The sequence below is a fragment of the Vipera ursinii genome (genome assembly GCF_947247035.1).
Source record: "Vipera ursinii genome assembly, chromosome: 7".
Lineage (NCBI taxonomy): Eukaryota > Metazoa > Chordata > Lepidosauria > Squamata > Viperidae > Vipera > Vipera ursinii.
Genome location: NC_139521.1, coordinates 28,395,306 through 28,539,484, shown reverse-complemented (window position 1 = coordinate 28,539,484; position 144,179 = coordinate 28,395,306). Strand labels below are relative to the sequence as shown.

Below are 144,179 nucleotides of genomic sequence, written 5' to 3'. Positions count from 1 at the left end.
TATATTATGTCCTGAATCATGAAAAATACTTACCTTGTTTTTCCAGGAAATAGCAGAAGTGCCTGTTTCATAAACCACAGTCATTGTTTTTATTATTATCCCCAGTGCTCATTAGCTAAAGGGCAAAGTTTCTGCAGTATGTCAAGGTCATGTAAAAGAAAGATGGGGAAGACAGATAAATAAAAAATAAAAAGGGAAGGTTTTGGTCAAAAGGTTTTTAAGGATTGTATTGAATTGCTGAGTGTTTTCATGCTCCAAAGCTTAGTCAAGCTCAAAATAAATTTACAAAAAGAAGTACATCAGCATGTTCAGATGAACTTTCTCTCAGTACAGCTATTTGCCAAAGACCTTGACAGTTTATAAAAGTAGCTACAGAATTATGTGAAGTCCTAATTCTAAGATTATGTAGTAGGTATTCTAGCTGCAAATAGCTGTAAGTTATTCAGATACAACAGATTCAACAACTTAAACCATATGTCTTTTTCCTATATGTGACTTTATTTGTATTTCTCAAACTATTCATTTATCAAAAGGCCATTTTCAGGCATCCTGATGATGTGCTGTTAAAACTTTTTCCTCTGAACAAGTAAAGTCATGCTACCAGCAATGCTGGTCTCAGATTACCATTATAGTACGGGTGCTGCCAGGCGGCATGGCTCTTTTCCAAATCACACAGAGGCGAAAATGTCAGATGTCTGGAATAAGTGGGAAGGAACCTCTATGTGGATCTTTCCCATATAGCACTTCAGAAACATATGAGAGACAACGTGCAGTGACATTAATGTTAATGCTTGGTAAGGTGCCTACAAAAGAAAACAAAAACAAAAGGAACAAGATTTGGATCAAAAGCATGACTAATATACTGTTAGTCCTTTCATCCTTTCATTTGCATTATTCTTTGTTCTTGGAACACTGAGAAATGTTACTTTGCTTATACTGTACATGCAATTGACCGGCAAAGAGGTAATGCAAGAATGAAAGTTTCTGAGGCACAAGAGCCAAGAACATATTTTGAGCAGTACTTTAGAGAAGAGAATGCATTTCTAAAATATCCTTTAAAAGGTATCAGGCAATGTTAGTTGTCTCTCTCACCATTATCCATAAAATGTTGGTATTTCTTATTTAAAGAATTTAGGTATGCTTGCACTAAAAGATAAAGCAAACTATCCAAGTTTTCACTAGAGTGATTTTTGGCTTTCTTTTCTCTGTTTTATATCCTCTTCTTTTCCACAAAGCAATGCTGCACTTTTAAAGCATTTGATTCTATAATAAACTTAGATATTAAATGTAAATATTTTTACTTTGAATTTCCAACCACAAATATATTATCATTCATAATTCTGTGAAATGGTGAGCCAGTTAATGTTTCAGCTATTTTTGTCCAAATTTCTCTATGTTCTCTATAAATTAATATAGACTTTTAATATGTTAACAAGAATTATTATTGATACCCAATGTTTTTGTACCAATCTGTGTAAAGCTATACTAACATAATCACAGGAGACTGGTTTCATATTTCTATTTCATGAGCTGTCCAGATTTTATATAATGTTACATATTTTTATGCAAAACCATATAATATTTTAAGAAAAGTTTGATAGCCTTCCCTAAGAATATTTAAATAAAAATAAGAAATAAGTATAGTGGAATAAATAGTAGAATAAAATAGAAAGAATACATACCATCCAGAATTTCAGTATCTTGAGCTGATTTCTCATATGTAGATATATATGTATAGATATTTGTGGAGTCTAACAGTAAATGAAATACAGCAATGTTGCTACTTTTAAATTGCCCTAGAGTTTGTATCAAGATTTTCAGTATAGCAAGTGGGGAGAAAGTTGTATTCTGAATTTTACATTGGGCCAAAACAGTGATAGTCATGGCTAATGGCCAATAGAGAAGGAATTAACATGACAGTCATTTTAAATGAGAACAATTACTTACTTGTTGGGACACTATGGTTTAGTCATGGTGTTTGCTTTTTATGAACTAATCCATGGAAATAAAATTGATAAAGTGGGGGCTGAATATTTTCTTCAGTTAACAATTCATCATGAAAAGAGCTTGGCTAAATATTTATGGTGAGATACTTGTCTCAGCTCAGTTTATCTTTCCAGCTTCTTTTACCTAAGGAATAAAAGCTGGCTGGGTGACTTTGGGTCAGTCCCTCTCTCTCATCCTAACCCATCTCACAGTTTTTTTGTTGAAGGGAAAATAGGAGGCAGAAGAATTAGGTAGGTTTGCCATCTTGAGTTAGTTAGCATACATATATACACAGACAGACACATATGTACACACAGAGGTAGTACTTGACATAAGATCATAATAGGGACTAGAAAATTCATTGTTAAATGTTGTGGTCATTAAGCTAGACATCATGTGAACTTGCAACTTTTCCTATCAGTTTCCCCATTTACTTATCAGAAGACAGCTGGGAAGGTCATAAATGGTGATCATGTGACTACAAGATGCTGCAACCAAGAAAAAAAATTACCAAGCACCAAAATCCTAATAAGCATCATTGGGATGCTTCAGTGGTCATAAGTGGAGGACCCATTGTAAGTCATTTTTTCAGCATTATTATAGCTTTGAATGGTTACTAAATGGTTGTTAAGCAAGGACTACACACACACACACACACACACACACACACACACACACAAAGATACAGAATAAAAAATTTAAAATCATCATCATTGCAGTTCTATAGCAGGGCTTTTCAACCAGTGGTACGCCAGCACCTGGCTGGTGGTACACAAGCCCTAGCTAATTGGAGTGGGGGAGGAAACCAGTTAAAACAGAGCTGCACAGATCTGGAGGAGATCAGTTTCAGCTGCAGAGCTTGCCTAAATCCCCAGGATCTGCCACGTTGCAACATACTAATTGGAGCTTCCGGTGCACCTGGAAAAGGTTGAGGGTGGAGAGAAGAAAAGGTATAAAAGGGGCAGACCAGCCTATTTTTGGAGGAACAGCAAGAGAGGAAGGGTGAGTAAGGAAGTGGCGTGTTTTGGGGGGAAGTGCTAGCAAGCAAATGGCTCCTTCCCAGCTCACTTGTGGAAAATATGCTGCTTGCTAAGTGAAGCCCCAGGATCATCGCTGGGCTATGGCTGTATCAGCTGTAGCCCACTGATCCTGAGGCTTCACTTAGCAAGCACCATGTTTTCCGCAAGTGAGCTGGGCAGAAGCGCGTTATCGGCGTTTCTGAAAATGGCTCAGCTGTAGCTGCACATGCCAATCCCGTGCTCCTGCCCAGCTCACTTGCTTGCTTCCGCAAGCACATGAGCTGGGCAGGAACGTGGGATCGGCGTGTGCAGCTACAGCTGAGCTGTGCTCAGAAACACCGATCCCGCGCTCCTGCCCAACTCACTTGCTTGCAGAAAACATGCTACTTGGTGGCGGCCAGCAGGAAACCTACTGAATGTGCCCTGCAGGAGGGCGTGTGAAGAGCGCAGGTGCAGAGCAAGGCCCCACCCTGCCAAGAGACTCATTGTGCAGCAACCAGATTGACTTCTTCTCGTGTGCATGGGCCAGCAGGATATTTGTCACCCTTCCCCCCCTTCTTTCTTCACAAGCATGAGCCTGATATGGGACAGAGCTGTCCACTCCCGCAGCAGGAAGGCATTTAAGACCGCTCGCGTCGTGGCTCTGAGTGCCAACATCACAACCGCCCCTCCTTCTTTTCCCCCTTCTCTCTCTCTGTTGCGGCCTCACTCTCTTCCATCTTCTTTTCCTCTTCCCCTCCCCCTTGAGCTTGCAATACCCCTTATGGCCCTCACGTTGCCTCCTGGGGTTTGAGATTTTTTCCCCTCTCCTCTTCCCGAGGCGCCCATCTTTACAGAGGGGAAAGCAAAGTGTCCACATGGCATGTGCCCTCCTGGATGACTCATCCCACAGCAGCAGGTGGGAATTGAGGCCCACGTTCTATAGGCATTTTTTTTTGTTGACATGCACCAGGCGAAGCCAACAGAATGCAGGTGTGGAGGGAGAAACGTGCCCGCCTGACTCCCTCCACCCAACTGTTTCACAGCATTTAACCCTTCCCCATTTCCACAACGACCAGTCTGCCCGCCCATCAGTTTACCCTCAGCTCCATTCAGTCACCCCAACTCCATCCTGATAAAAGGGATCACAGGATTGTAAAACAAACATAATATTATTAAAGTAATCTGACCTCATTGGATTAATTTAACAAGGAATGGGTTTTTGGGGGTACCATATGATTCCTTTTGTACTTTATAAACTGAAAAGAAAACAACATACAAACCTTTTCTAAATGCACAGTGGCTTTCTATTCTATAATGAAGACCATTGTTTGTTTACATTGAGATTTGCTTATGTGTGTGCTTGCATGTATGTAGTTATCCTAGACTCCCAAAGACCTTTTTGCCTTCTATATTGAAAGTTATAAAGTTCTGCATTCCTGTCTCTAGTGATAAACCTCTGCCTCCTCCATTTACAATTGTATACAACAAATACCTCTGCCTCCTCCATTTACAATTGTATATAACAAGACTTGTCTCCTGTAATTGCCCTTGCCTCAAGATAAGGCTTCCTGTCTCCTGTAATTGTCCTTGCCTCAAGTTATGCCTTCCTGTGATAACCCTTGTCTTCTCTGTTAGCATTTGTATACGATAAGTTATGCTTTATTGTTTCCTGTGATGACCTTTGCCCTCTTCATTAGCAGTTGTATGCAATGAGCTATGTTTTCCTATGACCTTCCATACGTTGCTTCCTCATGTGTGTACTTCCCCCTCCCTGATGAAACTGCTCAATAAAAGAGTGCTGTGCAAAGCTGTTTGGGGGGCAACACCATCCACCCCGGGCACTCTGTGCTCTCTCACCTTGAACAAACTTGTGTTGGTGCCTCAGTTTGTCCTAGGATCCTGTTCCTGCGCTATCGCAGTTCCCAAGTGTGACCGTCGGAACGTCCGGCACACTGGGTCGGTGGCAAAGGGCAAAATCCTTCCATATTCAAGGTGTTCACCCTTGCGAGGGTCCCTCTAAATTCTCACCCCTGTTACGGGGCTCTAAGAGTTGAGGCCGGAACCCTGATCGGTCGCTCGACGCGACAACTGGGGGCTCGTCCGGGATCACGGCTTCAACTCCACAGTACGACTCCTGTCCAGGGGTGTACTGCCTGCACTCCTGTTACCACGCACCTCGGAGAAGGCTTCTAATCGTGAGTAATGGGCTCCCCACTTTCCAAAGTTTCGTCAGGTCATAGGGACGAACTTTTTAATATAATGCAGAATGCTAATTTTGTTCAAAAATACAATAGCACCATGGTCCATCCTGTAGGAAAGAGACTTTTAACAAAACTTTTACAATATATTAACAAAAATTGTCCGGCTTATCCGGAATCAGGCACTTTGTCTGTTATAACCTGGGAAAAGCTAGGTAAATATCTTCACGGTCATCCCAGGGCGCCTGCTGACATTTTGTCCGCATGGCAAGCAGTGATGGCAGCATTAAAACTTTTGCCATCTCCTTTAGATCTGACATCTTCTACCTCTAAACCTCTTGATCACTCTTCTGATCTTCCCCCTTCATCTGAAGCCCCCCCACCCTATCCTTCCGCACCATCTACAACATCTTCTGACAAACCTTCCTTACATTCTTCATCGTCATCTGAACTCCTAGCCTCCTCTTCTCCAACCTTATTGCCAGGAGGCCAATTAACAAATCTTCTTACTTCATCTGTTTTTCTGATGGATTCTCCTGAAGAAACATCTCTTTATCCTTTAAATTTAGCCCCGGGTGGAGGGGGTCCTGCAATTCATCAAAATATACCTATATGGACAGCAGGAAGTAATAACAAGGCAAATAGACAATATATGCCCGAAATGAACTCCTGTTAAAATTGGCTTATGTGGGGCTTGAAAGAGCCTCTTGGGGCGAGCTGTTCTCAGTAAAGTCCAGGGGCGCGCCTGTTGATTTCAACTGCCTGGACTTGTCTGAGATCTAGCTTCCCATTGCAGGCTCCGAGCCAAGCTAAATTGACAATTCTGGTCTACCAAATCAAAGAATAGGAAAGTAGTTGTTGTTGTAAACCTAAAGAAAAGAAAAATCAAAGAAATAAAACCAAGTTTTTCTTCTATCTTTTTCTTTTAATCTAGCTCTTTGGATTATTGTTTTGGCCTAAAACCCCAAATTGATATGTGTGTTTTGTTCTGTTTTATATATCTGTGTATATATGTCTGTCTGTGTTGTTCTGTGTTATTTCCAAGACTTGGAAGAGGGTCAAAATCCTCTCTGATAACACCAAACAAAAAGGCCTTATTTAACAATGTATGGTTTGTCTGGAGAAAGTATGAAATGGAATTTTTGTATGTGAAATTGTTTATGCAAGCAGTCAGAATGGAAGTGAATGAGTTAATTTGCTGATATGTAAATGTGAGTGTGTTAGCCCTCAAACCCACCTACCACCCCCCACCCTGTCCCAGGCTGTGAAAGGAACAGTAAACTACAGAATTTATTGTTGTAAAAGCCATGGATGATGTGTGAGAGAAAATGCATGTAAAGGAGAGCAAACTATTTTTTTTGGTGGTGAGATTTTTGTAAAGTTTCTTTTACCCCCCCCAACCCCGCTCTGTTACTTTAAGAGTGAGAAAGGGAGAGACAGCCAGACGAGGGGGGGGGTGGCTGGTCCTTTTAACCATTTTTTTTTCTCTGCTTAGAATTCCAGTCTGAGAAAGGGGGGTGGATGTGAAACTTGATGCCCACTCTTGCAGTTTCAGCTTGCAATTTTTTTTTACTCGTAAGAGGAGAGATTAATTGTTGGACAAGTTTTTGGAATTTTTTGAGTTTTTTAGTTAAACATCACCCAAAAGAAATTACTCTGATCTTTTTGTGGAGTTGTTTTTTTGTTTTTGTTTTTTTGTTTTTGATGTTTTTGTGTCTGTGTGCAGGACACATTGATAGAAGGTGATATCTGGGAGAATTTCCCTCCCTTAATCAGCACTAACCTGTGGATTTTATGCCTTACAACAGGCTCTGAGATTGTTAATACAGGAAAGGAGGAACATATACACTGACTCCAAATATGATTATGGAATCTTCAATACTTTTGGAGAAGAGAAATGTAGAGGATTGATTAATAGCTAAGAGAAACAGTTGGCTCATGCAAAAGTTGATAGAAGCTGTGGAAGCAGAAAAGACAGAAGTTAGGCCAGAGTGGCAGAAGGGCAGTGAATGAATGGATAATAGAAGGGAGAAACAGAAAAGTGGTTTTTAAGTTGGTTTGCACAGATTTGTGAATTGCATGCATTAAAATTGTTGGAAACAAGGGGATTGCCACTAACGGGATCATCCTAAACGTGTGAATTGTATGCCTTAACACAAGCCTTAGAATGCTGAAGGAACAAGAATGTACTATAGAAATATGGAAAGGGAGAAACATGGGAAGTAGAAGAAAGAGAGAGGTGGATGTTGCATGATGTGAGTCTGTTCCTTTTGCTGCTATTATTTTAAACACACCTGGACTATTTACTGCTGCTATTGTTTAATGTGCTAACCAATTGAAAATTTTGGAGTGGATTCATTTATCCCACACGCCCAAAGTTTCTGTTTTAACCAGAGAAGCACAATTAGCTCAATTGATTTTTAAAATCCGTCACCGAACGAAAGCCTTGATTGGGCTGGAGATAGACACTCTTTTTGTGCCTATGTCTTTGCAAATTTGGGAATCATTTTTTCAAACCTCAAGTGAATTGCAATTTTCCTTAGCTGATTGGCATGGCAAGGTTTCTTGCCACCCACCACCCGATTATCGTTTGCAATGCAAATTGTTCGCACTGTACCCATTGACTGGTTGTCACCCTTGTCTCCTCACCCCCTACATTCAGCTGTTACAGTTTTTGCAGATGGGAGCAAGGAGTGTGGCGCCTGTGCCTGGTTGGAAAATAGTCAATGGAGAACCAAGCAAACAACACCCCAGTGGTCAGCTCAAAAAGCTGAACTGGCTGCTTCAATTTTGGCCTGTCAAATTTTTTCATTTCAACCTTTGAATCTTATTGTGGATAGCTTTTATGTTTATCACACAATTCAAGTGATTTATGGATCTTATTTATCCCCCTCCATTCAACCAGATTTGTTACAACTTTTTTTAACCTTGCAAAATTTGCTTTTTGAACGCCAACATCCTGTTTTTGTTGCTCACATTCGTAGTCATCTGCCTTTTCCAGGTTTTTTTGCAAGAGGGAAACAATGTTGCAGATCAGGCTGCCTCCGAACCTTCAGCCTGTTCTTTGCAACCCCTCACCCCCTGGGAAAGTCATTCATATTTTCATCAAAATTCCAAAGCTTTGCAGAGGCAGTTTGGCATCACCGCTGCAGAAGCAATTGCAATTCGCCAGCAGTGCTCAACATGCAGCAAACAAGCAACTGCAATTCCTATGGGTGTAAATCCAAGGGGATTGGAGCCTTGCCAAACTTGGCAAATGGATGTCACACAATATGCACCATTTGCCCCATGGAAGTATTTGCATGTTTCAATTGATACCTTTTCAGGATTCATCATGGCTACCCCCCAAAGGGGAGAAGCCACCAAACATGTCATTAATCATTGTATTCGGACCTTTGCAGTGCTGGGATGTCCAAAAGAACTCAAAACAGATAATGGCCCTGCCTACAGCAGTCAAGCCATGGCAAAATTTTGTCATCATTGGCAAATAACACACAAATTCGGAATTCCATATAATAGCCAAGGCCAAGCCTTGGTGGAAAGGGCTAACCAAACCTTGAAACATGCTTTAGATCGCTATAAAAATCAGAACGGGGGAAAACGAAACCCCAACCTCCCAGCAGTGCAAGAAACTCTTAATCTTTGCCTCTACACTCTAAACTTTTCCAACTTGACTGGCTATCCCTTAACCACAGCTGCAGAGCAGCATTTTTCATCTCCAGTTGCAGATCAGCCTAAACCCAAAGTGTGGTATCGCCAACTTCCAGACCTAACTTGGAAAGGCCCTGCAGACCTTCTCACTTGGGGAAGAGGCTACGCAGCTGCTCAACTGCCAGACAAAGTGCTGTGGATCCCCGGTCGCCACGTTCGTCCGTATCATGCCTCCACAAACACAACTGCAGAACCCATTAAAGATGACAGCATGGTTTGTGACTTTTTTCAGCTTTAACACCACTGACTGATGCCACTAAAACACAATTCCATCTGAAAGCTTACCCCAGACGTCAAAGTTTTGCCGCCTACTCAGCCTGCAGCATTTCATTGTGCCTCCACTTCACCAGCTATCCCATCCCATTCTTTACAATGGCTCACACCTTTGACATTGGTTCCAGTCAAAAATGACTCTTTTCACACTGTTTTTGCCCATCGCATGGACCCAGAAGGAACAACCTGTTGTTAACAACGAGTCTACCATCATCATCTATGTGAACTCTGTAGCTCATGTTCCTGTCCAAACTTGAAATGGTTTCAACTTTCAGGAATTACTTGGCTCCTGGTTTCCCAAATTACCTGGTTTACAAGCTATTGTAGCTTTAATTGATATGATTGTATTAGGATGCATTATTTTACCTTGTGTCTTGCCTATTTTTATCAGAAGTATTACTAACAGTATTTCTTTGATTGTGCTTGACTCCATGGCAGAATTAAACAAACGATTGAAAGACAGAGAAGGGGAACGCTCCCAGCATTATACTTGGTATCAAGGAATGTTTAACTTCTCTCCCTGGCTGACCACCCTTTTCTCAGCCATAGCTGGTCCTTTAATTTTATTATTACTTGCATGTGCAATTGGCCCATGTGTTATGGGTAAACTTTTAGATTTTCTACAACGAAGGCTGAGCAGCATTAGCGATGACATTCTGTTGATGAAACACACTGTTGACAGTGAATACAAACATCCTCTTTTAGTATTTACCTCTGATGAACCCTCACACCAACACTCTTTGAAAGGAACACTGGCGCCGGCACAGGAGGTATCGAAGGATTTCTCTTTTTCCCGCGTAAGTGTCCTAGAAGAGAAAGTTCTGGACTACATTGAGGGGCCTTCTCAGTAATTGGCCTTAAAAAACAGAAAAGGAGGAGTTGTAGTTATCCTAGACTCCCAAAGACCTTTTTGCCTTCTATATTGAAAGTTATAAAGTTCTGCATTCCTGTCTCTAGTGATAAACCTCTGCCTCCTCCATTTACAATTGTATACAACAAATACCTCTGCCTCCTCCATTTACAATTGTATATAACAAGACTTGTCTCCTGTAATTGCCCTTGCCTCAAGATAAGGCTTCCTGTCTCCTGTAATTGTCCTTGCCTCAAGTTATGCCTTCCTGTGATAACCCTTGTCTTCTCTGTTAGCATTTGTATACGATAAGTTATGCTTTATTGTTTCCTGTGATGACCTTTGCCCTCTTCATTAGCAGTTGTATGCAATGAGCTATGTTTTCCTATGACCTTCCATACGTTGCTTCCTCATGTGTGTACTTCCCCCTCCCTGATGAAACTGCTCAATAAGAGTGCTGTGCAAAGCTGTTTGGGGGGCAACACCATCCACCCCGGGCACTCTGTGCTCTCTCACCTTGAACAAACTTGTGTTGGTGCCTCAGTTTGTCCTAGGATCCTGTTCCTGCGCTATCGCAGTTCCCAAGTGTGACCGTCGGAACGTCCGGCACACTGGGTCGGTGGCAAAGGGCAAAATCCTTCCATATTAAAGGTGTTCACCCTTGCGAGGGTCCCTCTAAATTCTCACCCCTGTTACGGGGCTCTAAGAGTTGAGGCCGGAACCCTGATCGGTCGCTCGACGCGACACATGTATAGCATTCTGCTCCATCATTTATTTGTGAATAGAAAATTGCTGATAACCTCAAAGCTATGAGACTATGACCCTAATAATAGAACATGAGAAGTACTACAATAGTTGGGAACATGTAAATTACTCTGTTGGATTGTAGATAGGCAATTTATATTATCAATCAATCAATCAATCAATCAATTTAAATAAATTAAATAAATGCTACTCAGTTCCTTCATTTCTATACAACGCTACTCATGTGCAACTTAAAGGGATATGTAACTCTTCTGAGTTTCAGTTTTGGCTGTGTAAGTTTAGGGTACATATTTATTTGTAGTTGTCTTGTTTCAAATGTGACATGTATAGGTGGTCCTTGACTTAAAACTATTCCTTTAGTAAGTATTCAAAATTACAGTGGCACTATAAAAATATACTTATGACCATTTTTTGCAGTAACCACTGTTGCAGCATCTCCATGGTCATGCAATAAAAATTTGGATGCCTGGCAATTAGCCTGTATTTAAGACAGGCTAGGATCATGATCACCGTTTGCAACCTTCTGACAAGCAAAGTCAATGTGGAAGCCAAGTTCACTTAACAATTGTGTTACTAACAACTGCAGTGATTCACTTAACTGTGGCAAGAAAAGTCATAAAATGATGCAAAATTCAGTTAACAACTGTCTTGCTTAGCAACAGAAATTTTGAGCTCAATTGTGGTTATAAGTTGAGGACTCCCTGTACAGTTTTCCAAATAAATAGTTTACAGCCACTATAGTAATGTTAAAATGGACTAGGACATTCCATTTTGAATTGAATTCTTGTAAATCTGGCTTCAGCACAGGAAGATACGGTATCCTTGCTATCTACCTTGCAAGAATGATATTGGAATGAAAGAAATTTGCAACAGGACCTAACAGGAAGCCATAGTAAAAAATAACAGAAAACACGCCACTTCTGTCTTTCTTAAGATACATAAGATAATTAAATCTATTACTTTATTTTGAGCAAATATAGATTGTCACATATCCCAGTATAAAATAGATGCTTTTTTCTTAATTAACAATGATGACATATTTTTGTTGTATGCATTCAGTACTTCAAAAAAGACAAGCAACTCTCTTTTATATCCATTTAATCCATAAACTGAATTATTTGTGTTTGTATTATTTGTATTTGATTTTTATTTAGTTATTATTTTTTTAGTTACAGTTAAATATATTTAGCTATCTATGTCACATTTGTCCCTCTGAGTGGCTCACATAATCCTAATAAATTATCTTAATAGCATATTTACAAATTAAGATGGAATCATTAGTGTGTAAATGATGATTATCAATGTATCTCTCTAAAAAGTTTAATTTTGTGTCTAGTTATCTCTGATTATTCATTCCATACACTTTTAAACTATAAGATAGAGGATATTTTTTTTTTGCAAGACTGCATTGCAGTATGGCTGCAAACTGTTTTTAAACATACTCACTAATCTTTTCACCCTTGTATGGAGAAATAGTTTTGCAGTTTCAGGAATGCTGTCAGGTGAAAAATAACATGAAACACTCCCACTTTTGGTTGATGAATTATTTCTAGTTTACTTGAAATGCCCAATATTCTGAACCGCAATGATAAAGTTTGGAGGCAGCAACAAATTCAAAAACCAGAAAACAAAGGAAAGTATGAAATAAAATCTTTATTACTCTTGCATGTGCCTTCAATATACTGGAAGAGTTGCCAAAGTATATATCAAAGCTAACACATGAGAATAATCAATGCTTTAAATTATTGGGCTTAGATTCCATTTATTGGGAGAGATCTCCTAACTGAAATTGTAAGGACTTTCCAAATATTTTATTCATGAATTCCAAATTAATTTTATCCCATTTTATTCCATTGTACTGAACTCTGACAACAGCATCAGTATTGTAATTTTACAGCCCACCTGCAATAGTTGTAGTCTTTATAGAAACAAAATAGCAATGCTGTTAATGCTTTTCTGGGAATGAATAATCAAAATTGATAAGTTACATAGGACAGCACATAACCAAGATTCCTAGCTTTAAAACAAATGAGGAGCTCCTTTAAAGGGACCTCCATTATTTTTGATGGAATTTGTGAGAAAGGGCCTCTGGGTTATGCTGCAACTATGACTTATACATACATACAAGGGTGATTTGCTCTTTTCCTCGAGATAGAATGAACTTATCTTATTTTTAAAAATTTGCACCAACAGCCTTTTACTTTTTCTAAAAAATGAGACAAATAGTATTTGTTAAATATTCGATTCTAGAAGGCATTAAGCGAAATGAGGTGTTCAAACAGCAACAAGTTTATTCTAACTCAGAACAGACCAGAAGCAAGCTAAAAGCTGCTGCACAGCTATTATACGGTTGGCCTCTAGGCGGCAACCAATAGGTTTAAAGTAGCAGTTTTCCACCCCAAACCTAATTAACAGCCAGGAGACAGCAAGTCTAGCTCAGCACAGCAACGGTTACATAACACACAGAAAGTAGGTCAGCCATTAAGCAAGCAGCCAGACATAAAATAAGTGAATTAAACAGATAAGGCCAATACATTACATCCCTTCCCCCTAGATAGCACAAATTCTCATTCGTTTTAAATAATCTTGCAGATACTTAGGCAGCCTTCGTGACCGTTCAGAACATCTAGGGGTTACAGGGATCTCCCGGTCTACCTGCTTGCCTGCCAGGCTGGGTAGACCAGGACTCTGAGGTTCAGTGGAGTCGCTGTGACTCGAGTCCCTTTGGCTGGCCAGTCCCGGTCGGCCCAAACCAAAGTCCAATTGTGCAGTGAAGTCTGTAGGGCTGTCTTCCAGTTCAGTTTGTCTGTCCAGATCAGTAGGAACAGTCTCTGTGTTTGGAAGAGGCTCTTCTACAGCCATCCCCCTGTCACTATGAACAAGAGTTCTTTCAGAGCGTACAAGCTGCTCTGTTGGACCGCTGTCCTGTGGACCCTGTGTTTGTCCCTCTTGGGAGTCCTGAGCCAGCGACTGATCTGCTAACCAATGATGCAGCTGATCAATGTGCCAGCAAATGACTCGCCCATCTTCCAGGACCACCTTGTAGGAAAGTGGTCCTGACACCTTAACAACCTTTGCTGCCACCCACAAAGCCCTTTGCCTGTAATTCCAGGTCCAAAAACGGTCACCCACTTGTAAGCTTCTTGGTGCCTTTGGTGCCTCAGAGTCTGAGTCTGAGGCGACTCTGTCGGGGTGCAGCCTGTCCATTTTGGTGATCAAATGCCTGCCCCAATGAAGCTCGGCTGGGCTTTTGCCAATGGCAGTGCAGGGTGTTGTGTGCTGGCAGAGTAGAAAATCAGCCAGCCTGTGGTGCCAATCCTCTTTGACAATTTGTTTCAGGGATTCCTTGGTTGTGCGGAACATGTGTTCTGCTTGACCGTTCGACGACGGGTGAAAGGGAGATGGCATGGTGTGCCTTATTAGGTTTGCCCTGAGGAAGGCCTGGAATTCTGAAGCAGTGAACTGGGCCCCGTTGTCGGAGACTAAGATGTCTGGAAGCCCATGTGTTGCAAATAGTTTTCGCAGCACCTGGATGGTCCTAGCAGTAGTCATAGTGGAAATTTTTACCACCTCTAACCATTTAGAGTGGCTGTCCACCACTATTAAAAACAGCTGTCCCTGAAAGGGCCCAGCAAATTCAACATGGTTTCTTGACCACGGTGTGACTGTCCTCCCATCGGTGGACAGGGGCCTGCAGCATCTCCGCTCTGGATTGTTGACACATGTAGCAACCATGTACTTGGGCCTTGATAGCTTTATCTAGCCCTGGTCACCAAAGGTAACTCCTTGCCAGTGCCTTCATCTGGACTATTCCTGGATGGCCTTCGTGCAGAGACTGAAAAACCCTGGGAAAGTAATGAACTAGGGACTATGCACCCTTTATGAGATGAAAGCTCATCTTTTCTCATATATTTTTTTTAAATTCTGGGCCTGGACATTTGTCCACCCATCCTATGTGCACCCAAGTTAGTATGAGGCTAAGTGTTTTGTCAGCTGCTGTCTCAGCAGCTACATCTCCAGCATGGACAGGAGACTCTGGCAAGTCCTCTATGGCTAAAATGCATGCAGCCGGATCCGGATCTGGCTCCATGTGTGGCAATGGCACTTGAACACCATTGACATTGACACAATCACCATCAGTCAACAGCAAAAGGCAGCTTTACTTAGAACAGCTTTCATCCTGTGACAGCATCTTTAGCACCAACAATCAACAACGCTTACTTAGTAGAGATAAGGAGGATAATGCCAAATCCAGTCTTAACATCTGGCTGACTATGCAACCAACAGCTATCAGGAAGTTTGCAACCAGTTAAAAGCAAGGTCTACAGGGCAGTTGTAAAGCAATAGGTTATCACACAAGATGTGTGGATTTATCAAAAATGGGCATGTCATGGGATTTCCCATGGTTTTTAAAATCTGTTAATAGGAAAATTGAAGTGTATTAGTTAAAAATGTATTAAACAATTATATTGCTGATGTTACTTTTTTTTGGCTTGGTAAAAAAAGAAATCACACTGCTAAATTCCTATAAGAGCACAACAAAATTTAAAGTTTGAAGGAAAGAAATTCCAATATCTGCCCGCTACCCTCCCCCAAAAGAGTTCACAGACCTTTCATTTTAATAAAGAATTTCACTAGGATATGTATCATATATTTTCCCTTATTTTATTATTTTATTATATATTTTATTTGTATCTTATCTTTGCTGTTGTGAACTTTCATGAAATCAGATTGTGTCAATTTGTCATGAAAGACTAGACTTGGACTATTATTAATATAACAATAGCTCTAGTAAAAAAATAAAATGTGGAATATCTCTGAAAATGTGAATTTCTTAAAAGCTTGTTGAGTTGCATCTAATATTAAACTAACAGATGTTCTACTGGCAGTTCACAAGTATTGCAGAATCAACTTAAATAACAGTTAGTGTGATAAATATGTCTATAAGCCTCATTTAATCTATCCCTTGTAGTTAACACATGATGAATTGTCAAAGATATATAATGATGTGCCACATACATGCTGAAAATGTTATCAATCTGAAGGTCCTCTTGACACTCTTTGGTGTGCATGTAAGAAAGCTAAGAATTATTGGGAATAGATATTAATTCATAGAATTATTAAAATAAATGTAGAATTGCGGATAAAAACTAGCGGTTATTCTTTTACATCTGAGGCATAAGTAAGTTGAGACAAAACATGGGACTATATTTCTATATATGATAACAGCAGCAAGACTTGTATGCATAGAGATGGAAGGAACCACAAATTGTCACAATGGAAGAATATGGAAACACTAACTATTTCGATTTTTTTTAAAAAAAAGACTGTCTAGACTGTTTGTTTTCACATGAAGACCACTTTGGGAGATTTTTCTTCAAATTTTAACTTTGGAATTTGATAATTAGAATCATTTATGATTACAGAAAAACTACAATTGAATTTTAGAGTAAAAGGTTAATGTAAGAAGAAAGTCAGAAGTTACTTTTTTCTTATTTTTCTTAATCCTTGCACTTTGCAACAATTACTTTTTTCCCCTTCAATTCATTTTTTCTGTTTTTATATTTTGTAGATTAGATGAATATATATACATGCCTAATGTGCAATCGGCCCAGGTTCGAATCTCAGAAGGGTATGGATGACTGATGAGAACAAATGAGTTTGAAATGGCCATATTAGTCTCCCTTTAATTCTTTGTTAGCAATCCAAAAAAATTTACACAAATGTGAGCTGTCACTGTTGTGACTACAGCCTGTGAATGGCCTTGGGTTAGGCTGAAACAGGCAATAAGATTTGCCCCGTGTCTGGGGCCTAGCAAGGTATTCTAAAATACTTAACAAACACTTAACACATATATTTTATATCTCTATATCTATCTATCTATCTATCTATCTATCTATCTATCTATCTATCTATCTATCTATCTATCTGTAAATTATTCAAATTGCTAATAAAGAATTTTTTAGGGAGGCTAATATGATCATTTCAAACTTCTTATGTTCTCATCAGTTAGTCATACCCTTTTTTTTATTTGAGATTCGAACCGGGGCTGATTATATATTAGGCAGTTGCTTTAACTTCCTGAGCCACAGGTTCTTTCTCTATTAGCTAAGAAGCAAGGGAGATACATATGTTAAATATTTGTCAAGTCATTTGAATATGCCTTGCTAATTAAATCTTTCTTTCCTGTTTGGCCTATTATTATTAGCAATTTGAATAATTTACAGAAATAATGAGCTGTCATATGTTGTGACTATAACCTGTGGATAGCCTTGAGTTATGCCAAACAGGAAAGAAAGATTTAATTAGCAAGGCATATTCAAATGACTTGACAAATATTTAACACACACACATACACACACATATATATATGCATCATCTAATCTATTAGATTGGTTATGAAATTACTTATAAAATGACTTGTGACATATTTTTGCAACTGCTTTTGCAAGAGTTTATGCAATACTTTATGAAATAACTTGTGCAACTGCTTGAGTAAATCAGTGTTGGGCAGTTTAGACAAAAGATTATAAATTTGCTTGTACAAGTAAAATAAGAAGTTGACATTTGCACAAAAATGAAAACAGGCTTTCCATAAATAGTGAAAATATTTTGCTATCAAATAAGCTCTAGAAAGAGTACAGAGAAGAGCAACAAAGATGATTAGGGGACTGGAGGCTAAAACATAAGGAACGGTAGCTGGAATTAGGTATGTCTAGTTTAATGAAAAAGAAGATGAGGGGTGACAGGATAGCAGTGTTCCAATATCTCAGGGGCTGCCACAAAGAAGAGGGAATCAAGCTATTCTCCAAAGCACCTGAAGGCAGGACAAGAAGCAACGGATAGAAATTTATCAAGGAGAGAAGCAACTTAGAACTAAGGAGAAATTTCCTGACAGGACAATTAATCAGTGGAACATCCTGCCTCCCTCCAACACTGAAAGTTTTTAAGAAGAGACTGGACAGCTATTTGTCTGAAATGGTATAGGGTAGACATGTCAAACTTGCGACGTCACATGATGTCACACAATGTATTGGAGCTTTTGCCACCAATGGGGTGGGCACAGTTTTGTTGTGACGTGTCCGGCCCATGGGCTGGCAGTTTGACACCCCTGGTATAGGGTTTCCTGCCTGAGCAGGGGGTTGCACTAGATGACCTCCAAGGTCCCTTCCAACTTTATTATTATTATAAGCCACTGCTATGCCCAACACTAAACTCTGTTTGCATATTACACTTGTTCTAGGAAAACAGCTATCTGATATGTAATACAAAAGTTATAGGAATCTTAATTTGTCAGCTCAGACCTAACAGTAAATAATAATTTCTTCAAAAGCAGAGGAATCTGATTAAAAATAATCAGAAGAGGATAGTCAGGTACAAGGCTCATTCATTTACATTGCTTTGTGTTACATGTGGCCCAACCTGGTGATTAGGTGTTATTTACAACACATTTGATAAGAAACATAAGATGTTGTAAAAGCTGAATGTTCAGGATCAGTGCTCAAATTTAAGAAAATAAAAACTTTCTAAAAATCATGTTGAAGGAGAAAATGTTTTCACAGGAAAATCTGATTTCATTTGATGTCTCAATTAGGTTCCCCCCCAGTTACCAATTGTCACTTCAAGTAAACAGTTTCATTCACTTGATCTAGTTTTGTAACCTGTTATGATGGGGCTTGCCTTTCTTTTTATTGAAAAGTTTAAAATACAATTTTCCTTTGAAAAACCCCCCTTCCCCCTCCCTCCTCCCCTCCCTACCTCCCCCCTATCTCCCCCCTCCCCCTCTCCCTCCTCCCTCCCCTGTCTCCCACCCCTCTACTTCCCCTCCTCCCCCCCTCCCCCCCGACTTCCCAGAGCAAAATACAAGGTATATATCTAAAAAGCAATCATAAACAATCATATACTAACAATTATAAACTCTAAAATCCATCACTCTCTAGCTTATATAGAGTAAACCAATCCTTAACAATACTAAATATGTATAAAGAACTAAAATAAAAGAAAACTAGCATCATTCCCATCTATGTTCTTCCACAATTCACTATTACCTAGACATATTCTCACTTACACATCACAAGCACCTATCCCTATTAACCTCTCTAGCCAAAATAGGCTATAATAGATAGTTCTTACACAAATTAACCCGCATTAACCCACAAAACTTTCTTCCTCTTCCTCTGTAGTAAATTGTCCATTAATTCCAAATTGAACATTCTGTTACCATACATATCATCCCAAAACTCTTAAAAACACAACTACCACTTGACTATAAGTATATTGTGGAAGTTCCATAGATTTCTACTGGTCTTATTTTTTAATCTTTTTTGAGCGTTTTAAGGCAGCACGCGTCACCCTCTGTTCTCTAGGATCATCCAAAAGAGTTGCAGCTTGATCTCCTCCTGTACCCTTCTCGTCTATCTGTCCATCTTCATCCTCTTGATGTTCTCCTTCTCCAGATCCCTCTGCAGCTTCCAGAAGTGTTGATGGGGTTGCTTTTAAAACATTGTTGTAAAAATCATGCGCTTGCTTCACAGTACCCAAACAGTACCTTTTGCCATCATACATGAAGCTCAACCCAGCTGGGATCTCCCATCTGAACCTTATATCTCTTTGCTTGAGCTCTTGCACAAGAAATATAAAGTCCTTCCTTCTCTTTAAAATCTTTGGAGGAATTTCTTTTAGAACCAAAACTTCTTGACCAGCAATCACAACTTTAGTATCATAGGCAGCTTGTATAACTTCATCTCTAATTTCCCTTTTTACAAAATAAACCACCACATCTCTAGGCAACTTTCTCTGCTTAGCAATCCAGGAATTCACACGAAACACTTTGTCCATGCCTTGTTTTATTTCAGATGCTGGATGGTTCAATACCCCCTCAAAAGCCTCAGAAACCAGCTGCTTTAAATCTTCCTTAATATTCTCTTTTAGGCCTCTAATTCTAACAGCAAACTGCATTTGGTAAAATTGAGCCAAACTCTGTTCGCTATCCATTTTGTCTTTTAAATCTTCAATTTCCAATACTTTTGCTTCTAATATAGCATTCTTTTGAGTCAAGTCTTCCACTTGATCATCCAGCACCTCCACACATTTAGCTACTTTATGCACTGAGGACAAAATGTCTACCTTCATCTCTCTAAGTTTCTGCTCCATCCTTTCTTCCATTCTCTGCTCCAATTTCTCCAATTTCTCCTCCATCTGTGCAAATTTAACACCCATTGACTCCAAAATTAACTGGGTATGTTTTTCAAGATCCTTCGATGTCAATACATCAGGAGAATGCAACGCCTGCAGTAATGATTGTTGTTGCACCGGAGAATTTCCAGCACTCCGAAAAGTTCTAGGGGGAGGTTTAGCCGCCATCTTTTACTTACAATTGTGACGCACTTTCACTTTAAGTTTTAAGCATAGTCCATCAAGCTTGAGAGTAAAATAAAATAATCCTCTTCATCTCTTCACCTCTTGTACCGCTCTGCCTGCTCCTTTAAATCATAGTCCTTTCTTCAGGCAGGGATGGTTCGCAGACGCCTGGCTCTGCTCCAGGAAGTTCGGAGCAGAGACGACGGCCAGCTGGGAGCAACCCAGGCTTCGGGGGAGTTCGATCCTTCAGCCGCCCAAGCTCAAAGCTCAGGCGGCCTCGGAGAACTCTACCCCTACCTGGGGCCTCACCCCCTCCTCTTCTCCCGAGGAGGGGGCTTCAATTTCGCCCGAACAGCTGATCGGCGCTGTTTCGGGCGAAAAAACAAACAGCTGAGCCGCAGGCAGCCAGGGGAGGCTGTCTTCGGCGCCGCGCCGCCAGCGGAAGTCCGATGGGGCTTGCCTTTCATATAACTTTAGTTTTTTACTGTCACAGGAAAAAAATCAACTGCTAAATAGTAATACTGCACATTAACATGTTCATTAACAGCTTTCTCTCTTTGTCTATGGAGATTCTCAGTCATGCAGGTCATGGTAGTTCCAAAGGTAATTTTTCAAAAGACAACTGGACTTTGTTTTTCCTTGAAGACATTTCACTTCTCATCCAAAAAACGTCTTCAATTCTGGATGAGAAATAAAACATCTTCAAGGGAAAAAAAAGTCCAGTTGCCTTTTGAAAAAGCATCTTTCAGACAACTTTTTCTCTAATTATAAATCATTGATTTGTATGTAAATATTCACTATATTTTCACATTATCTTGAAAGAGTTTCATAGCATTACTGCTATGTGCTGTAACATGTGCTGTAACAATAATGAAAAACTCTAGAATAGATCTAAAACTTGGATAATGTTGGACAATAGCAGGTTACCACATACATGATATTTTGGACTGATTAGTTTGATTTAATAGCACATTTGAAATAGTCTGAAAAATAATAAAATATAGCAAACCTGTTTGGACCCTAATTTTACCAATGACTGATATTATTCATGTCGGTAACTGGGAAAAACTACAAACATTGGATCAGAGACTAACTATGGAATTGTTAGACTCCCAAGTGTGATGTGTGGAGTTATTTCTCAGTAATTTTCTTTACTGCTCTTCACCTAGACACAGAATCTTGCCATATGCCACTATCTACTTTACTATAATTATACTTTAGGAACCGCTAGGGAGGAGATGTTTTAATTCTCTTCTCGCTAGCCAAACTTTCCAAGCTTCACTACCTCTTTGCCCTCTGGAAAATTGCCCCTCCTCCCCAGAAATTCAGATTACATTTGACCATAGAACTGACATTGTCATTATTAAGATCATAAGTAAGTATAATACATAACCAACTAAAATAATATAAGGAGACATAAAGGTGTTTATTTACTTCTTGCATTCTAAAAAAACACAGCTTATCCATACAACCTTGTTTCAGCATGAAAACACCCTTCTTATTGATTCTTGAGAACACATAATAGTCACCTTATTGTTGAGGAGAATTTCAAACAAATCAAAATTAATATTTACTTGCAAAACAGAAGAAAATCTACCATGTAGACATGGTAGACTCTTTGGAGGACAAAAACCTGTTGTACTCTAATTGTCCTGTTGCAGCACCTCTCATCCAGGAACTGGATTGTGGCTATTCATAATTTGGCTGCCTGCAAAACTGAATATTGTTCGACAATTATTTTATTGGAGAGGAAGGGATAGTTCACAGATATAAATTTGTGGAAATCGAATGTGGATCTTCCAACAGGTTGACATTCTCTTTAGTAAGCTCTTTGCCAAATCAGCTTATGATGGTGCCACCACCACTACCACATCACTAAGCACCATAAGATATTGCATCCAAGCGGGGCTGAGCTCTATCCAATACCAACATCCAGGAATGATAACTGCTGGTACACTATTATGCCTCTTTTTCAAGCAGCCATTGCACACATAAAGGCAGAGATGTCTGTCAAATCCCATCTAAATCAAGGGACTAGAAAATTGGGAAAGTAGTATTGGTTCCTGTATGTAGCCTATATGTAGCCTGTATGTAGCCTGAATCCTGTATGTAGCCTGAATCAAAAGTTGGAATTAAGATTGCCGGAAGAAATATCAACAACCTAAGATACGCAGATGATACCACTCTAATGGCAGAAAGTGAAGAAGAACTAAAGAGCCTCTTGTTGCGGGTGAAGAAGGAGAGTGCAAAACTTGGGTTGAAACTTAACATTAAGAAAACCAAGATCATGGCATCTGGCCCTCTCAATTCCTGGCAAATAGATGGGGAAGAAATGGAGGTAGTGACAGATTTTATTTTCCTGGGCTCCAAGATCACTGCAGATGGGGACTGTAGCCAAGAAATTAAAAGACGCTTGCTCCTGGGGAGGAAAGCCATGGCAAATCTAGACAGCACACTAAAAAGCAGAGACATCACCCTGTCAACAAAAGTGCGTATAGTCAAGGCTATGGTCTTCCCAGTTGCAATGTATGGCAGTGAAAGTTGGACCATAAGAAAGGCTGAGCGCCAAAGAATGGAGGCCTTTGAACTATGGTGCTGGAGAAGACTCCTGCGAGTCCCTTGGACTGCAAAGCGATCAAACCGGTCAGTCCTAGAGGAGATCAATCCCGACTGCTCTTTAGAAGGCCAGATCCTGAAGCTAAAACTCAAATACTTTGGCCACCTAATGAGAAGGAAAGACTCACTGGAGAAAAGCCTAATGCTGGGAAAGATCGAGGGCAATAGAAGAAGGGGACGACAGAGAATGAGGTGGCTGGATGGAGTCACTGAAGCAGTAGGCGTGAGCTTAAATGGACTCCAGAAGATGGTAGAGGACAGGAAGGCCTGGAGGAACATTGTCCATAGGGTCGCGATGGGTCGGACACGACTTCGCAGCTAACAACAACATGTAGCCTACCTTGTCTTTGCAGGAACTCTTTCAAGACCACTACCCTTGCATGTCTTGAGTGTTGCTGTGTCTTTTATTTGAGGAAGTGCTGGACACTTTCTTGATTAGAGCCACTGTGGCAAAAGAAAGAGGCTCCTGGGCAAGAGGGTGAGGGGCACTAGATGGATAAGCAGGGGATGTGCAGGCAGCAGCTGCAGCTACTGTCAAAGTTAGGAAGAAAGAGGAGAGGCATTGAATCCACAACATTGTTGCTGTTGAAGGGGATCAATGCCATCCAGTCCTGGACTACTCAGTGCTCCAAAATGTACCCATCCTGATGAGCAAGTCTAATATGGAAGAGAGCAATATTGTAATGTATTGGCCTTATCTGTTTAATTCACCTGCTTTATGTCTGGCTGCTTGCTTAATGGCTGACCTACTTTCTGTGTGTTACATAATGGTTGCTGTGCTGAGCTAGACTTGCTGTCTCCTGGCTGTTAATTAGGTTTGGGGCAGGAAACTGCTACTTTAAACCTATTGGTCACCGCCTAGAGGCCAACCATATAAATAGCTGCGCAGCAGCTATTAGCTTGCTTCTGTTCTGTTCTGAGTTAGAATAAACTTGTTGCTGTTTTAACACTTCATCTCACTTAATGCCTTCAAGAACCGAATATTTAACAGTGGTGATGAGGATCAGATGTGCTGCTTCTTTGTAAGAGCCTGGGGGGGTGAGATCAGCACAGAGCCTGGCAGGAACTACGTTCCCCCCCTCGGTCTGCCTAGCAAGCCATGCTGGAGACCACCACGCCCTAAGGAACCATCCTAGGGCCTACAGAGAAGCCAGCAGCACAAAGCAATGTGAGAAACGAGCAACAAAGGCAACTCACCATGGCGAAAGTTGGGAAGCTCGAAGAAGAGATGGATATCCTACATGTCCTGCATAGAAAACTACCTCTGCACAAATCAAGTCGGCGAAGATGGGCTGAAGGCCGTGATCCTCCTCTGGGATGTGGCCCAGCCACCTTTGATATCGCCGAGAACTTGGTTGTCCCGGCACTGTTAGAGTCCATCACTTATGCGGACTTGAAGAAGAAGCTCCAAGATCATTTTGAGCCAAAATTATCAGTTATAGTGTGGAGGCATGCCTTTGAGCAGTGGGAGCAACAGCCCGGTGAGTCGGCTATGGAATTCATCACCGCCCTTCGTCAAGCATCCTGACTATGCAATTTTGCCGATTTGGAAGAGAGACTAGAGACCGCTTAATCTGCGGACTCAGGAATCAAGAGCTCCAACAAAATCTTTTTACTAAGGAGACATTCTTGTTACAAGAGGCCTTGAAGGAGGTCATGCTGGATGAAGCCGCCAGAGGGGCTAAGGTGCTGCGCCCCTCCAAAAGTGCGCCAAGCACAGAAGCTGTCCACCACGAAGACGCTGAGTGGATGGAAGACACTGACTCTGACAACAAAGTCGACAAGCTACAGAGGCACCAGGAGAAGGGACTGAGGCTAGCTGACAAGGCAGTTCCATTCCTTAGGTGCATGGGCTACAGAGGCCACCATCAATGCATGGAATGCTGATTCTGAACAGCAATGTGCCGGGCGTGTGGAAAACCAGGCCACATCACCACTGTTTGCTGAAGTCACCAGAGGGACTGTCAGCAGGAAGATTCATTCAGGAGAGGTACTGGGGCCCCAGGGCAACACCAAGTAGGTTTCTGCTCCAGCCGTAGGAGCGTGTTCCACACTGGTGCCACCAACCCCTTAAGCAGAAGCTTCAACTACAAGTCGAGCTTCAGGGAGTTCCATGCAAAATGGAACTGGACACAGGCTCAGCTGTGTCCATCATCTCCATTGGAACCTTCCGGCACATATGCAACCACAGCAACATATGGGTCAAACTTTGACCATCTAACATTTTGCTAACAGACTTCCAAAACTCCTGAGTGGTGGTCAAGGGCGAAGCCACCTTTTCAGTGAAATTCAAAGGATTTACAGGCCGACTAGATATTATTGTGGTGGAAGGCCAACACACAAGCCTCAAAGGGCTCGATTGGTTTGATGCATTGGGCATCCAAGTAACCGGCATTCACCAGAAACAGGCGGCAAACTTGTCTTCAGTCTGCCAAGAGTTTGCGGATGTTTTCAGTCCAAGCCTGGGAGAATACAAGGGCCCTCCGATAGCCTTTAAGCTTGATCCCCAGGTAACACCAATCCGGGTCAAGCCTTGTCAAGTGCCTTTTGCTTTAAAGCCCAAAATCCATACAGAGCTGGATAAGCTGCTCAGTCAGGGGGTATTGCAGCCTGTAGACAGTGGGGTGTGGGAGACCCCCATTGCAACGCCACTCAAGGCCAAAGGAGAAGTATGCATATGTACTGACTATAAGTGCACCATTAACTGGGCACTTCAACAGCATGCGTACCCGGTGCCAGTTGTCAGCCATATTTTGGCATCTTTGCAGGGAGGCCGTGTGTTTGCTAAACTAGATTTGGCACAGGCCTATCAACAGCTGCCAGTGGATGAAGCCACGGCAGCCGCCCAAACCATTGTTACCTATATGGGGGCCTTCAAGGTCAAGCACCTAGAGTTTGGGGTGAGTGTAGCCCCAGGGATTTTCCAGGGAGTGATGGAGCGTACACTCAAGGGTATTCCGAGGGTCTTCCCCTACTTCGATGATGTACTCATTGCCGGTGAGTCTACAGAAGTCCTGGCTGATTGGCTTAGAGCCGTCCTTCAGTGGTTCTGCACAGCGGGACTTAAATTAAAAAAGGAGAAATGCAAGATTGGGGTACAGTCAACTGAGTTCCTGGGATTCTGCATCGATGCCGATGGCATCCATCCTGCAGATTCAAAGCTGAAAGCAATTCAGCAGGCACCAAGCCCTAGGTCCAAAGGGGAACTTCAAGCCTTCTTGGGCCTTCTTAATTTTTATCATGCATTCCTCCCAAATAAGGCCGCAGTGGCAGAGCTGTTACAATGGCTCTTAGACAAAAACACTCAGTGGCAGTGGATCAATGTCCACAAAAGAAGTTTCCAGGCAGTCAAATCCTTGAACTCTGTGCTCACACATTTTAACAAAAAGCTGCCAGTTTGCATTGCGTGTGATGCATCCCAATATGGGGCTGGGACTATTTTGAGCCATTTGTCGGCTGATGGGAAATAGTCTCCCATCGCTTATTATTTGAGGACCCTGTCTTCTGCTGAGCACAATTATGCGCAGATTGATGAGGCTTTGGCCATTGTGGCCGGGGTTAAAAAGTTCCATGACTATTTGTATGATTGCCAATTCATGGTCTTCACAGATCACAAGCCACTCCTAGGGTTGTTCACTACAAACAGACACCTCAGATTCTGTCTCCTCGAATGTTGAGGTGGTTTATATTCCTTTCAGCCTACAGCTACAGGCTGATTCACAAACCGGGTAAAGAAATGGGCCATGAATTAGTGTCTATTATTGTAATACCTATTACAAACAGATATTCCCTTACTTGCAAAATTGAATTCAGTGCAATGTTCTTCTGAACAAACAGGCACTGATTAGATTAAAAACTGTATTCATAAACTGCATTTGCTGGTTTCATTTTCAGTGAGTCTAACCAGTTAAAATCTTTTAACCGAAGCATGATAGGAAACTTTATTTTTTGTTTGATGCAAACAATAGGAGGTTAAGTGCCAAATTACAGCATATTTTGCTGTTTGTGTAATCAGGCATTTTCACAGCTAGTAATTATTCATATTATTTCACATTAGCTTTACCAACATGGCAAAAACTGCAATTCAGATAAAATTCTGTACCTATGTTATATATAATATGATATATTATGGTAATTGTCCAGCTGCACATATTTCAATTTGAGAAGTAATTTTTGAAGCTAACATGTTATGGATACCTCTAAGCAAATGCTTCCATTTTTGCTTAGAGATGGGTCATAAATGCAAAATCCCAAGGCTGTCACCATCTTAGAATGCTTTAAAACAGAAATAAACAGCAAATTATAGGTCAGCTGAAATACCAGACAATCAAGATGTCAAATGTCAAAGGTTCCTCTAAATTCTTGTATAAATTCACCAATGTTTCTATAATAAGCAACACATTTGTGAGATTATAGGAAAGGGATTTCTGCTAAAATGCCAGTGCATTTATCCACTGAAAGAGAGTAGAAAAAAATAACTTGCAGCAAGACGGGCAGCAAACAAATTTAATAAATAAAAATATTTTTCATAGCATTATGCATGCCATAGAAAGAAAACTTCAGGTGTTTTCTAGATGGAAACAAAACAAATAATTTATTCCCTTGAACGAAAAAATGTGCAGAGGCAAGCTATGTTCTGCTACTTCAGATTCAATGCAACAATAAATGATACCACTTTTAAATATAAAGGATGGTATAACATCATACTCCAGCATTAATAGACTAGAATATTCTTTATTGGTCAAGTATGGATACACAAGCAATTTGTCTCCAGTGCATAAGCTCTCAGTGTACATACAAACATAAAAGTGATAAGTAGTAGATCATATCATAAGATAAATCATAAGATATAAACAAAAAACGACAATCGTTAAGATACTAATAGGAGAAAGTAGTAGGAAAGATGAGGAAGATGAGAAGGATAATAGCAATATAGTCCTAATGCATAGGTAAATGTATTTAGACATAAGACAATGCTGTGGGAATTAGGTGTTTAACAGAGTGATGGGAAGGGGGGAGGAACTACCTTTGTATCTAGTTGTTTTGGCATGCAGTTCCCTATAGCGGCATCCTGAGGGGAGAAGTTGAAACAGTTTATGTCCAGGATATGAGAGGGTCTGTAGATAATTTTCTCAGCCTCTTTCTGGCTTGTGCAGTATACAGGTTCTCAGTGGAAGGCAGGTTGATTACAATTGTTTTTTTCTGAAGACCTAACTATCCACTGAAGTCTGTACGTGTCCTGTTTGATTGCTGTGCCAAACCATAGAGGTACAAATGACAGACTCAACAATTCCTCTGTAGAACTGTATTAGCAGATCCTGGGCTTAAGTACTCCACAATGACAATGCTGTGGTTCTGTGTAGCAGTGCTTAACACATGGTAAACCACTCCTATGCAGCAAATGTCATTCTGACATATAAGAATATTTTAAAAAATAGTACTTGGAATGCCACAGTAGAATTTAAGAAATCTGAACTGAGTAGATTTAGAAATGAATTTGAAATATAGGAAGAGAGGTCGGGATAGAGGAACGAAGACACTGATGTGGAGATTGCGCATAGACAGTTTTCATATATGTTTATATTACATAAAATTCTTCTTTTATTACCAACCCTATTTTATGTTAGTATTTACCAACACACTTGACTGAGTTGATATTCAGCTAGCCCAGAATGTCCCACGATATTCATTTTCCCCATTTTTTAAATATAAATGTATCTTCTGTGTGTGCATGCACATTCAGTTAATTTACATAAGTAAATATGAATTTTAAACAGGAAGAAAAAAACATTCTTATATGTTCTTTTTTAGTTTATAATATTTGTATTAAATCATATGACTGAACTTTCTCATAACGTAACTATCAAGCAAAAGAAATAAGGAGCCAAGACAGAGTTCAAAAGCACTATGAATTTATTTTGTGCTACCTACACACAAGAATTTGATCTACTAATGGTCAAGAGACATTGGCGCCAGGTAAGAGTCAACAGACTTCAAGGGAGGCTGGACCTAAGTCTCTTACTGGGGTATAAGGACCCCAAACTAATGTTGCATGTGACCCCGCTCACAGACTCAAACTGGTCATCTACTATAATAACTCTTATTTCCATTTCTACTTTTATTAATCACATAATATTACTATGCTTTAACATATGCTCTATAATGCTTACTATTCTCTCCATTTTTAAAGGAACTTCATAAAATAATTCTACAATATTGTCCATGTAAAGTAATATTCAATGACACTAAAATATGAATAATACAAATTAGATTGTCTAACATCTAATAATTATATCATTACAATGTTATGCTTGTGTTAAGAATTGATGTGCAGAGGGCTCCTTGTGCTACCAAGGAGTTGCACAGACAAGGAAGGGTACTGAGAGCAGTAAGAGTCACACAGTAACCACAAGAGTACACTGAGTTGTGAAAACAAAAAATACTTTACTTTTGAGGTGGTGTAAAGAACAAAAATGCACGGTCAAAAATAAACAGTCCAGGTCATACACAATAGCAACAGTCCAAGGAGTATTCCAAATACAAAGTCTTCTTACCAGTCCAGAGGTCAATACAGCAAAATAGAGCAAAAAACAGTAATAGTAGAGAGCAGTGAATTCAGAGAGAGAGAAGCTACGTTCCTAGCTCCCTCTTATGGCCATGAGAACACTTACACACCCATTGGCCAATTAACATCTTAAAGTCACAACATCATGGTTAATATATTTTCAACCCAACATTGTAGGCTATCACCATATGCCTAACAGCTTGTATAGTTATTTGATAATAGTGTTTGGTAATACTTTTTCATTTGTGTGGCTAAATTTCCTATAAGTAATCCTACATCCCTGTATCTTTAAGAATGAAAATGAAGTTGCTTTAGAGACAATTAAGAAAGGTGGTCCTAAGATACATATTTACATCTGCAAGGACAAATTATGTACAACACTGGTAAAAAGGCACTGTACCCACAATACTTGATTAAAAATGGGTACCTGGAAATCCAATACTATCTAGACTGTCTGCACTACCCACTTCCTTCTAAGTCTTCTATGTAGATTTTCTAGCCAATGAAATAAAATGCAGGACAGAGAGAATTTAATCTGCCATTGGTTATTTATTAAGCCTAGAATATAAAAAAGAATCAAATTCATAAAACTGGATTAAAATTCTTTTCAAATATTTAAAGCGAAGAAAAATATGCTACAATATCTTAGAAGGATAATATCTGATAGGTATTTATTTGTTGCTGGAATAAAATTCTGGAAAAAGTTTAAAAGGCAATGGATATACAGAATGTGTGAAAGTGAATTCTATGCATTTTTTATTTCTTGTATAATTTGTATATTTTGTAATTTTATTTTTAATTATTTTTAATTAAATATATAATCAATTAGCTTTCGATTTCAATTATTTCAGGTGACAAATGATATATATTTAAATATTCACTTTTTAATATATGGAATTTGCTAATTGCTAATAATGAAGGTTTTTTTTGTCATGTGGGCTTTATCGATAGGCTAAAAATCCATTGAGGTAACACAATTTAACTTTTCACAGACAGCACTCCAAGATTCAGTTTATTTCACTAGGAAGAACATTTAAACATTTTTAACATTGTATGTCTTAACTACTTTCTAAGCCTCTAAATTGTCCCTTGTTTTATACTGTATATATTCAAAATAATCAGGAGAAATTTGATTTATTGTCAGGAGTTGACAATGTTCCCACCTGTTTACAACAGTAAGAAAATGGGATTTATTACTCTGTGCTGTGTTTTTTAGTTGGTTTCAACAGGCAAACAAGCTATTGAACCAAGTTGCTTTACAAGGGCAATGCATTATAATTAGAGCCATTTCACCACAACAATGGGCTTATTTCCTCCTGTCTTCAGCTTTAAAATTCTCAAAAATGTATTCCTGTAGTCCCTCTGTTCCATTTACCAAGTAATTACAGTATTTTAAAAGCACTTGGTCTGGTTTACTTCTCCTTAATGACTACCAATTGCCAGTGTCTTCTATATAATAAATCACTGATCCCAATGACTTTGCTGCTTGGTGATATATTTTATGGCTAAACTAGATGCCAAAAAAACAGGTGAGGGAGGAAAACAGATGATTATATTGAAAGGCGAGATGGTGATAAAAATGTGAAAAAAGTAGAGGTAACAGAATGATAGTGACATTTCTAGCATTGTACCTTTGTCTTTTTTGGAAATGTGATACATGCTTGATATTAAGTTTAATGTGAGACATCTATCAAGTATGATATTTGAACAGGAAAATAATAAAAATGTACTGTCTTGGAAAACAGTAAGCTGCTATTGTTGTATTGATACTCGAAGGTTTACCTCTTTCTTTTCAGAAACTTTTAAAATGTGGATACAAAAACTCATTAGGATATGGAAAATAGAAATTGTTGCACAAAACAGTTTACAACTTACAATTAAAGAAACTTTATGTTGATGAATGATTTGATAAGTACACCTTATGTAATATAGCAATTGCAAATGCAGCTATACAAAATCATATTTTACTACAGCTCAAAGCCCTGAAAAATATCTGATTCTTAGTGTCTAAGCTAGAATCTTTGCAAAAAACACATTCAGGATACATAACTTAAAAAGGGGATAATGGGTAAAATATCTTGACATATAGTTGGGCTCCAGCTATCAGCTGCAGAACCAGAGATGGCAGAGAGAGATGGAAACCTCTATAATTCTTTGTTGCTGTCTTACAATCCGGAATTTTGCAGCCCATATATGGTAGTCCTGTGTCATCATAGAAAAAAAGGTGTTTATGTTTTTCAGTAAATATACTATGATTTTGTACAGTGGATATGCTGGGGATCCTATAGTCTACCTCTATTTCTTTTACACTGTTTTCAAGTATATATTTGTTTATATAGTAAGAAAATATTCTCCAAATTCTTGTGCCTATATCTAATTAAGGATATTAGTTCCTATGTCACTACACAGGGATTATTTAAAAGATTTAATTTGTCTTCTGAGAAGGCTCATTTCAGTTCCAATGAAACCCTGTGCAAGCTGGACTGTGCCTTATTTGTAATGCTGGTGGGGCACGTAGAAGTTGCTATTGTTTTTGAAGCAGTCCAGTATAAGTAATTTGCTTGAGTAGGAGATATATGGCATCTAGGTTAAAGGTCCTGCTAGCCTGTGACCCAGAAACAAGAAATGCTCATCTTTTGTCTGTACATAAAGTCTGGCCACTTCAGCTCTTTTTGAATATCATTCATGTGTCTCAGCTTTGGGCATGTCAATCATAACTGTTCCCCAACATTTCATTATAAGAAATCTTCACTGAGGGTGTTATACCTTTCAGAATGCAGTTGTGCAAAAATAAATGTCATGTTTAGCTTAGCAGTTTCTGAGGGAAATGATATGCTGATTAATTTTGGCAGGAACCCATACGGTTTAAAGTAATCAAGCAGTAGTCCAGTCCATTCTCTGATCACATGCAGCATTTCTTTGGCAAACATACAAAAAATAAAGTGGAAGAAAAAAGTGCTACATATTATACTGGGGAAAATAATTCAAAAGAAGCAATAATGATTTAAGCAATAGTAGGGCACAGTAGAAAATTACATTCAAGACTCGCTGATTCTAGAAAATTACATTCAAGATTCTAGAAATTGAATACAACCCTCTGCACTATCTCTGAAAAAGACCGTAACTCTCACTTTTACATTTAGGGAAATAGGATATGGCCTCACTGTAGATTTAGTAGTTTTTGAAATTTCAAACACACTTTATTATTTTTCAGTAGAATATTAACTACCTTCTGTATTTTCTACTTTTGGAATTCGGAGTAATTGTATGTTTACTCAAAAGAAAGGCCTATAATGTAAAATAGTACATTTAGTTCTACATATACTTATATCTTGTATTTTTCAGGCTGATCAGTCTAACACCAAAAGGGTTTTCCAAGGAGTGGACAATTCACCTTCCATCAAGTTTTTTGGGGTATAGCTTGGACATTCACAAGATTGCTTCCTGAAACCATAGAGGGAACTTCTGTTTATTTATTTATTTATTTATTTTTGGGACTTATATGCCGCCCTATCTCCCGAAGGACTCAGGGCGGCTAACAACAATAAAAATACAGCAATGCAAAAGTTAAAAAGAATTAAACTAACAGCCCCAATAAAATAATTAAAATTAATAAATTAAAATTTAAAAACATTTTAAAAATCCCTATCGTCAGTCCAGGTCAGCCTGATGGAAAAGGAATGTTTTAAGGCCGTGGCGAAAGTACTGGAGATCCGGGGCCGTCTGAAGCTCAAGGGGAAGTTGGTTCCACAGGGCTGGCGCTCCCACAGAGAAGGCCCTCCCCCTGGGGGTCACCAGCCGACATTGTCTAGCCGACAGCACCCTGAGGAGGCCCTCTCTGTGTGAGTACACTGGGTGATGGGAAGTCGTTCCTGGCAGCAGGCGGTCCTGCAAATATCCCGGGCCTAGGCCATGTAAGGCTTTAAAGGTAAGTACTAGCACCTTAAATCTCACCTGGAGGACAACCGGTAACCAATGCAGCTCACGCAGGAGGGGTGTAATATGGGAGTATCGGGATGCTCCCATCACTATCCGTGTGGCCGCATTCTGCACCAGCTGGAGCCTCCGGGTGGTCTTCAAGGGCAGCCCCATGTAGAGAGCATTGCAGTAGTCTATACGGGAGGTAACAAGTGCATGAGTGACCGTATGTAAGGCATCTCGGTCCAGATAGGGGCACAACTGGTGCACCAGGCGAACCTGGGCAAATGCCCCCCATGGCCACGTCTGCTATATGATCTTCAAAACTGAGTCATGAATCCAAGAGGATGCCTAAGTTGCGTGCCCTATCAACGGGAGGTACCACCTCTCCTCCCATAACCAAAGATGGAACCTCTTGGACTAAATGAGATGACAGTACGTAAAGCCACTCAGTCTTGGCCAGGTTGAGCTGGAGCCTGTTCTTCCCCATCCAAATCCGTACCACTTCCAGGCAATGGGACATCACATCAAGGGCATCGCTGGGTTGGTTCAGGGTGGAGATGAAAAGCTGGGTATCATCAGCATATTGATGATACCTCACCCCGAAACCACGGATGATCTCACCCAGTGGCTTCATATAGATGTTGAACAGAAGGGGCGAGAGTACCGACCCCTGAGGCAGAATCCTTATTAGCTGTCATCTATTTTCATCTCATTCACATGTCAATTATTTCTTGTTGATGGTAAGCCAAAACCTAAGCTAAAAATTCTTAATTTGGAACTCTCGTTCTTGTTATTCTGAGAGCATATGGTTTGGTCTATAATCTAAAAGAAAATTTGGTTCCTTGATCAATGATAATTATAAATGTAATTATAATCAATTATAAATGTAAAGCAAGGAAAGGCCAAATGAGATTCTCATATTCAAGTAATTTAAATAAAAAATAAAAAAGTAATTTGGGTTGACCCTAGTTCCTTGCAACACTAATAGGGTAAATTTGTAAATTTATAAATCCTGGAATTTCAAAGAACCTTATACAGTAAGTAGAGTTCATTTTTTCACTAATTTCATTGAGATCTGTATACAGTCCTTAGAAAGTATTTGTTGTGTATTTACTTATTGTTATTGTTATGTATTTACACATTGAGTTAAATAGAAGTTAACAGGGCTGAGGTAAAACCGCGGCAGCTTTTGACAGCTGTCAAAAGCTGCCGGGCGGAACTGCGCAAGCGCTAGCGATTGACAGCTCAACACGCGCTACCGATGACAGCTCCGAGCTGTCAAAACCGGACGGCCCCGATTGGCGGAGACAAACGGCGCGGGAACGGACTCACCCCTGATTGGTCAAACCGCCGGCAGCTGTCAGTATAAATAGATGTCTTGTTCTCTTGTTTCTTTGCCTGGTTCAGAATAAAAGTTAAACTGTTAACTTGCTGTCTCGCCTGCTTATTAACCAAAGCACTGGCGACGAAGGTGGGATGCCTGCTTGCCTAAGCTGAAGTCACTACCTAAGGGGAGAAGAGATTTTTCCCCTTAGCAGAGCTGGTCACTTGCTGAAGTCACTGGAAAGCCGAACTTCCACTCAACGCAAGCAGCGGCACCCACAATTACAGACAGCATGACGAACCACGGCCACATTCGAGAATTCGATACCCGCCACCCTGAAGGCTGGGAATCTCATCTGGGCCAGGTAGAAGGATACCTGGTAGTCAAGAAGATTACAGACGACCGGGCCAAGGCAGCCGCCCTCCTTTGGCTCAGCGGGCCCGCCGTTTATGATGCCGCTGTGGGGATCTTCACCCCTGAGCCGATCGCCACTATCTCCTACACCGACCTTACCGAGGAGCTGAGCAAATACTTCATGCCCATCAAGTCAGAACTCTACTGGAGAGTGAACTTCGCTCGGAAACTTCAGCTTCCTGATGAGCCAGCAAATGACTTTATAACCCGGGTCAGACACGCCGCACGTCAGTGCCGGTTCCCGGACTTAGAAGACCGAATCCGGGACCAGATTGTCATAGGGCTCAAAGACGAACGGCTGAGGAAGAAGCTGATCGCCAAGCCTGAAATGACGATGACCGATGTGGCAAGAGAAGTCATTGCATATGAGGACTGCCACGGAGACAACCGACGTGCACCTGACAGCGCACCCAGGGGGTCCGTGCACCAGGAGGACGGCGGTTTCAGCAGTTCCGAAGACGACAACGGCCCCACAGACATAGATGCGGTACAGCGGCGGTTCGAAAAACTCAGGCTGCAACGCAACTACAGAGGGGGGCCTGCCAACAACCAGAGGGGCCCTAACTCCCAGCCAAACAGGGCAAAGTGTGCCAGCTGCGGTGGAAGCCACCCGAGAGCGATGTGCCGGTTCCGCAGTGCCAAATGCCATGGGTGCGGAAAGACAGGTCACCTCAAAGCCGTGTGCCGCAGCCGGAGCCGGGAAAACCTGCATGATCTGGAGGTGACAGCCGAAGGTATGACCCCACACACACTCAGAGCCAGGCACAGTCCCAGACCCCTAGTGTTTAATGTAAGGGGGAGGGCGGAGAAACATACGGTCCACAGCACTCTTAAGCCCAAAGTCAAGGTGGACGTTCTGATTCAGGGAATTCCCTGTGAGATGGAAGTGGACTCTGGGTCCTCCGTCTCACTCATCTCATGGCAAACTTACAGGGACATTTGTAACCGAAGTAGGAAACGGCCCGCCCTTCGACCCACCAAACTCTGCCTAGCTGACTTCCAGAAAACGCCCATTAAACTCCGGGGAAAAGCTTCCGTCCCCGTAGAGTTCAAGAAATTTAAAGGATCCCTCCCTATTCTTGTGACCCAAGAAAACAGAATCAGCCTGCTAGGATTAGACTGGTTTGAGGCACTAGGAATAGCGTTGACAGGTGTCAACGCCATTCAGCTGTCAAACTTGGAATCCGTCTGCCTTCAATTCGCGGACGTCTTTGACAGCTCGCTAGGGAAGTACACGGGACCGCCCGTATCACTTAAACTGAACCCGAATGTAATGCCTGTCAGAATCAAGGCAAGAAGGGTTCCCTTCGCCTTGAGGGAAAAAATAGAAGCGGAGCTTGACAGATTAACAAACTTAGGGGTCCTCGAACCAGTAGAAGGGGCAGAGTGGGAGACACCCATAGTGACCCCAGTGAAGCCAAATGGCCAAATAAGATTATGCGCCGATTATAAAGCGACCCTCAACCTCGCATTAAATGCACATGCCTACCCGGTCCCGGCTGTCAAAGACATCCTCGCGGCCATTAAGTCAGGCGCCATATTTACCAAGTTAGACTTGGCGCAAGCGTATTTACAGCTGCCTGTCACCCCTGACACCGCCTTGGCTCAAACAATCGTCACCCACAAGGGAGCATTCAAAATTAACCGCCTCCAATTCGGCATCTCTGCAGCCCCGGGGATCTTCCAGGAAATCATGGAAAAGACACTCAAAGGGATCCCCGGGGTCTGCCCATATTTTGACGACGTCCTAATTGCAGGGGAATCAGAAAAAGACCTAGCCGACAAATTAACTAAGGTGCTCCTAAGGTTCAGGGAGGCTGGTCTCAGATTAAAAAGAGACAAATGCTCCATCGGGGTGCCCTCAACAGAGTTCTTAGGTTTTAAAATAGACGCTAAGGGAATTCACCCCACTGACACAAAAATTAAAGCTATTAAAACAGCACCAACCCCTAAAAATAAACAAGAACTTCAAGCTTTCCTAGGTTTAGTTAACTTTTATCACACCTTCCTACCTCATAAAGCCTCCATAGCTGAACCCTTACATAGGCTATTAGACAAAGGCAAAACCTGGACTTGGTCCTCTGAGCATGATAAAAGTTTTAATCTACTAAAAAACTTACTCTCCAGCAGCACAACGGTAGCCCTGTTTAACGAACAGCTGCCCTTATGTCTAGCCTGCGATGCCTCCCCCTACGGCATCGGAGCGGTCCTAAGCCATTTAACTAAAGAAGGAATACAGACCCCTGTAGCGTTCTATTCCAGAACACTGTCAAAACCTGAGCGTAATTACGCTCAAATCGACAAAGAGGCTTTAGCTATAGTAGCTAGCATAAAAAAATTTCATGATTACCTGTACGGCTGACCCTTTACCATTTTTACAGACCATAAGCCCCTGTTAGGACTTTTTACAGTAAACAGGCTAACACCACAAATATTATCTCCCCGCATCCTGAGATGGTCTACCTTTCTATCAGCCTATTCATACAAGTTAGAATACAGGCCAGGGAAAACCATGGGCCATGCTGATGGCCTGAGCAGACTGCCCCAACCAATAGTTGACCCAAACCCAGCACCAGCTGGAAGGATACTGGCTATCTCAGACCTGCCAGAATGCCCATTATCTGTTAAAGATATCTCCGCAGCTACCGCTGCAGACAAAATCCTAGGCAGAGTCTTAGGCTATGTCACGACGGGCTGGCAATACTCACCCCAGGACCCAGAATTCCAACCTTATATTTTAAAGCAAAAGGAATTATCCACCCATCAGGGATGTCTTTTATGGGGCAGCAGGGTAATCATACCCGACAAACACAGACTCAAGGTGTTAGAGAGCCTCCACGAAGGGCACCCTGGTACCGTCAAAATGAAGGCTCTGGCAAGAAGCTATGTCTGGTGGCCAGGATTAGACAAACACATTGAAACACACGTAGCCGGCTGCTATTCCTGCCAACTTGTTAGAGCCGCCCAGCCACAGGCTCCCATACATAGATGGGAAACTACAAAGACACCCTGGTCTCGCATTCATATAGATTATGCAGGTCCATTCCAAGGACAATCATTCTTAATTGTCGTAGACAGCTATTCGAAATGGCTAGAGGTAGCGCCAGTAGCTAGCACAACTTCATCAGCCACAATACAAGTGTTAAGGGGATTATTCGCTACACATGGGCTTCCTGATGTTATAGTTTCCGATAACGGCCCCCAATTTACCTCCTACGAATTCCAGAGTTTCACAACGGCGAACTCTATTAGGCACACCACCACAGCTCCCTTTCACCCATCGACGAACGGCTTGGCAGAGGTGATGGTGAAATCAACCAAGGAGGCACTGCGGAAAATCATCTCCGGCAACTGGCACCAAAGACTGGCACAATTTCTTTTATCACAACACACCACACCATGCACAACTACTGGGAAGTCCCCAGCAGAGCTTCACTGGGGCAAAAGATTAACGACCAGACTAGACCGTCTACACCCAGACAGATCCCCTCCAGACCCAGAACCACCCCTCCAACATAGAACTCTCAACACAGGGCAAGCTGTCTGGGCTAGAAATTACGGGGGGGGCAACAAATGGACACAAGGGGTAGTCATCGAACAAACAGGCCCCCTGTCATACATCATAGACATTGGACAGAATATACATATCCGCAGACACATAGACCAACTTCGGCGGCGCAGTCCTCAAAACATAGGGGGAAGGGGTAACGACGAAATGCTGACAGAAGCACTGCCGCAAAGCCTGGCACGCCAAAATTCCCCCGATCGGAACATACCATTTCAACACCCCGCTCCAAGCAACGCGGAACCTGCGGAGCCAGACCCCCTGCCCCCGGAGCCAACCCGAGAAGCCCCAGGGGAAAAGGAACAACCAACCGAGACAATCCCCCGGCGCTCCGAAAGAATAAAAAGACCTCCCACCTACCTAAAAGACTTCAAATGGGGAAACCCGAAAAAGAAACAGTTGGGGAAAAATCAACTCAATCAGAGGGAGGGGTAAGGGGTGTTGTGTATTTACTTATTGTTATTGTTATGTATTTACACATTGAGTTAAATAGAAGTTAACAGGGCTGAGGTAAAACCGCGGCAGCTTTTGACAGCTGTCAAAAGCTGCCGGGCGGAACTGCGCAAGCGCTAGCGATTGACAGCTCAACACGCGCTACCGATGACAGCTCCGAGCTGTCAAAACTGGACGGCCCCGATTGGCGGAGACAAACGGCGCGGGAACGGACTCACCCCTGATTGGTCAAACCGCCGGCAGCTGTCAGTATAAATAGATGTCTTGTTCTCTTGTTTCTTTGCCTGGTTCAGAATAAAAGTTAAACTGTTAACTTGCTGTCTCACCTGCTTATTAACCAAAGCAGTATTGAAACCTGTTTCTGGATCTGTGAAAATGGAGTATAAATTATTTAAATATAAATGTCTTGTAAAAATGCTCATATTACAAAATGTCTATAAAAAGCTATTTTCTTATTACTAAGGTTCAGAATACGGAAAGGCTCCATTCAATACTTTGCAACAATATTCCATAGATTTCTCACAGAATAAAATGTAGTTTAAATACCATGACTCTTTTTTCTGTCTAAATAATATAGTATTGTAAAATTGATTTGAAGTGATTAGCTGATTATAGAACATATAACTGAGACAACTGCTGGAAAATGTTAAAGAAGATGCTGCCTCTTGTACCAATCCTACTCTTAAAAGAAGCTGGTCTTCAGAGAAAGATTCCAATTGTACACGGAAATCCATTAAAGAATAAATTCAGGCTAATAATATAAAATGTGACCAAATTTCTTGAAAGCAAGATTGTTGACAAATGTCACAACACCAGAATAAATGTTTCAATATGAATGAATAATGTGACTAATTTTATTTTCAGTCCTCCATCTCTGCACCTTACTGCTTGGTGATATTGGTAATTAAAATTGAAACATATATCTTGTAAACAAGCTAAGGAATAAAATATTTTGAAATGGAACTAATATGCATACTTTTAACTGACATTGTCATTGCAAAGAGGCCCCAAGTCTTATTTTGGGGGGTTGTCTCTTCCATGGTCTTGTTGTGATTCAGGGTCAGCCTGTGGGTTCGGCAGTTGGGTCGGACGACTCAGAGGAGGAGGAGGGGGGTGTTGAAGAGCTTGCTGAGGGGATTGGACAGCTTGATGAGAGCCCTCAGCCAGGCCCCTCCCACTTGGTCACCACGGAGACCCAGCTGTGTGAGCCTGACAGCATGGATGAAGATGACCCACAGCTGGCCCTGTTCAAGGACGCCCGACGCAGGAGGCAGTCAATTAGGAATAAACAGAGGAAGGCAATGGGGCTTCTCGGAAGGAGGCAGAGAGAAGCCACACCCTGAACTCTATATAAGGAGAATGTGTGGGGAGGGCTGGTTTGCTGAAGGCAACCGCTCAGATAGTTCATGTTTCTTTAAGCTCCTGTTTCTTGGTTTGTCTTGTTCCCTTTGTTTTTGTGGAAATAAATTTGGCAGGCGTAATTCCAGCCTCTTGCCTTCTTGTAAAAGGGGTTGTCCCTGCCTTTTCTGCAGGGCCGGTAGCAGGCTGGTACAGAACAGGTCTCACCTCGCAGCAGCGGCACTGACAGCCTCGTCCAGTTGGCCCACTTCTTTTGCGGCTGAAGGAAAAGCCTCTGCAACTGAGAATGGAGCTCCAGCCTGCATTTCGCTAATTCAACCTGGAAGGCCTCTGGTGGCAAAATGCAGGTTGGGGGGAATCCAGAGCTCCATTCTCAGCTGCAGAAGAAGTGGGGCACCACAGAAGAAGCGGGCCAGGAGGCAGGTGTCAATTCATGGGAGGCCTGGCTGCAATGATAAGTGGATGTGGGGCACGTGGGGCAGCTTCAGCCCCCACCCCCACCCTAGCTTGATTTTTAGGTGTGTACCTCACCCCAAAACTAGGGTTTATTTTTGGGGTAGGTTAGTACCATGACCTTGGCATCTTGGCCACTATCATATTTTCTGATGCCTTCACTTACATATCAAATATATCAGCAAAACATTTTGCTTATTCAATATCTGACACTGAAAATTGTTCTAAGATATCATATCTAAGGGAACACCTGCTGCTGGCATCAACTTCCCATCATCCTGTGCGCTCCCACAGGGAGGGCCTTCTCAGGGTACCACTGGTTAAGGAATGCCGGCGAGTTATTCCCAGGGGAAGGGCGTTCTCTGTGGGCGTGCCGGCCCTATGGAACCAACTTCCCACGGAACTCAGGACAGCCCCCAACCTTCGCTCATTTCGCCGGGACTTGGAAACCTGGTTCTACGAGCTGTTTGGCCCAGACTAAGGGGTTTTAATTTAATTTAATTTAATTTAATTGGGTTTTAGTTTAACTTCAGGAACAGTAATTTAATTAATAGTTTTAACTGATTTTAATTTTGCATGCTATGTATTTTAATTTTCCCTGTAAACCGCCCTGAGTCCTATGGGAAAAGGGCGGTATATAAATTTAAATAATAAATAAATAAATAAATAGAATGTTCTGGGATATATAAACTTTCAGAAACCTTAGCTATGCTTCATTTTGAACTCTAGTCTTGTTCAACTATGTATAAATGTTTTAGTAATACATTATTTTAATTTAAAGGCAAAGCCACAAAAGCCGATATCCTATTAACTGCAGCTTTTCCTGAAGTAATTGTGATACATTTATATAACAACTTGTCACTTTGAATGTACACCAATTGGCATACATCAAAATGAAATTTCATTGCATAAAGCTCTCAAAGGGTCACCACTCCTTATTCTTGGCCAGCTCTAGTTACAGATTTTCCATTTTAGTCTCTAGGGAGCGAATGATGGCAAACAGGACAGATGGAAATGGAGCGCCATGTGGATTAGACCACAAATTATCTTGTATTCCTGCACAACAACCTCACCGCCTTTCCTTTTTCTGATCCTGTCTCTTCCACCTTTTCCTTAAAGAGGCCTTGCTCCTTTTTGCCCCTGAAGAACACTGCTGCTGCCACCAACTCCTCCAAAAGCCTCTCTCCCATCCTCTGGAGCTGCCAACAGCTTCATCCAGTTCCTTTGCTCCATAAGCCCCGGGACCTCTCCTCCTCTGCTTCCTTTGGAAAGAGCCCTGATTTGCAATAGAATCCGTTGCTGCTTGCAAAACAATTTCAAACAGCACCAACTTTTAACGGTCTCACCAACAGTTCCAAAACAGCTACAAACTCGCCATGCCAGCAAAGATTGTCAGTCATATGTCACCCTAATTCTACATCAAAACCTTCCTGATCATGTGGGCTATATCCCTTATATCCCTCCAAACATTTTTCACTTTCAAAAGCCAATGCAGCTGCAGCCAATCCAGGCGCTGCCATCTTAGAAGGTATATAGCTGATTCATGTTATATATTTCCAAATACTTCCTTAAATACAAATGGACTTGTGAAAAAGAAAATTGGAAATGTCTATTTGTTTTTATTTTCTTTTTTATTCTTCCTGTCTTTTTCAGCTTTTACTCTTTATTACTTTGTGTTAAGTTTTTATGCTGATTGTAAAACTATGTATACACACATACATGTACATATATGCATATGCATATGCATATAGTGTACATATGCATATACATATACACAGGGCTTTTTTTCTCATAGAACGCTCAGAACAGTTTAGTTTAGTTTAGTTTATTATATTTGTATACCGCCCTTCTCCCGAAGGACTCAGGGTGGTGAACAGGGCACATATGAAATACAAGGTACAAAAGTTAAAAAGAGAATTAAATACAAAGCCCAAGCTAAAACAATAAATAATAATGTAAAAAACCACAATAAAAAACCCCAACACATCCCCCATCAGGCCAGGCCGGCTTGTTCAAATAAATAGGTCTTCAGATTGCGTCAGGAGCGAAGGTTGGGCGCCGTCCGGAGCTCAACCGGCAACCAATTCCATAAGTCCGGGGCGCCCACAGAGAAGGCCCTCCCCCTGGGGGCCACCAGATGACATTCTCTGACCGGTAGCACCCTGAGGAGGCCCTCTCTGTGGGAACGCACAGGGCGGAGGGAAGTTGATGCCGGCAGCAGGTGATCCCCGAGGTACTCCAGACCCATGCCATGTAGGGCCTTGAAAACCATTGCCAAAACCTTGAATCTCACTCGGAAAACAACTGGCAGCCAATGCAGCTCGCGGAGCAGAGGTGTAACATGGGAATATCGGGAGACTCTCAACACAACTCTTGCGGCTGCATTCTGTACCAGTTGGAGCCTCCGAGTGGTCCTCAAGGGAAGCCCCATGTAGAGAGCGTTGCAGTAGTCCAAACGAGAGGTCATGAGCACATGAGTGACCGTACACAGGGCATCCCGGTCTAGATAGGACCGCAACTGGTGCACCAGGCGAACCTGGGCGAAGGCCCCCCCGAGTCTTCCAAAGTAAGCCGCGAATCTAGGAGGACTCCCAAGTTGCGAGCCCTATCTACGGGGGGTAATAGCTCACCCCCCATGGAAAGAGATGGAATATTCTGAATATCCCGGGATGCCGGTATGCACAGCCACTCAGTCTTGTCGGGGTTGAGTTGAAGTCTGTTCCTCCCCATCCAGACCCGAACCGCTTCCAGGCAACGGGACATCACATTGAGGGCATCACTGGGGTGGTTTGGGGTCGAAATGAAAAGCTGGGTATCATCAGCATACTGATGATACCCAACTTCAAAACCATGAATGATCTCACCCAGCGGTTTCATGTAGATGTTGAACAGGAGAGGCGAGAGGACCGACCCCTGAGGAACTCCACAAACGAGAGACCTCGAGGTTGACCTCTGCCCCCCTGCCAACACTGACTGCGAACGTCCCAGGAGATAGGAGAACCACTGAAAAACTGTGCCTCCCACTCCCAATCCCCTGAGACGCCGCAGCAGGATACCATGGTCGATGGTATCGAAAGCCGCTGAGAGGTCTAATAGGACTAGGACAGAGGAATATCCCCTATCCCGGGCCCTCCAGAGATCATCCACCAGAGCGACCAATGCCGTCTCCGTGCTGTACCCGGGCCTGAAACCTGATTGGTACGGGTCTAGATAATCCGCTTCATCCAGGGCCAGAGGGAGCTGATGCGCCACCACACTCTCAACAACCTTCGCAAGGAAGCGAAGGTTGGAGACCGGACGAAAGTTATTTAACACAGCTGGGTCCAAGGCAGGCTTCTTGAGGAGAGGTCTCACCACCGCCTCCTTCAAGACGGCGGGGAAACCACCCTCACTCAAAGAGGCAGATATAACCGCCTGGAACCAGCCTCGTGTCCCCTCCCGAGCCGCATAAACCAGCCAGGAAGGGCACGGGTCCAATAAACATGTGGTGGAGCTCAACCTCCCCATAATCATGTCCACTTCCTCCGGAGTCACAGAATCAAACTCCTCCCAGATAACATCAACAAGACCGCCCGTGTCCTGATTGTCAGACTCTGCCCAGTCAGAGTCCAGACCGGTCCAAATCCGAGCGGTTTTGTCCGACAGATGTTGACTAAACTCCTCGGCACGGCCCTGCAAGGGTTCCTCCCTCACCTCCTGATTAAGGAGGGAGCGGGTCACCCTAAACAGGGCGGCCGGGTGGTTATCTGCGGACGCGATAAGGGCGGAGAAGTGATTAGACCTCGCCGCCCTTATCGCTGCAAGATAAGACCTAATATAGGTTCTTAGTCGCAATCGGCCGGATTCGGATCGGCTGGACCTCCAACAGCTCTCTAGGCCCCGTCTCCGACACTTCATCTCCCGAAGCTCCGCGGAGAACCATGGAGCTTGCTGGGATCTGCACCGGGTCAGGGCCGCAAGGGTACAACTCGGTCAAGTTCCTCCGTGGCTGCCCTTTCCCAGGCTTCAACTAAGGCATCCGCCGAGTTGTGAGGAACGGAGGCAGGTGGGGACCCCAGCACTGCCTGGAACCTATCAGGATCCATTAAGCGCCTGGGGCGGTACCATCTAGTTGGTTCCATACACCCACAGCGGGGGGTGGCAAAACGGAAGACCAGCCGCAGGAGATGATGATCGGTCCATGACAGGGGTATAACAATTGGGGGGCCCCCACCAAAATCATCTAACCACCGTCCAGATAAGAAAACCAAGTCAAGGGTGTGGCCTCCCACATGAGTCGGTCCAAGAATTACTTGCGTCAGGTCCATGGCCGTCATGGAAGCCATGAACTCCCAAGCTAACTCAGATGATCCTCCTAGGGATGGTAGATTGAAGTCACCCAAAACTATAAGTTTGGGGAACTCAATCACCAACCCCGAGAGGATGTCGAGTAGCTCAGGCAGGGCCGCTGCTGCGCGACTAGGTGAAAGGTACACCAGCAGCAAGCCCAACGGCGCCCCAGGACCACATCTCAAAAAGAGAGACTCACACCCAACTATCTGGTGAACGGTGGTCTCCCGTGGACACAAGGTCTCCCTAATAACTACCGCCAGTCCCCCACCCCTACCTTGAGCCCGAGGCCGGTGTAGCACCCGGAAACCTGGTGGGCAAAGATGAACCAAAGGAATACCATGGCTCTTTCAGCCGTCTCCTGTGGCTCCTAGTCCTCTGCCATGTGCAGTCCCCCCCAAAAAAGTGGGACTAAGAAAGTTCAAACAATCAATTCAAATATGCAGGGTAGGTGCATATCTCGCCTTGGCTCCACTCTTCAGTCAAACACTGTTCTGCGCATGCGCACATGTACGCACATATGCACTCACTTTTTGCGGCTCCCAGTTTTTCCTTTTGTGAGGGAACCAGTTCCGAGTGGCTCTTTCACTGTTTCAGGTTGCTGACCCCTGCCCCACGCGATCAATCCCGGACCTGGCCTGAACAACGGTTGATGGACCACCCCCCATTTCCAAACAACCACAATACATTCCTGCCCCCCTCCCTAACCCCACAAAAAAATTAACTAAAAAACTAACCAGGGGCCTCTTATTAAATTTATACTTGAGGCCCCTGCCCCTGCCCAGCCATCTCTCAGTGTCCCAACAATCGGGCCCTTCATCGAGGTTGGAGGTGGAAAGAAAGGCAGGTCGAACCCAGGAGAGGGGGGCACCCCTGAGGGCGAACAGGTCCGTGCTGGTATAACAAAGATGCATGAGCGTTCCAGCACCATTTTTTTTTGCAAAAAAAAGCTTTTGCACAAGCTGTGCTGCTATTGGCTTAAGCCTATTGCAGGCTTTGCTCTTTTATGAGTCATGGACTTCAACTCCCAAAATTCCTGAGTCAGCTATGCTATTGGCTTTTGAAACCCAATAGGAATTGCTGCTGAGCTTGCCAAAAGACCTGGCCAGCAAATGTTGCACAGGCAATTTACAGCGAAGGGAGGAACTTTGCACTCCTCCCTGCTCCCCAACTACACCATCTCAATGAGGTAAGTAAGATATTATTTGCAAATAGGATATCCAAGTATGACTCAAGGAAATTTTCCCTGCATGGAGGGAGTAGTGGTTTGTTTCACTTTGTTTTACTTTTCAAATTGCTGTAGGGAAGAAATGATGATTAGAAAAAGGCAGGAAGTTATTTTTATTAGGAAGAATTCATTTATCCCATGCTAGATCTTTGGGAGCTTAGTACCACCATCATAGAACATTTGTTTTTCTGAAACTTCATTCAAATTCAATTCCTGATAGGGACATTTGGAAAAAAAGTTATTTATTAAATTTATATGCTGACTATCTCACCAAGATGACTCTGAAGTCAAGGAGAGCGCTTGCAACTTCTGTTTCTAGTTATCCACATTTTTGCACACTGAGATAATAGGCCATTGTACAAATACAGAGCCTATCATGTTTTATATTTATATGGAACAGATACATTACCTGAAATTTTTGGAATGTGTAAAAAATTTGAACCAGCCCAGAAACTCATTTCCCATTGTTTGTGTATATAGAAAGTAAACCCTGAAATAGATTTGGAAAGAGCAAGGACTCTGATTAAATGGAAATGTTGCTAAGCATAGAACTGTTGAGTTAATTTGCAGCTGTTTTTGCTGTTTTCTTTTTATGTGCTTATGATTTTACATCACATTTTAAAATCAGCCAAATTGAATAGGAATAAGATTGTGACTGAAAGAATACTAATTCTGAAATATAGTAAGTATCTAACAAGTAATGTTAAATTTAGCTTTAGTGTAATTTGCTTGCTTACTGTAGCTAAAATTGGAAATTATATTTCTAAAGCATTAGTTTGGATCGTTGGAAAGAAAAAAGATTTAATATTTATGATCCAAAAATATAAATATGTGAGAAACATGTTTTAAAGAACTTTGCAGCTTGTTCTCATATAAACCCTGCCACAAAGGAATAACTAAAATTATGAAATTTAGAATCTACCAAGCTTCCCTCCCATGGGAAATGTGAATCAGTAATCCATAGCTTTAGCAGCAATAATAAATCTAATTATGTTATGCATATTTAAGTTTGCCAAACCCTGGAGCAGTGGTAGCAATCTTCTATCACAATGGCAAGCCCTTTAAGATTATATATTGTTAATCATATAAGTGAAGAAATGAGGAAAACTGTGGTTAAAGAAATTGTTCGATCCAATAATAAAATTTCATTGATAATCAACCACAATAAGCAAAAAAACTACCTTCATAGCATTTGTTCGATGCTGTATCTAAGGTATGGGAATGAATTCACCAGTAAATTTGTTTTTGGACTTGGTAGAACTTGAAAAAGTAACACCAGAAGGAATATTTGATTCCTTACTCCAATGTCTTTACTCTTATGGGATGACAGAAGATTATTTGAAAAAAAATATTTGATTTCTCTGGCACGCGATGGCGCCACTGTGATGATGGGATGTAAAAGTGGAGTGAAAAAATTGCTGTCAGAACATTTTCCTTCTATTGTAGTTTGGCACTGTGCTAATCACAGACTAGAATTATCAGTAGGTGATGCTGCCAAGGAAACTTCAGGAATAAATAGATTCCAACCATTTATTGATAAACTGTATGTCATATACCATGCTTCACCAAAGAATAGTAGAGAGTTGCATTCATGTGCAGAATTACTGGGGACTGAGCTGCTGAAAATTGGAAGAATTTTAAGTACCCGATGGGTGTCATCTAGTTTGCGTTCAAATTTGGCTGTATGGAATAATTTTGAATCCCAAAATGTGTATCATTTTGAACAAGCAATGCATGATCCTACAAGAGATAAAAATGATAAATGCACTTATGATGGCTTAAAAAGAAAAATAACATCTACAGAATTTTTATTGGACCTAGGATTGATGTGTGACGCTCTCCAAGAATTGTCAGATTTAAGTTTGGATCTACAGGACTGCAACATCAACTTGTATAAGGCAAATAAGAAAATAAAAATACTGGTACAAGTTTTTGAAGAAAGAAGACAGAACTTTGGGCCCTATTATAAATGTGCTGTTGCTGCTGTAAGTGATCTTCACTTTAGTGGAGTTTTACTTCACAAAAGAGATTCAAGAAAGGATCCTCCCATTGACCCAAGTATATTTTATACAAACTTGAAAGAGACAATTGAAAAAAGATTACTTGATAGCAAAGACAATGAGTTGGTGTATTGGTCTCACGTACTTGATCAAAAACATTGGCCTGAAGATGTTAATACTCAATTGACATTTGGAGAAGTGGAAATTAGAAACTTATCAATCAGACTGCAACTAAATGAAAGAGAAATGATTCGTGGATTCCGTGAATACATTCTCGAAAAATACCGTATATACTTGAGTATAAGCCGAATTTTTCAGCCCACTTTTTGGGCTGAAAAATTCCACTTCGGCTTATACTCCAGTCAACAAAAAAACTTACCGAGGACTTGTGCGCGGCCGAGGCTTTGGTGCTTCCGGGATCGCGCGCACCTCTCCCAAGCCGCCGCCGTCCGGAGACCTGCCGAAGTTTGGGGAGGTTTGGGGAGGTGCGCGCGCACCTCCCCAAACCTCCCCAAACATCGGCAGGTCTCCGGACCTCCGCGCCCTGCCTGCCTGCTTCTTTCCGCTGCGGAAAGAAGCAGGCAGGCAGGGCGCGGAGGTCCGGAGACCTGCCAACGTTTGGGGAGGTTTGGGGAGGTGCCCAAACCACTGCGGAAAGAAGCAGGCAGGCAGGGCGCGGAGGTCCGGAGACCTGCCGACGTTTGGGGAGGTTTGGGGAGGCGCGCACCTCCCCAAACCTCCCCAAACGTCGGCAGGTCTCCGGACGGCGGCGGCTTGGGAGAGGTGCGCGCGATACTGGAAGCACCGAAGCCTCGGCCGCGCGCAAGTCCTCGGTAAGCTCCGGGCGGTCACTTGCTTCGCCTCTCCTGAGGGAAGGGGGGGCGACTGGAGCGGGCGTGTTTCCTCGCCTGCTGGGTGCCGCGATTTGCCCGGGGAACGCGCGGGCCCCGAATGGCAGCGTAGAGCGAGGAAGCGGACAGCCAGGGCTTCCCCGAGAGCCGTGGCCACACAGGGTATTCCTGTGTATTCAGGCTTGCAAAATGGCGGATCGAGCCTCTGCTGGCGGCAGAGGCTTGCAGAACGGCGGATCGGCTTATACTCGAGTCAATAACTTTTTCCAGGTTTGGGGGGTGAAAATGGGGGTCTCGGCTTATACTCGAGTCGGCTTATACTCAAGTATATATGGTATATACAGAAAAACTGTTGCATTTGATACGGACTCTGAATACCACTCCTATTTCTTCAAGTGAATGTGAACGTGGGTTTTCACAGATGAATCTAATTGCCACCCCTACAAGAGCTTTGTTAAAGACTAAGACAATTTCAGCACTTTTGTTCATCAAACTTGTTGGACCACCTCTGAGACTTTTCGATCCCTCAAAGTATGTTGATCTGTGGTTACTCAGAGGACAACATTCAACCATAGATACTAAGAGCAAGGAAAGGAGTCAAGAAGATTTGCCAGACGATAATTGGACAAATGTTTGGAATTTTCTATGAACATTTGCCTTAAATACAATAAATTAAATGTATGTTAAGAATTGAATATATAATTGTTTAATTATATAAATAAATATATAAATAAAATTATATAAATAAAAGATTAACAAGATGAGAGTTCCGGCACCTTTTTTTTTTTTTTTAGAAAAAAAGCCCTGCACATATACATATACAGAGAGAGAGAGACATTCCTGAATTTTGTGAAATGTACTGAGTGCTAAAAGTATCCCAGTTGTTTAGGACCAAATGACAAACTTCCTTGTAACAGAAAAGATAGAATCTGGTTACCTTGGGAGAAAAAGAATGAAAAAAAATTATATACATTTTAAAGATTCAAATAGAATTGGGTTCAAACGTCAGTAAAGATCATAGTGATTCAGTTTTATTCTACATCTGATAGATTATTATGCAGATTCAATTGCATAAATTCCTACTTTTACCAACTTTTTATTACATTCTGGATTTGTCATTCTTCATTAGATCACAGTAAAGCATGCATAGTGAATGCATTTAATATAAAACCAAAACCTGATGGATCAGTCAACTCCTTTCTTCACAATGGTTTTAGACATTACATGGAACATATTACTATGTAGATAAATAGTTTTTGCTTATGCTAATGACTCTTTTGACTTTGTGATTAGAAGTGCAATTATTAGATCTAAGAACAGTTGAATGTATGGTGGCAAAATATTCATTTTGCTTGATGGTTCCAAGAGTTACTATTTAATTTAATTTAATATTAATATATCCAAGTTACATTGAATGTAAAGTTAATGCCATCCTCAGGAATAGGAAACCAGCAGTTTTCTGTAGATTCCTATCTAATATAGCATGAGCAACACTACAAAGAATTTAATTTAGTAGTTAAAATATTAAAACATACATTAGTAATTCTTTAAATACTACTAATGTATTATTTTCTTAAATCTGATTTTTAAAAAACATTTTTCTGTTACTTCTGTTTTTGAAGGAGTGTTGTAGGTTTTTCAGGTGCAATTAGGTAAATTTTGGCAGGCAGTTAGATAAAATATCTTCAATGAGCAATCTTTCCTAAGGGGACCAATCTTCTTTGACCTCTAATTCAGTTTATTTCTCAGCATTCTCACCTAGGAGCAGACAACAAAGATAGATAGATGGCAGTTTCTACATCTTGTTCTTCCTAGTGTGTGACTCACATTTATTACTAGAGGATTACAGTTAGCACCTGAACAGGTAGCAATAACAATGAATAAAAACAGGTTAGAAGCTGTCAACAACAACAACAACTTTTATTGATTAGCCCTTGGGCCATATCAAAGTACAAAGTTCCAGCAACAAACCATCACCAAAACTAGATAAAAGCAATCCGAAATGGAATTTGATAAAATACAATTTAAAATGGAATTAAAATACAATTTAAGTTAAAATAGTAATAAAATGCAAATTTAAGATATAGATAAAATATGGAAACATTATATTTCGGAGTCACCCTTACAATCTACCCCAATCAGTCCCACATATGCAGATCTTAACTGGATCATTTTGTTCAAATACTGTGCTACGTTGGATGTTATTTTCAAGTTCTGGCCGGACATAAGGTAAGTTATTTTGATATGGGGATCCCAATGGGTCATTCGTTTGGTATATAGACCAAGATACCTGTCTCTCACCCTCTTATACAAACAACAGTCAAATAGGATGTGAGCCAGGTCCTCTACCTCTGCTGCCCCGCAAATGCAGAGACGCTCATTGTACGGTATAGCATGAAATCTCCCATATCTGACCATTGTATCAAGCTGTTCGAATCTCGCTCTCGTAAATATCTCCCTAAGATGTTTTGGGAGTTGTAACTTCAAATAACTGTCCACTTGAAAAGTACATTTGTATTTACTCAGCCATTTCAAGTTACCCACCTTACTAAGGATAGCTATATCAGTTTGTGCTTCTATATCCTTAATTCTTTGGGCAACTCTTTTTTTAGATTGTTCTCCTGTTACGCAAGAAACAGGAAGGCCACAGCTTCTTACAAAATTTGTTAGTTTGGTGATCCAGGAGATTTGTGATTGCAGTTTTATTTGCTCTAGTAGGCATAATTTGGGGAGTCTATCAGTCTCCATTTCATTAACTTTGCACCAGTAGTTATAAGCTCTAATTTTAGATAATGCCTGAATTGTATGAATTCCCAATTCAGCTCTAACTGCTGCAGCAGATGTTCCTGGATCTACACCCAAAATGCATCTCAGATGCTGGGACTGTGTTCGTTCTAAAGCTGTGGTTGAATAAAGACCCCAAATTTCTGCTCCATACAAGAGCATTGTCGTAACCTTAGCCTTATAAACTTTGAGTAGTGGAGCTAGGGACCCTGGGTAACTATGATTCTTTAGTTTGAGCAATAAATTCAAACGGGCTTTTGCTCTAAATGTACTTCGTTGATGATGGCAGGCCCAAGATCCAGTCTTGGAAAAAGTTACTCCCAAATATACAAAGGTATTAACCTGTTCAATTGGTTCACCGTCTAATTGCCACTTATGTCTCTGATGGTTTCTTCCAAACACCATTATTTTCGATTTGGATTTGCTAATAATTAGGGAGTTATCCTGGCAATAAGAGCTGAATCTTCTTAATAGCCTACGTAATCCTACTTGTGAGTATGATAATAAAATCATATCATCAGCATAAAGCAAGCTGTTACAGTAAGTATTTAGGATCATCGGCATGTGTACCATGGTATCCTTCATTAACCCTGGCAAATCATTGATGTATAAATTAAATAATAATGGGGCCAGGATACACCCTTGCCTTATCCCTTTATTTGTGTGAATCCTATTAGTCAGGGCCCCATTAACCCCATACCGCACCCTCAAACAGGTACTTGTGTAAAGGGCTTTAATCAAAGCCAGAAGTCTGGGTTCTATTTTAAGAGATGTCAATTTACTCCATAGTACGTCTCTATTTACCATATCAAATGCTGCTGTAAGGTCTATAAAAGCAGCAAACAGGGGTCTCCTCTTATAGGCATATTTGGCAATTAGATGGTTCAAAACAAAGCAGTTATCAATAGTAGATCTGTTCTGTCTAAAACCTGCTTGTTCTTCTGTGAGGATGTTGTTTTCCTCTACCCAGATTTCAATTCTGTTCAAAAGGTACCTAGCATATATTTTTGCTACAATGTCAATCAGGCTGATGGGCCTATAATTACTAGGATCCTTTTTATTCCCATTTTTATATATAGGGACAACTATTGCCATCTTCCACCCGTCTGGTATATGGCAGGTGTTATTTATGTGTGTAAAAGACCTGCTAATACAGGGCCCCACCAGTTGGGAAATTTCTTAAATAATTCTGCTGGTAAAAAATCCTCGCCTGGGGCTTTATTGCTCTTTAAGCTTTTAATGATGGACTGTATCTCCTTTTCTGAAACTGGTGGCCAAGGGGGGAGAGTTCTAGAATTTACCAAATCACTGTTTAAAAATAATTTCTTTACCGGTTCGGTGGGGGCAAACAAGCACTGATAATAATTCTCCCAGTCCGCAGCAGAGATTGGTATGTCAAATGCAAATCTTCGTTCCTTCAGAATACCTGCTACTGAGTGCCAAAATAATACTGAATTATGACTTCTGGCAGCCAACTCAAGTTCTGACCAGATTGAAATGGCAAAACGTTTTTTCTTTAATGTTATAGTTTTTTTATATTCCCTTCTTGTGTGCAGCATCTTAGCTTGTATATGGGCAGTAGGATTCCTCTGGGCAAGCCTCATGGCTGCCTTCAATTTCTTTTTCTGTCGCTGGCAATCAGGATCAAACCAGCGAGGTCTACCCACTTGGGCTCTTTTTGTAGTAGGTTTAGCTGTTAGGTGTTTCTTCAGTATGTTACACAGATTGGAGAATGCATTGAAGGCTGACATCCAGTCAGTAGTAGATGACTGTATTGTTCTAGCCCACTTAGTAGCATTCTCTGTTTTAAGGCATTCTAATATTGCCTTAGTATCAACTTTGGCCCAAATTAACCTTTTATTTTGGGTCACCTCTACCTTTTTGGTGAGCCATCTGTCAGCCATGTTATATGGTCTTAAATCTGAGCGGCCTCGCAATGTCACACTTACAGGCTGATGGTCGCTATTGTCGCTAAGGTGTACTGTGACCTCTGAGAAGAGGTCAGCCTTATCTCTAGACACACAAAAGAGATCCAGTACACTACTTGAATTGGCTGAGTGGTATGTATAAGGGTATGTATAATTCTTGTCCTTACCTCCCAAAATTTGGAGATTACCCTTAAAAATTAAGGAGACTAGGAGCAGGCCAGCGGCATTACTTTTACAGTCTCTTGAGAGCCACTGAGGATGGTTATCAAAGCACTCCCCTGGGATTCCCTTCTTCTGGGCAAGCTCATACAGAGAGGGACCCAGTCTAGCGTTCAGATCTCCTAATAATACCACTATGGACTGAGGGTACAATATAGATAAATCTTCTAAGATAACTTCCAAGCCCATCCAATATTCAAAATTATAGTGCTGGGATGTGCTTGGAGGAATGTACACATTTACCAATATTAACTCAAACTGGTCATATTCAAATTTGACAGCTAGAAAGTACGGATACTTATCTTCGTTATATAATTTCTCTCCCTGCCATTGCAACTCTTCCTTTATAAGAATGCATAGCCCACCAGAGGGTCTCCCTTTGTTCTTTGTTTTTAGGGCTGGGGAGGCCCATCCCTGAAAGCCTGGCAATTGTACTGGTTCATCCACTTCGGTTAGCCAGGTTTCTTGAAAGGCTATTACATCAAATCTAGAAAGAAAGCTCATTAGTCCACTATCAACCATCCTTTTCCAGCCAGCTATGTTCCAGGTCATCAACTGTATGGGGTTCTCAGAAGCAACGTGGTCTGACTTGGTTGATTGGCTAGATGGTGGAAATGCCAGATGTCAACTTGACAATGGAGCTGGGTCAATATCATCTAAGCTTCCCATATAAACACAGTTGTTGTGAGGTTCGATATTTCTCCTCGTGGGTTGCAGAACTTGTTGTTGCTCCTCTATATCTCGGTTGCCAGTGTGCCTCTGCTCTTGCTCCAAGAATGATTTTTTTTCCCAAAGAGCAGGTACTCTGGCTTAAGTCTATAAATGTAGATTTATGTCCATTTTTGGAGGGGCATGGCTGAGGGTTCATCTTGTGGAGAGATGTTGTGGGAACTTCTAAATCAAATGAGGATGGAAGCTGGATTATGTCCTTAGTGTTTGTCAGCTTAGGGGGCACTGTGTGATGAAGCCCTTTGTCTTTCAGTTGTTTCTCAGAGGCTGGGTCAGTCAGTGCAGTTACTCCACTCTCAGCCTGTGTGAAACACCTTTTTTTACTGTTGAGGTAAAGGCAGATTGTTGATCAAATATCTTGTCACAAGGTTGCGTGTTTAGTGGATCCAAATTGAATAGAGGCTTTGCTGTAGATTGGGTTGTTGTCAGTGCCTCTTTTAGGTCGTCCAATCTTTGAATGATGTTAACTTGCTCAGGTTCTGGCAATGCACTGAATAGGTCAATCAACATTTCCTCTGGCACATCCTCAGCAGTTCTTGCAGCTGTGGGTAACACAGTTCGTATATTGCTTCTTTGCTTTCTCAGGGTCAGTTCAGTTGCAGCAGCCTCAGGCTTAGTAGTGTGAGGGCTGTTGCAGCCTAGATTTAAAGCGACAGTTCCCTCTTGGTGACGCTGTTTCAGGAGTGGGCACACTTTTTCTGAGCAAAAGACCCTTATTGGAAATATTGAGAAAAAGCTCAGAAAGGGCTTCATTCTGAAGAGCATGGAGGGAATTGTGGGCTGCTTGAATGATAGGAGAATTCTCATACATTGTGTTCTTGCTGGCAGCCACTCTACATGTAGTAGATCTATCAGAGTGGATTCACAGCGGAGCAGCTGGCTCAGGGACAGCCTAATAGCTTTTCTATTGCTCCAACGCCCTCTATTTACTCTCTTGTCATAAATTTGCAAAGTAACCTGGTTAGTTTGCAGACTGTAGTTATATTGGTCATCTCTTAGACCTTTGCCTGATTGAGTGTTTTCTCTATAGGTGTTCAATTTTTTGGGAGGAGAACAAGGTCCTTCTCTACTTTCACCTTCTGGGTTAGCCATCCCATGTCTGTCCATGGTTATCCTCCCAAGTCCTTCCACAGTATTTGGGTGGCTCCTAACAAACTCTGCAAAAGACTCTTTCAGACAATCAACCTTATCCATGACAATTGACAAGAGATTATATATTGAGTTTACAGTTTGGGCTGTAAGCAAACATGGTCTAGAGAGGAAGTCTGTCACATTTTCCCCCTTCAAATTTGCTACATCTCCCTCCTGTGTAAAAGAGGCTGTTGCCAGATTCCAAGGAGGGGAGCCATTCTCCAAGAGGGAGGAGGACAACTCCACACGCTGTCTGCTCTCCAGTTCAGTTTGTAAGTCCCATTCCGATGAGTCACATAAATTAAATTTATCTGATAAGGTGCCTGCGAATGAGTTACTTACTGGAGCAGACTGTCTGTTTGTAATATAATCCTCCATTTTCTGCTGCTTCAAAGGCTTGGATATACTTTCTGCTGCAGAAAGGTTTGTTAAAACAGGTTTAAAAATAAGTTTAAAACTATGGTTTAAAAGGTTGAAATGAGTTAAAAATGGGTTTAAAAAGTTTAAAAGAGGTAGGTTAAAATACAATATTAAAAGTTAAAATAAAAATAAAGTAAAATAAAATAAAACCTTTACTTTTGGAGGAGCTCTTTACAGCCTTTGCTGCCTCTCCACCATCTTGGCTCCACCCCCCCGGTTAGAAGCTGTCATGATTTGTAGTGGTACCCTCACCTAAACATAATCTTCCTTAGGCTAAATATTTATGTATTAAATATTGTTCAAAATGCAAAAACAAAATAACTATTTAGATAAATATGCATTTATCTAATGAATAAATGTACAGTATCTATTCATTTACAAATAGATACAAATTAGAATTAATTCCAATAGTAAATAAAAATATTAAATAGTGTATAACATTGTGGCCTGTATTGTTTCTGGATAGTAGTCTTGAGGTTAGCTACCAAAGATTAGCAGTGGACACTGTATTCAGTAACATGCTTTGCTAATGTTGCAAACATGTCCCAGAATCTTACCAAGATCTTGATCAAGAATTGTTTCAAATCAGACACAAGCACACCATCTCTGAACTTTGCTCGCAGTTCGGCAGTTTGAGTCTTACTGGCTCAAGGTTGACTCAGCCTTCCATCCTTCCAAGGTTGGTAAAATGAGGACCCAGATTGTTGGGGGCAATATGCTGACTCTGTAAACTGCTTAGAGAAGGATGTAAGCAGTATATAAGTTCAAGTGCTTTGAAGCAATTCTTCGACATTATTTTCAAAGTATGAGCAATCCTATTGAATGTACCACCAATGATTATTATGGACAGCAATTTCAGGAATCTTTTATATTTAAACCAGATGTAAAACAAGCTGAACAAATACTAGATCAATCAAGGTACTGCAGCATTTCCAATCAAGAATTGCTCTCTGTAATCTAAATTCTGGTAAGTGTTTATCTATATCACTTAATCTGTCTGTGATTGAAAACTGGATTGGAGATTGGAGACAGCTATTTAAATATAATCCAAAGAATACAAAAATATTCCACATGTCTAAGTCTAAGGTTACTCACTTATAGAACCGTATTCAGTAAAACCATCATCAGAGGTTTTTCAAAAGTCCACAAGAAGTAGTATCTTATAGAGCCGTATTTAGTAAAACCATCATTAGAGGTTTTTCAAAAGTCCACAAGTAGTAGTATCTGATCATAAGTTAACAGGACTGGTGGGTGAGAAACAAGAAAATGAAGAAGGCACTTAAGTTGCAGGGGTCTGGAAATTTTAACATCTACATAAGTTTCAGCTATTATGAATATTATGAGTGACCCAATTATGTCACTCAGCAATAAAGGATTACATTTACTTCTGAATAAATCAATTTTCCTAGTAAGCCTTATCCATGTTGTATTTATGTTTGTGACAGTTACATTTATGTTTGTGATTTCCTGATTTTATGCACATATCTTATACTACTAACATTCCCAGGTTTTCCCAATGTGAAATTATTTCAGGATCAAAGTCTCTTCAGGAGGAGTAAGTTTCTTGATGCACCGTTACTCATCCAAAATTGGACCATCAAATTCTCATTTCCCTTTCCCCGTTGTCCTATAAAGGTGGCATAATTTTATAATGTAACTGCTGATTATCATACATCAAAGAGTATTTATTCAAACTGTTTCCTTCAGATATGTGGGCTTCAGTTTGTTGGGCATATAATTCATCACACAGAAAAGGGTTACAACACTGAAAACATTTTAGCAGATTCTTGGCTTACTCCTATCCAAATTCCTCATGAAATGAGAAATTGTTTGGGTAATAATAGAATGGAACTCCAATGTGTCTCAGCATGTGTAGGAAGCCTTTAATAAATGACTATTTCTTTAGTATGAAGACACTGATAGTATAAAGGGAAAACAGCACTATTTCCTGGGCTTTACAGGATTGAACTTGATCAGGAATCAAGCATAATAACATGTCAGTGCCAAGGATTGGCATTTCACTATTACAGATTTCATTATGTAATGCATATAGAGTAAAATATCTTCAGCTATATTCACACATTGGTAAAGAATGCTCCAATGAATGTCATACTTTGCAGAATAAATAAACAGAATAATTTAAGTTAAATATACATTTAACTTTCTCAAATATTTCAAGTATCATTGCCTTCCAGGTTGCATATTCTCTACAGTCCAGTTTTCATGATTTCTGTGTTGTTACTTCCTACATACTTGACATCTCAATATTTCTGACATGAAACAAGCACTAGAAGACATCACAGGTTATTCTTCAATGACCAATTATTGCTGTTGAATAAACCTATAACATATTTTTATTCACATTTTACCCTAATCCAAATTATTTTTATTCCTATTTTACCCTAACCCAAAATATTATTATTGTAAGCCATATGGAAACTAGGATAAAATTCTTTTCAATGATTTCTGTTTGTACAATCTTAATAGATGTCTTTCTGCCCTGGACTGCACAGAATTGAAAACAAAAGCTGAAAAAGTCAAATAGCAGGTGAAGTCGTTATCAAGATCTATGCACAGGTCAATCTAATGCATCACTGCTAGATCTGAAGGCACTTCAAAGAGTCACTTATGCCCTTATCTCACAGCTTGACCATTGCTATGTGCTCTGCATGAAGTTACTCCTAAAGACGTTTCAACTGATACAAAAGATGTTTCAACTGATACAAAATGCAGCAATATGGGCAATGGTGGGCACGTCTCTGAATGCCCACATGACAGCAATGTTCTACTGGCTGCTCATATATTTCCATGTGTAATATTAGTTATCATCTATAAAGCCCTAGTGGTATAGGGCCAGGTTATTTGAGGGACAACTTACATTCCATAGTTTCTGCCTGGCCAGTTAGAGCCAAGAGTGGCATGCTCCAGGTCCTCTTGATAAAACATCAGAATCACAGAAGTGTGCCTTCTTTGTCGCAATGCTTGTCCTCTAGAATAATCCCTCCCTTAGATCTGGGTGGCTCCCATCCTGATGGCATTCCAGATGGATTTAAAGACCTGGCTGTTTCTTCAGGCTTCAGGCTAGGGTGCTAGTGAGTTGGAGATTTGTTTCTTGATATTGTATGGATGGATTCCCAGATTACATTGTTATCTTGTTTTGTTTACATTGTGAGCACCCACAATTGGTCTAGAATTGGCCGGTGCTAAAACTGAATTAAATAAATAAATAAATTTGTCATAGAGCCACCCTACTTTTATACAATATTGAAACCCTATAATAAATAATTCAATTAAGCAAACACACACAAACACACAAAGATATATGGAGCCATTACACATTATTTCAAAAATAAGTTCCACAAAATTAAATGGGAGTTTTAAGTGTATGTATTCAAGTATTAATATCATTTAAAGTGACATTTTATATTCTGAAGGCACTTTTTATCCTCCATAATTTTTAAATAAGTTGGGCAATGGTAGACTATCTTTTGGCAAATCTCTGTGCTGCAGTGGCAGAAATATTTTCTGCTGGCAGATTTCTATTAATAAAAATAACTTGTTCGTGTCTAATTTTAATTCCTTCCCAGTACATTTAGAATTACAACTATTTCCTTTTATTGCAGATTTCTTTTTAATATAGCATAGTGCTGGATTTAAATATATTTTTGTATTAAAAATATTCAAATCATAGTAAAGATAGATGAAAGCATTTTTCTTGGTAAATGAAGCTACTCTTCAATTGATAAAAATGGTAAAAATGATAGATAAATTGCTTAAAATTAAAAAAAATGCTTTCAGGGATACTTTCCTGATACTATACACAAGGTATATTAATTTGGTAATTGTCAGTAGTCCTACTGAATGAAGATATAGATAATAACTTTGCTCCTCACTTAGCCAAAATCAGACAAAACTACGATTATATATTTTTCATTTAAAAAAGCAAGTTACAAAATTCAGATGTGAGTACTAGAACAGAAATTCCAGCAAGCTGTCATAAATCTGGTTTGATGTGTATCTGCAGTTATTTCAGTAGTGCTGTCATATACAAGGTTCCCCTCCCACCATCATTCCTGCACTAAACTAGACTATTAGAATTGGAATGTAATAGCTTTTCTAAAGTGTAGCAATATAAAGAACCAGCAATTAGAAACTACAAGCAACATTAATCTTTCCTATATTCCAGAGAAGAGGATAAAATTAATAGACACACAAAGGAAGTTTTATCATGAACTTGGAGTCATAGAATGGTCATTTTATCTTCTGGAGTCAGTTTCTTGCATCAGTGCTAATTTCCTACGGCTAATACTTTAAGGCAGAAAATGGAAAAAGAACAGAGTATAGCAATAAAGAGCATGTTATCTCAGCTGTTTGCTCTCTTTCAAATGAAGTGAATGTTCTACTCTCTTTTAATCCACATCTCTGCTTAGACAGTGGCTTCTGGTTCAAGTTGCAATTAATTCCTAACATAGGTGTAGAGGATATTTATTTGTATCTTATCTTTATTATTTTTACAAATAACTCAATGTGGTGATATCCAACTTATTTTCGTCCTCCTATTTTCTCCACAACAACCCTGTGAATGAGAAACTAATGACATTTATTATAATTTCAGTTCTGATACACTTATGAAAATGAATTATAATGTCAGAGAACATTATTTTTCAAAAATAATTAAAAAGCTTAATATTGCTCATTACAATGGATGCAATGCTTTGCTTATAAAGATGTTCCTATTCCTCTTAAAAATTTAAATGTATAATAGTGAGAAAACAATAACTTGTCAAAAATACAAAATTAGATTGTGTTAGTTGTTAGACTCTGCTGTAGAGCAGTGGAGAAAGGAGCGGGTAACTAAAAAGAAATTAAATTTATGCATAGGTATAAAATAAACATTAAAATATACAGTTTTGTAGTGTCTAATAAAGAATTTAATCTATAATACCTATTTACTTTTGTGTTAAAGTAATCTGACAATATCATTTTTAAATTGGAATACTTTAATTAGAAGAAAAGTAGGCTCAGTGGCTTAATTATTCTAAACAGATATTTGCCAGAGACCTTTCCAACAAATCACAGGAAATTATTACAAAACTGTTTAATTTTGCTATATTAGAATATTAAAAATATTATATCTTCAGTATAGCCTTGAGTAAGAACTAGGAAATGAAATTTCATGTATTATTTTACTGCTCTCTGTAAAAAAAATAACCTTGATGAAAGGACTATGTAATGTCTGAATTACATTTATATGAAATAGTAATATCTTATTTTCATTTTGAATTAACATTTAGCTTTCACTTCATAGGGAAATACTATAAGCCTCAAGCCCTAATAGGATTTTCTCAGGATAGATGTACTTCAGATAAAAGCCTGAAACATTTGGATAGCTGAAATAGACTACATATTTAAAGGATTTCTCCACTGTGATCTTGTTGTGTATGTTCTTTTTTCTCTGAAGTTAAATAAAATCCAAATGTCACATGCTGTTAATCTTAAAGGACTTAAGTCTAACCAATAACAAGAAGGAGACTATAGGATTGGCAGAGAGCCATTATCAACTGCCAAACGATTAGTGAGGCCTTGGCTTTTTGATAGTCATACGTCATAGAAATTCTCTCAGCGGAACCATGCAACAATAAAGAGGCTACAGGGCGTATGGCCTCTGCTCCCTGATTCAGTAATAGAGCTAAAATGGAATTCACCAGGACCTGTCAGCTGGGAAATATCTCAGTTCAATGTCATTCTACCAAAGATAAAATGGAAAAATTTAATCTAGTTTTCTGGACATATCTTTTTTCTAGAAGATTTGTTTAACAATTAAATATTTGTTAAATGTTTAAATACAATCAGTTTCTTCAAAGTACATGTTAGAGTGTACACTAAAAGAAATGGAACCCAACATGCCAGCTTTCTAGTTATTATGAATCCAAATAAACAGTTAAACAATTTATAGTCAATATGCATAGAAAGACTTAAATATTCAAAATTATTTAATTCCCTTATTTAAAAATTATAACTATTAGATTTTCTAATTATTTCTGGTAATCTTGTTTTTTTCAATCAATTGATATTAAGGTTCTCTATAATACATATTTAGCAAAACAGATCTATGTGGAAGTCAGTTTCAAATTATTAATCACTTATAATTTCAATTTTATTTAAGTTGTATGCAGTATGAATAGTGTTATACTATTTAATTATTTATGAACATGACACCTTCCAAAATTAAAGATAAAATAGTCCAGTAAGAGGATTAAAAACTTGAAAGAACAAGAAAGAACAAATTGCAATGGAAATGTACTTTATGTCAAAGAAACGAAATCAATATATATTATACTAGGAAGTCTAATACTTGCCAAAAAATTTCTTCTCAAGTCTTTTTAAATACCTGGGTCTTAATGATTTTCATTATTAATTGTTAAAGTGATTACAAATTATTTTACTCCATAAATTTACCTTAACTAGCAAATCAGATTATATATTCTATTCCAGAACACCAGACTTATTGATGTCATTTCTTAAATACAGCCAACTTAAGATGGTGTTTCCAGGTTTAATAAGCATCAAGAATCAGTTTATGTATTAATCATAACATTTACAATTTTTATTATTTATTTCAAGATGGTTTAGAACTATAATGCAAAAAACAATAAATATATTGAAAACAGTTCCACTTTCCTTGGAATTAAACATCACTCAAGATTTATATCTGAATAGGCCTGTAGATATTGCATTGTTTAGACTCTTATGGTAGCTTCACAGAAATGTTAGAAGTTAAAGATTAAAGAAAATAAAATGTATCCTTATGGAACTTGATAATGCAAGGTATGAAGCAGAAGATCCCTAGATCAAGTGGAAATCTTCCAGCAACACTAATTTTAATTTACATTTAAAATATGCAATTGTGCATGTAAAGAAAGACCCATTCAGATATGAATCTACACAGAAGAGGATCCAGTTGGCTACAGTTTAATCAATTGCATATTTAACCTAATGACTAAATCAGCCATCTATTGAACAGAAAAACTGTCTTACAGAGTTGCTCCTGCTACGTGAATAATACAGCTAACTATGGAAGATTTAGGAAAATATTACAAGTGGTTAACTTTTTGTTCTAAAAATAAATGTGTAAAGGTTTTATTAACCAATATGTTAAACTGATGATAGTTATTCAGGTTATGACATAATCTATTCAGCAGTTTTGGCAAAGACTGTTTAACATCTAATATTTTGACTTGCAGAGGGGTTGACCTATTTCCTGCCATTCTTTTTCTATTTTGTTCATGATCTGCAGCACAAAAATAAAAATTTCTAATTGAAGTGTAAGGTAGAGTAACCACAGTAGTGACTGGTAAAAAATTGTTTTTTTTTAAAGCTAAATCACTAGTATGAATTTCAAATCCGCTCAGAAATGGGGTGGGGATAAGGCATGTAAGAATTAAGACTTAATCCCTTCCCTGTTGGTTATGACCAAGTCAAGAACATCTGATTCCATACAATTTTTCTCTTTTATCTCATGCAAGGGAAGAGAGGGAGACAAACCAGAATTAGATGACCCCACCTATTATCTATGATTGACCTGTCCTTTTTTCTGATCTACTGATGCAGTGGCCACCAAGGACAATAGATGTAAATAAAATTAAAACATGACCTGCTTAGCTACTAAGCAACATGTTTTGTAAACTGAAGGAATGAATAAAAAAAGAATGCCTGTAATCTCCTAATTTAAGGTGTGGATTTGAACATCAAAGTAAGCGTTTAAAACATTTGTTTTCAGCATATTTTTCCCCTTATAATATAAATTCTACCAGGAGGACGCCTGCCTGCTGGGCGGAAAAAACAGAAAGGTTGGTGGCGGCGGCAGCAGCAGCTGCTTTTCAGGCAGCTTAGTGCCCTTGCTGAGATATGGAGGTGCTCCAGGCCTGCGCTCTGCTCCTCTCCACTGTTGGTGACTCTGTACAGCTGGCCCTGACCTCCGCCAACTGGAGCCTGTTGGTGGAGGTTGGGGCCGGTGGTAAAGTCGTCAGCTGATCAGCGGCCCTGTGTATGCATCCTCCTGGGCCCACGGGAGCTCTGGCGACTCTGTAAGGCCAGCCCCGAACTTCACAAGTGGAAATCGAGGGAGGTTGCCAGGAACACGAGATCGGCGTTTCTCACCCCAAACTGATCTCGCACTCCTTAGAGTCTCCTTCTCTTTGTTTCAGCTTGCTTTCTGCAATAGAAAGCAACAGAAAGCAAGCTGCAACCGAGCGGGAGAGTTTGCAGGAATCTCGCGCTCCTGACAGTCTCCCTCTTTGTTTCAGCTTGCTTTCTGTTGATCAGTGCGCACAGAGAAATGCCCATTCCCTCTGCTGCGCCGTCTCAGTTGCTTGCCTTGCAGAAGGCAAGCATTTGGGACGAAGACTCGAGATTCAGCGTTTCTCTGTGCCCACTGATCAGCGGGCACGGAAAAATGCCCATTCCCTCTGCTGAGCTGCCCCAGTTGTTTGCCTGGAGCACCTCCATATCTCTAAAGGGCACTAAGCTGCCTGAAAACCAGCCGCCACTGCCAACCTGTTTTTCATAAAAATCTTTTAAAATGGTTGACAAATATTTTTAAATCATGTAACCCCTGAATACTATACATCTTTCCAAAGTGAAAATTTAATATGACTTGCAGTGATGATTATATCATTAAAATTAGAATGATGTAAAAATAATCATTTGTGTTTGATTAAGAAACAGGAGAAATTATTGGGCTACTTTTAATGTTAATATTGTGTCACTGGATTTAAGAAAATTCATCTCAGAATTATGGAATTGACCTACAAAATTTTGATAGCAGAGATTATGAATTTATATATCTTACACTCATTTCTTGTCAATTTTAAAAGCACCCTAACAACATTCTTATCTTGGAACAGTCTAAAGAGTATCTTAGATAACCTAAATACTATATAATTTCTACTGAAATTTGAGCAAATTATTTTGTTTTTTATTAGATTAGTCATAACTCTTTAGACATTCAGCTGCAATTAATGTTCTTAATATTTAGCATAACTAAAAGACTTTATAAAGGGACTTATACCTTAAGCATCTAGTCTCATATTTGACTAAGTGAAGTGAAATCTTTGTGGTGCTACTAGAATTAATACGTTCTTTCCTTTGCTCTTTCAGCTTTTTTTCCCCTAATTCAACATTTCCTATAATTCACATATCTTGCTTTTAAAATAACCATGTGTTTGAACAAACATTTTCTATCTGCATACATTTAAACAAAAATGTGGTCATATCAGATAATATGACTACACTATACAGAGGAATATTTGCCTACTGTAGTGTACAATACTAATCTGTACATAATATGACTAAGCCGTACAGAGAAATGTACTTTATAGTTGCCTACTGTACAATAGTAACATGATTAAAAAGTTTGGATTTCAATAGTAGTTCATAGATTCCCTTGATAGGAACTCTTAACATCATTTAAATGTTTAAATCTTATATACAGCAGAGACATTATATACAGTAAATACAGAAATGTATTTACCAGTACCAGTGTGTGTGTGCTGCTAAATTCTACTGATATTAAAAGGCTCTTTAAATATACTTAAACAGATTAGATATTCACCTTACAAAGGTATGACAATAAGTTAACTATGTTTCTATTAGAACTATACCTAAATGAAAAAAATATTTTTATTTGAAATACCTGCTTTCTCTGAATCATGTTACTGAGATGTAGGTGTGAATGATATAGCACCATCTTCGTGTACAATTAATATATAAATATTACTGAATATTAAATACATTCAATAATATATTAACATATTTAATATATTCAATAAATTATACTTATATATTATTATTGTTTCAATGTTAACCAACTTTATCTTAACAATATTTATTCATGATATCTATTTTTGTCAGAAATTTATTTATTTTTTTATTTTAATTCCATTTATATCCCGCCCTTCTCCGAAGACTCAGGGCGGCTTACAAGCTTAGCAGTAGCCTTCATTCTATGTATATGCCTGCTTATTAGGGCTTTCACACAACCCCCCCCCAAGCAGCATTAATGCCAAAACAATATAAAATTAATATTTTCACAAAGTATTTTAAAAAAGAAAAATATTGAGATAAAATTCTAAAACCAGATAGCATAGAAATAAATTATTCTGTCTTATATTATTTGGTGTAGTTTCTTGTCCCATTCCAAAGCTTTACCACTTGGCTATTTCAGTTAGTATTAAAGCATGGAAGTAATTAGTAATTTAAGCTTAGACCATTTATGGTTTTATTTAGATAAAATCAGCACATCAAATTGAATGAGTGCAAATGGCAGAAAGTAGATAAAAAATTCTCTGGTGATCTCAATCCTACTGAGACAAGCAATAGGATTTTGTGCTACCCGATGTTTCTCATCTAGCAAGAAGATTAGAATGCCAAATACTGTACCTGTGGTTCTTTAAATCCAATCACTAAGGAAATACGTGAACCTATATATTTGTCTAACTGATATGTTACCTAAATCTTTAGTTCCTAAAAGAATTAACAACCCTTCTCCCCCCTTTTTTAAAGGAAAGAAATTATACCTTCTGTGGTATATAAATAAAAAATAAAATAAATGTAATAAATATGAAGTTCTGGGCTTTCTTTCCAAAATGAGCCAACTAGACCCTGAATTAGGCCAAATAGATAAAAACATCCATTGTTTATAAGATTGTGGTTCAGCTTTATGGAAAAGATGCTATTCTGATCCAGAATAGCACTAAAATGTAAATATTATCATTAGGTTGTAAAGCTGTGTCCACGATCAGTATTTCTGGTACACAGAAAAAGCACATACAGTACAACCCTTCTGAGCACATCAGAAAAGATCCAGCGCTGGGCAGCAGAGAAGGAGGACATGCCAATCTCCAGTGCCCTGAGGCAAACGAAGCTGAGCATCTCAGCAATGGATTTCCTAGAGGCCAAGACTGAAGCAGCCTCTGAAAGGTGTAGGCTTAGGACCAAAACAAACATAAATGCTTGTACAAATTATTTGGAGTATATTTCTGGTTTGAGCCTTCGCAACTGCAACCATTACTGAATGCCTAGCAGTAGAAAATATTGCCAACAATTCTATTATTTGGTTTTATAACTGAACACTATCTTGATGGAACCCAGATACTGATAACTTAAATGATGCTTCTTAGAATATTAAACATGAACAACCTTTGCTCTACTTTGGAGGACTCTGAAATAACCTTTTTGCAGAAGATATAGGACTGCTTTTTTATGTTGTCTCTGATGGGGAAAGTACATTTTCTTATCAAACATTTTGGGAGCTGCCATATATGTTCCTCAATCCAAGATTAGGATAGTTTCTCCTGGTTAATCTAGTGTGCATCTTTCCCAATGAGGAAATCTTGTTCCAAAACAACTATTGGTAGTCTTCAATTTATGACCATTTATTTAAATGGTTCAAAGTTACAATAGCTTTGGAAAAAGGGATTTACGACTTGTACACATACTTATGTCTGCTGCACCACCCCTAGTCATGATTGCAATTTGGGCACTTGGTACGCAGCTTGCATTTACAACTGATTTTAAATCCTGCAGCCATGTGATTTGTGACCTTTTTTTCAAATTTTTCCATTGGAGAAACTGGATTTGTTTAATGGCTATCTGATTCGCTTAACAACTGACATGAAATTTGTCATAAAATGGGGCCCAACTCAATTTATGACTGCAACAGAAAATGCAGTCCCAGTTGTGGTTGTAAGTCCACATATAGGGCAAAGTGGGAGATTATTTTTGCTTTTATACAATCCTTGCAGTTGAAAAAGAAAAAATGAGCAAGCAGAGATAATAACAAGACTTCCACTGACTCACATATTCTGGACAGCCTAGCAGACCAAACATCCTCTAAACAGAAAGTTTGTATCTCTATCAAGAAAGAGCAAATTTTTAGAAAGCCTCGTTCTGCCACACACCTATCATCTCCTGCCATTTCTCCAACTTCTAAAGTCTTCCATATCAAGGATGTAAGGGAAGCATCTTACTCATGACTGGGCATCTAAAAAGGTTTCAGCAAGTGATGCTTGTCTACATACAATTTTTAAAGTCTAACCTTTGGACAACAGAGTTTGGATCTAACAGGGTTTTATTTGCATGAATAAACTGGATTACTATTAGAGATCATAGAGGTTAAAAATCGCCCCAATGGTGCAATGCTCAAATCTTATTAGTGAACATGCAGAAGCTTTCACAACCTTTCTTATCAGTCCTCTAATTTCTCTTGCATGGCATAGCCAGAATAGCTACACCATGTCGTTACTGTTGCACAATGCAGAACACTGTTCTTGCCTAAAACCAGGTAAAATTATTACTGTACTGTAAGGCTACAATAAAAACCAGTCGAAACTCCTGGAAAGACATACAGAAGAGGACATAAGCATCTTTGAGATTGGCTCCCAGTATATCAGAAATGCACTATTCTGCTAAGCTCAAAGGTAACGACAGGTATTGTGATCAACAGCCTAGCAGCTCCGCCGCCCTCGGGACAAACGGGGTTTGGCGGGTGGGGGGGTCGCGTCGCCAGGCGGTCCAGCGGAAGAAACACCTGGATCATGGGCCGCGGAGAGGTGCAGCCTGAAGGATAAGGCGTCTTCTTTCCTTCCCTCCTTCGCGGCACTCTTAAGGTCCCAATAACCCGAGAGCGGCGAGTCTGAGCAGTAGAGAAACCGAGCTGCAGATCTCTTTCCCGGAGGGGCAGCAGCAGCTTCGAAGAAAGCGCGTGCACTTCAGCAGCGCGTGGCTCGGGTTTCTCGACTAGCTTTTGCCCGGGCCCGGCGCGCGCGAGCCTCCCTTCTCGCGTTTCCTCGCGTCTTTGGGGAAAAGTCTGCGAGGCGAGCGGCTACTTGTGGGAAAGTGCAGCACAGACGAAGGAAGAGGAGGAGGGAAAGGCGGCGAGGCAGGGAGGGGTGAGAACTCAAGAAACACGCGACCCGGGCGCCTTCCGTCCTTTCTCTTTCCTTCCCTCCCTTTCCTTCCCTCGCCAGCCACTCGCTCTCAGGCAGAGGGCGCTTCAGCCATGCCCGCCCGCCCCTGCGGTTACCGCTGCCGCACAGCTCCACGCGTTGGAGAGGCTCCCGCTGCCCGTCCTCTGCTAGCGCTGCTGCCACTGACAAGGCACCCGAAGAAGCGAGGAGGGAACTGAAGCCGGCTGCTGCCCCTACTCAGCTGGTTGGCATAGAGCCCCCTGGTGGGGCTGGGGGCTGAAGAGGACACTTTCCACCTTTCTTTTGGCTTGGAAACTCCGCTGACCTCTCTCAGCTCCCGGGGGAGCCCGGTTCGGATGTCCGGTTTCTTAATGTCCCTTTTTTCCTAATTATCCCCACGCAACTTTGGAAGAAGACAAACGAAAGGAAAAAAGAAAACGCGACCGCCGAGCGAGCGAGCGAGCGGGCCAGCCAGCGGGAGAAGGGGCGGGAGTGGATTTCGTGGCCCCTTCCTTTGCTCCATCCCGGGGAGCCCGCTGCTTAAAAGGTCTGCCAAGCGAGTGCCAGGACCGGACGGGAGCCCCACAGCGTCAACCACACTCTGTCTTTACGGCTTTTGCGGTCGCGCTTGCCGCTTTTTGCACAATGCACTTGCTGGGATTATTCTCTTTGGGTTACTATCTGGCTGCTGCTGCTGTCGTGCTGTTACTCGCTCGCGAGCCTGCGATAGCTGCTGCCTACGAATCCGGGCAGGGCTACTATGAGGAGGAGCCCGATCTGGGGGAGGCAAAGGTAAGCGGGGGCCCCGGTTGCTGGCCTGCCCCAGGACGAAGTGACTTCACTCCGCGCTAGCTCCCCGAGTATCATGTGATGCGATCACTTGATCTAGATTAAGTACCCTTCCAATATATATCCTCCCTGACAGCTGTTTTTAAACCAGAATGATCTGTTGGTTGCTACTCCTGCTGGAACGTGGAATTAATATTTAGAATGTTCTCTACTGTACATAGATGTTGAGTGTGACTCCTAGGTCTGAGTCTACTCACATTGAGTTGATATATGGAAATATTTGCCAAATATTTTAATTTGATAATTCTTTGCTGTGTTTTTGTTAGGAGATTATAAAGGTAATTCTTGGCATGTTCAGTGAAAGCAAACATTGCAGCTCCTGAAGATGTGAGGATCAGTAACCCTAGTTATTTTTTCTCTTATCTATTGTTTGTATAAGACTGTAAGTACTAAAGAGACAGATAAAGTCTTGGAAGTCCCATTACTTCCCAAAGTATGCATGAGATGGTTTACACTAGTAAAAGTCTGGGAATGTACTAATGATACCTCTGTGTAGAAGTAACTGCTTGATGATAACTTCGCAGGGGCTTTATCAAGGGGAAAGTTGTAAGATTATATGGTATTCTGTATCCTCAAGAGTAAAATCAGTAGTTGCTGCTGACTTAAATATGTAAAAGTTTTGGAAAGCTAGTGTACAAAGCTAAATAATGCAACTTCAATAAAATTTTCCAAACATAAATAAGAACTCTAATGCTATACGGCCTTCACTTTTTACAGTATCTAATATGGTTTTTCCAGAATGTAGTCAAAACTATTTCCAGGAAGTTAACCTGATTTCTGCATTTGACAGTGATACCTAGCTAATTCTTGATTACCCTGGTATATTGATGTTAGATAAAGAGTTCTACTTCATTGAACCTGTAAGGATATTAAGATAAAAAAATAAGATGTGAAATTATATATATACATTTTAAAATGTGATTAGACTGTCTGCTAGTATTAACTTTAAATATAGACTGAAATGATCTTTTCTTATTTACACAAAATAATCATCCAATAAATCTATTAGAGGATTTACCAGAATTTAAAAGGATATAATCCAAACTTGTTTAATTTTTTTAATGTGCATATTTTGCATATAACCTCCCCTATGTGTACAAAATAGTTCTGTGTAGGCCTGCTACAATTGTTAAGTTTTCATGAATACAGATTTTTTTCTTTTAACAGAACATTTCCATACATGTGGACACTTCATTTGTTGTTGCTCTTTGCTGTCAGTTTAAAGATGATTGCTGGATGTGAGATATTATATTTGTATACAATTTTAAATCATTTCAGTTCTGATAATTGAACATAGAACTAATCTATTTAGTTGATAATCAGTCTAATTTACCAATTTCCCAAAAGTTGAAAGTTAAAAATAAATTCTTTTTTACATAATTTTACAAATCAGTTGACAGAGATTGTGTTTTATTTTAAAATTATATACGGTAATTTATGTAATTTTTAAAACAGTTTGAAAGCTGAAAAGTGTGGGTCTAAGAAGAAGTTATATCATAAACATATGTCAATATTGTAGAAAATCTCCTCCACAATCTGCCCTGTACTTTTTAAAGTTACCGTAAGTGACTATGCAGTAAACTTAGGCTAATCAGAGGCACTGAAAGAAAATGAACAGTAGACTTAAAATAGCATACAAATTTCTTGGGTTAAGGATAAGACTTAATGGTTGGAATCCAGAGAGAGGAGGAATGTGTTTGAGGAGTTAAATGCATATTTCTCCGATTGTTTTCTAGTAGGGCATTCCCCCCCCATCTTTTAACTGCCCATATAAATGACTTTAGTAGAACTTAAATGAAAATAATTTGAAGGATTAGCCCCTATTGATTTTACATATTTGCCTCTCTAAGATAAGAAATGATTAAAGAGAAATTCTGAAGGTATTAGAAAAGATTAGCTAAGTATACTGTAAGTAATCATTTTGAGGAAAGTTTTCTTTTTTGAAAGTAATAAAAATGAATGCTTTGGTTTTGTTGAATTTATACTTTACTTACCAGCTTTCTCTTCATATATGCCATTTTTTTTAGAAATTTCAAATAGATAAAACTGTTTAATTACATTGTGCCATCCATAAATGGATGTTATTTCTATATTAGATATTATAAGGTGTCTGTTGTTTCTTAATGTTTGTAACTACTGATTATGTTAAATACTCATTGGACAGCACCTTTGCAGTAGCCTCTGCAGTATACACTGAATATAAATCATATTCATAAGGATAGCTTATAATTCACAACACCACATCCTATCATTTAATCATTTTTTAAGAATTTGAAATAAAGTAAGAATCTCTTGTAGGATGTCAGGTTGTGTGATACCTTGCATTCAGGAGTCACTAGATTTTTCTGAGGAGTATGTTATTATTTTTTGTACTTTCAGATCACGCTTCTTCTTAAGAAAGCTGACAAAACATGGATTTCCCAATAATTTCTCATTCCGGTGATTCATGATCTATACTTTATAACAGGGCTTTTCAACCAGTGGTACGGGTACCACCTGTGGTACATTGGCACCTGGCAGGTGGTACGCGACCATCCTAGAAAAGTGGTAGCAGGGGAGGGGAATGAGCTGAACCGGTGGCAGCACCACACAAGCCTGAGCGGGAGACGGCTGGAGCTGCAGGGCTGTCAGGGCTCAGCGGAAGCACCAGGTTCAGCGCTTCTTCGGGGCTGTCAGGGCTCAGTGGAAGCGCCAGGATTAGCGCCAGCCTCCAGCTGGAGCTCAGCGCTGATCCTGGTGCTTCTGAGCCCAGAAGAGGCGCTGATCAGCTGGAATATTGCAGCATGTCCAGGGTCTTGTGATTTACATTCAGATGCTTGGCAACTGATTCATATTTATGACAGTCACAGTGTCATGTGACGTGACCAAAACCTGCTGCAACCACCCAGCAGATGGGGGGGGTGGAAAACCAAACACCCCCCCACCCCACCCCCCGCTGCCAATCCTCAACAGAAATGCTCACAATAATGAAAACCTTGGACAGGAGGAAGAGTGCTGCCGGGCAGGCAGGCAGGTGTCTTGCTCGGCTGTGGCTTGGGGGGCACTTTTTTCAGTGCCATTGTAACTTTGAACAGTCACTAAGCAAACTGTTGTAAGTCGAGGACTACCTGTACTTCATCACTTTTTTCCTTTTTTTTTTGGTCATCAAATTTTTGACACCTTGCTAGCCAACTGGTGGTGCTCAGATGTTGCCATATCCTAAAAGTGGTAGAATGGGTGAAAAGGCTGAAAAGCCCTGCTTTATAAGCTTCAGCAATGGTACTATATAAAAACTGCTGAGTGCCAATTGCTGGACCTTTTCTTTCTTATTTTCAGTTGCTTTATTGTTTTGTAGCAGGATGCCTTCTGATAATATTTGTGAATATATGGATCTACTGATTATATAGCGTGAACTAAAGAAGTTATTATCCTAATAGAAAAGCTTTATTCTGTACTAGGCTCAGTATAACAAACAAACAAAAACCCTGTAATTCAGGAAAGGGCAAACCTAGGGTCTTTGAGATATATTTGACCAACTCTTCTCAGCATACCTCATCATTGGTAATACCAGCCGTGTTTCAGGAGTTGACCAGCCATGTTTCTGCTAAAGGACAGCAGAAAATATATTTGCTTATCCTACTAGTACACTGAGTTTTAGCACATGGTTTTCTTAGGACTATCTCTTGTTTGAATTATTATGCATCAAAGATCCAAGAAGCAAATGCTACTTATATGTAACTTTGTATTCTAATAAAATAAACAAACATCTATGTAAAATCAACTGCACTTGGTTTTATATTATTCCATTGAATTTTCCTTTTACGTAAATTAACATGATTTAAATTTAAATTAGCATATTTTTACAAATAATTACAGAGATGCTCACCTAGTTATTTTCCCTCATTTGTCTGCCCAAGTATTTTTCATTTATCTAGAAAATTTGGGGGGAGGAAACAGGAAGGATTGGCCTTTGAAGAGCAATGGATTAGGAATAATTTGGAATAACTCATATGTGTAGCCACTTTGCTTTTCAGTAAGGCCTCTTCATCCTTTGCTTTATGTATTATAAGAGCTGGTCTGATGTAATAGTAAGGCTTGTTCTATCGTACAGGAGATGGAACTCATGACCTTCCATGTAGGTTGAACTCAATATAACTTCCAACCAGATAGAATATATTTGTTGGAGAGGGAAAATTCAGAAAAGATAGCAAATGTTTCAGCATTTCTGTCCTGTCCAGTGGGACTTTGGACTCATCAGAACATACTGATATTGAATCACTACAACTATCCTACTTTCTAATAATGATACTTTAAAAAGATAAAACTTCCAAGTGGCCTTCAAAGGTGACTTCATACAGAGCGTACAGTGCAGTAATCATGACAATGACTAAAGGATGAATGGTTGTGGGTAGGTCCACCAATCTAGGGATTGTTGCAGTTGGTACACTGTACATTGGTATCCATCCACTAGACAGATTTGTGCAAAAGCCTTCCTGACCACAGCTGCTGCTTGCTCCTGAAGCAGGCGCTGTAAGACCAGGACAGTCCTCAAAATACATACCTGTTTGGTTTGGATATGTGTGATTATATTCAGAGCTAAGGATAGAAAAATCCTAGGAGTGTGAGAACTGTGAACATAGAGCTACTTGGCTTTGTCAGGGTCATGCCTGTTCTTCCCTATCCAGACACTTTTAGCACCACTCACTAAGGCAAGATTTTGACAATATCACTTTTGACAATATATCACCAGGGTTGATATATACAATCAATAAATAATAAACCTTTATTGTCAAAGTACAACATGTGTACATTGAGATTAGCTGAGCCTCCCCCCATGCTCTCTCCCCCCAACACACAGTGACAACAAACCCTCCATCCCACCACACCATGTGAACCAACTACACCACACCGGCCTCCCAAGTCAATTCTGCATAAGATTATGTCCCATTTAAAAGCCTAACAGCCCACGGATAAAAGCTATTTTTCAGCCTGTTGGTACGGCTGGCTATATTCCTATATCTCCTACCAGATGGTAGGAGAGTAAATAGATACCGTCCAGGGTGTGAGTCATCCCTGAGAATCTTCCTCACTCTTCCAAGGCAACGAGCCCTGGCGATGTCATCCAGTGGTGTCATGGAACAGCCCACAATGTCTTGTGCTGTGCTCACTACCCTCTGTAATACTTTCCTATCCGTGGCTGTCAGACCAGCATACCAAACCACAATACCATATGAGAGGATGCTCTCTATAGTAGACCGGTAAAAGAGGGTCATTAGCTGTTGTTCTACCCTGTTCTTCCGCAAGACCCTAAGAAAGTGAAGCCTCTGTTGGGCCTTTCTAGCTTTCTAGTTGTGTTAACTTTCTAGGTCAGATCTTCACAGAGGTAGACTCCCAGAAATTTAAAGGAGGAAACTCTCTCTACACAGTTCTCTCCGATGTAAAAGGTTCCTCCTTTTTTCTGCGGAAGTCTAACACCATCTCTTTCGTCTTGCCGATGTTTAGGTGCAAGTTGTTGCTACTACACCATATGGAGAGTTTTTGTACCTCCGCCCTATATGCTGTCTCATCCCCACCTGTAATAAGACCCACCACAGTTGTATCATTGAACTTGATTATCGCAGTGGATGGGTCAGATGATACACAATCATAAGTGTATAAAGAGTACAGGTAGGGGCTAAGCACACAGCCCTGTGGTGTGCCGGTGCAAAGCTTCAGGGGGGTGGACAAAGCAGACCTGACCCTCACTGTTTGTAACCGATCCCCAATACATCAGCTTACCAATGACACTGACCCTTTGCTGACAAATAACATCATCCAGTAGCCTCATGTAAACAGGGAGAAGTGTGTGAGCCCGCTGCCACACATACTAAGGAGATACGGTCATATTCCTCTCCACCCCATCAATATGGTCTGGCACTGACCTGTGAAGAAAGAGGAGAATCCACTGCCAAATCATGCCTCTAATTTCCAGCACCTGTAGTCAGTCCAGAAAATATTGTTGCATACTACCCTAATAGGGATTGGCGTACTTGGTACAAATAAGTTTGATATTTGCAACATAATTATTTCTTTTCTGTCATCTTTGATACTGTGCTCATTTAAGGATTGAATAATCTTAGGCTGAAATCACACAGTGAACAGAAATGCCTTTTATTAATTTGAACAAGCCACATTGGCCAAATTCACAATTGTTGCTAAGCTAAAAAACCAAGTTTCATAAATGCCAGTAGTTTGTGTTGACTGAAGTTTAGTATTAGAAATCTTATAGGGGAGTGGGAAGAGTATTATTATATAATACATTAAGTAAAAGTGAGCCAATTATGTTGTTGTTGTTAGTTGCGAAGTCGTGTCCGACCCATCGCGACCCTATGGACAATGTTCCTCCAGGCTTTCCTGTCCTCTGCCATCTTCTGGGCTCCATTTAAGCTCACGCCTACTGCTTCAGTGACTCCATCCAGCCACCTCATTCTCTGTCGTCCCCTTCTTCTATTGCCCTCAATCTTTCCCAGCATTAGGCTCTTCTCCAGTGAGTCCTTCTTCCTCATTAGGTGGCCAAAGTATTTGAGTTTTAGCTTCAGGATCTGGCCTTCTAAAGAGCAGTCAGGGTTGATCTCCTCTAGGACTGACCGGTTTGATCGCCTTGCAGTCCAAGGGACTCGCAGGAGTCTTCTCCAGCACCAGAGTTCAAAGGCCTCAATTCTTTTGTGCTCAGCCTTTCTTATGGTCCAACTTTCACTGCCATACATTGCAACTGGGAAGACCATAGCCTTGACTATACGCACTTTTGTTGACAGGGTGATGTCTCTGCTTTTTAGTGTGCTGTCTAGATTTGCCATGGCTTTCCTCCCCAGGAGCAAGTGTCTTTTAATTTCTTGGCTACAGTCCCCATCTGCAGTGATCTTGGAGCCCAGGAAAATTATATTATGCCCTAATACATTATGGATGCAACCACAATCCAATTTAATTTAAATATATTTTGTTTATAGTTGCTCATCTCAACTTTTCTTATCTGTGCTGTGATTGGTATCTACTTCCATAGCATCTTTAGTGTATATATCATTTTATAGTTTCATAGATCATAGAGATTTGTGAGTGAATTTTGAAGAAACTACAAAAATATATGACTACTTATATTGTTCAAAGAAAAGTACTTTGCACATGCTGAAGTTCCTGTAAAGCACTTCCTTGAAAAGATTTGCACAGACTTATGCGACTTTATTTTTTCTTAGCTATGAGGATTCACTGGCCCCTAGTGCAGAAAACATTCATTTAAAGTTAACTATTCTAGGGATTTATTTTGAGAATTAGAACCTAAGTGGGACTCATAGGTTCTTTTCCATATATATCTGTTCCAGTTGCTGCAAATGTATTTATTTCAGCAATATAATTTAAAAGAGTAGATTCTTGCCAATCTGCCGTAAATCATCAAGAGGTTTGCTAGTTTCATATTTTTCCTAGTCCTGCAGTATCCTGCTAAAATAAATATTTTCTATTTTTTTTTCCTACCAAAGCACTTGGCTGCACTTGCTATGTAAGTTGATTGCTTTGGGAAATGCCAACTATGTTTTGTAAAGTAGCTGTGTCCAATAAGAATATATTTACATACATATTCATCTTTCAACTTTTGTGTTTAGATAAATTCATCATATGATAGTAAATACATTCTGATATAACAGATATTCTTTTTGAACTCTTTAAGTTTTGGTGTTTAGGTAGAATTATTCTTACTGAATTATATTTTGTTTTGTACTATTTTTTTTTGTAGCAGAATTTTTTTTCTAACAGTACAAATGCTACATATCCCAAAATAATTCTTACATATTTCAGAATGAAATCCCCTGCAGATTTTTAGCTGAAATATTCACCAGATATTTTGTAATTATCTTTGATTTCTGTCATATTTTCCTCTTAAAATCATATTTCTGGAATGTAACATATATGTAACCAAAACAAATTGCTGGTTTTATTCCAATAGGGGTAAAAGGAAGAAATAACATCTTCTATTATTGAAATAATTACTTTTGCTGGAACAACTGTGTTGTTAGATTAAGTTTAGGAGTCTCTACTACATTGTTCTAAGGTTTCCTGTCGAGACTGTGTAATACAGTGATCGTTACTAACCTTGGCTTTCTCTAAAACTGTTAGCAAAATATGCATGGTGGAAGAATGAAGTTTAAGTCTGACCATCATAGTGCTGTTGTACTCTGCTTATGCTAGCTAACAAGAAGGATTAGCAAAATGCCATACTGAATTCACAGAGGGGTGTCAAACTTCCGGCCCGTGGGCTGGATGCATCATGTGGAAGCCGTGCCCACCCCATTGCCAGCAATGGCAAAACAGTCCTGATACGTTGCACGAGATCACATGACATCGCGAATTTGACATGTCTGGATTAGAGCTTCAGCAATGGAAGTGATGTAATCCTTTACTAGCTAAAATGGGTAAATCAAACTGGAAGACTGGCTAGTATCCCTGGTCTACACATTATATGGGCAATTGTTCCCATTTAATTGTTTTGAAACATTGCCTCTATTATGCCACAAAATGAGTGTGTGTGTTTGTATGTATATATGTATGTGTATGTATGTATGTATGTGTGTGTGTACATATGTATGTGAATTCTGTTTCTGAGTGAATTTATTTTGTGAATAAGCAAATATTAAAGATAATATGTGGTGATTTGCTTTGTTTCAGTCTGAAGTCATGGAATTGGCTTATACAGGAGCATATTTCTTTGTATTCTTTCTTCATAGAGAAGAAACTGACTTTTCCTTTTCCTACTCCTGTCATCACTACTTTTTCTTCTTTCCCTACTACCAGTGCTGCATTGAGCTACATTATATACCTTTTCTTAATCACAGCTTCTCTTTGCCTTTTCTCTTGCTTTTTCTATTCTCTGCTTCCTCCGGTATCTGGGCTGCTAAAACTGGGCTGGAGGCATGGATTTTCATTTTATTTCTCTGTCCTTAGTGGAAAAGATTTTTAGATCTCTCTCACTGGCATTGCTGACCGACAGAGATCAGCAATCAAGTTCATGTTGGCATCAGGGCATTCATAGCTTAACTGAATGGTGCTTATGGAGCCTAAAGTTGGAACAGCAGTGAAAGAATTTTAAAAAGTCTGTAATTAAGATCACCAAATCTTGCTAAGTTTGGGATGCATAACATACATTTTTGTCTACTTGAGCTATCAATATTCTAATTCTCTGAAGTTTCACTGTACTATAGCAATGCAAATCATATATATCATGAATTGTGGATAAACTAATTGTATGCCTCAAATACAAGTGTGAGTAGTTAAGATATTTTGCTAAAATTGTGAAGATCCAGGTACATGTCCAATCCCTTGGTAAAAAAAAGCTTGTTCAGCTGCACAGAAGCTCACTTGGATAACTTTGGGCTAGTACCTCTCTAAGCCAGTATATCTCAGAGGATTGTTGTTGGGGAAAGCAGGAGGAGGGATCACTGTATATACTTGTACTGGGTATATGGAGATGACTTTAAGAGACAGAAGGCAAGGCATAAACTGGACAACCAGCATGTAAAAGGTATGGTATGTGGGAATGGCCTTGGGAAACAAGAAGGTGTTGCCAAGGACAGGATTCCCCAACCTTTCCAGGTTGGCGGCCTAGCACAAGGGAGGGGGAGGAGGGGATGGTTTTGTGTGAGGGACAGGGACACATGCATGCACACAGCTTCATTTGTGTGAGTGGGTCTGTGAGCACCGGTGACCACCACTAGCACTAGTGGGGCTGTGTGTCTGTCTGTGTGCCGCCTGCCACTTATGTGGCCCAGTTGCACATAGGCTGCTTGGGGCCCCTGGCCTAGGAAACATTTGAATAAGAGACAGTTGCATAATGGTGGAGAAAGAGACTCAGAAGGGATGTCCTTTAAGTTTTCAGGCTGTAAAGGAAACAGCAGGAGATTTATACTTTTTCAGACTTTCAAGATGTTGTTAATGTAGCCTTCCCAAAGGTGCTTTTTCACAAGGCAACTGGACTTTCTTGTTTTTGATTGATTGATTGATTGATTGATTGATTGATTTGATTTGATTTGATTTGATTTTATATACCGCCCTATTCCCGAAGGACTCAGGGCAGTTTACAGGGTGAATTAAACAATACAAATAAATACAATTAAAATAGAATTAAATTAAGACTAGCCCACAATTAAAACAAATTAAAATTTAAAATTTAAAGTTAAATTAAAACCCCCTCAGTCCAGGCCAGAAGGATCAAATAACCAAGTTTTCAGGTCCCGGCGAAAAGAGCGAAGATCCAGGGCAGTCCGAAGTTCCACCGGCAGTTCATTCCATAGGGCAGGCGCGCCCACAGAGAATGCCCTCCCCCTTGGAATCACCCGCCGGCATTCCCTAACTGGCGGAACCCTAAGGAGGCCCTCCCTGTGGGAGCGCACAGGATGATGGGAGGCTGATGCTGGCAGCAGGTGCTCCCTGAGATAATCTTCTTTGAAGATGTTTTGCTTTTCATCCAAGAAGCTTCTTCAGTTCTGACTTGATAGTGGGGGAACGGAAAGAGTTATACTCCTTGCAGGCAGCTGGTCATTTGCATTCTTTTAGAGAGTCGTTGATGCCACCTGGAGGTCTAACTGTGTCATCAGGGTCATCTGAGTAGTGCAAATGGGTGTGGAGGCTTTTTGGAACTGTTGAAAGGACTGTGTTGCAGACTGGAGATAGATGATGCTGTATCCCTCCCCCTCTGTTGAGAGAAGGCTATTCAGTTTTGACGTAGATGGCCTCTTTGACCCCTCTTTCAAATTATAAATAGATTGACAACAAATTATTTGGTTTATGTCAACCAAGGATTTCAATATTCAATAAAAATATTCTCTAAATATTTCAACTGATTTAAGTAAAAATACATTTTCCAAATTGCTTTTTCTCTTTTCTTTATTTTTTTATTTGGGTGTAGCAAGTGAAGTAGAATAAGATTTTTTTTCCCTTACAGAAAATAAAACATCTCTGGTTGAACAGCTTCTTGAGTAATCCAAATGTTGACATTTGAAAGAATGACATCATATTAACAAAATAGAATTGTTTTGAAAAAACTGAATATTTACACTGTCATTTGCACTCCTGAAATAACATTTCATTAAATATATAATTGGGTATAACTGAAATCCAGTTATAGAAAGTAATTAACTGTTTCCAGGTACGAGATGAAATATCTATTTTTCTATAGGACTTAGATTTGTCACAAAAAAGTAGAAAAACAGATAACACTTGTATTGGTGTTCATTGATTTTAACTAAATTTAATTATTATTTTTATGAAACTGCACTGATAGTGAATATATCCATTCTCATCTATCTTAAGTCATTGGCAGCTCAGTTAATGATTTCATGGGTTTTAAATCTTTATGCAAAATGATACTTCCTCTTTCCTTAAGATTGCAAGAAAAGACATCAATGGTATTGGAATGAAAGTATCTCACTCTTGTATTTATATAAGATATTTTTATGGCATCCTTGTTTTTTTCATGGTTATATGTGACATTCTCAACTCCATCTAGAAAGCAAAATCTTTGTCTCTTCAAATAACTTTGCAACTCTGCATGGGTTCCTCTCCATGCACATTGAAAGTACATTGCTTCTTTGGTCCTAGTACTTCATAGGCCTAGTACTTCCTTCTTCCACCTTTTCTTTTTAAACTAGGGAATACAGGTGGTCCTCATTTAGTTACCACAGCTGGGAACAGCAACTTGGTCACTGTGCTTATGATCTTATTTAGCCTTCCTTTTTTTACAGACTTGTGAAGATCGTCAATCTGACAATTGATCTTTTTCATCAATGTCATAACTGCGGTCATTAAACAAGGCAATCATTAAACAAGGACTACCTGTACAGAAAGGCTAATAGCATCTCTGCCTTGACAATTTTTCAAGCTCTATTTTTTTAGAATTAAAAAAGTTAGTTGTCTATTAAACCAGGGCTTTTCAACCAGTGGTACGGGTACCACCTGTGGTACATTGGCACCTGGCAGGTGGTACGCGACCCTCCTAGAAAAGTGGTAGCGGGGGAGGGGAATGAGCTGAACCGGTGGCAGCATCACACAAGCCTAAACGAGAGATGGCTGGAGCTGCAAGGCTGTCAGGGCTCAGCGGAAGCGCCAGGATCAGCGCTTCTTCGGGGCTGTCAGGGCTCAGTGGAAGCGTCAGGATCAGCGCCGGGCTCCAGCTGGAGCTCGGTGCTGATCCTGGCGCTTTTGAGCCCAGAAGAAGCACCAATCAGCTGGAATGTTGCAGCATTTCCAGGGTCTTGTGATTTACATTCAGATGCTTGGCAACTGATTCATATTTATGACGATCACAGTGTCCCTGTGTCATGTGAAGTGACCAAAACCTTCTGCAACCACCCAGCAGATGGGGGGAATAAAAACCAAACACCCCCACCCCACCCCCGCTGCCAATCCTCAACAGTGAAAACCTCGGACAGGAGGAAGAGTGCTGCTGGGCAGGCAGGCAGGTGTCTTGCTCGGCTGTGGCTTGGGGGGGCACTTTTTTCATTGCCATTGTAACTTCGAACAGTCACTAAGTGAACTGTTGTAAGTTGAGGACTACCTGTACCTCATCACGTTTTTCCTTTCCTTTTTTTTTTGGTCAAGTTTTTGACACCTTCCTAGGCAACTGGTGGTACTCGGATGTTGCCATATCCTAAAAGTGGTACACGGGTGAAAAGGTTGAAAAACCCTGTATTAAACAGTTTATTCTCATTTTTAATAAATCTGGCACTCAATTTGAGTTCCTACATTCTGATTACAATAATGTTTTATAACATTACTAAATTTGGAGAGATACTCACAAGTGCAGCAGAAAAGCACAGTTGTTGTTGTTGTTGTTGTTGTTAGCTGCGAAGTCGTATCCGACCCATTGCGACCCCATGGACAACGTTCCTCCAGGCCTTCCTGTCCTCTACCGTCTTCTGGAGTCCATTTAAGCTCATTCCTACTGCTTCACTGACTCCATCCAGCCACCTCATTCTCTGTTGTCCCATTCTTCTCTTGCCCTCAACCTTTCCCAGCATTAGGCTCTTCTCCAGTGAGTCCTTCCTTCTCATTAGGTGGCCAAAGTATTTGAGTTTCAGCTTCAGGATCTGGCCTTCTAAAGAGCAGTCAGGGTTGATCTCCTCTAGGACTGATCAGTTTGATCGCCTTGCAGTCCAAGTGACTTGCAGGAGTCTTCTCCAGCACCATAGTTCAAAGGCTTCAATTCTTTTGCACTCAGCCTTTCTTATGGTCCAGCTTTCACAGCCATACATTGCAACTGGGAAAACCATGGCATTGACTATATGCACTTTTGTTGACAGGGTGATATCTCTGCTTTTTAGTGTGCTGTGTAGAGTTGCCATGGCTTTCCTCCCCAGTAGCAAGCGTCTTTTAATTTCTTGGCTGCAGTTCTCATCTGCGGTGTTCTTGGAGCCCAGGAAAATAAAATCTGTCACTACCTCCATTTCTTCCCTATCTATTTGCCAGGAATTGGGAGAGCTGGATGCCATGATCTTGGTTTTCTTAATGTTGAGTTTCAAGCCCACTTTTGCACTCTCGTTCTTCACCTGCATCAAGAGGCTCTTTAGTTCTCCTTCACTTTCTGCTATTAGAGTGGTATCATCTACATATCTTAGGTTGTTGAATTTCTCCCGGCAATATTAACTCCAGCTTTTGATTCATCTAGCCCTGCCTTTCTCATGATGTGCTCTGCATATAAGTTAAATAGGCAGGGTGACAGTATACAGCCTTGCCGGACTCCTTTCCCAATTTTGTACCAATCAGTGGTTCCGAGTCCAGTTCTCACTTTGCTTCTTGACCCACATATAGGTTTCTCAAGAGACAAATAAGATGGTCTGGTACTCCCATCTCTTTAGGAACTTGCCACAATTTGTTGTGATCCACACAATCAAATGCTTTAGCATAGTCAATGAAGCAGAAGTAAATGTTTTTCTGGAACTCCCTAGCTTTCTCCATGATCTAGGCAATTTGATCTCTAGTTCCTCTGCCTCTTCCAAATCCTGCCTGTACTTCTGGTAGTTCTCGATCCATATACTGCTGGAGTCTAGCTTGTAGGATTTTAAGTGTAACTTTAATAGCATGTGAAATGAGTGCAATGGTGGGATAGTTTGAACATTCTTTGGCATTGCCTTTCTTTGGAATTCAAATGTAAACTGACCTTATCCAATCCTGTGGCCACTGTTGAGTTTTCCAAATTTGCTGGCAAATTGAATGTAGCACTTTTACTGCATCATCTTTTAAGATTTTGAATAGCTCAGCTGGAATACTGTCACCTCCACTAGCTTTGTTGTTGCTCAGATTTCCTAAGGCCCATTTCATTTCACATTCTAGGATGTCTGGCTCGAAGTCAGTGGCCACCCCATCATGGTTATCAGGAACGTTAAGTTTGTTCTTGTATAGTTCTGTGTAATTTTGCCACCTCTTCTTAATCTCTTCTGCCTCTGTTAGGTCCCTGCCATTTTGGTCCTTTATCATTCCCATCTTTGCATGAAATGTTCCCTTTATCTCCAATTTTCTTGACGAGATCTCCGGTCCTCCCTATTCTATTGTTTTCTTCTATTTCTTTCCACTGTTCATTTAAGAAGGCATTCTTATCTCTTCTAGATATCCTCTGGAATTCTGCGTTCAATTAGGTGCATCTTTCTCTTTCTCCCTTGCCTTTTGCTTGCCTTCTTTCCTCAGCTATTTGCAAAGCTTCCTCAGACAGCCATTTTGCTTTCTTGCATTTCTTTTTCTTTGGGATAGTTTTAGTTGCTACCTCTTGTACAATGTTGCAAACCTCCATCCATAATTCTTCAGGCACTCTGTCTATCAGATCTAATTCCTTAAATCTATTTGTCACCTCTACTGTGTATTCATCAGGGATACGATTTAGTATTTTAGTTCATATCTGGGTGGCCTAGTGCTTTTCCCTACTTTCTTCAATTTAAGCCTAAATTTTGCAATGAGAAGCTCATGATCTGAGCCAGTCAGCTCCTGGTCTTGTTTTTACTGACTGTATAGAGCTTCTCCATCTTTGGCTGCAGAGCACATAGTCAATCTGATTTCTGTGTTGGCCATCTGGTGATGTCCATGTGTAGAGCCGTCTCTTGGTTTGTTGGAAAAGAGTGTTTGCTATGACCATCGTATTCTCTTGACAAAATTCTACCTGTTATTCCGGTTATCTTTTGGCTTCCTACTTTAGCATTCCAATCAATAATAATAATAATAATAATAATAATAATAATAATAATAATAATAATAATAAGAAGAAGAAGAAGAAGAAGAAGAAGAAGAAGAAGAAGAAGAAGAAGAAGAAAAAGAAGAAGAAGAAGTTGGCAGGGACCTTGGAGGTCATTTAGTCCAACCCCCTGCTCAGGCAGGAAACCCTGTACCATTTCAGGCAAATGGCTGTCCAGTCTCTTCTTAAAAACTTCCAGTGTTGGAGCATTCACCACTTCTGGAGGCAGGTTGTTCCACTGGTTAATTGTTCTAACCGTCAGGAAGTTTCTCCTTAGTTCTAGGTTGCTTCTCTCCTTGACTAGTTTCCATCTGTTGCTTCTTGTCCTGCTTTCAGGTGCTTTGGAGAATAGCTTGACTCCCTCTTCTTTGTGGCAGCCCCTGAGATATTGGAACACTGCTATCATGTCACCCCTCACCCTTCTCTTCGTTAAACTACACATACCCAATTCCAGCAACCGTTCCCTATATGTTTTAGCCTCCAGTCCTCCAATGATCTTTGTTGCTCTTCTCTGTACCCTTTCTAGAGTCTCGACATCTTTTTTACATGATGATAAGGACATCATTTTTTGGTGTTAATTCTATAAGGTGCTGTAGGGCTTCATAAGGTAAAGGTAAAGGTAAAGGTTCCCCCGCACATGCGTGCTAGTCGTTTCCGACTCTAGGGGCCGGTGCTCATCTCCGTTTCAAAGCCGAAGAGCCAGCGCTTGTCCGAGGACGTCTCCGTGGTCGTGCCCGGCTTGACTAGACGCCAAAGGCGCACGGAACGCTGTTACCTTCCCACCGTAGTGGTCCCTATTTTTCTACTTGCATTTTTACGTGCTTTCGAACTGCTAGGTTGGCAGAAGCTGGGACGAGTAACAGGCGCTCACTCTGTTACACGGCACTTGGGATTCGACCCGCCAAACTGCCGACCTTCTGATCGACAAGCTCAGCGTCCTAACCCACTGAGCCACCGCGTCCCTACTAGGGCTTCATAGAACCGGTCAATTTCATCCTCTTCAGCACCAGTGGTATCTCTGCAGAACAAAACAGAATGTAATTCAGTTAAACAAATTGATATCATTGTAGACATTTCAAATTGAGTTTTTCCACATTTTTGCTTACTTTTTAAAAGTAACTTTGTAAAATTAGTTATCTAAGTTGCATAAAATATGAAAATTGTGGATATTATATTTGCTATTAATGTGCTTGTTATGAACTAATAAAACGTTTTTTAAAAATTCACATTAGAGAAAAGATTGGAATTTTTTTGTTATTTTGGCCTTATACCAATATTGAAATTAGTATGTTGGAGGGAAAGCAGAAAGTTTATTCTGACAAATATGTCTTATATTTGGTTTGGATTTCCCCCAAAAGATTTTTTCTGTTGTACTTTTCACTTATTTTTAAGCATTTTATTGTTGCTGCTGCTCTTGTTATTTAGAAAATTTTTTATTTTATTTTTTTAATTTCATTTATATCCCGCCCTTCTCCGAAGACTCAGGGCGGCTTACAAGCTTAGCAGTAGCCTTCATTCTATGTACCGTATATACTTGAGTATAAGCCGACTCGAGTATAAGCCGAGACCCCCAATTTCACCCCCCAAAACTGGAAAAAGTTATTGACTCGAGTATAAGCCGAGGCTGGGAAATGCAGCAGCTGGAGGCTGGATCCCCCGAAAGACGTCTCTGCTGAGATGAGAGAACGGGGTGGCAAGCCGCCGAGAGAATGGGGCGGTGGAGTGCTCCGCTGAGAGAATGGGGCGGCTTGCTGTTCTCTCGGTGCAGCACGGCAGAGGCTGGATCTCGCGAAAGAAGTCTCCGCTGAGCGAGAGAATGAGGCGTCTCAGCACCCATTTTCTCGGCAAAGACTTCTTTCGGGGGATGCAGCTTCTGCCGCCCCTTTCTCTCAGCTGCCCAGTGGAACAGCTTGCCACCAGAAATCAAGAGTGCTCCATCACTGGAGGTTTTTAAGAAGAGACTGGACATTCACCTGTCTGAGATGGTATCGGTCAGTGGTGGCAAAACTTTTAGAGACCGAGTGCCCAAACCGCAAGCCAAAACCCACTTGTTTATCACAAACTGCCAAGGCAGCATCGGCATTCTGGTGCCCTCGGGGGAGGGGACAGGGAGGCGCCTCTGAGTGCCGCCTCTGGCACGAAAAATAAAGGGGGAGCAAAAAATGGGCCACCGTACCACAAGGCACAAAAACGCCAACCGCCGCGCCGCAGGGTGCAGATACAAGGCACCGCACCACGTGAGAACGGGGCTGGGCTAGTGAGTATCACGCAGGCACTAGCCCCGCCCCCTTTGCAGCATGTGCCTGCTCGTGGCCCCGTGCACGCATGCACGCATGTAAAATGCTTCCCCCTACCTTTTCTTCCAGTCCACCAACCGACAAGGACCTGCTGCTGGCAGCGGTGGTGGCGCACGTGCCAACAGAGAGGGCTCTGAGTGCCACCTCTGGCAGGCGTGCCATAGGTTCACCACCACTGGTATAGGTCCTCCTGCTTGAGCAAGGGGCTGGACTAGAAGACCTCCAAGGTCCCTTCCAGCTCTATTCTATTCTATTCTATTCTATTCTATTCTATTCTATTCTATTCTATTCTATTCTATTCACTTTCTATATTTCTATTCTATTCTATTCTATTCCATTCACTTTCTATATTTCTATTCTATTCTATTCTATTCTATTCTATTCTATTCTATTCTATTCTATTCTAATTACCATTCTCTATTCTATTCTATTCTATTCTATTCTATTCTATTCTATTCTATTCTATTCTATTCACTTTCTATATTTCTATTCTATTCTATTCTATTCCATTCACTTTCTATATTTCTATTCTATTCTATTCTATTCTATTCACTTTCTATAATTCTATTCTATTCTATTCTATTCTATTCTATTCTATTCTATTCTATTCTATTCTATTCTATTCTATTCTATTCTATTCTATTCTTATTACCATTCTCTATTCTATTCTATTCTATTCTATTCTATTCTATTCTATTCTATTCTATTCTATTCTATTCCATTCACTTTCTATATTTCTATTCTATTCTATTCTATTCTATTCTATTCTATTCACTTTCTATATTTCTATTCTATTCTATTCTATTCACTTTCTATATTTCTTTTCTATTCTATTCTATTCTATTCTATTCTATTCTATTCACTTTCTATATTTCTATTCTATTCTATTCTATTCTATTCTATTCTATTCTATTCTATTCTATTCTATTCTATTCTATTCTATTCTATTCTATTCTATTCTTATTACCATTCTCTATTCTATTCTATTCTATTCTATTCTATTCTATTCTATTCTATTCTATTCTATTTTATTCTATTCTATTCTATTCTATTCTATTCTATTCTATTCTATTCTATTCTATTCTATTCCATTCCATTCTATTCACTTTCTATATTTCTATTCTATTCTATTCTATTCTATTCTATTCTATTCTATTCCATTCACTTTCTATATTTCTATTCTATTCTGTTCTGTTCTGTTCTGTTCTACGTTCTGTTCCAATCCATTCCATATTTTCTATTCCATTCTGTTCCACTGTCCGAGCCCATCGGAGGCAACCCAGTCAGCCCACACAGGAGTTACACTAAGGCTACGCAGCCTCTCCTCTCAACCTGAACCCCTTCTTACCTTTCCTTTTATCTGCATCCTATTTTTAACTGGCGGCTCTGCCCAGCCTTATTTTGTCCTTGAGCACTCGTGAGCTCATCAAGAACAGAAGGTAACCGTGGGGGGAAAGGCAGGGCAAGATCTGCAAGATCCCCATTTGCATTTGACTTTGCCATCCCATCTGGTTCGAGATAACACGAGAGAGAGAGAGAGAGAGAGAGAGAGAGAGAGAGAGAGAGAGAGAGAGAGAGAGAGATTTTCTCGGCGAACACTTCTTTCGGGGGATGCAGCTTCTGCCGCCCCTTTCTGTCAGCTGCCCAGTGACAGAGGCTGGATCCCTCGAAAAAAGTCTCCGCTGAGATGAGAGAACAAGGCTTTTCTCTCTCCCCCCCCCGCTTTTGCCGCTTGTGTGTGTGTGTGTGTGTGTGTGACAGAGGCTGGATCCCCCAAAACAAGTCTCCGCTGAGACGAGAGAACAAGGCTTTTCTCTCTCCCCCCCCGCTTTTGCCGCTTGTGTGTGTGTGTGTGTGTGTGTGTGTGTGTGTGACAGAGGCTGGATCCCCCGAAACAAGTCTCCGCTGAGACGAGAGAACAAGGCGTTTCTCTCTCCCCCCCCCGCTTTTGCCGCTTGTGTGTGTGTTTGTGTGTGACAGAGGCTGGATCCCCCGAAACAAGTCTCCGCTGAGACGAGAGAACAAGGCGTTTCTCTCTCCCCCCCCCGCTTTTGCCGCTTGTGTGTGTGTGTGTGTGTGTGTGACAGAGGCTGGATCCCCCGAAACAAGTCTCCGCTGAGACGAGAGAACAAGGCGTTTCTCTCTCCCCCCCCGCTTTTGCCGCTTGTGTGTGTGTGTGTGTGTGTGTGTGACAGAGGCTGGATCCCCCGAAACAAGTCTCCGCTGAGACGAGAGAACAAGGCGTTTCTCTCTCTCCCCCCCGCTTTTGCCGCTTGTGTGTGTGTGTGTGTGTGTGTGTGTGTGACAGAGGCTGGATCCCCCGAAACAAGTCTCCGCTGAGACGAGAGAACAAGGCGTTTCTCTCTCCCCCCCCCCGCTTTTGCCGCTTGTGTGTGTGTGTGGGGGGGGCAGTCAAGCGTTGTTTCCCTCCTCGTGCCCGTTTCTCAAGAGAAGCCCCCTGATTCAGCAAAATTGTTGGGGGGGAGGGAAAGGAGGGAAGCGCAGAGAGCCAGGCAAATGGGAAGAAGGCTCAGGAGCTTCAGCCTTGCCTCAAGGACAGCGGAGTCCTCTCCGCAGCAGCCGCGTCCCCGCCCCCTTCCAAGCCGATGCCCCCCACTCCGATCCCAAATTCTCCCTTGCCATCAACAAAGCAACTAGGGAGGCCTGGGGGGCGCAAAGAGATGCACCCCTTCCGCCCCCAAATTCACTCCCCAGTGCGCCTGGAGCTGCCTAAAGCCGGGAGTAAACGCGGAATTCTGCCCCGCCGCCCAAGCTCGTCCGCTCGTTCCTCCGTCAGCCCCCACCCCCGCGCCCCGCTCTTCTTCTTCTTCTCCCCTTGAACTTGGCAGCGACGCCGGGAAAGCCGATGGGGAGTTTGGGGCCAACGTGCCGGGAGACGAGGCTGGGGAGAGAGATGAGGGTTTTTTTTACCTCACATTGCCCGAACTGGGCGCTGACAGCAGCGTTCATCCACCCCGTCAGCAGCCATGACTCGGGCACTAAGCGGGGAGCGAAGGGAAGGGACCGGCTTCCTTTCAGCCCCGCTGCGCCAGTGTGCGCGTCGCCAGGCGGCGGAGAGCGGGGGAGGGAAGGCACCGGGCAGAGCGCTGCCCAAAGGGGAGGGAGGCGGAAAGGCCTGCGAGCGGCGGCTGGCTGTGGCGTTGGGGTGGCGCGGGCGAGGCAGCGGGCGAGCGGGGAGGAAGCGGCGGCTGGCGGTGAGTTGGGGCGAGTTCGGGGCTGCGCGGGCGAGCGAGCGATGGGGGAAGCGGCGGCTGGCGGTGAGTTGGGGCGAGTTCGGGGCTGCGCGGGCGAGCGAGCGATGGGGGGAAGCGGCGGCTGGCGGTGAGTTGGGGCGAGTTCGGGGCTGCGCGGGCGAGCGAGCGATGGGGGGAAGCGGCGGCTGGCGGTGAGTTGGGGCGAGTTCGGGGCTGCGCGGGCGAGCGAGCGATGGGGGGAAGCGGCGGCTGGCGGTGAGTTGGGGCGAGTTCGGGGCTGCGCGGGCGAGCGAGCGATGGGGGGAAGCGGCGGCTGGCGGTGAGTTGGGGCGAGTTCGGGGCTGCGCGGGCGAGCGAGCGATGGGGGAAGCGGCGGCTGGCTGTGGCTTCGGGGCGGCGCTGAGCTGCGCGGCCGCCCTCCCGCCCTGCCTGCCCCCTGGCCTTCGCCCCGCAAGCCCCCCCGACTTGCCCGGAGGAAGCGGCGGCGGCGCGGCGCTGCGGGCCGGGAGGGGGTGCGGCGGGGACTGCCCCTCCTTCCAAGGAGCCGAGCCCGGCGGCATGTGTGTGTGTGTGTGTGTGTGTGTGTGTCAGACCCGCAGGAATGGCTAGTAAAGGTGGCGGCAGTCCGGCATTTGCGTTTCTCTGTGTGTCAAGCCCCGTGGGCTCGACACACAGGAAGGGGGGGAATGCCGGAATGCCGCTTCCCTACCAGCCATTCCCGTGGGTCTGACACACACACGCACGCACGAGGGAGAGAAACAACGCTGGACTGCCGCCAGCTCTGCAAGGCTCTGCCGCTCCCTTCTCTCAGCAGCCTGTTCCGAACGAAGGGACAGTTCTTTTTTTTTTGTTGACTGGAGTATAAGCCGAAGTGGAGTTTTTCAGCCCAAAAAGTGGGCTGAAAAATTCGGCTTATACTCAAGTATATACGGTATATGTCTGCTTATTAGGGCTTTCATACACCCCCCAAGCGGCATTATTACAAAGTCAGCTTAATTGCCCCCAACAATCTGGGTCCTATATATATGTGTGCATATATATGTATATATATGTATTTTTGTGTTTTGGTCTTTTTGTTCCTTTTTCTGTTAAAAATCATGTGTGCCATGAAATGTGAAACTAAATAATTGTGGAAGGATTTCAAGAAATAGATAAAATAAATCCAAGTAGTTTGGAAAAATTAATGAGTATGATTAAATATGCTTAAATATATGTGTAGAAAGTATAATATAAAAGCAAGGGGCCATTGCTTCAAGAACAGGAGTGATTGGTTTGAAGAACTGGATTATGGACTGTGAGTTTTCTGTTTTTTAATGATGGTTTTTATTAAATGATTTTATGTTGTTTTCTTTTTCTTATTTGTAAAGGGCTGTATTGCTTTTTGTTTTTATATTTGTTGCAATTAATTGTAAGCCACCCAGAGTTATGTATATGAGATGGGCTGCTAAATACATTTGTTAAATAAAAAAAATTATAAGCATACATTAAATCATATCTGAGCCAATAGATCTAAGTTTAAGCAGGAATAGAAAATTGGAAAAAATAAATGCATGTAGTCCTCAACTTACAACAGTTTGTTTAGTGACTGTTCAAAGTTATAACAGCAAAGTGACTTATTAGCGTTTTTCACATGACCATTGCAGCATCCCCATGGTGATGTGATCAAAATTCATAAGCTTGGCAACTAACTCATATTTATGATGGTTGCAGTGTCCCTTCTAACGAGCAAAGTCAATGAGGAAGCCGGATTCACTTAACAACCATATTACTAACTTAATACGACAGTGTTTCACTGAACAAAGGTGGCAAGAAATTCAGTTAAAATGGGACAAAATTCAGTTAATAAATGTCTCACTTAGCATAAATGTTCGGCTCAATTGTGATCGTAAGTCAAGGACTACCTGTAAATCTATATTGAAATTATAGCTCTAATAAATTCCTAGATGAAGTCAAACCACATAGGATTTTGTAACAAATATGTTGAAGCACTGTATAAACATTTTTATATGGGTTGATTACAAACCTGAAAACTGATTTATGGGCGATGTTACAATTGTACCAAGCTTAACCTGTTTTTTAAAAAAGAAAAGACAGATAAAATTTCAGTCAGTTACCTGATGCTACACTTACATACCCAAGGTAATTATAATTAACAAAAAAAAGTAAGCCAATTCTTAAGGATCACAAAATATTTGCCTGAGAAATGAAAAAAAAAAAGTCTAAATCAAGAAACAGAAGTATATTTTTATTCTCTAATGCAGACATGTCAAACTCATGACATCACGTGATGTCATGTAACGTATCGGGATGGTTTTGCCATTGCCGGCAAAGGGATGGGCGTGGCTTCCAGATGATGTGTCCAGTCTGCGGGCCAGCAGTTTGACATCCATGCTCTAATGCTATAAGCCATTGCATTATTTTATGTACAAATCTAAGCAGGAAAGTACAAATGTAATGATCCATTAATACTGGAAGGACTATAAAATCTGAGTAATAACAGAACACCTTTTATCCTTATAGAATAAGACATGCTTTTTAATTCAGACATCTCACCTAGCTGCAAGGAATTTTACAACTAGGTTTTTCCCTTAAAGGTCCAATAATATTGTCTTAGTGAAGGCATTATAGCTTTACAGTATAGGAGCTATTCAGCAGTTACCGTAGGCATTATGTTGGAAACGTAATCAACTGATTTTTGAAACAGTTGATTCTGTGCAGATTAAAATAGCTTGGAACCAATGACAAGTACCATGGAGGTTCTGGTCTTCTCCTAGACCAAAGTGCCTGTGGAATTGTGCAGTTGATCCCTAACTATCAGAAGATAATTCAAATAGAATAGATAAAAATGCATAAATATGAAAGGGGTCAGTTCTAAAGAAACAAATCAATAAATTATTCTCTGAGGTTAGAATCTAAAATATAGTGTAGCAGTATCAAGTATATTTTAATTGTTTTCCTTGCCTTCTTCTATACTAATTCTATAATTTAATTATAACTTAATTGTAGTATAATGTAATTAATAATAAAAGTAATAACTTAATTTCAACTGTAATGTTGGAGCTGTGGTGGACAGTGATTAGAAAGTAGTAATGCAGGCTAACACTCTCCACAGCCAAGACTTCGATTCTGACCATCTCAAGGTTGACTTGGCCTTCTATCCTTCTGAGGTTGGTAAAATGAGGGGCCATATTGTTGGGGGCAATATGCTGATATTTGTAAACCATTCAAATGGTTTACAAATGTCAGCATATTGCCCCCAACAATCTGAGAGTGCTGTACAGAGTGCTATAAAATACTATGGAGCAGTACATGTCTAAGTGCTATTGCTATGTTAGAGTGATACTAATTCCGTGTTATAGTTCTGATTTTCCTGAAAAGGGTTGACTATAGCCCATGTTTATTGACTTGGCAGCTATATCCTTGCAGATGTACCTTCTTCAATCCAAACTGATCCATAGAACACATATATTTCAGAAGATGTTGCTAATGATTCTCCACTTCTGTGAAATCTGTAGTGTGGAAACCCATGGGTGCTGCTTTTTGACGGCACTGACAATTTTATGAAACGGGCTTCTGGAAGAGATAAAGTTGATCCCCCTTCTGGAATCTTTGAAAACTGAGTTATTCTAGAGAGTTTATATTGAATGATAAGACATCTGGTACTGCATAATTACTTATATCAGACATGTCAAACACAAGGCCCGGGGCCCAGATCTGGCCCACAAAGTGGTTTCATGTGGCCCGCGAAGCCATCCTGGAAACAGTGAGGGAATGGCCCCCACTGTCTTTGCCCTGGCCCAGAGACCCTCTTTCTGCCAGAGACCCTCAGATCTGTCCCACTCCTGCCCAGGCACCCTTGATTCGAACGATGTACAGCTGGCTGTGCCCACCCAGTAGGCCATATACACTCTAGCCATGCCCACCCAGTAGGCCACGCCCACCCTGGCCATACCCACCTGGCCCCAAGGGCAACCGCAATGCTGATGCGGCCCTCAATGAAATTGAGTTTGACACACCTGACTTATATTTTAAGATTTATTATTTTAATTATAATTTATTTATTTATTTATTTATTTATTTATTTATTTTATTGGATTTGTATACCGCCCTATTCCCGTAGGACTCAGGGCGGTTTACGGGGCAGTTAAAACCATGAATACAAAAAATTAAAAACAAATAAAACAATTAAATTCAATTCAAGCCCCAAGAGTAAATCTAAAACCCAGTTAAATTAACAATCCCACAGTCTGGACCAAACAGATCGAAGAGCCAAGTTTTCAGGTCCTGGCGAAATGAGCGAAGGTCGGGGGCAGTCCTAAGTTTAAAAACCTATAATGTTTTTAAAATATGCACTATTGTATTTTGCACTTAATTACTGTAACTGCTAAAAATCTCATCGGTTATAGCACATATAAATATGATAAATAAAATCCCAAGCCCATGCCATATTAATGTATTTGAATTACCAATTTATTAAACTTGGTAATGAAAATTCTATAGGCTTTTTTTAAAAAGGTGGGATTCCTTTTGTGGCCATTAAAAACTTGACTGGAGTTGTTAATGTAGCCTTTTGAAATAAATCTGGCCTTTCCAGAATCAGGCTTGAACCAGCTTCCAATTTGATTCTTCTCTGTCTTCATTTGGACCATATACAGACACTTAATTTCTTTAAATGAAGCCACGGGAGATTAAAACCAGGCAAATATCCTGGAATATGGACAGAAGCTTTAGTCTCTTTTGAGTAATATTCTTGGAGACAATACAATTCCTGACATGGAAACAATCCAGAATAATTATTATCCCAAAACGTAATAAATATCCTTAAATCTGAAGTTCAGTTGCTTTGTTAAATCAAGATGCTAAGCTCATTATAAAACCTCCGACAAGATAAATGAATCTGTTCATTTCACTTATTGCTTTCTGCTAAAACAACATTAACACAAACTTTATTGAAGCCTCCATTAATTAAACAAAATTTAAAAATATTGCATTCTAGTTACTGGAAATATAGTAGATCAAGAGCTTCTTTAGCACACATGCAGCTATTTTATCCAATAGCAGCAGATTTGTAGAATCTGATTTTTTTTCATAAAATTTCTCAAAAGAGTGATTTATAACAAAAGAGGGACTTATGTTTTCTATACTTTCAGTGATACAAATAAGGCACTTAATAAGATTTCTTTTAGCAGCTACATGCTTAGATAATAAATTTAAGGTTCAGAAAATAATATATATCATTTGCAAATTCTTATTAATTGTTTATTATCTATAGTAATACAAACTCATCACCTCATGAACAATCCAATTTAAATTATGGACAGGTGCCATTGATATAAATAACCGAACAACTAAAATACTTTAGCTCTCCCCCTGGAGATTTCCCTTCTGCTTGTTTCACTCTGTAAAATAAAAACATAGTATCAAAATAATTGAATTCCTTAAACCAAAAGAAGTATTGTTTATAGAAGATGCTATGGTTGCAACTTTAAGTTGGAAGAATTAAGTTTAAAAAGAAGTGAAGTCATTATCTAAAATATTGACTCTGTTGTTCTGACACAAAAGAGAACACTGTCTTAATGTTCACAACTTATCCAGAACAAAGAAAATAGCATTTCAGATTGTTGGTAATATGCTATTCATAGCTATTATATTAGCCCTGGGTTCTATCTCAGAAGAGGATGTGATGATAGCATGAGATGAGAATAGATGCCTGTTTCAGCGCATAGCATATTTAAGGGTAAAAGCTGAAGTAGAATCAGACCTTGAAACATTCTTAAACAAACAGTCCCAAGCCTAAAGAGTGCCATACTCCTTCCTCTGATTAGCACTACATTAGCTCCTGTATATTTGACTTAATACTTTACATTAAAATACCTGGGAAAATCCTGGAAAAGATAATCAAAAAACAGACCTGCAAACAACTAGAAGCAAACAAAGTTATAACTGGTAGCCAGCACAAGTTTGTTAAAAACAGATCATGCCAAACCAATCTTATTTAATTCTTTGATAAAGTGACCAAATTAGTAGACCAGCGAAATGCTGTGGACATAGTATACTTAGATTTCAGTAAAGTATTAAAGTAGACCACTATCTACTGTTTGGTAAACTAGAAAATGGTGGAATAGACAACATCACCACCAGATGGATTTGTAGCTGGCTGACCAACCATACTCAACGAGTAGTCCTCAATGGCACTACATCTACATGGAGAGACGTAAGCAGTGAGGTACCACAAGGTTCTATCTGAGGCCCAGTACTCTTTAATATCTTCATAAATGACTTAGATTAGGGAATTGAAGGGGAACTCAACAAATTTTCAGATGACACCAAACTGGCAAGAGTAGCCAACACCCCAGAAGACAAACTCAGGATCCAAAAAGGTCTTGACAAACTTGAACAATGAGCCCTGTCAAACAAAATGAGTTTCAATGTGGAGAAAAACAAAGTTTTACATTTAGGCAGGAGAAATCAAAGGTACAAGTACAGACTGGGCGAGACTTGGCTTCAAAACAATAACTGTTAGAGGGACCTTGGAGTCCTAGTGGTTGATCACATGACTATGAGCCAGCAGTGTGCAGCAGCCGCCAAAAAGCTAATACAATCCTGGGTTGTATAAACAAAGGCATAGAATCAAGATCACGCAGGTATTAGTACCACTTTATAAAACCCTAGTAAGACCACACCTGGAATACTGCAGCCAATTTTGGTCACCATATCACAAAACGAATGCTGAGAGTTTGGAAAAAATTCAGAGAAGAGCAAAGGCCTGGAGACTAAAATTATGAAGAAAGGCTGCAGGACTGGGGTTTGGCTAGTCTAAAGAAAAGAAGAAATAGGGGAGACATGATAGCAGTGTTCCAATATTTGAGGGGCTGCCACAGGGCAGAGGGGGCCAGGTTGTTCACCAAAGCACCAGAGGGAAGGACGAGAAACAATGTTTGGAAACTGAACAAAGAGAGAAACTTCCTAGAATTAAGGAGAAACTTCCTAACAGTGAGGACAATTAACCAGTGGAACAGCTTGCCTCCAGAAATCATGGGTGCTCCATTACTGGAGATTTTTAAGAAGAGGCTAGACAGTCACTTGTCTGAGATGGTATATGTTCTCCTGCTTGAGCAGGGGGCTGGACTAGAAGACCTCCAAGGTCTCTTCCAGCTCCATTCTATTCCTATTAACTTAAAAGACGAATATCAGATACATACCAGTTAATACAAGGAAAAGAAAATATTACTAATTGGGCATAAATTTTATTTAAAATATTGAGTTTATTTTAGATAATTAAAATGTAGCATATAGATTTATTTTACTCTGGAATGCACAGTATGAGTGGTAGAGTTTTAGTAGACTGATCTTGTTATTTTACTTACTTTCTTGAATTAAAAGCAGAAGTCAGTCCTTTGAAGCTGGCACAGTAAAGAAACAGAAGTAGCAAGGAGTTCAGAAATGCTGTTTAGTGTTGTATGGTAAATTAATAGAATATTAAATGTCTGACAGAGTTTCTACCTATTGCCTTGTGGTGAGATGGGTGACAAATTTAATAAATAATAATTTATCACACTTTATATCAAATAAATCAACAGGAAAAGAATAAAATATTGTTAAGTCAAGCTTTTTTAATAGACAGGAAGCTGGCAAAAAATGATAGAAAACCACATTAAATCCCCCATTGCAGTCTTAATGCCATCTTGCCTAGACATATTTGCTTCATATAGGTATATAGCCTTGGCCAAATCTCATTGGTCTTTAAGATGGAGCTTTGTAGCCTTTTGGAGAATGTTAGAGAGTCAAGAAACAGTGAATTCAAGACCTTTCAAGGCAGGTCCCAATGCCTGAATGGGAGACATGCTATTGGAGGAATGCAGCAAATTACAAAAAAAAATTGCAAGAGGCAATATCTTAATTTAATTGTTATACATGATATAGCAATGCAATACTAGTTGAGTAATGTGTTCATGTTCTCCATCTGTCCATTCAATTCCGGATGATGAGAACATGACAAATCAATAGGAACGTCCAACAAGCAAAACACAACCTTCAAAAATTTAGGAGCAAGGATCCAAGATGATATAATTTACTAAGTCCCTATATTGAAAAATATGGTTCTAGAAAATGTTGTATTTTGCTGAGTAAGTGTCAGACACTCACATGGAATAAAATAAACCATCTTAGTAAAGGAATCTGGTATCACCAAATTCTTGTGTATCCATGCACATCTGGAATACTGGTAATAAAATCCAAGAAACCATGTCTTGATCCAGAAGAGGTGGGAAATGGCTGGAGTAAATCATGTGATTTAGCAATGATAATTTTGTTCAAGTGACAGACATGATATGATGACATATAGTCTTTGACATCTGATCTTATCGTCAGCTACAACAATGCTCTAAGCACTAGATGCAACATTTTGAACACTCCCCAATATTCTGCAGTTTTATTGTCATGGCAAACATGCAGAACTTCTCTGAGAGGAAGAGAAATAACTGCCCTTCAGTCATGACGAAAGGAAAATAATCAATTTAGAGGTACTAATCAGTTGAAACTCTGTGAATCCAGACTACCAAATCTACTGCTTGTCTCACACCACTGGCTTCTCTGGACTTGTTCTGACTCAAAGGCTGTAGTAAATAGTGTACCTTTGGGGAATAAAATTGTTTAACTTCAAGATTGTAATGTGTGAGGAAGACTGGGGAATATTATATTCAGCTTTGTATGAAAGTCATGTGGCAGTTTGTTCTATGAGCTAAAAATATAGGAGAGTGAAAAAAGAATAAGTGGAAGGGAATTGAGTCCAAATGTTCTGGTGTTGAGTCAGACTGGGCACTTTTTGTAGATGCTCCAAATTCTTATGATCTGTTTGTACCTGTACAGGGTGATTTATGTCTTCCAAGAAATACTTCTATTTTTAAAATATTTTATGGATAGCACTGAAAACACTCTATTTCCTTGGTAACAGCTGGAATGAAAAGTAACTTTCTTGCTCACAAAGAATAAGTAACAAGATCAGCTAAAGGTACGTATTCTAGAACTCCACATTAAAAACAAAAAACAAAGTTCCTACTTTTGTCATTTTTCAACTGCAGACAAGGACTTTTTTGCCATGTCTATTTATGTAATGGAATGCATGGATGAACTTGGGAATGAAAGTAAGAGATGCTTCTTAGGAAACAAATAATCAAATAAGAAAGCAAGGAGCCCCAGTGTCTTAACAGTCAGAGAGAGAAACTTCAGAAGAACTTGCCCTAGTGGAGCAGGCAATTAAAAGTGTGTATGTGGAGGAAAGTTTGTACTTTTGGGCCTGCAAGATTCTGTTAATGTACCCTTGCAGTAAAATAGAATTAGTTCATCTAGTTGTGTTTCCTGTCTGCCTTACCTGGGTGGCCTGACAATTTGCAGGCATTCTATGAAGAGGCAACAGAAAGGGGAGGAGTGAGTGTGGCAAAAGGCTATAAAGTTTTCTCCCTTTGTGGCTTCCTCTGTGCCTTAGTCTTCCAGTCAGCCATCATTTAATATGAAATACTGTAACAGTTCTTCCAAATTCTTATATGTCTTGTTTTACTAATTTATTGATATTAGTTGATCAAAACTTCGTCATTCTAGTCTTGAATGTCTAGCACATAACTGAAAATCAACTCACAAACAAGATTTCCTAATTTCAGATAATGAAAAGCAATTTTAATAATTGTATAAGACAGCATTTTTCTCAATGAGTATAATTACCATCTGGTTGCTTCTTCTTAGCAGATTGAGGAGTAATACAAGTTTGGCCAGATAAGTCTCCCTTCAGGCTCACCTTAAACAGTTTAAACAAAGTTGTCAAGTTTCCGACGTATGGGCTTTTCAAGTGACTCTGAGGCATTGTTTACCTTAAAAACTCCTTTATTTAACATAATACACTGGCAAATGCTTGCTCGAAGGAAGCTGGAATCTGAAATCTCTGCCCCTTGCACAATATATTAAAACACAATTCTCCACCTTTCTAATTTTGTCATTAATCATGTTCTCCAATTAATTTAAAGAATCAGTTTCCCTTCTGTCAGAAAAACTGCCAAGGTCTTATCTTCTTTAGTTAGAAATGGCCTTGAAGGTACAATCGTCCTGTTCCCCCCTCCCAACCTTAACTCAATCTCTTAAAGCAATACACAAGTTTAACATATGAAATGGCTACTTCTTCATCTCTTGTCAAGCAATAACATTCTATGTTAGCAGCGTTGACATCCGCCCCCCTTACAAAAAGGTCAGATCATGTAATGTAAACAAAACACAAATTAGGAACTGGCTTTTGGTTTGTTGGGGTGTTTCTCATAAAACCATTTGATAAATCTGTCAGCTTTCACATCAGTAGATTTCACCCAAATGGCTTCAGACATTCGGTATCCCTTCCATTGTACTAAGTCCTACAATTTTCCCTTAAAGATTCTAGAGTCAAGAATACATTTCACTTCATAATAGGTCTGACCTGCTACTATGAGGGGTCCAGGTGCTATCTTAGAGGGAGGTCTTAAAGTGGAGTTTTGAAAAGGTTTCAGCAGGCTACAATGGAACACCGGGTGAATTTTTCCCAAAAGTCTGGGTAGTTTCAATTTTACTGTGATTTTGATGATTTTGGTTGATGATTTTCACAATGGAGAAAGGCCTGAAGAATTTCGGTCCCAATTTCTTATTAGGTAGTTTAAGGCGTAAGTATTTGGTCGACAAATAAACCATTTCCCCAACTTGGAATGTTCTTTGGGGAGCTCTCTTTTTGTCAGCTTGCTTTTTGTAGGTCTCAAAAGTCTTTTTAAGGCCACCTTTGTATTTTTCCAAACTTTTTCCCAACCTCTCACCCAATGATCAAGAGTCTGGGAAGCGGAGGGTAACTGAGGGTATTCTGGTATGGGGTTGAATTCTTTCCCTGTGGCTACACGGAAAGGAGTGTAGCTGGTGCTGCTATGTACTGAATTATTGTAAGCCACCTCTGCAAAAGGGAGGCGGTCGGTCCAGTTTGTTTGTTGGTAAGAGACGTAGCATCTAAGGTATTGTTCCACTATTCTGTGGCTCCATTAGTAGCCGGGTGAAAATCAGTTGATAGGCCTTGAGATGATCCAATTAATTTAAGAAAGTTTCTCCAAAATTTCGCTGTGAACTGCACCCCTCTGTCCGAAATTATTTGCTTAGGGGTGCCATGTAGTCGATAGATATGTTGTATGAACAACTTAGTCAGGCGTTGAGCCAATGGAAGTCCTTTGCAGGCGATAAAGTGAGTCTGTTTTGAAAATACATCTATCACAGTCCAAATGACAGTATTTCCTCTACTGTCAGGTAGGTCTACTATAAAGTCCATAGCTATTTCTTCCCATGATTGAGAAGGTTCGGCCACCGGTTGCAGTAACCCAGGGGTCTTTCCTGGGATTCCTTTCATGGTGGCACATACAGTACAGCTCTTGACATAGTTTTCTATGTCTCGTTTTAGTCCCGGCCACCAAAATTGCCGGCGAATGAGATATAGAGTTCTTAGATATCTGAAATGTCCAGCCTGTTTGACTTCATGGCTGTGTTTGAGGGCATTAAGACAAAGAGCTTGTTAGGGATGTCTGATTGTCTTTAAACCATTGATCAGTGAGGAGTTCTCGCTTTATTTTTTTTACCCTGGGGTCATCAGGATTAGGGGTCCTGTGAGGTGTGAGTTGGGCCGCAGTTTGTGGACCGGGGATAATTGTCTCGTGAACTTCTTCACGTTCGCTTTTGTACTGTGGCAATCAGGAGAGTGCATCAGCTAGGAAGTTTTTTCTTCCTGGTATGTACTTTAGAGTAAAGTTAAAACTATTGAAGTACTGTGACCATCATACTTGTTTTGGGGACAATTTGCGGGGAGTTTTTAGTGTCTCTAAATTTTTGTGATCTGTCCATACTTCAAAAGGCACCTTGCTCCCTTCTAAGTAGTGCCGCCAGTTTAATAGCCCCCACCTAATAGTGAAGGCCTCCTTCTCCCAGATTGTCCGTGTCCTCTCACTTTCAGTAAATTTATTAGAGGTGTAAGCACAAGGTTGCAGGACCCCACTTTTATTCTTTTGCAATAACACTGCTCCGACTGCCACGTCGCTGGCATCTGCCTGAATTACAAAGGGCTCCCCTGGGCAGGGGTGGTTTAGGACTGGTTCAGCCGCAAATAGTCTTTTTAATTTTTCAAAAGCTTTCTGATAACTCATTGCTCAGGCCATCTCTCTATCTGACCTGCCATCTTTTGAAACTCCCGCATGTACTCTAGGGCAGGCTGGCCAGCTTGCTTTATCTTATGGATTTGTTCTTCCACTTTGAGGGCAATGGATGGGTCCTCAAATCTTTCCCTCAGCCCCAGAGGGTCCTCTTATTCAGGGGCCTGCTCATTATATAAATTGTTCAACCATTCAGATGCTTCTCCCTCTAGGTTGGATACAGTCACATCAACCATTGCACCCGGGTCCAGGTAAATGTGACTCCAGAGATTCAAGTGAGACCGTACTTGGTTGAGGAAAAAAATCAGTTTCCCTGGGTCCCCATCAAAGGTTGCTCTGAAGGGTGGGCTCATCATTGCTTGCTGTGGCCCCCATTGCTGCTGGCCCCACCCTAGTTGTTGGTTCAATGGCTGCTGGGGACCCCTTTGCTGCTGTCCTCTCCTTGATTGTTGGATCAACAGTTGCTGGGCCCCCCACTGCTTTTGTGCCCCCAGTTGCTGTTGGCCCCCTCCTGGTTGTTGATTCACTGGCTGCCAGGACCCCCACTGCTGCTGTTGGACTCCCAGATGCTGTCTACCCCATTGGTGCTGCTATAGGCCCAGGGGTTGCACGTTTGGGCCCTGCTGCTGCCTCCCCTGCTGTGGTTGTCTGAGGGGAGGGTGCTGTTGGTCGGCGGGATGTTGTGGCACCTTCTGCTGTTATAGGCCCCTCAATGGTTGTTGGATGGGCGGGGGTTGCTGTTGTCTACTCTGGATTTTGGCTGCCGGGAATGGTGGCGCCTTCTGCTGCTGACTTACTAACAGTCGTGTTAGTTTCAAAGGCTATGGTGCCTCCCTCACTTGTGGGCCCCTCAGTGGTTGCTTGGCACTTGGGGGTGGTGACCAGTCTCCATGGCTTCTGCAACATCCCAATCTGCTGCAAGACCTCTATCAGCTGATTTAGGCTCAGAGGTTGCTGCCCCTCCTTCTTTGGGGGCTGCCACACTCCCCACTGCTGAGGTGGCCCTAGTTCGTCTTCTTCCGTGGGACTGGAGGCCCTAGCAGGAAACTCCAGGGGTTGGAGGGCCATTAGCTATGTGAAAAGGGGGCTGGGGGCCTCTTTTGGCAGGAGCTGTTCTGCGCTTCTCACTTCTAGTTCTTCAAACCTTTCTGTTAAATTGTCAATTGATTTATATTTATATTTATATATTTATATTTATTATATTTTTATTTATTTATTTATTTTATTTTAATTCCATTTATATCCCGCCCTTCTCCGAAGACTCAGGGCGGCTTACAAGCTTAGCAGTAGCCTTCATTCTATGTATATGCCTGCTTATTAGGGCTTTCATACACCCCCCAAGCGGCATTATTACAAAGTCAGCTTAATTGCCCCCAACAATCTGGGTCCTCCGAAGGACTCAGGGCGGTATACAGGGCAATAAATATAAAAATGAAATACAAAAGTTAAAAAACAATTAAATATTATGCCCAAATTTAAAACAGTAATTAAAAGACATATTAAAACCCCAACCCTAACCCATCAAACCAGGTCAGATTGCTCTGATTGGCTTTGGGCTGCAGAATACTCATTCACCTGAGTATTCAATCTCAGCTGGCCTGGCTGCTCCCCACCAGTCTGGGAAATACAATGTGCAGGATTCTCTTTGTTGTTTATTTTATTTTATTTATTTTATTTTAATTCTATTTATATCCCGCCTTTCTCCGAAGACTCAGGGCGGCTTACAAGCTTAGCAGTAGCCTTCATTCTATGTATATGCCTGCTTATTAGGGCTTTCACACACACCCCAAGCGGCATTATTACAAAGTCAGCTTATTGCCCCCAACAATCTGGGTCCTGATTTTACCTACCTCGGAAGGATGGAAGGCTGAGTCAACCTTGAGCCTGGTGGGACTCGAACCTGCACTAATTGCAGGCAGCTGGTGTTACTTAAGGAGGCATTAGCCCACTGCTCCACCTCCTCTTCCTTTGAAGCCCTTGGGGATGGCAAGGCTGCTCCGAGGCGCCTGGAGTCTCTGCTGGGCTTAATCCACCCTGATGACCAGACCAATTCTCCTGGCTGTTTGGGTCTAGCTCCCAGCTGAGAGGATTGCTGAAACTCTTTCCCTGCCGGCTTCTTCGCTGGCCCTTCCCCCACTTGGGGTGGCTGCTGGTGCCGGGGAGCTGGCTTCAGGCAATTTTTCTTCCTCCATTATGGGATCTTCCCCAACTCTTTGCCAGACTGCCTCCCAAACATGGAGACAGCGACAGGAGGTCGGGACTCCCTAATTAGTTTAAAAAGTAGGAAGATTCCAGCTTGATGTGACTCTGAGGCATTGTTTACCTTAAAAGTCCTTTATTTAGCCTAATACACCGGCAAATACTTGTTCGAAGGAAGCTGGAATCTGAAATCTCCGCCCCTTGCACAATATATTAAAACACAATTCTCCACCTTTCTAATTTTGTCATTCATCATATTATCCAATTAATTTAAAGAATCAGTTTCCCTTTCGTTAGAATAACCCGCCAAGTTCTTATCTTCCTTAATTTCAGATGGCCTTGAAGGTACAATCCTCCTCTTCCCCCCTCCCAACCTTAATTCAATCTCTTAAAGCAATACACAAGTTTAACATATGAAATGGCTACTTCTTCCTCTCTTGTCAAGCAATAACATTCTGTGTTAGCAGCATTGACAAAAGTTGTAAAATCCAAGAGTTTGATTTTTCTCTATCAACCCTCTCCCCTTCCCCCCCCCGCCCCAGCCAATATTTCTAGTAGTTTTGTAGGAGTATGGAACATGATTAGCTGTGCAGCAGTTTGTAGATGTAGAGTAGCCGTATAGGTTGAGTAATGGCCATTTTGCATTTCAGTCATAACTATGGCTTTCCTGTTATACATATCACACATATCTGGACTGATGTATGTTATTCTTATCTGGGCTAATTACAATTAATAACAGTTTATAAAAGCTAATAACAGGATTTGCTTTGTATTTGGCTAGCATTTTCTTTAGAGATGAATAACAATACAGTAGCTAAAATGTGGGCAAATTAAAGAATCTCTCGAGTTAAAAAAAATTCTGGAAGCAGTGGGTGCAGGTTCTTAAAGCCCCAGGAATTGAGCTTGACTCAAGGGATTCTTTATCTCCATTTGTTCTTGTGTCGCATTTTAATTCTAAAATGTGTAAAGAAAACAAAAAGCACTTTAGACTTTGGACATGAGCCATATTTAATACCTGCTCCAGGCCCAACTCAATTTCTGCTATGCAATTTGTAGCACATTTTGAATTATATTTGGGGAGTTCTACTACAATTGCAAAGGTGATAGAAAAAATATATTGGCCAGGATCACCAAACACCCATATCTCTGGAAAAATGTCACATTCAAAGAACAAACAATAGCTTCAATAACATAGTTTGCTTTCTAAATAAACAGTAAATGTAATGTTTCCAATAATTTAGTTTCTGACTCAAGTAGGAAGGGAAGTGTCATTCAGTATATTGATCAGAACACTGAGGATCTCAGGCATGTCCATTCTTGAAGAAAAGTAGAAAGTAAAAAAAGTGTGTTTGATTTGGAATATAAATTTATTCCTTTACTAATATTATGGTATGTAACTTTTTAAAACTCCATCTTTGTAATTTAGGCTGTTAAATTGCTTCATAAGGATATATTAGTCTTGCTACAACAATTTCTATCATGGAGAAATCTATTCAAGTAGATGTTTGACTGTCAGCTTTGCAGAATGTGCCATAAAAATAGTGGCTAGTAAGTACTGATTTCTTGTGAGAAAAATCAACTGCTCAGTACAAGTGTAGATATAAATTTGTTAATAAGACATTTTATCAGAGAGTTCTAAATTAGTATTCTGAAATGTATGATCAGGCAATCAAGGAAATAGCCTTTTTTGTTTGGTTAATTTAGCTGTTATTTAAGATAAAGATGGATGGATGGATGGACAGACAGATGGTTTAGAAGGTTAGGATTAGATACTGCAATCAGTATACCGTAGTTTCCGGTGTATAAGACTACTTTTTAACCCATGAAAATCTTCTCAAAAGTCAGGGGTCGTCTTATACGCTGGGTGCTGAAAATTTAGGGACAGGGCTGGCTGGAAAACCTGGAGCGGATCTCCCATTTAGTCTACGCAGGGAAAGCGGGACCAATTGGAGAAGAAGCTGCAGTCTGTGATTTTTTACAGGCTGGGGTCTGGGCGTCTTTACTTCTAAAGTTGAAGAGCAGCTGTAGTATATCCCAACTTGAAAGGCAGGTGGGGAAGGCAGCAGGCACAGCAGCGGCTTAGCTCTAAGGACACATTTGACTCAGGAACTGGGCGGGCTGGCTGGAAAACCTAGAGCGGATCTCCCATTTGGTCTTTTTTTTAAAATCCCATTTATATCCTGCCCTTCTCCGAAGACTCAGGGTGGCTTACAATTTAAAGCACAAATCAATGTACTTACCAATAGCCATCATTCTGTGTATATGCCTGTTTATTAGGGCTTTCACCCCCCCCAAGCAGCATTATTACAAAGTCAGCTTATTGCCCCCAACAATCTGGGTCCTCATTTTACCTACCTTGGAAGGATGGAAAGCTGAGTCAACCTTGAGCCTGGTGGGATGCGAACCTGCACTAATTGCAGGCAGCTGGTGTTACTTAAGGCTCTGCGCAGGGAAAGCTTTAGAGTGAATTAGGAAAAGTGAAAAAGTGAATTAGGAAAATAGGGAATGGTTGCTGGAATCAGGGGCTGCCACAAAGAAGAGGGAGTCAAGCTATTCTCCAAAGCACCTGAAAGCAGGACAAGAAGCAATGGATGGAAACTAGTCAAGGAGAGAAGCAACCTAGAACTAAGGAGAAACTTCCTGACAGTTAGAACAATTAACCAGTGGAACAACCTGCCTCCAGAAGTGGTGAATGCTCCAACACTGGAAGTTGTTAAGAAGAGACTGGACAGCCATTTGTCTGAAATGGTATAGGGTTTCCTGCCTTAGCAGGGGGTTGGACTAGATGACCTCCAAGGTCCCCTCCAACAACAACTACTACTACTACTACTTCTTCTTCTTCTTATTATTATTATTATTATTATTATTATTATTATTATTATTATTATTATTATTATAGTTTAATCCACTTGCACTGTTTTATGTTTACATGTTTGATGACAAACAGCCTTATGTTTATAAGTGACAGTTTTCCTACTAAGCACCTGCATGTCATAAGCATTTGAATTAAAATTACCATATTAAAATCAAATCTGATGTTTTTTAATTTTTATTTGGTGTGCATTGGAAGAGGGGTAGTCTTATACGGCGAGTATAGCCCAAACCCTATAATTTAACAGGAAATGTAGGGGGTCGTCTTATACGCCCAGTCGTCTTATACACCGGAAAATACGGTACTTGAATCTGTTCCTGTAATTAGAGAAGTGACTGTTGGGAAATAATTTTGCACACTGAAAGGCTGTCTTTGAAAAAAAGACAAAAGATTAAATCCTTGCCTCTGTTTGTTGTAATGTTTATTGTATTTATGTTATTGGCAACTATCTATGAATCCCAACTTGAAAGCTCAATTCCACATTGCTGCTCTTTAAAATTTTAAAAAATAAATCTTGCTATCTTTGAAATGTTCATAGAAAAATAAAATAATTATTTTGCACAGTCTTCACCTCTCACCCTCTTTAGCTATATTTAGTTTTATTTGTGTGTGGGATTCCTCTTCCATTTAGTAACTTTTTAGACCAAAAGATTTTACAACATATGAGATCAAGGCAAAAATGTCAACTCAGTTGTTCAGAAATCCATGTTATGCAAGATGTAGAAGAATGAATTGCTGTTATCAAGACACTTGGCTTTCTGCCTGCTACTACCTAGTTTGTATAAGTCACATAAATTCAGTTTTCTAATCCACATTTGCCTTAATCTGCTTGCCATCATTGTTTACATCTGCAGATAATAACACTTCAGATACATAATTGTACAAAATAAATAACCATTCTGAACATTACAGATTGTTTTGACCAAAATGTTACAGTGTTGTAAACTTATGTAGCTGTCTTCTTTTATTGATTAACTTGTTTTATGATTTGTTTCTTTTTTATTTCTGTTGACACTTTGAATACTTGTCTGTACTTGACATCAGCGTCTGATTTCATATTTATACCTTCAATTACTTCCAAATGTTAAAAAGTAGCCTGTACTTTCTATTTAATGAAACTATGTTTCTGCCCTCAACATTTTATTTTCTAAAAAGATCACACTGAAATAAAGTGGGGTTTTTTTTTTTGCTTTATGGGCGGTATATAAATCTATAAATCTAATAAAATCTAAATGTAATGGTGTTAAAATAAATGAAAATACACATTTTTAAGTACATGGAATATTATGATAACTATTGTATAATTAAAGTTGTGGTATATTTTGCTACTGTTCAAATTTAGTTCCAGCCAGCATTCTTGCTTTCAAAATATAATTATATCTATTATGTCTCATGCTGTCAAGCATGAACAATCAGATCCATACATGAAAAGTACAATTAGCAATCTTATTACTCAAGCCTGTAATACAGGAATCATCTCAGACTGACCGTTTGCACCTGGGTGAGACTAGATAAGGTTCAATAGAATTCAAGAGGGTGGTGTGCAGACTTTGTCTTGCTAGAGCAAATAAGTTCGTGATATCCTTGAGAACTGTTGTATCTGTCTGCATATATGCACTACTATCTAGTCTTAGCAGGAAGCTGTTATTTCAGCACTGTTATTTCAGAGTGGGCAGTTTCAGTTAGTTCCTTTACTTAATCTAGAAGAGGCATTGAAATAATTAATTTCCTTTTTATTCCTCTGCTTCCAAATAGTGTGAAATAAAAATATTAATGATTTCAACCTAAGTAGCATATATCAGTAAAGGTATTTTTCATCTTCAAATATATTTTGCACCTATACAATCTTCCTTCTATATTGATAAAAAAAATCACAAGTAATATGTTACTTATACATTCTCAGGAGTCAACAGGACTCCTGAGCATGTGTAAGTAACATATTTTATATTATGCATAATGTGTGTGTGTGTGAGAGAGAGAGAGAGAGAAATTCTCGATTTACAACAGTTTGTTTAGTGACCAAAGTTACAACAGTACTGAAAAAAGTGACTTATGATCATATTTCACATTTCTAACCATTGCAGCATTCTTATGGTCATGTGATCAAAATTAAGATACTTGGCAATTGACTCATATTTATGACAGTTACATTGTTCCAGGTCATGTGATTACCTTTTGCAACCTTCTGACAAAGTCAATGAGGAAGCCAAATTCACTTAATGTTACCAACTTAATAACTCGAGTGATTCGTTTAATGATTGTGGCAAGGAAAATCGCAAAATGGGACAAAATTCACTTAAAAATGTCTCATTTACCAACAGAAATTTTGGGCTCAATTGTATGTCAAGGTCTATATATAGAAGTAGGAGCAACACAAGTCTAAGCATTGTTAGCAGTTAAAGAAAACCTAAATACCGTGTTTCCCTGAAAGCAAGACCTACCCCCCAAATAAGCTCCAGTTTTGGGGCGAGGCACACACATAAAAATCAAGCCAGGGGGGCAGTGGAGTTGCTCCACATGCCCCGCACCCACTTAAAATTGCAGCCAGGCCTCCCACGAATCGACAACTGCCTCGCCCAGCCGGTCACTTATTCTGCAGCTGAAGGAAATGCCTCTGCAGCTAAGAATGGAGCTCCAGCCTGCATTTCGCCATCTGAGGCCTTTCTGCCGAGTTACAGAAGTGGCTGCAGAAAGGCCTGTAACAGCAAAATGCAGGCCAGAGCTTTCTCAGCTGCAATGGCATTTCGTTTGGCCGCAGAAGAAGTTAGCTGGCTGGGCAGGGCTGTTGGTGCCGCTGCCGTGAGGTGACACTGTGGAAAAGGCACCCCCCAAAAATAAGACCTGGTGCCTTTTTTGGAGGCAAAAAAAAAAGACCGGGTCTTATTTTCAGGGAAACATGGTAGCATAAAACTATATGCATTTTATTACAGTGAGTGTTATTCCTTCCACTGGAATAACATAGTTTGGAATTTCATACACAGTAAATAACACAAAGAAATTTTCAACGTCAGAGCAAAACTCTATAATTTTATTTCAAAATGATAGACTATTGCAGCCAGAGATATACAAGAAAGAAACTATTACTTTTTTCTAAAATTAACTTGTGTTCTATGTTCATATCTTAAAGGGCAGTTAACTTATATCAGTAATAATATAAATGTTTTTCTTCTTCATTGAATATGAAACCTTAAAGAAATGGTTTTATTTTATGTAAATTTAGCCATTAATTTGATTAATATGTATCAGTATTACCCTAAAAAGACAAGTCATTAAGTTGGAGGTTTTTTTAATCTTATTTTCTTTAACCAGAATTATGCAAATAAAGAGTTGGAAGAGCAGTTGCGGTCAGTATCAAGTGTGGATGAACTCATGACTGTGCTTTATCCAGAATATTGGAAAATGTTCAAATGCCAGCTGAGGAAAGGGGGTTGGCCACACAGGGAGCAATCCAACTTTGATGGAAGAACAGGGGATTCAAATCCAATAAAATTTGCTGCAGCACATTATAATACAGAGATCTTAAAAAGTAAGTAATGTATAGTCTACTAAGTTGTTGAAATCTGTATATAAGAATGTATGTGTTCTTTCAAATAAGTTTTAAATTCGAAGCACTAAGAAAGTAATATATATTAATATATGATTTAACATGCTTAGAACAACACATCTGCCTTAATGACTTAAATATTAATAGTTTTTAACATAGTTTACTATAAAATATGTTAAAATATAAATATGTGTGTTATGAATGTCCACTGTCTATTGGACTATCAGTGGACTATAAGATAAGAATAATCAAAGTAGGTAAGTACAAGAAAGATGTGTAGGGAGCATCTAAGCTAAGAGAAATTGAGAAATGAAGTTAGGAACTAAAAAGACAAGTATGCCAGTCCCTTTTGCATACAATTGACAGATTGTATAGTTATGAGAATTGAGAAGAATTTAGACTGGTGACAACAAGCAATTTCTCCTTTAATAAGTTTAATAATCTTTTTTATCTAAGAGATTTAACAGCTCCAGTTTCTAATGAAGCTATCAAAAAATGAGGATTTAGGAATTGCATACCAAGTTTATGGGAACTGGATACCCTTGATTTAGACTAGTTTTAGGCTTCCAAAAAATAACAAACAAGAAATGTTTATCTGAAAATATCTGAAATATCTGAAAATAAGCATGACTTTAAGTACTTTCATTCTGGTGCTGTTTTTGTTAACTTGATTGATTTGGGTTAGTCTTTTTTTCTTTTTTTAGTCTGCAAAGTACATTTACATGAGGTTTTAGAACACTATTTAGAAGCTTTCTAGAGCTCAGGCCAAGAAGATATAGTCATACAGTCAATATCAAATCCAACCCTCCCTCCCTCCCATCCAGTACATTAAATGTGTCTAAGATTGCTGTCCATTACAAATCTACAGATTAGTTGTAACACAAAAGATAGCTGAAAACCATTTCTGACAGATGACAGTCCAGTCTCTTCGTGAAAGCTTCTAGTGATGAAGCTCCCACAACATCTGAAGGCAAACTGTTCCATTGGTTGATTGTTCTCACTGACAGAAAATTCCTCCTTATTTCTAGGTTGAATCTCTCCTTGATCAGTTCAGGTGCTTTGGAAAATAGGTTGTCCCCCTCCTCTCTGTGACAGCTCCTCAGATATTGGAACACTACTATTATGTCCCCCCAGTCCTTCTCTTCGCTAGACTAGCCATGCCCAGTTTCTCTAACTGTTCTTTATATGTTGTAGCCTACAGTCCCCTAATCATCTTGGTTGCTCTTCTCTGGACTTTTTTTAGAGTCTCAACATCTTTTTTATAGTGTGGAGACCAAAACTGGTTGCAGTATTCTAGGTGTGGTCTTACTAAGGCTTTATAGAGTGGTATTGGTACCTCACATGGTCTTGATTGAATCCCTCTGTTAATTAAATAATTAAATAATGGCTCATATTTAATTGATTGTCCATTAATACTCCAAGATCCCTCTCACAGTTCCTGCTATTAACCCTGGTTTCACCCAATCTATATGTGTACTTTTACTTTTCTCTACATTAAATTTCATTTCATTTATTTTTATTTTTATTCCATTTATATCCTGCCCTTCTCCGAAGACTCAGGGCGGCTTACAAGCTTAGCAGTAGCCTTCATTCTATGTATATGCCTGCTTATTAGGGCTTTCACACACACCCCAAGCGGCATTATTACAAAGTCAGCTTAATTGCCCCCAACAATCTGGGTCCTCATTTTACCTACCTCAGAAGGAAGGAAGGCTGAGTCAACCTTGAGCCTGGTGGGATGCGAACCTGCACTAATTGCAGGCAGCTGGTGTTACTTAAGGAGGCATTAGCCCACTGCTCCACCAAGGCTCTTAGATTTTGTTAGATAGATCTTGTATAAGTCTGTCAAGATCCATCTAGGGTGTTGGCTATTCCTGCCAACTTAGTATCATCTGCAAATTTGATAACTTCCCCTTATATTCCCTCATCTGAGTTGTTTATGAAGATATTGAAGAGTACTGGGCCTGAGACAGAATTTTGTGGTACCCATTGTTTACTTCCCTCCATGTAGACATAGTACCATTAAGGACTATTGGTTGAGTACAGTTTGTCAGCCAGTCACAAATCCATCTGATGGTGATGCTGTCTATTCCACTTTTTTCTAGCTTTCCAAGAAGTAGGTTGTGGTCTACTGTACTTTGTTGAATGCCTTACTGAAGTCTAAGTATACTACGTCTGCAGTATTTTGCTGGTCTACTAATTTAGTTACTTGGTCAAAGAATGAAATAAGATTGGTGTGGCATGATCTGTTTTTAACAAGCCCATGCTGACTTCTAGTTATAACTTTATTTGTTTTTAGATGTTCACAAATCTGTTTTTTTATCATCTTTTCCAGTATCTTCCCAGGTATTGATATTCGGCTGATTGGTCTGTAGTTTCTTGGGTCTGTTTTTTTTCCCTTTTTTGAAGATGGGAACCACATCTTTTCCAATCCTCTGTAGTTCCCCCAGTGCTCCAAGATTTTTAAAAGATATGGTACAGTGATTCTGAGATGACATCTGCCAGCTCATCTTTATGTTCATCAAGATCAGACAGGTGTTCTCTTACCATTTTTTTTATTTTAACTTATTTCTAGTCTGTCTTTTTCAGATATGTTTTTGATAGGTTGTGCTATAATTTCTTTTTGCGTGAATACGGATGCAAAGAATGAGTTAAGCAGCTTTGCTTTCCTTCTACTGCCTGTTACTTCCTTGCTGTCTTCTCTCTTTAGTGGACCGATTGTTTCCTTGATTTTTTTCTTGTTATTTGTATGTTGAAAGAAACTTTTTTTTTATTATCTTTGACTTTTGTTGCAAGTCTTTGTTCATTCTGAGTTTTTGCTTTCCTGACTTCGTCTTTGCAGATTCTGGCTATCTGCTGATATTCTGTCTTAGTTATGTGCCCCTCTTTCCATTTTCTTGCTGGATGTTGACCTTTTGATGAAAAAACTATTTATGCACCTAACTCCTTGACCTTCTTGCCTAGCTGCTTGTAATCACTCAATATTATTTTCAGGTCCATTTTCGTGTCATTCATCCCTACATGTAGTAATAGAAATGGGTAGTAATCTGTTGGATTTATTAATTTTGTTAGGTTCTCACCCACATCTTTGATTTTTCCTCCAGGGAGACAACATACATCTCTGGATTGACTGTATAGTTTACAGATAGCTGATTCTGTTCCCTTGAGAATTGAATCTCCTATCATCAACACCTTTTTTTCCTAGGGAGTTTTGGGGTATTTTTCTATCACAGAAGCACTTAATGCTACTATTTTAGGGACATTTGATGATGCTACTTTTCTAGGTGTCTCCATGACTTCTTCCAGGAACAGTCTATGAAATCAATTGCTTAGCCCCAGTGGGGCTGCATCAGAGTGGGTTGAATTAGATAGGGTTTTTTTTTCTAGGTTTGTGTTTTTTTTCTATGTGACATGTTTCCATCTCTCTTTTTCTTCTAGAAGTAGTTTGATCATTATTATGTTCAATTTGGGCACATTCTTCTTGCAAGATTTGGGGTTTCTCATTTTGTAGGCTGGGTTTCAAAGTGGTTAGAGTTTCCTCTAAACCAGGGGTGTCAAACTTGCAATGTCACATGATGTGTCATGATGTATTGTGACTCTTTTTTTCCATTGCCGGCAATGCAGTGGGCACGGTTTCAGCATGACGCATCCGGCCCGCGGGCTGGCAGTTTGAAACCCCTGCTCTAAACCTTTTACTTTGTCTTCTAATAACACAATTAATTTACATTTGGTACATTTATAGTTTGGATCTTCTGTAGCAGGGTTTTTCAGCACCTGGCTGGTGGTACATGAGCCCTAGCTAATTGGAGTGGGGGAGGGAAACAGTTAAAACAGAGCTGCACAGACGTGGACGAGATCAGTTGGAGCTGCAGAGCTTGTCTGAATCCCCAGGATCTGCCACGTTGCAACATACTAATTGGAATTTCCGGTGCACCTGGAAGAGAAAAAGAGGAGGACAGAGAGAAGAAAAGGTATAAAAGGGGCAGACCGGCCTGTTCGGAGGAACAGCGAGCAAGGAAGGGTGAATGAGCAAGCAGCGTGTTTTGGGGGGAAGGGCTAGTAAGCAAAGGGCTCCTGCCCAGCTCACTTGCGGAAAACATGTTGCTTGCAAAATGAAGCCCCAAGATCAGCACCGGGCTACGGCTGTATCAGCTGTAGCCCACTGATTCTGAGGCTTCACTTAGCAAGCAGCATGTTTTCCGCAAGCAAGTAAGCTGGGCAGGAGCGTGGGATCAGCATTTCTGAGTACGGCTTAGCTGTAGCTGCACACACCGATCCCATGCTCCTGCCCAGCTTGCTTGCTTTCCACAAGCAAGTGAGCTGGGCAGGAGCGCATGATTGGCGTGTGCAGCTACAGCTGAGCCACGTTCAGAAATGCCAATCCCGCATTTCTGCCCAGCTTACTTGCTTGCTTTCTGCTTGCTTTCCACAAGCAAATGAACTGGGCAGGAGCGCATGATCGGTGTGTGCAGCTATAGCTGAGGTGTGCTCAGAAACGCTGATCCCATGCTCCTGCCCAACCCACTTGCTTGCGGAAAACATGCTGCTTGGCAGCGGCCGGCATGAACCCTACTAAATGTGTCCTGCAGGAGGGTGCACAAAGAGTGCAGGCACATAATGAGGTCCCGCCCTCCCCAGGGACTCATTGTGCAGCAACTGGATTCATTTCTTCTCATGCACATGGGCCAGCGGGATCCATGTCACCCTTGCCCCCCTTCTTACTTCACAAGCAAGCCTGAGCTTGATAGGGAACAGAGCCATCCACTCCCTTGGTGGGAAGGGGTTTGAGACCGCTTGAGTCGTGGTCCTAAGTGTCCACATCACAACCACCCCCTCCTTCTTTTCCCCCTTCTGTCTCTCTGTTGTGGCCTTGCTCTCTTCCATCTTCTTTTCCTCTCCCTCCCCTCGAGCTTGCGATACCCTTCATGGCCCTCAGGTTGCCTCCCGGGTCTCGAGACTTTTCCCCCTCTCCTCCTCCCGAGGCACCCGACTTTATGGAGGGGAAAGCAAAGTGGCCACATGGTGCACACCCTCCCAGAGAACTCATCCCACAGCAGCAGGTGGGAACCGAGGCCCACATTTTATAGTTTGTTTTGCTGACGAGCGCCAGGTGAAGCCAACAGAACACAGGTGTGAAGGGAGAAACGAGCCTGCCTGACTCCCTCCCCCCACTGTTTCACAGCATTTAACCCCTCTCCATTTCTGCAACAGCCGGCCTGCCCACCCGCCCGCCAGTCAGTTTCCCCTTCTGGGCCCGCAAAAGCGCACAGTGTTGCCTGTATCGTGGGCTTAAAGTCTGAAACAGCCGGGCTCTTGGCTGACTGATTGCCTTTCTCCCCCCCCCATCTTTTCAGGGTTTTTTTTTAACTCACCGCTTTAGAGGCAGTGTAAAGGCAGACTCTGGGAAGCATGCACGGGGCAAGTGTCTCAGTCACCTTCCTCTCCACTGCTTTGCTTTTTTTCCTGCCTTTTCCTCAATGGCCTTGAACACGTGCTGAGGAGAAGTAGAGGTGTCCTGCCCTTTTTCTCTCTGCCGCTGCCATTGCCAGCGCCATGTTGAAACAGCTATTGTTGCCGCCCTCCCCTCAACCTGCTGCACCTTCCTCGGGCCCCCTTCCTCTGACAAGCAAATGACCTGGGCAGGAGGCCAGGCGACACCGGTGCTTGTAGCTTTTCTACAGCGCAGACCCGAGGGCTGCTTCATTCCCGCTTGGCCTCTTGCAGGACCCGGGCTGCCTGGACTGGCGTGAAATGCAGCGCTTCTTTTTCTGCAGTGGTGGAGCGCAGGCATCACTTGGCGACTCTGCAAGATGCCCCTTTGTAGTGGGTTTCCCGTTCCATCAGATATCGGAGGTTTGAAAGGCAAACTGCTCCCAGGGCATAAAAATAGAGGGTCCTGAGGAGACCGTGCAGCTCCAGCTGATTGGGGTGGCAGGTGGCCTCACGGAGTCTTCAGGCAGAGATTCAGCTGGAGCTGCGCAAAGCATTGCCTGGGTCCTGCTGAAGGGGAGGAAAGAGATGATATTGAAGGGGGTGAGAGAAGAGATGATATTAAAGGTTAGGACTACCTGTACTTCATCACATTTTTCTGGGTTTTTTTTCCTTTGGTCATCAAGTTTTTGACACCTTGCTAGGTGACTGGTGGTACTTGAATATTGCCATATTCTAAAAGTGGTACAATCGGTGAAAAGGTTGAGAAACCCTGTTCTATAGGCATAAGCATATATACAGAACATGTTTTGCTGATCACAATAGCAACAGTTTCTTTTTTCCATTAGTGGATTAAAAAATGAAAATGAGAAGAAATGAAAATGAGAATGTAGAAGGTTTTACCACAGATTTTTAAAAGAGAAAAATGTCCTGTTTAGAAATTGATAATCTAACAGATCATTTAAAAACTTAGGGGAAAATATGTAGTTTGAAAATTTAAAATTCTAGCAGTTTATTTAAAATGTCAAATTTTAAAATTTTCAGTGTTGAGTGGGGCTTAAATACAAGGTTGTTTCTTATCCTGTCCTGGTATGTTCTGTAATTGTCCCTTTCCTCCCTGCCTTCTTGTGAGCTTTATTTGTCCCTTTCTTCTCTACCTTTATATGTGAACAAACCATTCACTGATGCAAATCTCCCATAAGAAGGGCAAAATATTCTTTGGGTAAAATAATTTTAGGAATTGTTATAAGCATTTTTAACTCTATGTCTATAAATAATTAGATGAAACAGACTGAATCCTGCAGATACTGTCACTAGTGTCTTGCTTAACTTGTTCCATTCTCTGAAACATGATTGCCTAAATAGGACTAAATGTGGATTTCACCATGAATTATTTTATAATCAAAGATTGGTTATGAGTCTGATTTAAATTATTAAAAAGAACTATCTTATAAACTGTAAGCTTCTAACTTGGCAGGTATTGATAATGAGTGGAGAAAAACTCAATGCATGCCACGTGAGGTATGTGTAGATGTGGGAAAAGAATCTGGAGCAACAACAAACATCTTCTTTAAACCTCCATGTGTGTCCATCTACAGATGTGGAGGTTGCTGCAATAGTGAAGGGCTACAGTGCATGAATATCAGTGCAAGTTACGTCAGCAAAACGGTAAGTTGTTTTGACTGCATAATATTTAGATCTCTACTTACATTTAAAGTAAATGCAATATTTTAAAATAAAATAGTAATAAAGTTTTTCTAGAACACAAAATGGCTTGTGTTAATAGCACAATAGGCAATAATCAGTTGCATAAATGGTGGAAATAGGAAAATATAATGATTAAATATAGCATATGAAAGGATAGAATGGACATCCTGTGGCCCTAGAGTCTCATGGAGCTTATGAACTCATTTTGTGAAACTAGGCCTTATCAGTAATCAGTGACTGATCGTTTCCGCTATTTTAATCCTAGGATTGATTTAACATCTTTTTAAAAACAACACACAAACAATAATATGCTATTAGTGATAAGAGGAATAATGTTCTTTTGCCTTTACGAAGATGTAAGGACTCTCTAAGAAAGAGTGCACTCCAAAAATATAAATTATGAATAATGTTTACATGCATAAAAATAGCTTTTCCCTTTATTATAACCCTAATATAGTGAATTACATGGAACAATTTCATTCTGTTGCTGCCTCAGTTATGGAAACAATTTACAGCTCCACCTGTTAATTTACCTGGGATATAATATTGTCTGCAGCCAGTATTTGAGATGCCAAGGCATATGTCAATAATGACCTTCATGCTTGCTTTCCTGTACATCTAATTCAATTGTTTCTTTATATTTTGATTTATTTAGTATTTTTCAGTGGCTTCTATGTGGAAACCACATAGAAGCAGACATGTAGAAATATTCTCTTCTGTTTACGTATGATTTGAGTTGCACAAGATTTCTTCTCTACTTATAGTCCCTCAGGTAGGCTGCTGCTCAATCTAAAAGCAGGTAGAAAATTTGTCTTTTGTTGCAATTTGCTTTCTTTTGGCACAAATAATTGAGTCATGCACAAAAACAAATTCAGCATTCTTTCTATCAGGACAAACCATTCTGTTGCTCCTGGAATTCCATTCTTTCTGAGCAGACAGTTATAGCAGAGAGAATCATAGCATCTCTTTCAGAAAGCTTTTCCCGTTTTCTAATAGACTTTTGTGATACTAGAAACCTCAGAATTACTAGTTCATGTGGATGCAATAACAGATGATGGAGAATATTTTCATTGTGGTACACATTATAAGGAAAGCATATATAAAGTACCCCATTCCAAAGAAACATTTATAGTTAGAAATTTGAGATCATACTATGAATTAAATATCAGAGCATTTATTTATTGGCAAACTATAACATGATTTGGAGAAAAATCTAGGCAAGGCAGGTAGCTTTAATATAGTGTACAGTATTATATCAAGAAAAAGTATCTTCAGTTTTTAAAATGTTGCCCATATTTTAGCACATATCAAAGAAATAAATAAAATAGTATCAAATGAAACAACACACCTCAATCAGTAGTATATAACTAGTTACATTTATTTATCTGCTTGATTTTGACCTTGACTTCTTTTTGTAACATTGGAATTTATTTATTTTTATTTATTTTAATTCCATTTATATCCCGCCCTTCTCCGAAGACTCAGGGCGGCTTACAAGCTTAGCAGTAGGAATGATTTACATGCAGTCTTCCTACAATTTTTAATGGTAATACCTCATATGCCACACATCACTTAAAGATGTAATAATTGGGGGGGCAGCTTTAAGCTAATCTATGTCTTAAAATACCCTGTTTCTGAAGTTATGTCTTACATACTAGTTGCTGCTTTCTCATGAAGGCTGCATTATTTAATCAGGCTTTTGATGGGTGATTTTCATAGTAATAATATTCTTTACTAAGATCATAAATAATTGCCATGATTGGGGAGTCACAAACAGTGTATGAAAATAACTTATTTTCAGGTATTGGCTACTAAGACCATTATTCTGAAAGCCTCTTTTCCCCCACCCCCCACATACACACATAGATGAGTTACGTATCAGTGAAATAATAAAGTTTTCATTCATTGTAACAAGAGCCCTGTTGTGTTGAGAGAGAGTGATTGGCCCAAACTCACCCAGACGGCTTTCATGCCAAAGGAGAGACTAGAATTCATGGTCTCCTGGTTTCTAGACCAGAACCTTAACCACCATTTATTTAGTATTTAGGTTCCTTTTATTTTATTGAAGAAACCGAGGAATTGTTTTCTTACTCCTCTTTCTGACAGCTGTGTTAAGAAAAGGGAACAGTTGTAGTACACATAGCACTCAGGTTTCTAAGTCAGAGATAAGCAATCCTTTGGCTTATGTATTAGAAAGGAACTGCATTGAGAGATACAAGCTGCTAGAAGTATTGCTTTACAACAGAAATGAACTTTCAGTATAGATACATTTCATCATGGGCCAATTAGAGACCAAATATGATAAAAATGACTTATAATATGCAAGAAAGACCACACCTTAGTTTCTATTATCAATTTTATCTGTAGTATAGTGGAACATACAGTATTTCATGTGCAGTGTGCATTTTTCAGTATTGCTCCCCAAAATTATTTCAGTGTATATGTGAGTTTCTTCTTGACCCCAAATTGCATAAAGGAATAAAACTTACACTCCCAATACATTTCATGTTTTTGAATCTAATAGTTGATAATGTTTCAAAGTCAAAGCAAATCTGATAAATTGATTTATTTAGAAATAGCGATCACTTCATTTTAGGTACTTGTTGCATGAATAAAAATAAACATTTGAGGACTAACTAAGTACATTAATTATTTATCATGTACCCACTATTTATTTAAAACCTTTAGGGGGCTGCCTTGAGAAGAGTATGTCTCTTTGTTATAAGCTGTTTAGAAGAATTTTATAACTATTTTAAGTATGCACATAAATGTACAGTGCTATTTTTCTGCCCATTTCCAAAACCTGTAGTTACAAAGTCTTGTGTTATCTCAATCATGGAATTTACACGTCTCGCTCACAATGTATTGAGTTAACTGCTTAAAAGAAAGAAGTATAAATTTTGTGGAGGGGAAAAGACTTTAATTGATGAATCCATTTAGGTTTGAACATTTTAACCCGATGGAAAAGCTTTGTGAAGGAAAAAGGAGGAAAAGAAAACATAATAGTATAGTCTTGATTTACTTCTTTTTTCTTTTTCTGCTCTTTGTAGTTGTTCGAAATAACTGTGCCCCTCTCTCATGGTCCCAAACCTGTAACAATCAGTTTTGCCAATCATACTTCCTGCCGATGCATGTCCAAACTAGATGTCTACAGACAAGTTCATTCAATTATTCGACGCTCCTTGCCAGTGATACAAACACAGTAAGAAATTGTATATTTCTTTCCATATTGTTAAAAAAACTATTTATAAATAATATCAATTTTCTTAGTGTGTTCTAAAGATCAAAACCAGGATATGTAAAGATATGTTTATTCTTAAAATATATTGGGGGCCGTGATCTAGTACATATTATTGAAGCTTTGTTCTAGCTTGGAAAACAAAAGGTACTGTCAGGCACAAGGAACCAGGCCTACATCACGAGTTGATAAAAGTTACTTCTTTATTGTTGCAATGCCTATTTACAAGGATCTCACCAGACTGATTGTATTCTTCATTGTATTGTATTGTATTGACTTAAAAACAGTCAACCAGAAATAGAATAACAAAGTGAGCTCGCAAGTCTTCTAATCCAACCCCCTGCTCAAGCCCTGTACTTATTTGAGATAAATGGCTATCCAGTCTCTTCTTAAAGGCCTCCAACGCTGGGGCACCCACAACTTCTGAAGACAAACTAATCCATTGGTTGACTGACCTCAGGGTTCTGCTGCAAATAAGGCTTCAGGGCTCTGGGATAGGTAAGGCCTGCACCACTTTCTGCTGTGCAGAGACTCTTAAAGTTCGGCTCCCTCTTCACATCACCTCCTTTCTAGTTGGAAATTCCAACTAGAATCTCCACATGCACATACAGTAAAAGATGCTATTTGTTTTCTGAAACACCTGTGTAACATATGTACTATCACTTGTCTTAAATTTGCTTTGAAATATATCAATATTATGTTTTGCCCTTAGGTGTCAAATAACAAATAAAACTTGTCCAAAAAGTCTTATTTGGAATAATCACTTATGCAGATGTCTGGCACAACATGACTTCAGTTTCTCCTCCTATCCACCAGATACTGGTAAGAAATATGGGATAAAAGATTACTGACAGTTATTTAGTTTAATTTATAGAAAAAAAATGCCCACAAGATCTTTGTACAGTTTTATAGTTCATTTTTATTGAACAATGTATTCATATTCGTTCACTCCATATTGTGCAATGATATAGTAATAAATAGGAGAAATGAATAATTTCCACTAATTACAAAAAATAGCAGATACTTGTTTTACTCTTTTGCAATGCCTGAAGCATATTTTTCTTATTTCAAATGCTCAGATACTGCTGAAGGATACCATGATATCTGTGGGTCTAACAAGGAACTTGATGAAGAAACCTGTCAGTGTGTCTGCAAAGGAGGAGTGACACCTTCTAGTTGTGGAATTCACAAAGAACTAGACAGAACATCATGCCAATGTACATGTAAAAATAAACTGCTTCCCAGCTCTTGTGGACTGAACAAAGAGTTTGATGAAGAAAAGTGCCAATGTGTGTGCAAAAGAATATGCCCTAAACACCAGCCATTAAATCCTACAAAATGTATTTGTGAATGTGTAGAATCACCAAACAAATGCTTCTTGAAAGGAGAAAGATTTCATCACCAAACGTGCAGGTAAGCAATATAACTGGAAAATAACAGATTTTCATAGCTTTGTAACTGACAGTGGGTATAGTTTCTTTCTTGCATTTTCTTATATTTTCGAAGCTTGCTACTCTTCAAATTTCTGACATGTAACAGATGCTTGAGGACCAGTTTGGTATACTGGTTAAGGCATCAGGCTGGAATCTGGAAGACTAAGTTCTAAACTCACATTGGGCACAGACCAGCTGGGTGATCTTGGGTCAGACACTTTTAGCCTTAGGGAGCAAGCAATGGCAAACCATTTGAGAAACCTTGCCAAGAAAACCTCAGGGATTATTTCAGGCAGTTGCCAGGAGTCGCATTGATTCAAAGGATATATATATCTTCATGCTTATCATACTGAAAAGCAGGCAAAACATGTCACTAGTCCAGAATGAAACATGTCATACAGTATGTAAATGGTGAAAGAGAAAGAGATGATGTGTTCATTGGTTATATATTATTTGTCAATATTTATGATCATATTCAGATTATTTTATCAGAAGGTGGACTTGAAAATAATTGTAGGATAAAATGTAGGATGTTTACTAAGAAGTAAACATAGAATAAGTTCTATATGGATTTTCAATATGGTAATATACTTACTATGTATAATTGTTATCAAGTGATAGGCAGATATGGATAAATTATGCCAATTGATAAGTGGAAAATATATGCTTATTAAATACTTAGTAACAAAAAATAACTTACCTAAAGATAAGTTTCAAAATGAAAGCTTAAAGGGAGAACACCAATCCTTATATGGTGCTTACGGATAAGATAAAACTGCAGATTAAAAGTCTTGGCTGAACCATTAATCTATCATGTTTTATTTTTTCCCATTTAACGTGACCTTTAATATGCACTCCATGATTGTATCTATGCCAGATAGTTTTGTTATAAATTTCCAACAGGCATGATGTAACTTGAGATTCAGAATTGTGTATAATATATAAATTTGTCAAGCTAGTGTGGCAAGTTATACAGAAAACTTTGCACAAGATGTGGCAAGCCAGGCCAGGATGATTACAGCTCATGTGTCTTTGCCATTCTTTGGTGATTTCCTCATAACGCTGTCGATTTGTTGAAAACAAATTGGTTCTAATGTAACTTTAATTCTACAAACACGGAACACCAATGTGTTTTGGCAGAACACAATTTTCTTTGTTGAGGTCATGCTCAGCTATTATTAAATGCCTATAAAAATCTTAGCAAACAACAGTTTTTGTGAATAATGTAATATTTTACATCAAACTTATTTGGGTAGCTCCTAAAGTGTGTTTGTTGCTTCAACACTGTTTCCTTTACATTTGTTGTTGTTAGTTGCGAAGTCGTATCCGACCCATCGCGACCCTATGGACAATGTTCCTCCAAGCCTTCCTGTCCTCTACCATCTTCTGGATTCCATCTAAGCTCACGCCTACTGCTTCAGTGACTCCATCCAGCCACCTCATTCTCTGTCGTCCCCTTCTTCTATTGCCCTCGATCTTTCCCAGCATTAGGCTCTTCTCCAGTGAGTCCTTCCTTCTCATTAGGTGGCCAAAGTATTTGAGTTTTAGCTTCAGGATCTGGCCTTCTAAAGAGCAGTCAGGGTTGATTTCCTCTAGGACTGACCGGTTTGATTGTCTTGCAGTCCAAGGGACTCGCAGGAGTCTTCTCCAGCACCATAGTTCAAAGGCCTCAATTCTTTGGCGCTCAGCCTTTCTTATGGTCCAGCTTTCACTGCCATACATTGCAACTGGGAAGACCATAGCCTTGACTATACACACTTTTGTTGACAGGGTGATGTCTCTGCTTTTTAGTGTGCTGTCTAGATTTGCCATTGCTTTCCTCCCCAGGAGCAAGCGTCTTTTAATTTCTTGGCTACAGTCCCCATCTGCAGTGATCTTGGAGCCCAGGAAAATAAAATCTGTCACTACCTCCATTTCTTCCCCATCTATTTGCCAGGAATTGAGAGGGCCGGATGCCATGATCTTGGTTTTCTTAATGTTTAGTTTCAACCCGAGTTTTGCACTCTCCTTCTTCACCCGCAACAAGAAGCTCTTTAGTTCTTCTTCACTTTCTGCCATTAGAGTGGTATCATCTGCATATCTTAGGTTGTTGATGTTTCTTCCGGCAATCTTAATTCCAACTTTTGATTCATCTAGCCCTGCCTTTCTCATGATGTGCTCTGCATATAAGTTAAATAGGCAGGGCAACAGTATACAGCCTTGCCAGACTCCTTTCCCAATTTTGAACCAATCAGTGGTTCCGTGTCCAGTTCTCACTGTTGCTTCTTGGCCCGCATATAGATTTCTCAAGAGACAAATAAGATGGTCTGGTATGCCCATCTCTTTAAGGACTTGCCAGAGTTTGTTATGATCCACACAATCAAAGGCTTTAGCAATGAAGCAGAAGTAGATGTTTTTCTGGAACTCTCTAGCTTTCTCCATGATCCAGCGTATGTTAGCAATTTGATCTCTAGTTCCTCTGCCTCTTCGAAATCCTGCCTGTACTTCTGGTAGTTCTCGATCCACATACTGCTGAAGTCTAGCTTGTAGAATTTTAAGCATAACTTTACTAGCATGAGAAATGAGTGCAATGGTGCGATAGTTTGAACATTCTTTGGCACTGCCTTTCTTTGGAATTGGAATGTAAACTGATCTTTTCCAATCCTGTGGCCACTGTTGAGTTTTCCAAATTTGCTGGCAAATTGAGTGTAGCACTTTTACTGCATCGTCTTTTAAGATTTTGAATAGCTCAGCTGGAATACTGTCACCTCCACTAGCTTTGTTGTTGCTCAGCTTTTCTAAGGCCCACTTCACTTCACATTCTAGGATGTCTGGCTCAAGGTCAGTGACCACCTCATTGTGATTATCAGGGACGTTAAGCTCATTCTTGTATAGTTCTTCTGTGTAATTTTGCCACCTCTTCTTAATCTCTTCTGCCTCTGTTAGGTCCCTGCCATTTTGGTCCTTTATCATGCCCATTTTTGCATGAAACGTTCCTTTTATCTCTCCAATTTTCTTGAAAAGATCTCTGGTCCTCCCTATTCTATTGTTTTCTTCTATTTCTTTGCATTGTTCATTTAAAATGGCATTCTTATCTCTTCTAGCTATTCTTTGGAATTCTGCATTTAATTGGGCATATCTTTCTTTTTCTCCCTTGCCTTTCGCTTCCCTCCTTTCCTCAGCTATTTGCAAAGCTTCCTCAGACAGCCATTTTGCTTTCTTGCATTTCTTTTTCTTTGGGATGGTTTTGGTTGCTACCTGCTGTACAATGTTGCGAACCTATGTCCATAGTTCTTCAGGTATTCTGTCTATCAGATCTAATTCCTTAAATCTATTTGTCACCTATACTGTATATTCAACAGTGATGTGATTTAATTCATACCTGACTGGCCTAGCGCTTTTCCCTACTTTCTTTAATTTAAGCCTAAACTTTGCAACAAGAAGCTCATGGTCTGAGCCACAGTCAGCTCCTGGTCTTGTTTTTACTGACTGTATAGAGCTTCTCCATCTTTGGCTGCAGAGCGTATACTCAATCTGATTTCTGTGTTGACCGTCTGGTGATGTCCATGTGTAAAGCCGTCTCTTGGGTTGTTGGAAAAGAGTGTTTGCTATGACCATCGTATTCTCTTGACAAAATTCTATCAGCCTGTGCCCTGCTTCATTTTGTACTCCAAGGCCAAACTTGCCTGTTATTCCGGATATCTTTTGGCTTCCTACTTTAGCATTCCAATCCCCCATGATGATAAGGATATCAATTTTGGGTGTTAGTTCTATATGGTGCTGTAGGGCTTCATAGAACCGGTCAATTTCATCCTCTTCAGCACCGATGGTTGGGGCATAGACTTGGACTACTGTGATATTGAATGGTTTGCCTTGGATTCAAACTGAGATCATTCTGTCATTTTGAGGATTGTATCCCAGTATTGCTTTTCCTACTCTTTTATTGACTATGAAGGCTACTCCATTTCTTCTGAGGGATTCTTGCCCGCAGTAGTATACCTGATGGTCATCTGAATTAAATTCACCCATTCCTGTCCATTTTAGTTCGCTGATACCTAAGATGTCAATGTTTAGTCTTGTCATCTCTTGTTTGACCACGTCCAGCTTTCCTTGATTCATGGATCTTACATTCCAGGTTCCTGTGGAGAAAAAATCTTTACAGCATCGGACTTTCCTTTCACCACCAGACATATCCACAGCTGAGCGTCCTTTCGGCTTTGGCCCAGTCGCTTCATTCTTTCTGGTGCTACTAGTACTAGCCCTCTGCTCTTCCCCAGTAGCATATTGGACGCCTTCCGACCTGAGGGGCTCATCTTCCAGCGTCATATCGTTTTGCCTTTTGGTACTGTCCATTGGGTTTTCATGGCAAAGATACTGGAGTGGTTTGCCATTTCCTTCTCCAGTGGATCACGTTTTGTCAGAACTCTCTGCTATGACTTGTCCGTCTTGGGTGGCCCTGCACGGCATAGCTCATAGCTTCATTGAATTACGCAAGCCCCTTCGCCACAACAAGGCAGTAATCCATGAAGGGGTTCCTTTACATAGTTACTTTTATTGAAAAAAATTCTTATGAGCTTGATGCTCTTTATCAAACTCATGAGAAGTAATTTGTAAACAAACAGTAATTCAGTAATGCTGTATTTTTGCCTTATACTATTTTATCTTACTCTTTTATCTTTACTAGATTTTATTCTACAGGTAGTTCTCAACTCATGACCACAATTGAGCCCAAAATTTATTTTGCTAAGGTAGACATTTGTTAATTGATTTTTGTCCCATTTAATAATTTTCCTTGCCATGGTTGTTAAGTGAATCACTACAGCTGTTAAGTCAGTAACAATGGTTGTTAAGTGAATCCGGCTTCCACATTCATTTTGCTTGTCAGAAGGTCACAAAAGATGATCACAGGACCCCAGGACATTGCAACTGTCACAAATATGAGTCAGTTGCCAAGCATCTGAATTTTGATCATGTGATGATGGCAATGCTGCAGTGGTTGTACTGTAAGTGTGAGGAACAGTCATAAGTCACTTTTTTCAGTCCCATCGTAACTTTGAACAGTCAATAAATGAATTGTTGTAAGTCGAGGACAACATGTGTTTTATCTCTCTGAAACTATCTATCACTTCACTGTACCTTGCCTCATTTTATTGTGGCTGATGTTTCATATTTTATATGGTCAATTGATTAATCAATGGAGTATATCATATCATATTGATACTCTTTTATATACTTTGATACTGAAAAAAGATCCAAACACCAAATCAAAATGACACTTTAAAGAGGCACAATACCTCAAGTCGTGTAGAACTATAATTGTTATATTAGTATTGTCCAACCCTCTTCTAGCATCTGTCCAGATATCTATAAGGTACAGCTATATCTGTTATATAAAGCCAAAAACTTGGGAACATTCTAAAACATTTAATGAATCTGATAAGCCATAAGAAAAATAATAATAACGTAATGTAGTTCCACATACTATATCTGTAGTAGGCCTGTATAGGATACTAAACAATCCAGAATTGTTTTAAACCTCATGCAGGTCAGCAGTTCTCTGCTATTCATTAATTTTCCAAAGCAGTCTTTGGAGTCAGGCTTCTTACATGAATACAGAGAGACGTTACACTTACGCAAGGCCAAAAACAATTCTTCTGAATCATTTTCCATGTATGTTCAGCTCCAATACTTAATGGCTGAGCAAATCCTCATGAACAGCACTCACAAAAGTAAGTTTTCATGTTTTAAACCTATAGTCACGATATTGAAAGTTGATTATAAAAAGTGCCTATTTTACAGGTATGTATTCATAATTCTCATAATTCATAATTTTTGAAGAAGGGATCTAATGGCTGGCATTATTTCTTCTTTTTTCTTCTGCAACTGCTTTTGCTTATAGTTTAGAATATACAGTAGATTCTGCCAAGTTTCTGTTACAGATTATAAATTGTAGAAGTTTCCTCTTTGTTATTAAGTCTTAGAGAATTTGTCTCATTTTTCCTGGGGTTTATTTCCATGGCTCCAATTACTCATTATATCTGGATCGTTAAAATTCTACAATCAATAATTTTGCAGCTCTTTATAAATAGGCAAGGGAAATGCAGTAAGAGTTTACAATTATTATTGCTTAGGTCAGAATTGGAAAAAATACATAATGGCTACTTTAAATTTATGATATTTCTATGTTAAAGACACATTTCGTATGTGAATAGCTGTATTAGCTCACATGGTAACTCTGCAAACATTTGAACAGCTGAATGTTGTCAAGTAGTTAGAGGTTACCCATTGCTTCCTAGGAAATGTTTTACATATACATGGAAGTATAATAAGTTATATTTAAAATGTCATTTAAAAGGAATTTGCTAAGTTGCATAAATTAATAATGCATTGTAATTCATCATATAATTCTATAAATTTGCCCCATCAAAAATATATTGAAAATGCTTTAGAAAATTAGAGGGTAGGTGAAACACATAGTAAGTACTATGTGGCGCATCTAAAATTTGTCAATAAAAATTAATGCACAATTAGAAGCATAAATAGTGAAATCTGAACCACTTGAAATGTAAAAGATCCCATTTGATGCAAAATATCTCATTATATGTATAAAACAAGTGTTGTGAACACAAAAAGTAATGTTTCATTTCAGATTAAAATAAATGTTTTGCACATGAAATAGTGTCTTAAATCAAAGTGGGATGTTTCAAATAGAAAGTAGTTAAAAATTGTAATATTTTGCAATGTACATGCACAAGTAACATTAATTGATCAGAAGGAAAATATGTAGTTTGAGGTTCAAGAGAAGAACAAAGGAATTGAATTTGACAAATATATCTGCACTGGATCTTTTATTCCAAGAATAAGATTTCCTTCTGCAGTATTTTTGTTGCTTGAGATATGGGTTATAGTATTTGCTACTGGAGTTAAATCCCAATTCTGTGACAAGATGCAGAAGCCATTTTGAATTAAGCTTAATGAAGCAGGGAAGTACAGATGAACTTGGAACAGAAGGAGGAATAGCAACTTTTTTTTCTGGCCCACCATGATATGAAAGTAATAATATTTATTTACAAACTGGAGATGTAAATGAGTTATTAATTATGAGCCATGCCCATTATAGTACTATGCTGTATAAAAATAGAACAAAATTAAAAGAATTTAAACTATAGTTGTGTTGAAACTTGAAGCATATACTTCTCATTCTTGGTTCACTGCCAATGTTTAAAACACCCAAAGACTAAACTTTGTCTACATTATACACCAGAGGCTTTTTGCTTGTCAGTGTGAGGTTATGTTAGGTCAACATGGTTTAAAATCAGCCTTACAGAATTATAATGCTGTGACATACTTGTTTATAGCTTTTTTTAATCATTGTAGAAGCAGATTATCTACCAATGTAAAATATTTATCTTGTAAGCATGAATTATTGGCTAGTAAAATATATTATTACTTTCTAGACCAAAAGTAATAAATGTACACTATAAATTACCACTATCTTTTTCAGATTGTCCTGATATAAGCTCTGAACATGCACATTGTTCTTCTAATGTAACCAAAATATACCCCAAAAAACATGTGAGCATACTATATGTATTTAGCATGGCTTCTGTCCAGATATTATAATCAGGTATTTCCATGAAGATAAAATAATTCAGATTGGTAGGATAGCTCATTCTCTCTAGGAATGAAATCTTTGGACTAATAGATCCCGAAAGTAAAAGCTCATTTAAATGAAAACAGATATGAATATTAGCTGTATACATTTATTTTAAAAATATTTATTAGCATTCATTTTGTATAATCTGATATAAATATTTATGATTGGTAGTATTAATGGTGTACAGTAATAATCACTTTTTAAATATCTTACATTGCCCAGTTATTAGAAATGGTGATTTACTGATAGCCTCTGCTTTTGTCTCCAAATACATGTAATGTTTCTGTGGCTTTGGTCAGTACTCGACAATGTTCCCATCTTCTGCCCCTTGGAGAAAGAGATGTTAGCAGGGTGTTGTTGTTGTTTTTTAGCTACCATAGCTTCCTATGATCCAGCTCCTTTCTTACACCTTTACTACAAGTAGTCCTTGACTTATGATCTGAGCAAGGGAGTTGTTAAAAGAGTTCTGCCCAATTTTATGCCTTTTTCCTATGGTTGTTAAATCATGGCAGTTGTTAAGTGAATACAGCTTTCCTTATTGAAGTTGCTCTTCAGAAACAATGTGGGGAGGTTGCAGATGGTGATCACATGACTCCAGGATGCTGCAACATGCCCATTGCCAAGTGCCTGAATTTTTATTATGTGACCATAGGATGCTGCAAGTTGCAAATGCAAGAACTGGACATATGTCACTTTTTAAGTGCCATTGTAACTTTGAATGGCCAATTAATAATAATAATAATAATAATAATAATAATAATAATAATAATAATAATAATAATAATAATTTGGAAGGGACCTTGGAGGTCATCTAGTCCAACCCTCTGCTAAGGCAGGAAACCCTATACCATTTCAGACAAATGGCTGTCCAGTCTCTTCTTAAAAACTTCCAGTGGTTGTAAATCAAGGATTTCCTGTATTTCTGTTTTTTTATGGCAAGAAGAATTTTTTTTTTAAAAAATGAATGATTGGATTGTTAATATACAGTATTTTATATAGTATTGTTTCAAAAAAGCAACTGCCTGTCATATAGTTTAAGTTCAACATTGCTAAAATTTGATCACTTCATTTTGTCTTAAATACAGTCCAATTTAATACAGAAGGATTTGATTGATTTCCCAACTTTTTATAAGTTTGAGTAAAAAATACTAAGAGTTTATGTATATAACTGTGCTCTTAAATGAAAGCCATAAATTACCTCCCATATATGTTATTGTGTACTGTGACTGGATCTCACAATATATGTAACTTGTTGCTGAATTAATACATACATTTGCATAGTACATTGAATCATATACTGACGAAACACTCTGTATTTGTGTAAGATGCTTATCCATTAAAAACTATCCAAGATTAAAATTATCTGAGTTTGGCATGCAGGTCTTAATCTTTTAATTGCCTTGGTAAACCTCTGTGTGAATCCAGCTCCTGGGTGACTGAAAGGGTCCTTTTCTTTCAAGTAGCTTAACTTATAGGATTTCTGTGCCTTGGAAAAAATCAAAATATAAATGAAGTGTCTATAAAAATAACAGTTCCAGATATAAATAATTGTGGGATGCAGTAATGTCTTTGGAATGTATTCTGCTTGTGAGAAGTAAAAGAGAGAATCTGCAAACCAGATAACAAATCTATTGAATATTGTGTCCTGTTTTCTGCAGTGGCCAGTCAAGAGGCACAAGCAGGTGTGAAAGCAGTGTCGCCATCCAGCACAGTTGCCAGAGCAACTGTTGTTCAATGTCATGCTGCCACTGAGCATGAGTTTGCTATAGATCAGTGTATAGTCCCTGTTTCCTCACCCTCTTAGCAAGAATGCTGATCTAGGAATATTGCTAAACACTTCCTGATGGCTATTATTGTGATTATGAAATAATGGGTGTCAATATCAATGACTAATACAGAGTTAAAACAGTAAATAACTTTGGGTTGTATGCAAAATTGCAAAGGCCAATGTGCACTCCCAAGTACAAAGAAAATAAATAAAAACCTATCCCTGAAAACAAAATTAATTGAAATCTACAACTCACTTTACCCTATTTTTGATAGTTCTGTCCATTTTTTAAATGCATGTAACTTGTATTATACCTTTTTTCAACATACTTTTTTTCCCATTTACTCTCAGTTGCTACAGACGACCATGTACAGTTCGAAAGAAACGCTGTGATTCTGGATTCTATTATAGTGAAGAAGTTTGTCGCTGTGTACCCACATACTGGAAACTACCACTTATCAATTAGAAAAGACAGTTCATCTGATGTACATTTTTTCCTGTTTCTACTTTTTAAAATACCGGACTGCTAACGTGTGGATTTACAATGCAGAAGGGACGTAACGTTATTGAAAAAAGGCACATTTTTACTCTGAGACACGTGGGAAGTAATTTTTTTTTTAAAAAAAAACTGGGATTTTCTTCATGGAGATTATAATTTGTCAGTGATGAAGCAGACTAAATTTTCTTCATTGTGATTTTTTTTAAAAGATAATGATTACATAATTTATTTTCTTTTAAAGATACTGTATGCAATCATTTTTATACCAGAAACAATTTTTTAAATTTCACTGTGATCAATATTTTTATATCTTGCAAAACATGTTTTAAATAAAATTGAAGTGTATTATATGTTGTTTGAGTAAATGCAGCATTCTGTCCTGTTAATATATTTAAATGTAATTGATATAACAGAAAAATAGAATTGGGAAGAATCTTGGAATTCAGAGATCCTATACCATTTCAGACAAGTGGTTAAAAGCCTCCAGTGATGGGGCATCCACAACTTCTGAAGGCATGCCATTCCACTGATTAATTGTTCTATCTGTGACGAAATGTCTCTGTATTTCTAAGTTGGTTGTCTCCTTGATTAGTTTCCATCCATTGTTTTTTGTTCTGCCTTCAGGTGCTTTGGAGAATAGATTGACATCCCCGCTTTCTTTGTGGCAATTCCTCAAATATTCAAAAATTGCTATCATGTCACCCCTAGTCCTTCTTTTCATTAAACTAAATATACCCATTATCTACAACTGTTCTTTATTAGTTTTAGCCTCTGTTCCTTAATCAACTTTGCTTCTTTTCTCTGCACTCTTTCTAGAGTCTCAACATCTTTTTTGTATTGTAGCAACCAAAACTACAAGTGAATGTGTAACACTAAGTTCTTCTCTAAGATTCCTGTTTAGATTTCCTATGCAGTAAAGTGAGTGATAACTAAAATAAGAACAGTGGTGGCCCAAGTCTGCACTTCTGATATATTACCAACATAATTGCAATCAGAATTTTGCCTACTCAAGGAGCTCTCCAGTGTGCAACAACAGTTTGTGCTAAAAAACATTCTGCCAATGAGATTGCACATGATTATCATTAATAGTTAATTGAAAATAGTTTTCCCTTCATAAATAGATAAATGGCTTGGCTTGAATTTTAGGAATGTTCAGTCAAGTAGATTTCTCCTTTGGATTTTTTTCCTTATTCTTCACAACTGAACAGCTAGAACTCCGTCACAGATGTTACCTTACAGAGAGAGAGAGAAAGGAGGAAATATCAATGTATTTTTGACCGTTGTCAAAAACACTAGAAGCCACTTTATAATCTTTATTTTTTCCTTTTCCTTCTTTTCCTTTTATTTTGCCTATTCTATTTTCTTTTTCTTTCTTTCTTTTTATTTTTTTATTATGGTTTTTATTACATTAAACATTTTTTAATAAAATTATATACAAAAGGCAAAAAAGAACCCTGTCACAGGAAAGCATTCTTCCTAGATTTTGGCAACAGAGTACTTCAGTAATTAGTTACATAACATTTTTTTCAGTTATAATTTCTAAATCTTTCACACAATAGTTTAGTCTTGCTAGACCTTTTTGTTCCATGTCAATCTTGCACACCAGTCTTTGGAATATAAGATATTTGCACATGACTGAATAATATATGTATGAATTCTTGCAGTAGCTAGGATTGTTAACAAGAACTGATAATCTACTTGCCCCTCCCATGAAACATCTGACATTATAAGGTTTTGGCCTCAATTTTATACAATTTGTATATAATACTTTTTCTTCTGGTGCAGCTGTTGCTGTAATGCTTAAAATCTAATTGTAGGAGGCATGACTTGAGTCATTTGAATTATTTAATGCAGATGCACATGTTTAATATCTATATTCACATTATTATGAAATTTTAAAACTGTCATGTTTAAAAATACATCATTAATACAGATTCTATGGACAATTCATATCATGCTATTTCCAATTATTTTAATTTAGCTATCTGCCAAATATTATGAAAATAGCTGACCTTCACTTGTCAGCATAAATAACTGAGAAAAAGTTTAGATTTATATTTTAATAGCCATTATCCTTCAAGATTTGGGAGGTCATTATGAAAATATAGATGCAATGAAACCTATCATGTTTTAACAAAAGAAATTTTTCTTTTAGTTCTGCACAAGCAGGAAAAAATGATATTAACGATCATCACCCTGAATCTGCTGATGCTTTTATAAATACTAACATTTTTCTTGAATCCCTTAACTTCCTAGGCATTTTACAAATTAACAGTGTATCATAATATCAAATCTGATGCAATCTCAGTTTGTAATATGGGTTACAACTCCAACACTTTTTAACTAGAAACTTTTGGCCTTTTCTGTGTAGGCTTTCTATCTCTTTTCTCTCCATTTGTTTTCTCTTCACCCAAGAATACAGATGTCTTGTGCAGTAACCATACTACTTTAACAATGGATGGAGATGTTTGGATGTTGAAGGAAAAAAATTCTCAAAGGTGGAAAAGAAAAATATAGGTTTGGAGGGAGAAAAGGGACATAAATGTGAGAGATATAACAAGGAACAATATTAGGAAAAGATACTGAAGAAAGACTGAGAACATAGTATAAATATGCTTGTACTTTAAAGAAAGTACAAGAATTAAGTGAGAAACACTACAAGATATATTTGTGGCAAATATACTTAAAAGTAGAATGATAAGTATTGAATCAATGATCACATTAATCTTGCAAACATAAGTGGATCCAGAAAACAGGAGTGTAAGACTATATTAGGATTTAGCCTAGTTAAATCAGTTTTGTTGCACACAGCAGCCATATATACTAACAGAACTGGAGGAGAGTTGAAAGCATCCAATTCAGAAACTAATATAAGGTGCCACTACAGCATCCAAACTTTGCTAATTTAGGAGAAACCATAATTTTATGAGAGATATTTTAATGTTGAGCAGCTCTTATCAACAGAAATACTTAAGATTTAATTGAAATGCCATTTTGTTTTAGTCATACAAAAAACAAGTTACTCCATCTTCTGTCTATGATGTATAGTATTTAAAACTTGCTCTTGTAGGCCCTGTTAATTTCTTTATTATGCAAAGTCAACTCACCAATAATGATTTTAATCATAATGATTTGGGGCAATTCATTTTAATTTTGGATGTCAGATATCTCTAATGTCTTCCCTGCCCCTGTCTAAAATATGCTAGTCACTGGATGGTGTGCTTTTTAACAGGTGTACAATTAAGTCTTATATCTATTAATGTATGTTAGCTCACTGATTCAAATCCTATAAAAAGGGGTTTGGGTCATCTTAATCTTAAAATAACATGTAGGCGTAGGTGGATGTACAGTGTTGTTACACTGTTACTGGTATAACTTGCCTTATATGAGATCAGCTTATCAATCAAAATCAAATGGAGCAGACTAGACAAAGGTAATTTGGTGATATAATTTCATTTCTTTCTTCTCAATTTTTATATGATATGAAGCAGTAATCATTTAATAATCACAGGAAGGTTCAGGATACAACTGAGGCCTAGCATTCTGTTTTCATTCATTTGAGGTTATGCACCACATTCCACCCATATTTTAATTATGAGAAAACCAAAGCTGGCATTATGCCACGTGGAAGAATTCATTTCATGAGAACTCCACTCTAATCATAAAAGATACAGACCAGTAAGAACAAATTATGACCAGTTCATATTTTGAAACAGTTTTTTTTAAAGCACAATTTTGTACTATATTCTATAGAATCTCTTGCATTCTATAGAAATCAGCTCAACTAATCTTGGTATTCTTCAAGGACATCTTGCAAAAGAGGGTAAAAGGAACAACATTTTACAGTTGTTTTAATTTTCTCTAGTTACTTCAAACTAGTATGTTGAGTTAAACTCAACTACCCATCCTCAAGGCCTTAAGCATATTCTGGGATAACAATCAAAATTATTTCAACTATTTAGCATCTATATGAAATCAGTGGAGTAGCTATCTCTAAACTGGAGTTCAGTCATTAATATAAGGGCCAGTTATATAGAGATGTTACTCTATATATTTTTAAATGATTAAGAGATTTTAGGTGTGTTGATTGAGGTCTGATTTCATTCAGAATAGATTGAAGGTGGCTTTACAAATTGAGATTTAATCCAAGCAAGATAGAAGTGGTATTGGTCAAGAACAAATATGATCCAGGCTAAGAAATAGTGTTGTGGTTCTGACAAATGAAAATCTTCAAAGAACTTCAAGGCATTGTTTACCTTAAAGAATCTTTAATAGAATAGGATAGTTTTGGCACATACATGGTTGAAGCCGAAATCTGAATTCCCCTCTCCTAAACACATAGTGTCAAAGCAAAATTCCCACCTCTAATTTGCAGTCATAAATCACATTCTGCAATTAATTTGAAATGTAAGCTTTCCCTCATGTTTACAACCAGCCATTTCTTATCATCTCTTATTTCAAAAGCCCCAGAATTGTTATGTCTAATTAACTCCCATCACATTCCTTCTCCTTTTTGAGTAACATCTAATTCTAAGAGTAAAGCATAGAAAGAAAAAGGCTGCATCTCCCTATATAAACAAAAGCATATCTTAGGGTTTATCTCTCGGTTTGTTAGGGTGTTTCTTATAAAAAAATTTGATGAGTCTGTAGGCTTTCACATTGCTAGATTTCACCCAAGTGGCTTCAGACAATGAGTATCCTTTCCATTGTACTAGGTACTGCAATTTCCCTTTAAAAATTCTAGAGTCAAGAATGCATTTCACTTCATAGTGAGTCTGACCTGCCACTATGAGGAACCTGGGTGCCTTCTTAGGGGGAGGTCTTAAAGTGGAGCCCCGAAAAGGTTTCAGCAAGCTGCAATGGAAGACAGGGTGAACTCTCCCTAAAAGCCTAGGGAGTTTCAATTCTACTGTGAGTGGATTTATGATCCTTACGATGGGGAAAGGCCCCAAGAATTTTGGTCCTAATTTCTTACTGGGAAATTTGAGGCATAAACATTTAGTTGACAGATAAACCTTTTCCCCAACTTGGAATGTTCTTTGGGGAGCCCTCTTTTTATCAGCTTGCTTTTTATATGTCTTGAAAGTCTTTTTTAAAGCAGTTTTTATGTTTCTCCAAACTTCTTCCCACCCCCTCACCCATTGATCAAGTGTCTGGGAAGTGGAGGGCACCTGAGGGTATTCAGATATTGGGCTGAACTTTTTTCCTGTGGCTATTCTGAAAGACGTGTAGCCGATGCTGCTGTGAACAGAATTATTGTAAGCCACCTCTGCAAAAGGGAGGAGGTCAGTCCAATTTGTTTGTTGGTATGAAACATAACATCTGAGATATAGCTCCACCATCTTGTTAGCGGATTCCGTGGCCCCATTGGTAGCTGGATGGAAACCAGATGACAGGCCTTGAGATGATCCAAATAATTTAAGAAAGCTTTTCCAAAACCTCTCTGTGAACTGCACCCCCCTATCCGAAATTATTCGCTTAGGGGCACCATACAGCTGGTAGTTATATTTCTGGAACAATTTAGTCAGTCGTTGGGCCGATGGGAGTCCCTTGCAGACAATGAAATGAGTCTGCTTTGAGAACAGGTCTATTACAGTCCAGATGACAGTATTTCCTCTACTTTCAGGTAGGTCTACTATAAAGTCCATAGCTATTTCTTCCCATAGTTGAGAAGGGTCTGCCACCAGCTGCAGTAACCCAGGGGTTTTCCCTGGGATTCTTTTCATGATGGCAAATACAGTACAACTCCTGACATAGTTTTCCACATCCCATTTTAGCCCCAGTAACCAAAATTGCAGGCAGATGAGATATAGAGTTTTTAGATATCCAAAGTGTCCACCCTGTTTGACATCATGGCTGTGTTTGAGAGCCTTAAGGCAGAGGGCTTCAGGTAAATATAGTTTTTCCCCACTTGTAAGTCAAACCATCCCTACACGTTAGGGAGGTTTGATTGTCTTTGAACTATTGATCAGTGAGCAGCTCGTGTTTTATTTTCTTTGCCCTAGGGTCATCAGGATTAGGGGCCCTGCGAGGCGTGAGTTGAGTAGCAGTTTGTGGATTGGAGATAATTGCCTTGTCAACCTCTTTGCATTCGCTTTTGTACTGTGGCAATCTCGATAGCGCATCAGCTAGGAAGTTTTTTCCTCCCAGTATGTACTTTAGGGTGAAGTTGAAATGGTTAAAGTACTGTGCCCACTGCACTTGCTTTGGGGATGATTTGTGGGGAGTTTTCAGTGCCTCTAGATTTTTGTGATCTTTCCATACTTCAAAAGGCGCCTTGCTCCCTTCTACATAGTGTCGCCAGTTTAATAGTCCCCACCTAATTGCAAAGGCCTCCTTATCCCAGATTGCCCATCTCCTCTCGCTTTCAGTAATTTTTTTAGAGGTGTAGGTGCAGGGTTGCAGACCCCACTTTTGTTCTTTTGCAGTAATACAATCCCGACTGCCACGTCGCTGGCGTCAGCTTGAATTACAAAGGGCTCCCCTGGGCAGGGTGCTTTAGGACCAGTTCAGCAGCAAATAATCTTTTTAAATTCTCAAAAGCTGTTTGACAGCTCATAGTCCATGCTAGTGGTTGGCCCGGTCGCAGTTTCCCTCCTCCTTTGCCTGTTTTGAGTAGTTCTGTAAGGCATAGGGCAATCTCGGCAAAGGAGGGGATGAATTGACGATAGAAGTTGGCAAAACCTAGAAAGCACTGGAGCTGTTTGCGGGTCTTTGGAGGCTGCCATTCAATTATAGCTTTCACTTTGGCTGGGTCCATTTCAATGCCCTTGTTAGAAATTCTATAGCCAAGATAATCTAATTGGTGAAATTCACATTTTGACAGTTTGACATAAAGCTTGGAATTCAATAGTTTCTTTAATACTTCTCTCACCAGCTTTATATGATCAGTCATATTCATGCTGTATATCAGGATGTCATCAAGATACACCAGAACCCCTTTGTATAAATGATTATGTAGGACCTCATTAATCAAGTGCATGAATATGGCTGGGGCCCCCTGTAGTCCAAATGGTATGACTTTGAATTGATACCTCCCCATGGGGCAGTTGAAGGCAGTTTTCCACTCATCTCCCTCCTTTATTCTCACCCAGTAATATGCCTCTCTTAGGTCTAATTTAGTGAAGACACTCCCCTTAGCCAGGTGGGTTAGTAAATCCTTTAGGAGGGGGAGGAGGTATTTATTTTCCACACTCACAGCATTGAGACCCTTATAGTCTATACAGAGATGAAGAGATCTTTTTTTCCTTTAAATAACACAGGGGCCCCCACTGCAAACATGGCTCATTCAGTGAATCCCCTTGCTAGATTTTTATCTGTGCATCGTTGCATCTCCTCCATTTCAAGGGAGGACATAACGTACATTCTCAGTCATGGGAGTTTGGCTCCCAGCAACAGTTCGATAGAGCAATCAATGGGTTGGTGAGGAGGCAGGGTATTGCACTCTTTTTTGCTAAATGCCTCCACTAGGTCCCAGTACTCACTGGGGATGAACGGTTTGCCTGGTGGTGGTGATGCCACCATGTGCGCTTGCTCATTGGGTGAGCTAAACTTTCCTGTAATGTCTGTTGAATCACTGGGGAGCTTGGTCCCTATAGGTAGCCACACAGTTCTCATTCCTTTCTCCCACCAGATAAATGGCTTCCATTTGTCCAACCAGGCTAATCCTAGGATCACAGCCTCAGTCATTTTTGAGCCACGAGGAAGTGAAGAAACTCCCAGTGCTCACCTATTTCTAGGCATAGGGGCTCCATTAATTACATGACTAAAGTCCCTCCCATCAGGCAGCCATTGGCTTGCTCAAACCTCACAAGTTTGGAGAGCAATTTTGCTCATATATCCAATTTCATGGCAAATGGCAAGCTAATGACACATTGGGAGCATCCAGAATCAACTAGCACCTTTAAATCTATCTGAGCCCCCGACTTAGGGATTACGAGTTTGGCAGGTAGTGAAAAAGGTGGGACATGTCAGCTCACCATCAGGTCATTCTCTCCATCATCACTGTCAAAAGAGAGTAGAGTGGGGCGGAGCCAGCCTGAGTCCTGGCGTCCTCCTGTGTGGGGGATGTGACTTGAGCAACAGGTTCTTGGGTGCTCCAGTTGGATTTCCCTCTCATTGGTTGCTGGGCAGGTTTCTTTCTTACTGCTGGTCCTGGTTTTGATCTATCCTGTTGTTGGGGGTAGGGGACTGGGCAATTCAGTGCTCGAGGTCCCTGCTGTCCACATCAGAAGCACTTGACTGCTAGGCCTGGAGGTGGCCTGGGTCTATCAGCAGCTGCAGCAGTTGGAGATACTCGGGGTGGTGATTGCTGTTTAGGTTGCTCTGGCCTCAGCTCGGCTTCAGGTGGGGGAGGTTTTTTATAACAGGCGAGATGAATGTCTAGTCTTACTGCCATATGGTACCATTCTTGTAGCTGATCAGATACTGCTTGATAGATGCAGGCCTGAGAGAGATGATCGTCCAAACCTTCTTTGAAGTGGTGGACTAGGGACTGTTCAGGCCACTTCTCTATGCAACCAGCTATCTTGCGAAACTCTCTTACGTACTCCAGAGCAGGCCTGCCAGCTTATTTGATCTTATGGATTTGTTCTTCTGCTTTGAGGGCAATGGAAGGGTCCTCAAATCTTTCTCTCAGTCCTAGGAGAAAGACCTGGGGGTCCTCCAATTTGGGGGCTTGTTCATTGTATAAATTATTCAGCCATTCAGATGCCTCTCCCTCTAAGCTGGACACAATCACATCAACCATAGCAGATGGGTACAGGTAGAGATAGGCCCAGCAATTCAAATGAGAGCATACTTGGTTAAGAAAAAAAATCAGCTTCACTGAAGGTTGCTTTGAAAGATGGAGCAATCACTGGCTGCTGGGGTCCCCACTGTGGCTGTTGCACCCCCAGTTGCTGTTGGCCCCGTCCTGGTTGCTGCTGCATGCCCAGGGGTTGCAAGTTCGGGGGCTGTGACTAGTCTCCTTTCTGCCACCAGCGGCTGACCTCCTAGCTTCTGCACAACCCCAACCTTTTGCAAGGCCTCTATTAGCTGTGGCAAGCTCATAGGTTTCTGTCCATCCACCTGTGGGGGCTGTCAAACTTCCCATTGCTGCAGGTGCCTCAGACTGGGATTCTCTCTCTCTCTGTGGAGCTAGAGGCCCTTGCAGGGGATTTCAGGGGCTGGAAGGCTGTCTGATCTGCAAAGGAGGAGCTGGAGGCTTCTCTCGGCAGGACTTGATTTCTGCTTCTCTGCTCTAGCCTCTCTACTCTTTCCACTGTCTGGCTACAAGCTGCAGACAGGCATTTCCACTCACCCAAGTTCTCAGTGGTAGATGTCCTGGTGGCTCTCCCCCAATCAGCTTTTGAAGCCTTTGAGGGTGGTAAGGCAGTCTCAAGGCTTCTGAAGTCTCTGTTGGGCTGGGCCCAAGCTGATGACCAGATCAGCTCTCCTAGCTGCTTAGGTGCTTCCTCCAGCTGGGAGTCCTGCAAAAGCTCTTCCTCCCCCGGCTGGCTGGCTGTTGCTTCCCTCCCTGGGTAGCAGCTGCTGCCGGGTTGCTGGATTCAAGCAGTTTCTCTTTTCCCATGATGAAATCTTCTCCTGAATCTTTGTCAGCTTCCCTCAAGTCTAGGGACAGCGACGGGCTCAGGACCCCTAAATAATTTGAAAATTTGTAGATTTTGACTGTAAGCTTTCCCTTCTGTTTCCAACCCATCATTTCTTATCATCTCTTATTTCAAAAGCCCCAGAATTGTTATGTCTAATTAACTCCCATCACATTCCTCCTCCTTTTCGAGTATCATCTAATTCTAAGAGTAAAGCATGGAAAGAAAAAGGCTGCATCTCCCTATGTTGTCAAAGCAAGAACATCCGATGGTAGCAGCACTGACATAGAGGCTCTGCAAGACAAATTAGGATATTTAATCAATACTATATTTGCAGTTTCAGAGGACTGGGAAAAACTGATCACAAACTTTAGCTCAGGTAGGATTGCAGTATGGCTGTTCCATTCCTGCATCATACACATCTGGGAAATGCCCTTATTTCCTAAATGGATTGTAATGCATTCTTGTTGGACATTTTTGAAGAGTATTCTAAAACTCAAGCAAATAGGGGATTCTTCATTGTTTTCAATATTTGCTATATTACAGCAGTTCTTTCTTTTTTAAAAAAAACCCTAATTTTAATCTCCAGTTAGTTTTCAGTTTACAATTCAAGTGCTGATTATTGCTTATAATCAGGAAGGCAATTTATTCTGTAGCAGAATGCTTGTACCTCGCATTCACATTGACTATCTAAAGCAGGGCTTTTCAACCTTTACACCGATTGTACCACTTTTAGGATATGGCAATATTCGAGTACCACCTAACATGGTGTCAAAAACTTGATGACCAAAAAAAGGAAAAAGGTGATAACGTACAGGTAGTCCTCAACTTACAACAATTCACTTAATGATTGTTCAAAGTTACAATGGCACTGAAGTTACTTGTGGCCATTTTTCACACTTATGACCATTGCAGCATTGCCAGGGTCATGTGATTTATATTTGGATGCTTGGCAACTGTTTCATATTTATGATGGTTACAGTGTTCCAGGGTCATGTGATCCCCTTTTGTAACCTTTTGACTAACAAAGTCAGTGACAGGGCTGCTGGTGGCCAAGTGCTAAGGTGAAACTTCCTTCAGAACCTCCCTC

General features: G+C 40.0%; 1 protein-coding gene across 2 annotated transcripts; it reads left to right on the top strand.

Annotated features, from left to right (window-relative positions):
- Positions 1 to 69,414: 69,414 nt before the first annotated feature.
- VEGFC (vascular endothelial growth factor C) lies at positions 69,415 to 134,222 on the top strand. 2 transcript variants are annotated; one of them, XM_083367345.1, is made up of 8 exons: positions 70,161 to 70,193; positions 72,630 to 72,689; positions 111,554 to 111,770; positions 118,696 to 118,886; positions 121,976 to 122,127; positions 122,876 to 122,985; positions 123,243 to 123,576; positions 133,352 to 134,222. In XM_083367345.1, exons 3-8 carry the CDS (start codon positions 111,614 to 111,616, stop codon positions 133,464 to 133,466), a joined length of 1,059 nt encoding a protein of 352 aa, XP_083223471.1. In that variant the 5' UTR covers positions 70,161 to 70,193; positions 72,630 to 72,689; positions 111,554 to 111,613; the 3' UTR covers positions 133,467 to 134,222. The 2 variants fall into 2 exon arrangements, with proteins under 2 accessions (XP_083223470.1, XP_083223471.1); XM_083367344.1 differs by lacking the exon at positions 72,630 to 72,689 and having other exon boundaries at positions 69,415 to 70,193.
- Positions 134,223 to 144,179: the final 9,957 nt, after the last annotated feature.

What these genes read in the sequence shown, in the direction of transcription:
- VEGFC (XM_083367344.1), top strand. Translation starts at nt 70,047, where the DNA reads ATGCACTTGCTGGGATTATTCTCTTTGGGTTACTATCTGGCTGCTGCT. An exon ending in TTGCCAGTGATACAAACACA is followed by an intron (nt 122,128 to 122,875) that starts GTAAGAAATTGT and finishes TTTTGCCCTTAG; the next exon opens with GTGTCAAATAACAAATAAAA. An exon ending in CTCCTATCCACCAGATACTG is followed by an intron (nt 122,986 to 123,242) that starts GTAAGAAATATG and finishes TCAAATGCTCAG; the next exon opens with ATACTGCTGAAGGATACCAT.